The 117074-nt window shown below is 38.9% G+C and overlaps 3 protein-coding genes and 1 pseudogene across 9 annotated transcripts; all 4 read right to left on the minus strand.

Moving 5' to 3' along the window:
• Positions 1-42985: 42985 nt before the first annotated feature.
• Positions 42986-56181, minus strand: LOC103350677 (caspase-12). The gene is given in 9 exon segments (XM_089323480.1): positions 42986-43182; positions 44981-45090; positions 46265-46441; positions 46444-46642; positions 48465-48480; positions 48482-48636; positions 48992-49086; positions 52518-52742; positions 55813-56181. Coding segments are annotated over 9 exon segments (1224 nt in total). The 5' UTR covers positions 55943-56181; the 3' UTR covers positions 42986-43065.
• A 1988-nt stretch (positions 56182-58169) lies between these two features.
• LOC100359184 (caspase-13) lies at positions 58170-73604 on the minus strand. 4 transcript variants are annotated; one of them, XM_008262062.5, is made up of 9 exons: positions 73548-73604; positions 70553-70798; positions 66670-66770; positions 65400-65573; positions 64323-64557; positions 63035-63178; positions 61364-61473; positions 59857-59960; positions 58191-58300 (listed from the first exon to the last, which is right to left on the minus strand). In XM_008262062.5, the coding sequence occupies exons 1-8, from the start codon at positions 73552-73554 to the stop codon at positions 59862-59864; spliced, it is 1116 nt and encodes a 371-aa protein (XP_008260284.3). In that variant the 5' UTR covers positions 73555-73604; the 3' UTR covers positions 58191-58300; positions 59857-59861. The 4 variants fall into 4 exon arrangements, with proteins under 4 accessions (XP_089168425.1, XP_089168432.1, XP_008260284.3 ...); XM_089312305.1 differs by lacking the exon at positions 58191-58300 and adding an exon at positions 58724-58749; XM_089312299.1 differs by lacking the exon at positions 59857-59960 and having other exon boundaries at positions 58170-58300.
• CASP1 (caspase 1) lies at positions 70657-89126 on the minus strand. 4 transcript variants are annotated; one of them, XM_089312293.1, is made up of 11 exons: positions 89058-89126; positions 88711-88785; positions 87785-88051; positions 83281-83343; positions 80804-80913; positions 79979-80155; positions 79324-79558; positions 78686-78829; positions 77653-77762; positions 76410-76513; positions 70657-70798 (listed from the first exon to the last, which is right to left on the minus strand). In XM_089312293.1, the coding sequence occupies exons 2-10, from the start codon at positions 88715-88717 to the stop codon at positions 76415-76417; spliced, it is 1212 nt and encodes a 403-aa protein (XP_089168419.1). In that variant the 5' UTR covers positions 88718-88785; positions 89058-89126; the 3' UTR covers positions 70657-70798; positions 76410-76414. The 4 variants fall into 4 exon arrangements, with proteins under 4 accessions (XP_089168419.1, XP_089168422.1, XP_008260265.3 ...); XM_089312296.1 differs by lacking the exon at positions 70657-70798 and adding an exon at positions 75884-76297; XM_008262043.5 differs by lacking the exon at positions 70657-70798 and adding an exon at positions 75884-75983 and having other exon boundaries at positions 89058-89124.
• Positions 89127-105923: 16797 nt separating this feature from the next.
• Positions 105924-110243, minus strand: LOC108178203 (caspase recruitment domain-containing protein 18-like; annotated as a pseudogene).
• Positions 110244-117074: the final 6831 nt, after the last annotated feature.

Here is a 117074-nt window from a genome sequence, read left to right on the forward strand (position 1 = left end):
TTGGGATACAGTGAGAACCATTCTTATAAATAGAGCTTACAGATACTTAAATGGCTGTTATCTGTTATGGTCATGTGTCATAAAATGTATATTTTAATGTTATAGCACCCTAGGAACTTAGCAATTTTTACCAAATGTAAATTAAAGAATGAGGAATAAAGGATTTTTTTGAGATTTTCAATTTTTAGGTGAAAAGAACATATTGAAGAAAACATTGGGAAAGATTCTTTATTAGAAAAGGAAAAAGAATGAGAAAGAGGTCATCATATTGGCAGCCAATTAAACAGAGATTCTGTCTAATATAATTATGAGAACCCATGTTTTTTTCTATCAAAATTATATAAAACTATTAAACAGATTGAAAACCAATAACACTTATTACAGAATCTCACACTGTCAAGTAATTCTTATAGGACTCTTATCCTGTGTGTATATTTGGTATTGTGGTACATACTACATACATGTTAGAAGTTAAGTCCTTGGGCTGGTGTTGTAGCACAGCAGATTAAATAGATTCCTGTGGTGTCAGCATCCCATGTAAGCATTTATTTTTAAGATTTATTTTGTTAATTTGAAAAGCAGAATTAAAAACAGAGAGAAGGGAGAGACAGAAAGAGAGAGAGAGAGAGAGAGAGAGATCTTCCATCAACTGATTCACTCCCCAAATAGCTGCAATGGCCAGGGCTGGGCCAGACCAAATCTAGGAGTCAGTCTCCTACATGGGTGGAGGGGTCCAAGCACGTGGGTCATTTTCTGCTGCTTTCCCAGGAACACTCACAGGGAACTGGTTAGAAAGCAGGGCAACAGGGACTCTAACTGATACCTATATGGGATGCCAACTTTGTAGGAAGCAGTTTTCCCCTCTATGCCAAAACACCAGCCCAGTGAGTGTTTGAGCCCCAAGGTCTCTGCTTCTGATCCAGCTCCTTGCCAATGCACCTGGGAAAGCAGCAAAGGATGACCCAGGTATGTGGGCTCCTGTAACCCACAAGGAAGAACCTGATGCAGTTCTTGGTTCCTAGCTTTGGCCTGGGCCAGTCTTGGTCACTGTGGTCATCTAAAGGATCAGAAGCACCTTGAAGATCATTCTGTCTCACCCTCTCTTTCTATAGCTCTGCTTTTCACATAAATAAATAAATTTTTTTAAAAAATTAAGTTTTGTCATAATTTTATAAGATATTTGTGAAAGCTCAACTAAAACTTGCTGAAAACATTGTACAATACAAGCCTTTTATTTTTTAAATGGCTAAGGATATGTGTTTCAAAGGGATATATGATTTATAGTTGAAAATCAGTTTAGGTTAAGGTAATAAATGCAGATTTCAAAAATATGAACTTAAGCCATTTACTCAAGTAGTCTACACTTACATCAGAGGATTGAAGCTAAAAGGATTGATTGATTATATCTTTAAAGTAAGAAAATTCATGTTATGCTTAAAGTACTACAGTAATTTACTTAAATTTTGCCTGAGCATCATTACAAAATATAGTTTAATATTTATAATTTACTATTTCAATAAATGGAATTATCAGTAGCTTTTTAAAGTCTCTACAATTTATACCATTACTCGTGGGTTTTTTTTGCAATCTTCACCACGTAAAATATGATAACATCAAATAAAAATTAATGAACAAAACTCATAATTTCACTGCCTTACAGTTTCACACACACATACACACATAATATATGTAGAAATGTGGATTTCCTTAATGACATTTTTCAGGAAATTTGTATTTTTTTCTCAATCTAAGATTTTAAGACAAAAATTTATTGAAAATTTCATAAAATATGTTACTCCATAAGAACTGAACCTTAAAAATCAACACAGAGGCATTACAGGTTTGAAGGAGGCAAGGCTGTCATGCAGAGTCTAAGGTTAAGGTCATCATTTCCAGGAGCAGGGAGAAGAGAAATGATCACGACCTCATCTGTCAGTCTTACAAGTGGCTGCTGTCATGTTGTAACCCTGTCTTGATGGTCCTACTCCTCAGCTAACAATGAATCATTCTTGCACATAAGATGCCCAATAAATTACAAGTTTAGGAAACAAACAAGGTAAAATTATAATTTCAACATGAGACATCATGTATTTATGCTAACCTTGCTAGATGATCCTAATGTTACATTATTCAAATAATACACCACATAGATCACTTCCAGTATTTGAATATTCATTCTATAAATACTTCTAAACTGAAAATTTTGTACTTATTAAACATATCTGTAATAATTTGGAAAGATACAAAGAATGTTGGACATGCTTTTAAAATAACATGCTCTCAGAAATTCCCAGCAGTTATTAAGACTTCTAATTTGTTCCTCCCAAGTTCTGAAGATTTCTATTTGGAGGCATAGAAGACATTTGGAAACATTAGACCTTTGAATCTTAGTTTCCAGGAAATAATATAAATAACAAAATTTGTAAAGTTCATTCCTAACAGTTCCTGATCACATTTTCCTGTGCAACATGATGTTATTTTTGGAACATAATATTTGTCTCTGACTGAATTTAGGTTTCTTTTTGTGGTTTAGGAAATTCCCAGTGCAGTGCATATATATTGACATGCATATGCTAAAGTGAATTAATGCTTGGTGCCTCTGTTTTTTTATGTACAGTTCCAAAACCTATGTATCATTTTTTTTTTTTTTTTGGACAGGCAGAGTTAGACAGTGAGAGAGAGAGAGAGAGAGACATAGAGAAAGGTTTCCTTCCATTGGTTCACACCCCAAATGGCCGCTATGGCTGGCGCGCTGTGCTGGTCCAAAGCCAGGAGCCAGGTGCTTCCTCCTGGTGTCCCATGCGGGTGCAGGGCCCAAAGATTTGGGCCATCCTCCACTGCCCTGCCGGGCCACAGCAGAGAGCTGGACTGGAAGAGGAGCAACTGGGACAGATTCTGGCGCCCCAACCGGGACTAGAACCCGGGGTACCAGCGCCGCAGGAAGAAGATTAGCCTAGTGAGCCGTGGCGCCAGCCAACCTGTGTATCATTTTAATCAACTTCTTTTACAGGATCTTCTTTTGCTCACAGCAACATGAAGAATTAAGGAACAATTTGCCATGGAAGATTTAAATTTTACTCTAAACACTTCATAGGTATTTATTTTAAGTGTGTGCTTTTCACTTCTCTCTTTAGGGGTTTCAAAATTCTCAATTCACATATTGTAAACAGTAAATTTAAGAAGTGACCAAATGCAACCCCTAAGAATTTTAATAAGCAAGCTGCATTTTCATAAGACAACAAGAATGACTTATCATTCAAATCAGGCTACATTTAATATCCTTGCTTATTTCATAGAAATTGACACACCATTTTTTTCCCACATTTTCTTTCTCAAAACCCCTGAAGCAAACTGTTTTCAGAAGAAGGTCAAGGAGGAAGAATGCTGTCTTCAGCATCATTCTGATTTCAAACCTACAATTACATCTGCCCTGGATCCTAGAAGCCATTTTTAACTAATAAAATGCTTTATCTTGTAAACTTATTTTGAGTCCATGGTCACATTTTCAACAGATACTGGGAAATTTGAGAAATTGTGAATCAGAGCTGAAATAAAATGGTAATTAAATGCGTACAGTTTTTTTTTTCTTTCAAAAAATAAAGGCTCCTTGAGAGATAGAAAGCTTTTGAATGTTTTTTAAAAGTGAAAGCACAGGAACCACTTGTACTAGAATTTGATACAGTGTTCCAAAACATGATTCAGTAAGTCAACATGATTCATTGATTTACTAATAAATCAAATGACTGTTTCCACATGATTGACCTGCTGCTTTCCATCTACTCAAAACAAACACTTTAAATGAAAATTGAACAAAGAACTATTTTCCAAGCTTATACAAAACAGAACCTGTTGACAGCAGAAAATTATGTTTTAGAGTTTGCTAGATACCCAGAGGGTAAGGAACTGAGTGCAGACATGAGTTAGGCAGTTGTTTAGTCTGTCACTATGGAGATCCAAAGCTATCTCAAATATCCACAAATGGTTCTGATATAACTGATAAAAATGCAAACTTGCCTGGTCCTTTCTTAGGAAGATAAACACACTGAAAGAGTAACATTGTTCAGCAAACCTCAAGTGTTAGCATTGGCTGCCTGGTATAACCATGGAGCAAATCATCAAACTTAAAACTAGTCAGATAAAAGCATCCTACAGTGCATATGAAGAGTCAAACGAAAACTTGAAATCAGTGACAATTACATAAGGCAGTTTAGTACAAATTATGATTTATTTTATTAACTGAATTTTAAAAGTAATCTCAAAAAGCAGCACAGAACAATCATAAATATAAGGCATCCAAATAAGTTAAAATGTTAGGTGTTTGCTGTCGCTCCCCCTCTTCGTGGAGGAACGACACAGGACCCTGCGCTGTTCTTTCGTCTGCTCGGCCTTCCCCGGGTTTGCTGCTGGTTCTTCCCGGGTTGGCTACTATCCCTTCCACCTCCGTGGAAGGGCAGTTCCCCCTGGCCACATTCCCCACTTCCGCAGGGGAGCGGCACACCGCCGGCCGGCTCTTCTCGGGGGCTGCACGGGTGTTCCTTCAGCTAGATGTTCCCCATAGATGTTCCTGGTGCATGCCGTCTCTCTCCTCCTTTATAGTCCTCCTCCGCCAATCCCAACTCGGCTGCCCACACGCCGAGTACGCTGCTCTCCAATCAGGAGCAAGTCCTACAGTTAATTGGTTGAACTGGAGGCAGCTGTGCGGAAGCTGTTTACTTCTCTCCCAGCGCCATATTGTGGGAGAGCAGATGCATAGAATAAGTCTTAATTCCAGTAACTCAGTCTAGTCCGGGTTGCTCCCCACAGATCCCCCTTTCTTTTTATTTTTGGCGTTGATACGCGCCTGTCTTCGGTGTCCCGCGGCACACACTCTGCTCTACTTGCTAGAGTTGCCACAGGTTCTTACAAGTCCTATCAGGCAAACCGAATCCGGGTCCTCTCTTCGCCATGTTATGAGGAGGTTTTTAGGCGCTGATGCGTGCCTGTGTTCGGTGCCCCACAGCGCATGCTCTGCTCTGCCTGCAGGGGCTTACAAGCTCTATCAGGCAAACCGAATCCAAGCCTTCTCATTGCCTTTTTGTGGGGAGGCCTTACTGATGTTAATTCGTGCCTGTCTTCGGTGACCTGCGGCGCATAAGCTGCTAGCCGCCCAGGTGCTCATCGTGCTCATCGCCTCACTTAATCAGGCAGACCGAATCCAAGTTCTCACATTGCAGTGTTGTAGGGAGGCCTTTCTATTTCTCTATTTCTCTATCTCCGGGCATTCCTATTTCTCCCATTTTACTTCTATCTTCCAGCATTCCTATTTCTCTCACTTTGCTTCTAAACTTCTATTTCTCTTATCCCTGCAGCTTCCCGCTCTCATTCCATTTCTAAACTTCTGTTTCTCTTATCCCCGCGGCTTCCCGGCTGCGCCCGCCCCGAGGCAGCTTTCCGGCTCTGAGCCGCTTCAGCCCGCATCTCTCTCATCTGCGCGGCTCGGCTTTGCGCGGCTTGGCTTCGCGCGCTCCGCGGTCTCCACGCCCTTCGCGTCTGCACCACGGCCTCGCGCCAGCCCCGTTCCCTATCTATTCACGCCCCGTGCTCTCTCTGCACGCGGCGGCTTCCGCGAGTAACACAGCGTAGCTTACGTGTCCGCCACTAGCATTCAATCTAAGTTCCCCGGGCTAGCCTGGCGAATTCAACCCAGCATACGTCTCCGCCCCACGGTTTGGCTTCCCGTCCTTTGCTCCCCGGGCTAATCAGACGGATCCCAATCTGGCTTACGTTTCAGCTTCTGGTTTCAACTTTTCGCCCCCTATTCCCGGGCTAACTTGAGAACCCCAAAGTGGCTTTCATGTCCGCCTTGGCCTGCCCCCCACGGCTTCAATTTCCCTAACATTTTTCTCTACCCGGTATGTTTCCCCAAACTTTCCTCCAACGATATTCCTCCCTCATTTCTCCTGGCCTCTCCCCACAGTCCGCGTCCGAGTCTGTTTGTTCTAGCATTCACTTTCGCTTTCGACATTAGAGATTTCTCCCAGCTTCCCCCCGTAGTCCGTATCTGAGTCTATGCCTAGGCTTTCAATAGCTTCTTCCGGCACCCTTTTCGTCCGGCCTTTCCCTAGGCTGTTTGCTAGTCTCTCTCTCCGGTATTTTCCCAGTTCTTCCCGTTTCTTCCCTCTTAAGTTTGCTATCCGACCTAGGTTTCCTAATCCGAGTCATTTCTTCCCTCCTAAGTTTCCTATCCGCCCTGGGTTTCCTATCCGAGTCACGGCACCATTATGTCGCTCCCCCTCTTCGTGGAGGAACGACACAGGACCCTGCGCTGTTCTTTCGTCTGCTCGGCCTTCCCCGGGTTTGCTGCTGGTTCTTCCCGGGTTGGCTACTATCCCTTCCACCTCCGTGGAAGGGCAGTTCCCCCTGGCCGCATTCCCCACTTCCGCAGGGGAGCGGCACACTGCCGGCCGGCTTTCTCGAGGGCTGCACGGGTTCCCTTAGATGTTCCCCATAGATGTTCCTGGTGCATGCCGTCTCTCTCCTCCTTTATAGTCCTCCTCCGCCAATCCCAACTCGGCTGCCCACACGCCGAGTACACTGCTCTCCAATCAGGAGCAAGTCCTACAGTTAATTGGTTGAACTGGAGGCAGCTGTGTGGAAGCTGTTTACTTCTCTCCCAGCGCCATATTGTGGGAGAGCAGATGCATAGAATAAGTCTTAATTCCAGTAACTCAGTCTAGTCCGGGTTGCTCCCCACAGTTTGCAGAGAAGAGATCCCAAGATGACCCCAACTGTCCAAAAAATGAACTGGGGTGCTCACTCCACTTGCCAATGCAGTTAATTTCAGTGCAGTGTGCTGCACAATCAATTTTTTTTTGACAGGCACAGTTAGATAGTGAGAGAAAGAGACGGAGAGAAAGGTCTTCCTTTTCCATTGGTTCACCCCCAAAATGGCTGCTGTGGCTGGCGCGCTGCGCCGATCCAAAGCCAGAAGCCAGGTGCTTCCTCCTGGTCTCCCATGGGGTGCAAGGCCCAAGCACTTGGGCCATCCTCCACTGCCTTCCTGGGCCAAGCAGAGAGCTGGACTGGAAGAGGAGCAACCGGGACAGAATCTGGTGCCCCAACAGGGACTAGAACCTGGGGTGCTGGTGCCGCAGGTGGAGGATTAGCCAAGTGAGCTGCAGTGCAAGCCTTATAATTAATTTCCATCATAATTCTTAAAGCTCAAGTAACACAGCAAAAACATGATTATTTTTGAATATCTCCCTCTCCATACGAATCCCTTACATATTCCAAAGTGAGAATTAACTTATTTAAGAAGTTAATCTTGATTTCTAGGTAATTATAAGATGAAAGCAGGGTGCCCTGCTCACACTATCCATGCCTTCCTTAATATTTTCAGTAGTTAGTGATTTGGGCTAGGTGATTAGCCCTTCTCTCTGTTGCTGATTTTGCACATTTAAAAAATCAGAGCAATATTGTGTTTTTATTAGGCCATTCTAAAAAATCCATTAAACTGACAAGTTTTTAATGACCATATCTAGCCCCAAGTAAACACTCAATACGTAGTTAGTGGTTACTGTTGTGTTGTTGCTATTCTAATTGTCTTCAAATAAGGTATGTATGGTCATAGTGGTGGGCTGGAGCTTAGATCTTTTGCTATAAATTCACCAAGGCCCTATTTTTAGTTTTTTCTCTCTGTATTCCTAGCAGTTATTCAATGTTTGACACAAGTCAGAAGTTCTCAATAAGTATTATTTAACAAAATAAAACTGCTGTTGAGCCTAAATATATAATTCAGATAGCAGACACTTAAGGTAGCTCAGAAGAGGAAGAGTTGATAGATTCAAGATTGGAATAAGTGAAGTGGTACTCAAGAAGTATGTTTGGGAGGGAGTCATTAACTACTCAGCAGCTCTGGCAAGCTGATGGGCAAGTCTGAGTTTTAATATTCCACCTGCTGTTAAGGCTTGATTTTTCCCTTGTGGGCATAGATATTTGAGCTCGCACTGAGAGTGAGAGAAGTGGAGCTGGAAGGATGAGGACAATGCACAAACAGCTTAAGGAGTTCCACATTAAATACAGTGAAATGTCCGTAACTGAAGATACTTATGGTTGTTTTTCCTTATATTTTAGCCATTGGACTATCTTTCACTGTCAACAGTAGAGGTTAAATGTGCACATTTTTTCATCTCCATGGCCAGGGATAAACAAGTAGCTCCTTGTAGATGAGAAATTGCTCCTGTTTCTGGAAGAAAGCCTCCAGGTAAGTTCATCTTATGCTTCATGCTAGAAGCAAGAACTAGGCCAAAAACTGCATTCACTGCCTTGATCCTCACTGTCTTCCAGATGCTGGGCCTTCAAAATGATACCAAATTATCTGTCAGAAGTTGGGGGTAGGGGCTGGCTCCGTGATGTAGTGGGTGGTGCTGCCACCTGCGGTGCCGGCATCCCTTATGGGTGCTAGTTTAAGTCCCAGCTGCTTCACTTCCAATCCAGCTCTTGCTATGGCCTGAGAAAGCAGTGGAAGATGGCCCAAGTCTTTGGGCTCCTGCACCCATATGGGAGTCATGAAAGAAACTCCTGGCTTCTGGCTTCAGATCAGCGCAGCTCCAGTCATTGCAGCAATCTTTGGGGGTGAACCAGTAGATAGAAAACCTCTCTCTCTTCTCTCTCTCTCTCTCTCTCTCTCTCTCTCTTTCTACCTCTGCCTCTCTGTAAATCTGTGTTTCAAATAAATAAATATTTTTTTAAAAAGAAGTTGGGGGTTAAAGCTCAAGAAACGCATCATACGTTACACCTGACTCCCTCACTTCTACCTATGTAATCTTAAAAAAATTTTATCTTCGTAGGCCACATTTTTTTGCTCAAGTGTAAAACAGTAATAATAATGGCATCCATGTCACCAGTGACTATGAGAATAGGATGAGTGGCTGGCCTGTATCAGTACTATTAAAAAACATAAAATAGAACTAGCTTTTAATTTACTCAGGAAAAAATGATTTCCTGGTAAGTTGGTTATCATTAAGAAGAGCAATTAAGTAGCTCTCTTCCTTTATTCAAACTTCAAGGACACTAGTCAGACTATATTGTAAAAAAGGCATAAATTAGCTTCAAGAAAATTCTGACCATCTATCTTGATTTGCAAATAATTTTGAGAAACTCTTCCTGGAGAAAGAATAAAGTAGTTTTTGGTTTCTTCCACATCTACCTTCTTTCCTGAAACAAATACCTTGGGCAGTTTTCCCAGTCCAATTGAAGAGGACGATTGAGTGTTACAAACAGCCAGACAGACATTGATTAATTGTAACCCAGCACAATTTAATTTAATTTAATAAAATGAGATAATAATAGAAACATAGACTCAAAAACTGAACAGAGCTTTGTGTCCATCTATTCAAAATGCACTCTTAACACTTAAAGAAATGTATCCTTATTTGGACTCCTTACTTACACCACTCCTTTCACTTCTCCTTTGAGAAGAAAAGTGTGACATGGCGGACTTGGTCCTTAGCCAATGCCACCCACCCAAATTCCCACTGCATGTGCTCCCATTTCCTTGCCTTGAGAAAAATTGCTAAGGGCAATTAAGGACAAAAGGATTGTTTCATATGCTTTGCAAAGTACACGGTTATTTATCTAACTCAACTCAGCCATTGTATCATCATTAAGTCCATAGGTTTAATTATTATTATTTTTTTTTTTGGGACAGGCAGAGTTAGACAGTGAGAGAGAGAGACAGAGAGAAAGGTCTTCCTTTTCCGTTGGTTCACCCCCCCAAGTGGCCGCTACGGCTGGTGCGTTGCAGCTGCTGCACTGCGCCAATCCAAAGCCAGGAGGGAGGTGCTTCCTCCTGGTCTCCCATGCGGGTGCAGGGCCCAAGGACTTGGGCCATCCTCCACTGCACTCCTGGGCCACAGCAGAGAGCTGGACTGGAAGAGGAGCAACCGGGACAGAATCCGGCGCCCCAACCAGGACTAGAACCCCAGGTGCCAGCGCCGCATGGCAGAGGATTAGCCTAGTGAGTTGTGGCACCAGCCCATAGGTTTAATTTTAACAGCATAAGTCCATGTGAAACATTTTCTTTCCAAAGAACAATATAATTAATGTAGATATAAACCTCTTATTGACCTTGAATTTATTTCTGACCTGGCCATAAAATCTCCAGGTGTCACAATATTCCTATCAATATCTATATATGATCATAATTGCATCTTTGGTTCAGAATAATTGGGCCTCATGTGTGTCAATGCTGAAGTTTTCCAATTCAGATTCGGTATGACAGGATCACAAAGGGAAAAGTTACTGGGCATATAGTGCACTTAATCCCTAAATAAATCCAATTCAGTGTAGAGAAACTGCACATACTCATCATCAACAGAAACCCCTAGAACACGATAGACAGTCCTCTAGCCAGGGGAAATGTGGTGGCCCAGATAGTGCAAATGACATCTTTGGCCTGAGGTAAGCAGGCGGTATGCTGTTAAAATTCACAACACAGACAGGAGGCCACTGAGGGCTGTTGCATTTCTCTAAACTGTATTCATGCAATTTCAGGATGCCACGACTTCTTAGGATATCATATTTTGATACTGGTATCTTAGAAAACAGAGAAATTAAGCCTTTCTATGCCTAGAAAATGGGAAATTGGAAGGTTATTGTTTTTTAAATTTATTATTACATTGTGTAAACATTAAAGTGATTAACTATTTGTATATGTGGTATTCTTACTAATAGAAACTGGATATATGTTATGTCCCTTATTTGTGTATATTCAGGTATTATTTGAAAGATTCTCCTAATCTACAATGAAATGTGATAGATGAATATGCTACACATCTGCAATAATGAAGCAGATCACACATATCCCCTCTTTGGTGGTTCTCAGAGAAACAGGAGCCAAAATGAAAATTACTTTTATTTTTTTACTATATGCATAAAGTTTTATTTTCTGGCATTAAGTGCTGTTTTATTAATGTTTAAATAAATTGATATGTAGAGCTAATGGTTACCTGTGAAGACCATTATATTACCGGAAGTTAAGTATACAGGTGAATCAAAGGAGTTAAGAAGGATCACTTTGATATGTGTGTAGCTTTGTGCTGCCTTGTAAAATATAGAAAGCACTTATATTGTGTCAGTAAAAATCACAGATGCACATTAATACTTTCTTTTCTTAACTGCAAATACAATACCCTTTTTGCAAGTGTTTTTATATATTTATATGAATATATAATTATTTTAATTTGAAAATAAAATAAATATTTATTATTGTGCTGTTTTGAACTATACATTGTGGAATAGCAAAATTGAGCTAATTAAAATATGTATTATCTCACATACTATTTTTTTTTCTGTGATGAGAACAAGGAAAATCTACTGTATTTTCTAATTCCAAAAATACAACATGGGGCAACTATGTGGCCTAATGGTTAAGATATTAGTTGGAACATTCATATCCTAGATAAGAGTGCCTTGGTTCAAGTTTGGACCCTGATACTGATCCAGCTTCCAGCTAATATGAAACCTAGGAGGTTCAAGTATTTGGGTCCCTTCTACCCACACACAAGACTGGATTTAGTTCTCAGCTCATGACTTCTGCCTGGTCCCACCTCCAATCATTTTAAGAATTTGGGGACTGAACCAACAGATGAGAACTTTGTCTATCTCTGTGATTTTCTCTCTCACTCTCAAATTGAAAAAAAAAATTGTACTATTACCTAATTTCATTGTATTATATATTATATCTCTTGAATGCATCCCTCCCAAGTGAAGTCTTTTATGTTCCTCACAAACATCTACTCAACTCTCAACCTGCCCCATCAACACCAAATACTCTGGTAACCACCATTCTATTCTCTACTTCCATGAGAATTAACATTTTTAGACTCCATATATAATAAGATTATGTGTCATTTGACTTTCTGAGCCTTGCTTATTTCACTTACTCCCTTCCCAATGAAATGACTGCAATGTTGTTCTTGAATTACACCGCATCTTTCTTGGTGACTGTGAAAAGCTACCAATGCCTCTTACAAATACATGGAAATAGTTAATTTGGGCAGAGCATTTGGCAAAGCTCTTAGGATGCCAGGTGGGATACTTACATCTCATTTAGAATGCTTGGGTACAAATTTCCTGCCAATTACAGCAAATGTGCAGTCTGAGAGGCAGCAGGTGATACAGGAAAATGCTAACCTCTCAGTTCTCAAGTTTTGATGAGTGGTAGCTCCAAACCATAGCTGCCAACCGTATTGAAAAATTCTGTAAAGATTTTTTTTAAACCTACAATTAAAAAGCACTGTAGGCTCCAATGTGGGAAGTAGTCCATAGAGCAAACTCAGAATGAAAATAACTTTACGTAGCACTCTGGCCTCAGAATCAGCCCTTAAGACATTCTGATCTGGCTGAAAAGCCCACAAGAACGTTTCAGGCATGAAAATGTTCCATATGAAGTAACTCTGTGAGTGAGACCCCAGTGGAGAGAAGCGGCTACCAAAGAAGGATGTACTTTTCTATGAAGAGAGGAGAGAACTCCCACTTTATTTATGGCCTTGTTGAACTAGTGGATCCAGCAGGCTTCAATAGCTGAGGCAGTTCATGTCAAAAGCCTTAGGTGATCACTGATGTCATACATAAGACTGTTAATTGTTAAATAAACAACAAGATTCACTGTGCACTAACTTCCCATGTGGGACCTCTGTCCCCAAAGAGTTGGATCATGAGACTCAATAATAAGACTTGTTCTCAAGAACCACTTCCTTTTAGTGTATTAAGTGGATGATATTATTAAGTCTCGTAAGTTGTAGTTATGTCTAAGAGCTTGCAAAAGATGTATCATTCTTGGGTTCTTCTTTAAAGATGATTAAGTTTCTAAAAAGAAAGAAGGGGGAGGAAGGAAGGGAAAGGAAGAAGAAAAAAAATCCAAAATCACCTTTGAGAAGCAATGATTTTGAACAGCCCTTGTCTAGACTGTTGAGAGACAGTTTTCTTAGTTTTTTAATTTTATTTTATTCTCTCTCTCTCTCTCTCTCTCTCTCTCTCTTTTTTCTTTGCTTTTCTTTTTCTTTCTTGGGCTAAAGAGGGAAGAAGAAGAGGCATGGGAGAGTGGGTGGGAGGCCAGGTACTATGGGAAGAATTACTATGTTCAAAATGTTGTGGGCCAGCGCCAGCATCCCATATGGGCACCAGGTTCTAGTCCCAGTTGCTCCTCTTCCAGTCCAGCTCTCTGCTGTGGCCCGGGAGGGCAGTGGAGGACGGCCCAAGTCCTTGGGCCCCTGCACCCACATGGGAGACCAGGAAGAAACTCCTGGCTCCTGGCTTTGGATCAGTGTAGCTCCAGCCATTGCAGCCATTTGGAGAGTGAGCCAACGGAAGAAAGACTTTTCTCTCTGTCTCTCTCACTGTCTGTAAACTCTACCTGTCAAATAAAAAAAAGTTGTATTTACAAAATACTTACAAATAAATTTTTAAAAAACGTTTAAAAACCCACAATCTATCTTAATTCATTCTTATTTCCTGAAATATTGGAACAGAAAACATACAAGAAGTAAGATGATCTGCCTGCCTAACTTCAATACTCCAATAACTAATACATAGGTGAGTCATTTAATATTTAAGCAAACAAACTCATCTGATAAATGGGTTCCCTCATTGTCAAAATGTTAACTTGTTAGCAAATAGCTTCATTTGAACATTAAATGAGGTAGGAGATGTGACAGGGTTTAAAAATGCAAATTCCCATGAAACTGCCAAGCATTATTATTACAATTAAATATTCAGAGAAGTTGAATGTTCACATAACAAGAGTGCTTCTTAAAAAAATCTGAGAAATTTGCCAACATAACTAAAGTAATATGGACAAGTAGAGAAGGTGAGTATAGAACTCACACAATAATTATATTTAAGGGACAAAGAAAAATACTTTCTTACAAAAAACTGTACATTGTCTACATGCAGCACAACTTTTACTGGAGCCTAGTTTTTCTCACAACACTTTGCAAATTGTAAGTAACTAATAGTGATGTGAATTCTATCTTGTCTCGTAGATTCAAGTGTCTTCCCTCCTACCTTGTGATGATATCAGTTTTTTTCATTCTGATATTCTCAATCTATAAATGTACCTGTTGTAAAAATTTTTTGAACCAGTTATAAAATATATCTTGTAACTACATTAAATGAATAGATAATTAAAATCTGCTCTGTTAATCCCTATAATTATAATTTTATCCTTTTCTGAAAGGACATATATTTTAACAAGATCAAAGGATGAACATCAGCTAAAGAGAAGGTGATTAGATGATCATTTGTACTAGCAAAAGACTTAAGGAAAAAGATACGTTTCTGAGACCAAGGGAGGAAGAGAGATGTCAAATGACTGATGAGTGTTTGGTAAATTCAGAGTGATCAAAGAGGTCTATTATATTTGGCAACCAACTAATCACTGGTGGCTTCACAAGAATATTTCATAAAGTGGTGATGTCACCAAGTGCAATGCAATGTTTTGATGAATGAATGAGAGGTGAGAAAAGAAAGCATCAATAGGAGATTGTGGGGGATTATTTTGTGTGCTGTTTTTTTCTTTACCTTTCTCTTTTGAAATTTACTCTTCTGTATCTATAAAAATGATAAATGCTTACTGTCATGAAGTGAATAATATAAAAGTATAAGAAGAAAAAAGAATGCAAACCTGACAATGTTGAACATCTCTTCATATTTTCCTCAAAATACAGAAAATTTAAAGAATAGAGCCTTGATATATCTGCCTACTATTAGGTACTAATTTTGTTTTATCACTTATTAGTATATATCAGTTAAATTTGTTATTTTAATTTTGTTTTGGTGCCTTAGTTGAAACAAAAAAACAGTTCTCTCTTGAAAAACAGATAAATAACAAGACAGGTAATTTGAATCTCTTTGCATGTTTCTTTAATTTATATACTACTCACATTGTATAATGTTTTAAAATTCACAAAATTTCTCCACCTGTTTAATTTATTTTACCTTATACTCTATGTGGTGGGTTGAGAAAGCATTTTTATCCTTAACTTATAATTAAGAAACTGAATGATAATATGGTTAAGTATCTTGTTATTCAAGTCACTAATTCAACATCAATATGCCAGATACCATGAATATGAACATGAGTAAATCTCTTTTTTTGAAATTTACTATTTGGTGAGGAAAAACATGTAAACAAGTGGAAGCAAATGAGTGAGAGGTCTTATAGGAGAGCCCTCAACAAGATAGGAGCCAATACAATGCAGACCAACATAAAATAGTGGTATCATTAGCTGGACATAAAAAACATGATTCCAGCTTAAAGGAGATCTGGTGAAAAATGGGGTAATAACTTCCTTGCAGACTGCTTCTTGAGATAAATACTTGTATATAAAGAAATAAATATGATTACAAGATTTAACTGAGTTTTAGTGAACATGCAAGTGAGTGAATGTATAAGTTTGTGGATATTTTTTCAAGGTAACCCTGTCATATCGATACAATGAAGATGATTTAGAGAGTTTTACCAAAACCCTATACGGTATGAATATCATGTTCTTCAATCCAGAGATTCATGCTGTCTGTCCTTACTCAGAAAAACTGGCTATTATTAAAGGACAGCTTTTGGGAGATGAAATATTCAGCAAGTTCAGAGCTATTTCAGATTATTTCCTAAAATGGCAGAGAGGGCATCAAAATTTTACCTGACTCAAAGATTGGAAAAATTAAAATTTAAGCAGGCCCTACAGTCTGCTGTCTATGTTTACGAAATGAAGAAGCAATGGCTGGTGACAGATTTTAGCAAAGCCAAGAAATTTTTATCTATGCAAGCTATAAAACATGTAGGAGAACATAAGAGAAATGAAAGTTATAGCCCAAACTGAGAGTAGTCAACAACGTGCTATAGAACTGAATTTGTAATTGATTCAGAGAAGTTCTACTATACTTAGTCTTATTTGAATATCAGCTTGCTTTTTCTTATAAAAACAAATAAACAAACAGTATTGGCCTCTAGTTTCCAGTCTAGCATGTAAGGAATTTGGAAGTCTTTATTCTGTTCTAACACTAAGTAAAAAGCTAAGTAAATTAAAAAACAACAACTCCTCTCAGATTTGTTATAGAAGTAAAGTCACTGGGCCAACCACTGCCCATAAAACTATAGACACAAAGAACTGGTTGTAGAGAATCACAGAGCAGAAATCTACAAATGGAAACTTCCTTGGCAATCAGTGACACGAACAAACATACAAAAATATAATATAATATAATTAAATAATATAACACTACCATCACAGAAGCTATTTTATCAGAGCCTGACTCAGGAAAGTAAACTATCCAAAGTCAGCCTTCTCAAGCTCTCACATGGAAAAAAAAAGGAAATAACCAACTCTACAGTACTTTACCCTTCTACATGGCAGAAAGGAAATATACAATTCTAGACATATGACATTCAGGAAAATATAAAACTACAGAGACAGAATGTAAAATGTAAAACTACAGAGATCAGTTCTTAGCATGGTTTAGCAGGGGTGGGTAACGATGCGGACACAGAGAACAGAGGATTTTTCATGATGCTAAAACTATTCTCTGTGGCACTAATACTCTTCATATGTTTTTTTTCTAGCTTTCAGAAAATAAAGCCAGGAAACTTCATCACACACCTCTTTAGCTCCTAAAAAAATAAAAGTGTCTGTCTACCTTCTTAATGGGAGAAACAATAGGGGAAAAAAATTAGGACACTCAAAAATACAGTTCAAAATTATTTTGCAACACTTCAATTTTATTTTGAGAATGTCTGTTTTAATTGATCTTTTATAAGAAACTAGACCCTGACTCTCCCAAATTCAAGTTGGTCAACTCATCTGACTTTTCAGACCTGAGTATACTTTGCCCAGTAAAAGCTGAAATTAATGTAAAAACAGGCTTTATATTATACCATGCTATGATAGTATATTTTATCTATGTGTGAGCATGCATATTCATAAGCCACCTACTGTATGATTAATTGCCCATGTACCCAATCATTTTTTTTTAATTTTCTATGAGCAAACCATCAACTAATAGTTTAAAAAGTATGTTTCTTACTTTTTTTCCTTTTTAAAGATTCATTTATTTATTTGAAAGTCAGAGTTATAGAGAAGAAGCAGCAAAGGCAGAGAGATCTTTCATCAGCTGGTTCATTCCTCAATACCCCACAACAGTCAGAGCTGGGCCAGGCCAGAGGCAGGAGCAAGGAGTTCCACCTGGGTCACCCACACAGGTGCAGGGGCCCAAATACTTGGGCCATCGCCCACTGCTTTCTCAGGTGCATTAGTAGGGAGCTGGATTGGAAATGGAGCAGCCAGAGTTGAACTGGAACCCAAATAGGATACTATTGTGCAGGTGGCAGCTTTATTGGCTACACCACAGCACCAACCCCCATTTCTGTCTTTCAAACTACCTAAATACTGCATTGGTGCTTCTTGTTTCCTTATGACATTCTATTTTTCTTGATTAATTATAATGCTAAATGACTATTTACCTTATTTACTTTAGATTAGTTTGTAAGCAGTGTTTCAACCTCAGTGCAAGTGTTTTTAGCTAAATAACATTGAAATATTCCATACATGATCTAGAATTTTGTTTTCCCATTAGAAACTGAGGTTAAAAGAATTACTTTCCAATGTGTCATAGCGCATTTTAGAAAACAGAATATAGGCCGGCGCCGAGGCTCACTAGGCTAATCCACTGCCTTGCGGCAACGCCGGCACACCGGGTTCTAGTCCCGGTCGGGGCGCCGGATTCTGTCCTGGTTGCCCCTCTTCCAGGCCAGCTCTCTGCTGTGGCCCGGGAGTGCAGTGGAGGATGGCCCAAGTCCTTGGGCCCTGCACCCCATGGGAGACCAGGAGAAGTACTTGGCTCCTGCCATCGGATCAGCGCGGTGCGCTGGCCTCAGCGTGCTGGCCGCGGCGGCCATTGGAGGGTGAACCAACGGCAAAAGGAAGACCTTTCTCTCTGTCTCTCTCACTCTCACTGTCCACTCTGCCTGTCAAAAAAAAAAAAAAAAAAAAAGAAAATAGAATATATATACACTCTGTTAGCATTTTGCCTGAATATGTACTAAGTATTATGTAGAAACTACATCCATTCAAATATTAGGGAAGCATTTTTTAATGAATTAAACATTGTACTATATGTATATGCATAACTAGAAATATATATAAATATACATGCATCTATTTACAGATCATGTCTGTCTTTAAAAATATGGATTTTTAAATTACACAGTAAGTACTAAAATAGTAACCATGTATGTTTTCATTTGAAACACCATCTCGAATCTTCAATCTATGGGGGAATCATATTAAATAGAATATGAACTTTTATAACTGAAAGAGATAATTCTTGGGTATGTCCCATAGGATGATTTGTGACATAGCTGGATTTTTTATATTGAAGTTGCTGACTTCAATACACTTACATCAATCAGCCTTCTTTTACTGATATAGTTATTACAATACCATTTGTCTCAAAAGTATTAATTTTTAATCTAGTGTGCTATCCTAAAATTATGCTTATTGATATTGAAACTATGGTTATTGTTTTATTCATCCACCATTCTCATGACCCTCATTCTATGTGGTACAACCTTCCATATTAACAGTTTCAAATCCATGGATTCAATCACAAATTTAAAATATCTGAAGAAAAGTTGTTTCTTTACTGAATTTTCATGGACTTTTTCATGTGTAACTGTTCCCTTAAGAGTATAGTATAATCACTACTTACCAAGTAGTTACATTGCATTGAATAGGTTAAGAAATCTTGAGATAAAGTATATAGGACAATGTATGGAAGTTGTATGTAAATATTGTAATATTTTATATAGCAGACTTGAGCATCTATGGGACTGGGCATCCATGAGATTGTAGAAGTGCTTAGAACCAAATCCCTAATTACACAAATTTTATGTAGCTGTCCTACTTATATTCCAGTAATTTTTCATGTTACTATAGAGGTATTTCATGGCTCATTTTTTCATTATTCATATGTTGCCATATAGTTATACTCTAGCATAGTATGGGTAACCTGGAAAATTCACTCTGATATGGAAATGGAATTGTAAGAAGCTTATGGGAAAGCATTGTTTGGAAACAAGACATGGAAAAGAAGGAAAACGGATCTGAACTAAGGAGAAAGGTGAAATATTTTGCATTAACTGAAAAGGTATTTACTTAGGTCCTGGAGGGATGAAAATCAAACTTACCCAAGAATATCTGCTGATTCCCATCCTGATGACTCATTGTCACTTCCTGGATAAAAGGATACAAAGTAAACAACATTTCAAAGATGTTTTGTTATTCTCTAGGGGTAGTGTTATATTCAGAGCTCAATAATGGTATCTGTTCCTGACAAGAAATTTTGAATGTTGCAGTGGTAGGAAATATATCAACGTTTGAGAGACTTGATCTTCTTAACACTTTAATAGGCACACTCAGAAAATCCAGGGGTCTAGGACTTGAATGAGCCAAAATAGAGGCAAAGTGTTCTGATAGGAAACAGTATGGAGAATGATAAGTACCCAAAGAAAGAGAAGGTGAAAGCTAGATAAGAGAATAATCAAGAAACAGCCACTGGTAATTTTGGCAATGAAATGTGCTGTGATGAGTAAAATAAATCCATCTTCTGCATCTCCTAAAAGAAAAAATCTTTCATTAATATATACGCTAAAATATACTCTAATCTATATGGTGTTTGTTTTCTTGGGAGAATACCAGGAAAGGCTAATCTCAATTCACAGCCAGCTTTAAGAAAAAACAAATTATCCATACAGACAATATACATAAAAGAATGAATAGTGCTGTTATATAAACACATTCTTGCTGAGCATTTACTAATTGGTCAGTATATTGTGAGAAGTGAGTGGTTTATTCTCTCTCCTGTGTTGTTTTATCTGCAACATAAGGCAGAACACTTTAGAAATGTAAAGCCTTAAATTTTGTTTTCAATGAATAAGTCAACTTTATATGTTCTTTTTACACTAATTGCACATACATATATGCAAGCTTTTTTCATTCTGTGTGTGAACTAGAGAAAATAAAAATATTTTATTCATCCATTTGTTACGAATCTATCCATATTTTTCAAAAATATTTCTTAAAACTATACTCTGTTCTGCACATTATAATGGTAATTAATCCAGCAATAGACATAGTCTTTCTCATGCTTTTAGTCTAAAACAAGATGTACCACTAAGCCACAACGCTTATGCTTGTGCTATGAAAGCAGGCATGAAGATGCTGGTAATCACGTATATAGTGAGAACACTGGAGTCAAGAAAAGGTTTCCACTAAAAAAAATTAGTTGTTATTAAAGGCCAGTAAGTAAGATATTAACCAAACTGTCAGGATACAAAACAGCACATCAAGAGGCCATCACATGGAATGCAGTAGTGCATATAAATAGAAAGATCAATAAAGGAATCAAGGAAATGGGATGTGACTGCATCATAAGAGTGCAAGGCAGAAACTAGAAACTAGATAATTCAAGAGTTGACTGTGACAGACCTCACAATAAAATCTGCAACTTAGATTTCTTTCCTAAGGACACTGGGAAAGATTGGAGTATTTAAAGCAGAACAAAAATATGGAGGCAGGGAGTCCAGGAAGAACATGTGGGAAATTATACTTGGGAGAGATAATATTGGTTCTAATGAAAACTTGGGCAGTGAAAATGAAAACTGGAAAATTCATGAATTTTTAAAAATTAAACAACACATTCTTGAATCAATAAGAAAAAATAAGAATAGAGATCAAAAAATACCTTACAAAAAATGAAAATGAAAACACAACATACCAAAGCATACAGGACATGGAAAAACAATTCTAAGAAGGAACAGCTTCTTACATTAAAAGAGAAGGAAAATCTCAGAAAAACAACCTAACTTCACACCTCAAGAAACTAAAAGGAAAGGAATAAACTATGTCCCAAATTAGCAGAAGGAAGGCAATAAAACAGAAAACATGGAGATAAGTGAGAGAGAAAAACAATACAAAATGTCAATAAAACTAAGAGCTGCTTTCTGAAAATATGTACTCAACAAAAGTTTAAGGAAAAAAGAAGACAAATAAAATCAGAAATGAAAGAAGAAACACTGCAATTGATAGCACAGAAGTACAAAGGATCACAATACTACTATAAACAATTATGTACCAACAACTGGACAAATTCCTAAAACATGTAAATTATTGAGTGAAATCTGAAAAATCTGAAAAGAGTAAAAATTAGTAAGGAGGTTTAATGTGTAATCAAATACCTCCCCAAAACCTGATGGCTTCAGTGATTAACGCTACAAAATATTTAAAAGCAAATTAATACCAATCTTTAGCAAAACCTTCCAAACTCATTTAATGACTCATTATTACCCTGACACCACTGAGAGAAAAATATAATCTAGCATCCTTAATGAATACAAATACAGAAATTCTAAACAAAATACTAGCAAACTGAGTTCAAAGTTATCTTAAAAGAATAATACAATATGATCAAGTGAGATTTATCTTTGAGATGCAATGGTGGGTTAATACAATCAATAAATGCGATACACCACACTAACAAAATTAAGGGCAAAAATTCTGAAAAAATCTCAATAGATAGAAAGAATAAATAAATGGCAGAATCCAACATCTTTTCATGAGAGAAAAGCTCAGAAGTCACATATAATAATATTTTCCAACACAATCAAGAACATGTGTGATGGGCCCACAGCTGACATCACTCTCAGTGGTGAAAAGCAGAAAATTTTCCCCTCAAGATAAGGAACAATACACAAATGCTTATTCTTGCCACTCTACTCAACATAGTACTTGAAGTCCTCTTTCACTCTCCCTTTCAAATAAATAAAATTAAATCTTTAAAGGGCTGTTGGGAGCAGTGTTTTGGTACAGCAGGTTAAGCCACAATATACAACACCAACATCATTTTTGGGTATCAGTTTGAGGCCTGGCTTCTGCACTTCAATACAGCTCCCTGCTAATGGGCCTGGGAAAGCAGTGGAAGATGGTTCAACTGCCTGTGGGAGACCTGGAAGAAGCTCCTGGCACCTGACTTCAGCTTGGCCCAGCCGCACCACCTGCAGTCATTGGGGCCTTTGGGGAATAAACCAGTGGCTCTCTCTCTCTTTCTGTGTGCATGTGTGTGTCTATCTGTATCCTCCTCCTTGTATTTCTGTCTTTCAAATAAATAAAATAAATTTAAAAAAAGAAGGACCTAGAAAAAAAGAAGAAAGCAAAATCAAAGTTAGTATGAGGAAAAAAATAATAAAAATTAGAGAAGTTTTAAAAATTGAAATAATAAAGTACAAAAGATCAGTGAAATGAAGAGCTGATTTTTGAAAAAATAAAGGAAATTTATATACTTTTGGTCCAACTTTCAAAAAAAAAAAAAAAGGAAGGGGTGGGTGGAGAAGATCCAAATTAATAAAATCAGAAATGAAAAAGGAGATGTTAGAATAGATACTACAGAAATTTAAGAAATCATCAGAAATTGCTGCAAACATCTATATCCCAATTGAAAAATTGAAAAATATAGAATATGACGAGACCAAGGCAACTTCGGCTGGTGGACAAGGTGACAACAGAAGGTCTGTCTCAGCAAGGTGTGAGAAGGACAGCTGTGGTCCTCTTGGTGGTTTTAGGTTTGTTGGGAACTACACTCTGCTTAAGAAAGCCGGAGCTTCCTGGTGGTCCTGCTAATGATTGCTGTATTCCTAATTTTAGGGAAGATTACTTAGTCTCATATTCCCCAAAATGTCCATTGCTTTGTAGAATTTTAATCAAGCAGCATGTTAGTGTAGGAGAAGGGGTTAATGCTTTATGCAAGGTTGAGCTGTTTGTGGAAAAGAATTAAAAGGCAAGAGACTCCCTGGAATATACGTCCCACTAGAATAAAGATAAATGTCATTGAAGCTTTAATTCAATATGTACTACAATGGTTAGGATGTCAAAACTATGGAATAGATCTAAGTGAATCTTTCGGTAAGTACAATAAAGAAATTAGAGTTAAAGAAAGAACTGCAAAAAAGGGCCTGCTCTGAACACTGGGTTTTCTAGTAAAGATTAGATTAGGAAGGTAATAGTCTAGCTTCTGTAACCAATTTCTGCATAGCTCAACAGCACTCTAGGCCTTGGCTTGTGTGGGCAGCCTGTTATCTAATGCCTATCTATGATTGTAACCCATGCACTGAATATGCCCTTGAAAGCGAAGAAACTGTAACTAGATGTAGACATAGAATCTAGAGGCAATATAAAATACAAGGTCAATGGTTCTAAGAAAATGGACAACAGACTTGTTATTTTAAGAAGCAAGAATCATTATGTGACATGATATAAAAATAAAGACTGGTGCTCAAGAGCTAGAGCCATGCCATCAGCCCTGCTGTCCCTCTCATTTCTTCCTCCGCTGATACCTCTCACATCTTGGGACCCTTGGACTGGTTGGAGCTGGACTCCGACAAGTATACATGGATTTTGGAACATGAAGACATGAAGACATAGAAAACCTAAATATATCAATAACCAAGACAAAGGTTGAATCACTAATAAAGAGCATCCCAACAAAAAAAGCCCAGGACTGGGTGACTTCACTGCTAAATTCTAAGCATTTTTAAAGAAGAACAAAGAAAAAGAACTATAGATCAATATCCCTGATGAGCATAGGTGCAAAAATCCTCACTCAACAAAATGTTAGCAAATTGAATGCAAAAACACATTTTAAAAAAATCACCCACCCTGACCAAGTAGGATTTACAATAGGGATTCAGGGATGGTGCTGCCACAAAAATAGCCACGTGAACTAATGAAATAGATTAAAGAGCCCAGAAGTTAATCCATGTAAACCAACTAATCTTTGACAAATGAGCTAAAATCAATCTCTGGATTAAGGCCATCTCTTCAACTGGGAAAATTGGATCTCTGCATTCAGATGTATGAAGTAAGATCCCTACCTTACACTTTACACAAAAATCAACACAAAACAGATCAAGCATCAAGACCTGAAACTATCAAATTACTAGAGGAAAATGTAGCGGAAGCTCTGTAAGAGACCGCCAAATATAAAGACTTCTTGCACAAGACCCTAAAAGCACAGGCAATAAAAGCAAAAAATAGACATACAGGATTACATCAAACTAAGAAATTCTACACAGCAAAGGAAACACAATGAAGTGAAGAGGCAACTGACAAAGTTGGAGAAAATATTTTCAAACTATATATCTGATAAAAGATTAATACCCAGAATCTATAAAGAGCTCAAGACACTCAACAACAAAACCAACAATTCAGTTAAGAAATAGACAAGGCACATGAGCAGGAATTTTTCAAAGGAGGAAATACAAATGGCCAACAGACACATGAAAAGATGCTCAGGATTACTAGCCATCAGGGTAATGCAAATAAAAACCACAAAGTATTTCACCTAGTCCCAGTTAGAATGGCTGTCATACAAAAGGTAAAAAATAACAAATGATGCCAAGAATGCAGAGAAAAAGATGATGGCTATGTAATGGAATACAAGCCTTACGGAGATTCTTCATGAATTTGAAAACAGATGCATCATATGACCCAGCCATGCCACTTCTGGAAATTTACCAAAAGGATGCAAAATCAGCATATTAAAGAACTATCTGTACCTCCATGTTTACTGCAGCTCAGTTCACCAGGGTTAAGATATGGAATCCTTCCAGATGGCCATCAATTGATGACCGGATAAAGCCAATGTGGTACGTATACACAATGGCACACTACTCAGACATAAAAGAGAAGGAAACCCAGTGCTTCACAACAAATGGTTGCAGCTGGGACTCATTATGCTTAGTGAAATATGCCATACCCCCCAAAAAGCAAATACCATATATTTACTTTGATTTATAGCTAATTTTAAATACAGTATCAAAAAAGTAATGCATATAAGTGAAACTGACAGCTCAAGATTTGATTAATTTTATAGTCCTTAACTATATTGCTGTGAACAGTAGTCTTTATATTTTATATTTGTTGGATTTTTTAAAAGATTTATTTATTTATTTGAAAGGCAGAGCTACAGAGAGAGAGGGCATAGAGAGGGGGGGGGAGAGAAATATTCCATGTGCTGTTTCACTACCCAAATGGCCACAATGGCTGGGGCTGGGTCAAGTTGATGGCAGCAGCTAGGAGTTTCATCTGGGTCTCCAAAATGGGTGCAGGAGCCCAAGTATTTGGACCAGTCTTCACTACTTTCCCAGGCGCATTAGCAGGGAGCTGGATTGGAAATGGAGTAGCCAAGACTTGATTGGAGCCCATATGAGATGCCAGTGCTGCATGCAGTGTTTGAATCCTCTGTGACACAGAACTGATCCCATTGTTGAATTCTTTATGGTTTAGTATTAAGTCTGTGACTATGAAGTAAATTAAGGATGTTATCACAAAAATTAAAAGGAAAAGAAAGAAGAACAGAAATAGGAAGGAGGGTGTGTGGCTGGAAGGTAAATATCAATTTGGGCTTAAACTTTTTTATATGAAATTCAGGAAAGCTATTCTCTATGAAAAAAATAAAAAGAGAAATATATACTGCAAAGCTATAGTAATCAAAATGGTATAATACTGCATTAGAAAGACAAACATAGACTAAGGGAACAGAATAGAAAACTCAAACTAAATCTATACATTTATTGTCAATTGAGTTTTGACAAAGTTTCCAAGGACACAAAAGAGAAAGGAGAGTCTATTTAATAAATGGTGTTGGAAAAAAACTAGATATCTGTGGTGGAATGAAGTGAAAAGTTCATATCAAGATGGCCACTGAGGTGAAAAATTCATGCCAAGATGGCCACTGAGGTGAAAAGGTCATGCCAAGATGGCCGCTGACAACAGAAACTGTCTGGCAACAGGCCATGATTCGATGGCTTCAGAAACCACATGACAACAGAGGAAACCATATGACAACAGAGCCTGACTGATGGCAAGCCGTGATTGGATGGTTTCAGAAACTGCCTGGCAACAACAGCCTGACTGGCAACAGGCTGTGATTGGATGGCTTTGGAAACTGCCCGGCAACAAGCTGTGATTGGTTGGGGCATAGACCACCCCTTGACCAGATTGGCTGGTCTTGGCTATATAAGCTGTTGCACTAACTGAAATAAACGAGTCTGGGGGCTGCTTGCCTCAAGTACACTTTCACCCGACTCCCAGGGTCTGTCTGGTGACTCTGCGCCTCTTGCCCCCACCACTCTCCTCCTCTCAGAAAGGAATCCACTGCACATTGTTGAGAAATCAACTGCAACAGATATCCACATGAAAAATGGATTTAGACCTTTACTGACATAATTTTCAAATAGCAACTCAAAGTGGATTAAAAACCTAAATACAAGATCTGAAATTATAAAACTACTAGTAAAAAAGGGTAGGGGAAAAACTCACTACCTTGGTCTCAGAACATGAGACAAACATGAAAATAGACAAACTGGGCTTCATCAAACTAAAAACTGCACAGAAAAGGAAGAAAAAATCAAAGTGAAGAGACAATCTAAAGAACTGAGGGACATATTTATAAATCATAATCTAATAAAGAGTTAATATTCAAAATATATAAAGATATCACACAACTCAACAGATGAAAACCTACCAATTAAAAATGAGCATAGGACCAAAATAGACATTTTTCAACAGCAAATACATACAAATTACCAGTGGGTATTTGAAAGCATACTTGGCATCATCAATCATATGGAAAATTCACATCAAAGCCACAGGAAATATCACTAACACCTATTAGAACACTTACTATCAAAAATGACAAAAGATAACAAAGGCAAGGATGTGAAGAGAAGCGATGCCTTGTGTATAGCTATTGGGAAGGTGAAACTATAAAACATTAAGGAAGGCTGTGTGGAGATTTATCAAAAATTTAGAAGGACTCATGTATGATCTAAGAATCATGCTTCTGGGTACATAACAAAAGTAAATGAGAACCGGCACACCGGCTCACTAGGCTAATCCTCCGCCTGCGGTGCCGCACAGCAGGTTCTAGACCCTGTCGGGGCGCCGGATTCTGTCCCGGTTGCCCCTCTTCCAGGCCAGCTCTCTGCTGTGGCCAGGGAGTGCAGTGGAGGATGGCCCAAGTGCTTGGGCCCTGCACCCCATGGGAGACCAGGAGAAGTACCTGGCTCCTGCCATCGGATCAGCGTGGTGCGCCGGCCGCAGCGCAGTGGCCATTGGAGGGTGAACCAACGGCAAAAGGAAGACCTTTCTCTCTGTCTCTCTCTCTCTCACACTGTCCACTCTGCCTGTTTAAAAAAAAAAAAAAAAAGTAAAGGAATAATTACATCAGAGACCTTTGCAGTCACATGTTCATTACAGCATCATTCACAATAATCACGCTATGGAATCCAACATAATGTGGTATATATACACAAAGGAATATTATATTACCTTAAAATGAAGGAAACCCTGGCATTTGTAAAAACATGAAAGCGGAAGATGTTATGGCATGTGAAATTAGCTAGCCACAGTAAGACAAACACTGCATGTTTTTAACTCATATACGGAATCTAAGCAAAGTTAAACAGAAAATAACAGCAGGCTACAGTAGCTTTAGGAATGAGTGAAATATTTGCGGGCCAGGTACTCCAGCTCTGGGCTCCCTCACGGAGACCCACCGTGGCTGGAGCGGCTCTGGAGAGTGAGAGCGCGGTGGGGCGAGGCGGAGAAGAGGCCTTCCGGAGGACATTGGCGCTTACTCGTGGCGGAGCTGAAGAGTTCGGCTTTTCCCGCGCGCCGCCTTCGAAAACTGCCCGCCGTTGACGGAGGGGTCAACTGGGAAACTCTCCCCCTCTGTCTGCGGCCTCCAGCCGAGCTCGCCGCCCGAGGCAGCGTGGATAGGTGGGAAGCGCACTGGACCCTGGCCCGGAGCCGCCCCACTGGTGCCCAAGGTGATGCGGGTGGACCAGGAGCGTCTCCTGGGGACCTGCGCCTCAGCTGCTGGCCCTGCAGGGCGAGCCGGTATTCGTGCAGCTTACTTAAGCTGGTGCTGGGCGCCGCAAACCAGGCCCGAGAGGAGCTGAAGCACCCGCACCACCACCCACAGGCGCAACCGCAGCCTGTTGTGGTAGAAACCGACCCATCAGCACCAAGCTCACAGCCTGGAAGTCCCGATAGACAAGCAGAGATGGTGCAAAGTATAACCCCACCGCCATCCTCTGCTGCTACAATTGCTTTCAAACCGGCCATTCAGAATCCAAATTTACCTACCTCCCTGCCAGTCAATTTGCAAAACGTCCAACCTGTCAGATACAATAGAGCAACCGCGACTTGGAGAAAGGCCACAAACACTCCTGCCATTATCCTGGCTGCACAAAAGTTTATACAAAGTCTTATTTAAAAGCTCACCTGAGGACTCATACTGATGAGGAGCCGTACAAGTGCACCTGGGTAGGCTGCGACTGGAGTTTTGCGTGCTTTACCGAGCTGACCCACCACTTTGGGAAGCAGGCAGGCGCCAAGCCCTCCCAGTGCAGAGCGTGCGACCCCAGCTGCTTGCACTCTGACCCTAGCCCTGCACGGGGAGCAGCGTCAGACCCGAGCTGTTTGGACATTGGCAGAATCTGGAAGGCTCTCTGGAATGTCCATGACTTTCCTCAAGCCAGCATCATCTCCTGACGGGCAGCCGCCTCACCCCGCGTGCCAACGGTGAGTTTCCCTGGGCACTGTGGTTTAACGGGACGGTGTCTAGTAAACAAGTCATCTGGCAGGTACCTGAAGAGGGACGGGTTGATTGTCATGATGTTACTTGACTTCATTAGGTTTTTCAAGAATAGGTAATTCTTGAGAGGTAATAGCCGTTGAACAAATGCGGTTTTGTTCTTGCTTCGTGTGAGTTGCCTATATTTGCTAATCAAGATTTTGTAAATATGCAAATCAGCTTTATAAGTTTATTACATTTTTTTAGGGTTCTTTTGGGAAAAGAATCATAATTCTTTTGGAAAATAACCACCAGTGCATTTACAGTTATAATTTGTGGTAAGAAACCTCTCATCATCACCAAATTCATTTCTTTAAGAGGGAGGAATAATAATCATTGATGTGAAGTTTATAAGCAAATTTAATTCATTGCTTTAAATACAAGAAGACTTTTATATGACCAAAGAGCTTGAAGATAGTTATAATATATAAAAGTTAAACTTATTAGAATAAACTAAGCACAGTATCATTTTTAATGAAGGGCTGTAGTTTTCACGTATGACTGTTGAATTTTTGGTGAAGTTTTCATGTACTGAGATGTTTGCCTGCTTGTTGAGTAAATGACAATTTATGTGGATTTTGCATGTAATATACAGTGAGACAGCAATGTAATCTAAATTACAAGTGTAGTTTAGCTAATCTGTTGTTCCTACTGACTTAGTGTCTTACTTAAATAGGAATGCCGTGTTGAAATTTAAGGCAGCAAGTGTTACATATATGCAATACAAAATAGTTATACAATGCTGATACTTTTAACCAAAGGGCAGAATATACAGACTATATAAGCAAAATGCGAAAAGGGGTCGTAATTGAAATGAAAACTTCATTTTTTAAAATATTGTTTATTTATTTTATGATAATGTATTACTTTTGGAACAATTTTCATAACTTGATAATTATAGTTTTGTTGGAAAAGTTGCTCATAAGATGTGTAAATAGATGGAAAATGGTGTAAATTTTATAAGAGACTTCAACATCTTTATACGTGGAAACATACCTATATAAAATTATAAATTGGTTGTTGGCCGGCGCCATGGCTCACTAGGCTAATCCTCCGCCTACGGCGCCAGCACCCTGGGTTCTAGTACCGGTTGGGGCGCTGGTTCTGTCCTGGTTGCTCCTCTTCCAGGCCAGCTGTCTGCTGTGGCCCGGGAAGGCAGTGGAGGATGGCCCAGGTCCTTGGGCCCTGCACCCGCACGGGAGACCAGGAGAAAGCACCTGGCTCCTGGCTTCGGATCGGCGCAGCACCGGCTGTGGTGCCATTTTGGGGGTGAACCAATGGCAAAAGGAAGACCTGTCTCTCTGTCTCTCTGTCTTTCTGACTGTCTAACTCTGCCTGTCAAAAAAAAAGTGGTTGCTGCTTAGCTTCTTTTTCACTCGTATTTTTGTACTGTGGGCATTTCCTATGCATATGATGGAGCAAACAACTGTATAGTTGTCACATATTTTTTTGAGAGACTGAGATGTTTATATATTAAAGACAGTTTTTTTTTTTTTGGAAAAATAAAAAGTGTCCAAAAAAAAGAAAAAAGAAAGAAAAGAACACGATAGGGCTAATATTGTGGCATAGTGGCTTACGCTGCTGCTTGTGATGCTGGTATCTCATATGAACTCTGGTTGAAGTCCCGGTTGCTTCACTTCCGACCCAACTCCCTGCTAATGTCCTGGGAAAAGAGCAGATGATGGCCCAAGTTCTTGGGCCTCTGTATCCGTGTAGGAGACCGGAAAAAGCTCCTGTGTCCTGGCTTTGGCCTGCCCCAGACTTGGCTGTTGAGGCCCTCTGGGGAGTGCACCAGCTGATGGAAGATCTCTCACTCTGCCTTTCCTTCTCTCTCTGAAACTCTTTCAATAAATAAATACATAAATAGTAAAAAAGAAAAAGTGAGTAAAATATTAGGAATTGGTATATATAGCAACACACTATTAAGTGCTACTGTTGTACAGGAGTTTGAGATTTTAATGTGGAAGAAATGTGAACAAAGTCAGAAGATGTCAACAGAAGTGAGAAATGACACTTACAGGATAACCACAGAAGAGTTATTCCAGTGTTACCTGATTCCAATTCAGTATAAAAAGATATAAAAAGATGGCAGGCAATATTTGAAAAATCCCGGTTACTTTTACTGCCTCCATGAATAAATCTCATTTTTTCATCTTTTTTTTTTTTTTTTTTTTTGACAGGCAGAGTGGACAGTGAGAGAGAGAGACAGAGAGAAAGGTCTTCCTTTGCCGTTGGTTCACCCTCCAATGGCCGCCGTGGCCAGCGCGCTGCGGCCGGCGCACCGCGCCGATCTGGTGGCAGGAGCCAGGAGCCAGGTGCTTTTCCTGGTCTCCCATGGGGTGCAGGGCCCAAGCACCTGGGCCATCCTCCACTGCACTCCCTGGCCACAGCAGAGGGCTGGCCTGGAAGGGGGGCAACCGGGACAGAATCCGGCGCCCCGACCGGGACTAGAACCCGGTGTGCCGGCGCCGCTAGGCAGAGGATTAGCCTAGTGAGCCGCGGCGCCGGCCTCATTTTTTCATCTTTAATGCCCAGCATCTTTATTTATGATTGAAGAGTGACTCATTTTCTTGTATTATTGATGATTTTTCATATTTTATTTGGGAGTAAAATCTCGTTTTATGAAACACTGGAAAATAAAATCTTTACCTAATAGTCTTCAAGAAATCAAATATGTACAATTACCATTCCATCATGGTACCTCATTCATTAAACAAACATGTCTTGAGCATATTATACAGAAGGGAATGATGCATATTAAAAAAGAAGAAAAAAAAAGGCACTGCCTCATTGACCAACATACAGCACTCAAGAATTTAATTATTTGCCTTAAATTTCATATATTTCCATATATAAATCTTCCATTATAGCCCAACTTAGGTAATGAAATACATAACTTCTTGTTCTATTCCAGTTCCCTCAATATGTAATACAGATCTCTGAGTAAGCAGAATTTTCAGAAATATATACTTAGTTATTGTCACATTCTTTTTTTTTTTTTTTTTTTGATAGGCAGTTAGTGAGAGAGAGAGACAGAGAGAAAGGTCTTCTTTCCGTTGGTTCACCCCCCAAATGGCTGCCACGGCCGGCACGCTGCACTGATCCGAAGCCAGGAGCCAGGTGCTTCCTCTTGGTCTCCCATGCAGGTGCAGGGCCCAAGGACTTGGGCCATCCTCCACTGCCTTTCCGGGCCACAGCAGAGAGCTGGACTGGAAGAGGAGCAACTGGGGCACCAGTGCTGCAGGCAGAGGATTAGTCTAGTGAGCCGCAGCACCAGCCATCACATTCATTTTTACAAAGAAATTGGGACTAAATGACCAAAGATATTTACTAATAGGAGATACTACACTGCTTTTGTTTGTGCTCTACTAGAAATTTTAGGGGGAGCACTTTATCATGAAACTTATAGATAAGTTGACTCGTCATTTTCTAATATTTATAGATTTATTTATTTGAAAGGCAGAATGACACAAAGGGAAACACACACACATACATATGGATCTTTCATCCACTGGTGTATACCCCATGCCACCCCCCACCAATGCCACCCAAATGGTTGCAACAGCTAGATCTTAACCAGGTGGTAGCCAGAAGCCAAGAACTCTATTCCGATCTCCTCCTGGGTCAAGGGCTGCAAATACTTGGATCTTCTTCTTTTGCCTTCTTAGTCTCATTAGCAGGAAGTTGGATTGAAAGCAGAGCAGCCAAGGCTCAGAACCGCCACACCACTACATGCTGTTGTCACAAATGGTGGCTTAACCTGCTGTGCCATAATGCACGTCTGCATATAATTTCATTTTATTCTCCAGGAAGTTAGGAAATGGATAATGATAATAATAATTGTTATGATTTTTTTTCATGGTTACTTTAACATAAAAAAAAGGAAAAATCCTGCATGCTCATGGATTGGAAGAATCAAAATCATTGAAATGTCCATTCTCCCAAAAGCAATTTATAGATTCAATGCAATACCAATCAAGATACCGAAGACCTTCTTCTCAGATCTGGAAAAAATGATGCTGAAATTTATATGGAGACACAGGAGACCTCGAATAGATAAAGCAATCTTGTACAACAAAAACAAAGCTGGAGGCATCACAATACCAGATTTCAGGACATACTACAGAGCAGTTGTAATCAAAACAGCATGGTACTGGTACAGAAACAGATGGATAGACCAGTGGAACAGAATAGAAACACCAGAAATCAACCCAAACATCTACAGCCAACTCATATTTGATCAAGGATCCAAAACCAATCCCTGGAGTAAGGACAGTCTATTCAATAAATGGTGCTGGGAAAATTGGATTTCCATGTTCAGAATCATGAAGCAAGACCCCTACCTTTCACCTTACACAAAAATTCACTCAACATGGATTAAAGACTTAAATCTATGACCTGACACCATCAAATTATTAGAGAGCATTGGAAAAAACCTGCAAGATATAGGTACCGACAATGACTTCTTAGAAAACACCCCAGAAGCACAGGCAGTCAAAGCTAAAATTAACATTTAGGATTGCACCAAACTGAGAAGTTTCTATACTGCAAAAGAAACAGTCAGGAGAGTGAAGAGACAACCGACAGAATGGGAAAAAATATTTGCAAACTATGCAACTGATAAAGGGTTGATAACCAGAATCTACAAAGAAATCAAGAAACTCCACAACATCAAAACAAACAACCCACTTAAGAGATGGGCCAAGGACCTCAATAGACATTTTTCAAAAGAGGAAATCCAAATGGCCAACAGGCACATGAAAAAATGTTCAAGGTCATTAGCAATCAGGGAAATGCAAATCGAAACCACAATGAGGTTTCACCTCACCCTGGTTAGAATGGCTCACATACAGAAATCTACCAACAACAGATGCTGGCGAGGATGTGGGGAAAAAGGGACACTAACCCACTGTTGGTGGGAATGCAAACTGGTCAAGCCACTATGGAAGTCAGTCTGGAGATTCCTCAGAAACCTGAAGATAACCCTACCGTTCAACCCAGCCATCCCACTCCTTGGAATTTACCGAAAGGAGTTTAAATTGGCAAACCAAAAAGCGGTCTGCACCCTAATGTTTATTGCAGCACAATTCACAATAGCCAAGACCTGGAACCAACCTAAATGCCCATCAACGGTAGACTGGATAAAGAAATTATGGGATATGTATTCTTTAGAATACTATACCGCAGTAAGAAACAACGAAATCCAGTCATTTGCAACAAAATGGAGGAATCCGGAACACATCATGCTGAGTGAAGTTAGCCTGTCCCAAAGGGACAAATACCATATGTTCTCCCTGATCGGTGACAACTGACTGAGCACCAAAGGGGAAACTTGCTGAAATGAAATGGACACTGTGAGAAATAGTGACTTGATCAGCTCTTGTCCTGATGGTTGATGTACAATGTAATACTTTATCCATTTTAGTATTTTTTTTGTTCTAGTACCGTTGGTTGCACTCTGTAATTAACACACAATTATTCTTAGGTGTTTAAATTTTAACTGAAAAGTGATCCCTGTTAGGAATTTGGAAAACATTATGCTGAGTGAAATAAGGCAATCCCAAAGGGACAAATGCCACTTGTTCTCCTTGATAGATGACAACTAACTGAGCACCAAAAAGGATACCTTTTAAAGTGAAATGAACACTAGGAGAAACGGTGACTTGATCAGCCCTCACCCTGACTGTTGATGAGCAACTTGATATGTTATCCCTCTTAGTATTTTTTGTTTGTTTGTTCTACTTAATACTTTTGGTTGAATACTGTAATCAATACACAATTCTTCTTAAGTTCTGAAACTTAACTGAAAAGTGATCACTGTTAAATATAAGAGTGGGAATAAGAGAGGGAAGAGATGTGCAATTCGGGACATGCTCAAGCTGACTTACCTCAAACGGTAGAGTTAGGAACATACCAGGGGATTCCAATTCAATCCCATCAAGGTGGCATGTACCAATGCTATCTCACTAGTCCCAGTGATCAATTTCTGTTCACAATTGATCATAATGATAGGACTAAGAAGCAAAGGGATCACAGAAACAAGAATAGTGTCTGCAAATACTAGCTGATAGAATCAAAAAGGGAGAGAATGATCCAACATGGGAAGTGAGATACACAGCAGACCCATAGAATGTCAGATGTCCTAAACAGCACTCTGGCCTCAGAATCAGCCCTTAAGGCATGCGGATCCGGCTGAAAAGCCCATGAGAGTATTTCAGGCATGGAAAGCCAAGACACTCTGGGAAAAAACAAAAACAAACAAAAAAAAACAAACGAAAAAAAATTATGATCAATTGTGAACAGAAATTGATCACTGGGACTAGTGAGATAGCATTGGTACATGCCACCTTGATGGGATTGAATTGGAATCCCCTAGTATGTTTCTAACTCTATCGTTTGAGGTAAGTCAGCTTGAGCATGTCTCAAATTGCACATCTCTTCCCTCTCTTATTCCCACTCTTATATTTAACAGTGATCACTTTTCAGTTAAGTTTCAGCACTTAAGAAGAATTGTGGGCCGGCGCCGCGGCTCACTAGGCTAATCCTCCGCCTAGCGGCGCCGGCACACCGGGTTCTAGTCCTGGTTGGGGCGCCGGATTCTGTCCCGGTTGCCCCTCTTCCAGGCCAGCTCTCTGCTATGGTCAGGGAGTGCAATGGAGGATGGCCCAGGTGCTTGGGCCCTGCACCCCATGGGAGACCAGAAAAAGCACTTGGCTCCTGGCTCCTGCCACCGGATCAGCGCGGTGTGCCGGCCACAGCGCGCCGGCCGCGGCGGCCATTGGAGGGTGAACCAACGGCAAAAAGGAAGACCTTTCTCTCTGTCTCTCTCTCTCACTGTCCACTCTGCCTGTCAAAAAAAAAAAAAAAAAAAAAAAAGAAGAATTGTGTATTGATTACAGTATTCAACCAAAAGTATTAAGTAGAACAAACAAACAAAAAAAAAAATACTAAGAGGGATAACATATCAAGTTGCTCATCAACAGTCAGGGTGAGGGCTGATCAAGTCACCGTTTCTCCTAGTGTTCATTTCACTTTAAAAGGTATCCTTTTTGGTGCTCAGTTAGTTGTCACCTATCAAGGAGAACAAGTGGCATTTGTCCCTTTGGGATTGCCTTATTTCACTCAGCATAATGTTTTCCAAATTCCTAACAGCGTATCTTCTTTCGAATAAAACATATACTGTGATTTAATTTTACATATATATTTTTTAAATTTATTTAAAGTGAAAGCTAGTTTTTTTTTTTTTATTTTTAGACAGAAAAACTCAGTTGCAGAAGTAATTCTGTGAGATTCCAACTAACATCAAGGAGTCACTGATATGCAGTATCTCTATCTAAAGTTTGCATTAGCTATACTGTAAAACACAGAATGTTTAGTGATCTTTCTTACGTATTGAAAGTTCAGATTAATATACGTTTTCATTCTGGACAAAGTCATGAGACTCAATATTCCAGGTAAGTTAAGAAATCTCCAATTAGCAGTAATTACAGAATCAGCACTTGGTACACACTTGAAATAAATGCCTCTTTAAAGAAACTACATTTTAAATGTTTCTCATAAAAATATAGAAAACAACAATATCTCAAAGGGAAATAAAATGAAAACATACTGATAGGGAGCAAAGATAATTGCAGTGTTCAAATTTTCTTGTCTGTTTTTACCTGTAAGAAATGTATGCCCTACTTTTTACTACCATCTGCAGAGATAAGACAGCTATATTTTTTACACTCTGGATCAAAGTTATGCTCACCTACTTTGAAGATAGTAACTGATACTTATGTCTCATGAGGAAAGTATCAAATAAATTTACATTAAACTAATAACAATTATTGATAAAATTAATGTTGTTTTACTGTCATGCCATACAAAAATTTTTAAGAAAATACTTCTAGTTTATCATTTTATGTTGGCAGGATGCAACGCAGGTAATTTTAAACAGTATTTCCTCTTATTAGTATATTATTTTTATTACTCTCATTTCATACAATAATTCATCAAAATACATTATGATCTGTTTTTTCTCTTTCTTATACTCAATGTTAAATCATTATAGATCCATGGGAAGTTAATAATAAATGTGTAGAAAGTTGATGTTAACAAAAATGGTAGAATAGGGAACTCCAGCTGTCTATCCTCCACAAAAAAATAACACAATGTGTAAACTGGGAAAATTTTTCAGAAATAAATTCCTTGGTAAATATTCTGGAAACTAATTAAAAGCTTACAGCTAAATCTTGGTAAGAGAGTTTTGTAGAATTTTTAATTTCCTCAGTCCAGTCTCTTGCTACATGTACTGCATTCCTATCAAGCATCTAGTATAGAGAATGCAAAATGGACACTGTTCAAAGAACTGTGGTTCTGTCAGGTGGCAACCTAAAGGCATGGCTCAATAAACTTGTCTTTACATTAACTATCTCAGAATTATTCCATTGCTGACTAGGATACCAAGTGGCATTTATCAAAAAGATTTAAAGGCAAATTTAATAGTCATGCCTACCAGACAGTGGTACAGTTGTAGTAAGTTATATAAATATGAAAACCTAGAATTACTATACAACTCAGCATTTCTACTTGTAGATATATCTAAGATAGTTGAATAATGTATGAAGATGCTTCAAGAAGCTTATGGAAAATGGAATTGAAAGATGTTTATTTTAATAAAATAAGATTTTGAAATTACTGCCTATCTTTTTCATAATATGCATTCTTCATGTGATTTTGACCCCCCTCATAGATACAATTTCAATTTTTTTCTCTAAGATAAACTTTTCTTGGAATTCCATTTTCCATGAATTTCTTAAAGTATCCTGGTATGTTCAATATGAAGACACATGTTCAAAGAAAACAAGTATTTGTATGTGAATGTTTATACCTTCATTACTTATAATAGCCAAAATGTGGAAACAACTTAACTGGGAATCAAATGACCCACAGCTGAATAATACATGGTAAAAAAAGGTTGAACTTTCAGAATCGTATGTCAGATGAAAGAAATCATACACAGAAGTCCACATATTATATGACTCCATTCATATGAAATGTCCAAATTAGGCAAATCATGGGGACTGAAAAAGATTACAGAGTCAGGAGACAGAGGAAAATAAGTGATGACTGCTCAATATTAAGGAGTTTTCTTTTTGAGTGATGAAAATATTCTGAATTTCAACAGTGGTGATGGTTGTCTAGCATTGTGAATAAACTAGAAGTCAGTTTTACACTTGACAATAAAAAGTGAATTTTATGGTAAGTGAATTTTAACACACGTGTATACACAAATAGAAACAAAGTGGGCCATGGGTGGAAGCTCAAACTGTTTAGGCCATGTCTTCCCCAATGTACTCTAGGTTTAGTAGGGACACTGGACACCCTGGTTCTTTTTTTTTTTTTTTAACTTTTATTTAATGAATATAAATTTCCAAAGTACGATTTATAGATTACAATGGCTTCCCCCCCATACCGTCCCTCCCACCCACAACCCTCCCCTTTCCCACTCCCTCTCCCCTTCCATTCACATCAAGATTCATTTTCGATTATCTTAATATACAGAAGATCAGCTTAGTATACATTAAGTAAGGATTTCAACAGTTTGCTCCCACACAGAAACATAAAGTGAAAAATAATAGATGATTTTTTTAAAATGATGATGAAATCAGAGCAGACCTATTGTCATGTTTAATCCCAGTGAGAGTCAAGTTGGGAGTTGATAATTTCTTTTTTTTTTTTTTTTTACAGAGGATCAGTTTAGTATGCATTAAGTAAAGATTTCAACAGTTTGCACCCCCATAGAAACACAAAGTGAAATATATTGTTTGAGTACTCGTTATAGCATTAAATCTCAATGCACAGCACATTAAGGACAGAGATCCTACATGAGGAGTAAGTGCACAGTGACTCCTGTTGTTGACTTTACACATTGACACTCCTGTCTATGGCATCAGTAATCTCCCTATGCTCCAGTCATGAGTTTCCAAGGCTATGGAAGCCCTCTGAGTTCTCCGATTCTTATCTTGTTTAGACAAGGTCATAGTCAAAGTGGAGGTTCTCTCCTCCCTTCAGAGAAAGGTACCTCCTTCTTTGAAGACCTGTTCTTTCCACTGAGATCTCACTCACAGAGATCTTTTGCCAGAGTGTCTTGGCTTTCCATGCCTGAAATACTCTCATGGGCTTTTCAGCCAGATCCGAATGCCTTTAGGGCTGATTCTGAGGCCAGAGTGCTATTTAGGACATCTGCCATTCTATTAGTCTGCTGAGTATCTCACTTCCCATGTTGGATCACTCTCCCCTTTATTTATTCTATCGGTTAGTGTTAGCAGGTACTAGACTTGTTTATGTGCTCCCTTTGACTCTTAGTCCTTTCATTATGATCAATTGTGAACTGAAATTGATCACTTGGAACAGTGAGATGGCATTGGTACATGCCACCTTGATACACCCTGGTTCTTTCCTTAGTCTATATCAATTTGCAAGGCTCTTTGCCCAAAATTTGCCTTGTGGCTCTTTTTGCAGTATGTAATCCAACATTCAGTATCTGAATCTATAAATGAGAAATAATTTTCTTTGGTTGCATTAGAACAAAGTTTGACTAATAGAAGGCAAACAATTGACATCTTTTGGGGTATTCCAGGGCAAAAAATTAGCACCTTCAGAAGTTGAGAAGTTGTGGCTTTCAGGTTCTAGACTCCAACTCACTTCCACCTACTCTCTCATCCAACAAGGTGCTATATAAGCTTTTCATAAGTACATAATTGAGTCTCCCAGTGTTAATTTTAACTTGTTATCCAATCATTACATTTTTGTTTTTCCTATGACATCTTGGTCTTTCAACTGGATACCTGCCTACCTAACAAGATTCAAGTACAAATACAAATGAAAGAAAGTTGGCAGTGGTCAAGGCCCAAACATAGCTACTTTCAAACCCAAAATAAATGGGCTGAAAAACAAGAACCATTATATTGATGGACCATATTGTTTAAAAATGATGACTCAGTTGCTTTTCTTAATATGTTCTATAATCAGGAAATCATGTTGTATTTCCTTTTTACATGTGTTTAACAAAAAGTGCTTGGATCACTTTTTGCTTTATATTTTCCTGTAACACTACAAAAATTTTTGAATTTATTTAAAATTGATTATTTAATTAACTTAACTCTGTGTATAGGATACAACTATCTTCTTATTCATACAATTCACAATCCATTAGATTCCAAAAGTTAACTTTTCCATGCTACTTTATTTCTAGTAGTAGCAGGTAAAAACCAATGGATTTGGGTGAAGTGACATTCACTTAACTGTGTGCTCAGTGAAGCTTGTAATAGTGTTAACAGAGGAGCAAAAGATAGCTAGAAAAGAGAATGGCACCATGGTTTATTAGTACTGAATTTCTGTCTTGGCCTACAAAGGAAGCGTTCATTGCACTGACCAGAAGGAAACAAAACTAGGGAGGTACCTACACCTCTCTTTCTAGCCTTTTGTTCAGCCCTCACAATGGGGAGCAAAGTAATTTATCTAATTTGTGAGATTAGTACATATTGCACATAATTAGATTGGCTTCTTCCTCACCTCTTTTTCACAGTGGCATGCTCTTTGAAAGAATTCCCTGCCCTTCCAGGAAACGATTTTACCACATTGTCAGTGGTATACAGCAGTGAATACAGTAGAGAAGAGGTAAGGTAGAGTACCTCACTTTCAGGCAAAAGGTATTCAGATCCTCTGAGGACACCTATTAATCTGTAATGAAGCAGCTATTTTTATGTGATCTGTCTGAATAGTGTATAGACTTCTTACTTGGTTTAGAACTCAATGGAAAGGAGACTGACATAATTATCAGCACCAATCTCAGTAATAGTCAGTGTGCCTGACCTAAATTTAAACCCTAGTAGTTCTCCTAACAGGTACTTCTTTCTAGAAAATCCCCTGACTTTGGATGACCTGTTATTATTATTATTATTATTATTACACAGGATAGTTTTACATTGAGTGTAATGAGTTATGGTCAGTGGTCATGGATTGATTTATTCTGCTTCAGAAACCATATATGCTATATCAAATTTGAGATAATTATGACAGATTCTTTTGTATAGTATGAAAAATATGAATCTGAAAATGTTACAGAGTCCTTCATGAGCTTTTATAGTTAACAAGTCTACAATGTCAGGCTTTAAATACCCTCAAAGACAGGAATAGCTTATATCACATAATAGTTGAAGTCAGGAATCAGAGAGTTTTGTACATGTCATTAGTACCTCTCCCTGCCTGTGCATGATTGATCTATGGGATAATATAATGATTTGAATGTACATTAATGTTTCTTTTTAAAATTCATTTAATTTATACAGGTTTCATGTATTTCATATATACAGATTTAGAAACATAGTGAAATTTTCCACCCTTCTCTTCCTCCCCTCGCCCCAATGCTCCAACCTTTCTTTCTCCTTCCTTGTCCAAATCCACTGTTAATTTTAACAAAGATCTACTGTAAGTTTACTTAGTGATTGTAAAGTTAAACCTACACTAAGTAAAAGAATTCAACAAATAGTATGAAGGAAAAAAATGTTCTTCAAAAGAAGAGACAAGGGCTGTAACAATCATCAAATCTCAAAATGTCCATTTCATTCCAATACATTACATTTTAGATACTCTATTAGTTATCTGAGATCAGGGAAATAATACGTATGTGTCTTTTTGGGACTGGCTTATTTCACTAAGTATACTGATCCTGAGCTTTTTTTAATGTGTTTGGTAGCCATTTGAATTTCATCTCTTGAAAGATGCTGTTCAAGTCCTTTGCCCATTTCTTAGCTGGATCATTTATTTTGTTGTTGTTGAGTTTCTTGAGCTCTTTATAGATTCTGAATATTAACTCCTAAGCACATTCACAAGAAGCTGGATTTGAAGCTGAATTGATCCTAAGCACTCCAATATGGGATGCATCATTCCAAGTGGTGGCTTATCCTGCTATGTTACAATGCCCTCTCAAACATCCTCATTTTCTGGTTTTTAAAGTAAAATCAAATGAAATCATTCTTTCCCTGAGATTTTTCTTGATTGAAGACACAATGAGTTCCAGTAGAGAACTGAACAGTTCTGAGAGTGACGACTATGAAAATATACTAAAAGCAAGATCAAGAAGAATAAAGAGAAGTACGTTCCTCTGATATCTCATGTATGTGTGTATTTGCATGCATTAGTTTAAGAGTTCTATATGCATTTATGTAAGTTTCATTTACTTACATAATTTCTATCTTTAAAATCCAAATCTTCCTGTAAAGACACATCTTTAACAACATTATTTCTTGCACTTGCCTTCCTCCAGGGGCGGGTTCCCACAAGATTCCCCAGATCCCCTTTCCTATTTGAATGTTCTAGATGCTGGTGTCTTACACTTTGCCCTGGTACCACCAAAAGCTTTTTTCTGTCCAAGCTGTGCTAACTTGGGTAAAAGCCAGAGGCTCCATTCCTGTGAATTGCATAATCTTCATTTGCTCAACCAATAAAGACTGAAGATGTATTTCATTCCAAATTACTTCATGGAAAATACACCAGTTCCAAGTGTATTACATTTTCTCCAAAGAACACATGGTTTAGTCTCATTAGAGAATGTAAATTTATCCTGTTAACTTTGACCTGAGTTGAAAAATACTAGCCTTGGTATTGTTGTGCTGAGAAGCCTTTGCGTCTTCCCAAGTATTATTTGAAGATAAAAATGCCCTGCATTTGCTGAGAGCATGTTATGTAGGAAACTACCTCCACATAGTGGAAGCACTGACTAGGGTCATCTCAGAGGTGAAGGAATAGAAAAGCTTTCAGACTAAATTACAATGGTCAAATCACATGACATATTAAATCAGAATACTGAGCAAGAGACAAGGAGAACGAATGGGACTAGGTAGCACATTTAGATAGATTCAAGCAGCATGAAAGGACTGCACTCCCAGAGTACTGGAGTTCACAGTGTTCATAAACTCTGCTTCTTTCTTGCTGCATCAAGCTTCACAGGTGACAGTTCAGTGATCAGGACCAGTGTTGATGTCTAAGGATGGGCGGGCCACTGAGGAAGATACCCTGATCTAAAGATACACTTTTGCTCTTTCAGATAGATTCAAGGAATTGCACTTGCTTAGAGAGTAGCTGTCAATTTGCTGTTGAACAGTCTTGGGTCTCATTTACATTTCTTTGGTAGAGCATTTGTGGGACCAGAATGAGTGTCAACCAGTGTGACAGTTTAAGTGTGATAAAGTTCACAATCTTTTTTTAAAGATTTTATTTATTTGAGAGGTAGAATACATATGGTAAGAGGGAGAGACAGAGAGAAAGGTCTTTCATCCTCTGGTTCACTCCCTAAATGGCTGCAGTGGCCAGAAGTGGGCTGAACCGAAGACAGGAGCCAGGAGCTTCTTCCACGTCTCCCATGTAGGTGCAGGGGCCCAAATGCTTGGGCCATCTTCTACTGCTTTCCTAGGCCATAGCAGAGAGAAGAGAGCTGGGATTAGAACTAGTGCCCATATTGGATGCTGGCACCACAGGCAGAGAATTACCCTGTGCCCCAGCACCAGCCCCAAGTTCCCACTCTGGAGGCAGCATCATCATGATGTGGCTTTTTTCATCTCTTGCATCTCTAAGCAGCATATTTTTGCATCAGCATGGCTTTCCACTTATCTTTTCATTGGCTTTCTAACATGTTACTAATTTATAATCCACATTTATCAAGTTATATGAATTGTGCTTATGTGTTAAGTCCCTTCTTATTCTTCTGATATACAAAACTTATCCTATGAGTTTTCACTATATCACAAATGCTAAACTCTCTACCACATTATTATGCATGTTTAATACTTCTTATGCATTCCATCATGCTCACTTTCTTATCTTCAGTAGCAGAATTGGATATTCTCAACAGTAGTGCAAGAACCCATTACAGAATGTCATTTGTGGATCCATCCAATATGATTAGTTTTATTATCACAGAACGTATTTTTTATTCCTGACATTTTTCATGACAAAAAAAGAGAATGCACATTTTAAAAGTAAGTAAAATACATTTTTCATGGTCCAGGTGAGAATTACTATTACCTTGGCCTGGACTGATAGTACAGGATTTGGAGAAATGAATGAAACAGATAGAAAACTAGGCATCTAACAATAAAGGGGGTGTTACCAGGCTAAAGAGATCAAGGATAACTTCAGGTTTCTGGTTCTTCACAAATATGACTCACTATTAAATTGTGAGAAGAATTTAAAAGAACTAGAGTGATATGATAGATGTGGGTTCAATGTAATTATTCTCCTAGGGAGATATCTAGTTTAGCCTTTAGTTAAATATTGGTGTGACACTTAGGAAACAAATTTAATGAGTATATACAGAGTCAAGAATGTATCATCATGTGTGCAGGATCATAAAAATGTTCATGGAAAATGCATATTATGAAAACGGATATGATTGGATTTTAGAAAATTCACATCAAAATAAACTTATCTATTTTACATTTTTAAAGAAATATATTTATTAATTGGGGAGAGGAGAGAGAGAGATCCTATCCACTGACTCACCCCCTAAGTGCCAAAAATGGTTTAGTCTAGGGTAGGCTAATGCTGGAAACTTGAGCCAGAATCTCAATCCAAGTGTCCCACATGAATAGCACGGAGCCAACTAACTAATTCATCTTTTGCATCATCCTAGGCTGCACCTAAGTAAGTAACTATAATCAGGATCAGAGCCAGGGCTTGAACCCAGGTACTCGGGTATAGGATGTAGGTGTATTAAACAATGTGTCAATGACTAGACTAAATTCCCACCCCAATAGTCATCTTTGAATCTAATTTTTCCACATACATTTTGATGCACTCTAACAGATAGCTATTAATTACCATGAAAATTGAACAATTTGATCTAGGAAGAGACTTGTTGAAGGGCTGAAATAAATTAATAAATCTATCTATCTGTGAATATAAATACATACATTACTACTGTGTACTATATGCAGGTAATTTTTCAGCCTTTTATTATATTAACTTAATTAAGTTGTAAGACAGTAATCCAAAATTTGTTGAACAAAGCTATGAGAATATGACTTTATTGAGAAAATCCACAGTATTTCTATGTGATATTTCAGAATTTCTTCTTTACATGAACTTGAGGGATTGGGATAGGAAATAGCATTAAGTTGATTTAAGAGTTGTAGAATTCTTTAAGAAAATTCACAATGATTTTAACAAAGTTTTCTGAGGCATAGCATTGTAAAGAAAACACCTTTACCTTTTGAAACATTTCTTCCAAATGGTAACACCAAGAATACTCTTTGAAGCAGAATGTAAGTTGGGAAATGAAGAGACACCCATGTGTGCCAGTTCTCCAAGAAATATTATCTGCAAATGAAATATATAAAAATATTGAAGAATGTGGCCTTTTTGTAAATGTGAGAAACTCCTCAAGCCACAGCTTTGAAACAATGTCTGACTTTGTGTCTCTTTGGAGGGGAGAGAGACACCAAAGCTGGGTCAAAATGAAACCTCAGGTTTCTTTAAAAGGCTCAGAGAAAGCCTTCATGGATACTCATCGTAAAACCTGGTGATTTTCTTAGGAAGCAATCCATGGTAATGACCTGTAGTATTGAAAATAGTGGAAAAAACAAAACACAAATCCTTCCAGTACTAGTTACCTAAAAGAGAAAAAGAACTGAGCTCTTGACATTCCTTGACTCTGGGCAATATCTTCATCCACTATACCTGTTTCATACTATAATTTTTGTATTTATTGTTATCCTGTACACATATTTTGAATGAATATCACTTTCTTGTTTCAATGTGATCCAATCTGTTCTATCACTGAAAACAAAAATATTAATCCTTTTATTACAATTTCAACCTTGCAGCTACCTTTCTAGATTTTCTTTCTTCTTACACTCATGTTTAAAAATTTATCTAGGTTTACTATCTCCATTTCCTCCTAATCTGCTCAATTATGTCTGACCTCTCCCTCCTATTTATGACTGTTCCCAGATTTTCCAAAATACTCTCACCAAGTAACCCATGTCCGCCAAGTAATAAAATGTAATGGTCATTTATCAGGCCTCACTTCACCTGGCATCTCATTCACATCAGACATTGTGTTCAGCTCGAGCATGTTTTTTGCTAGTAATTCTGTAAAACATACTCCCATTTTTCTTTCTAATACTTTGACCCTACTTAGTGAGTCAAATATGCCACCAGATTTATCTTTGCATCTCAGGTTTTGAACTCCAAAGTTCCTCCAGCGTCTGTTTTAGAACCTATTCTCATGCTGTTCCCTGTTCTTGGATGACTGTATCTACATCTAGGATATTAAATATCATGCTTAAGAGGAGTAGCTCTCCAAATTCTCTTAATAGTTATTTCCTTTGAAACACTGAATGGTGAAACCCTCTACATTTCATTTTGAAACATGTCAAAGGCATCCATAGCATTCTTTCAGGATTCCTGTTTAACTGGACAGTCCAGTTCTAAATTGGGTCATTTCTCATTGTTTTGGCCAACTTATTGTTTCATTAATAATGGTATAAACTGCATACAGTTTTTCTCTGGACCAGGTTTAAGAATAGTACTACCACGTTGCTTCCTTCTTCCATACCTGGAAATGTGAGCGCCGGACGCCTGCTGAATGGAAAACCATTCAGGACCTCTCCCTGGGGTCCAGCTGAAGCCTCACCGCCTTGGCAGGCTCTCATGATGAGGACCCTTAGTTGTTTCTGAGACTGTTGGAGTTACAGTTATTGAAAATATTGAAGTTGTTGTCATCACAAAGAATGTCTGGCTCTAGATCTCTGTGCTCCGTCCCACAGATTCCGTTCTCATTGCCATGGGACATGAACACCAGGAATGTGCTGTCTGAGGAATGGTGTTCTCCCCAGGCAGCAAACTCCATTAGTTCTGTTTTCTTCTCCTAAAGAGACTCCAGAGTCATGTTCAGAGAACTTTGCATATATAGATTGTACTCACATAATAGATTGAGTTCACAATTATGCACTAAGGAATTGGGAGATTTAGACTGAATAGAATTATGAGAGAAACACTGTTCTGACATAAAACCAGACAATTTAGGTGCACCAAGTACTAAAATTAGTATGGCTTATATAGAATCTAAGCCAGTGGTTTTTAATGCATTTCGGAAGATGCTGGGAGATGGATTATAATAAGATCCAGGTGAGATACTGAGGTCATTTCACCAATAAGATCATTTTCTTTAATCTGTGTTACAATGAAATTCCTTTAACTGCTCAGTTAAAAAGATCAGGAGACTTTTCTATGGACAAAATTTCACAGCACCCGGGTCAGCATTTGCAGCTTAGTGGGTTAAACCATCACTTGTGATGCCAGCATCCCATATAAGAAGCTAGTTCAGTGGGAGCTGGTGCTGTGGTTCAGTGGGCTAAAGCCCTGGCCTGCAGGGCTGGCATCCCATATGGGTATCGGTTTGAGTCCTGGGTGCTCCACTTCTGATCTAGCTTTCTGCTGTGTCCTGGGAAAGCAGTAGAAGATGGCCCAAGGACCCTGTACCAGCATGGGGGACCCGGAAGAAGCTCCTGGCTTTGGATCAGCTCAGCTGCTGTTGTGGTCATTTGGGGAGTGAACCAGAGGATGGAAGACCTTCCTCTCTCTCTGACTCTACTTCTCTCTGTAACTCTTTCAAATAAATAAAATAAATCTTTAAATAAAATAAATCTCTCTCTCTCTCTATATATATATATATCTCCCCCTCTCTCCTTTTCTCCCTCCCTCCCCTCCCTGCCTCCCTCTCCCTCTTTTTCCCTCCTCCTCCCTCCCTCCTGCCTCTTTTTCTTCTACTTCTGTGTGTGTGTGGGTTTGTGTGTGTTTGTATGTGTGCGTGTATTTTTCCCTCTGTCTCTGTCTTACAAATAATTTAGTTAACCAAAGAATTAATTACAACAAGTTTCTTTACCATGGAGCGGCAGAAATTTAGGTTTAAACTGGTCTTTTTTATTTTTTAAAGATTTTTAAAATTTTATTTGAAAATCATAGTTACACAGAGAGAGAAGGAGAGGCAGAGAGATAGAGAGGTTGTCCATCCTCTGGTTCACTCCCCAGTTGGCAACAACAGCCAGAGCTGCACAATCTGAAGCCAGGAGCTTCTTCCGGGTTTTCCCATGTGGGTGCAGGGGCCCAAGGACTTGGGTCCTCTTCCACTGCTTTCCCAGGCCATAGCAGAGAGTTGGATCAGAAGTGGAGCAGCCAGGACTAGAACCGATGCCCATATGGGATGCTGGTACTACCGGCAGCGGCTTTACCCACTATGCCATAGCACCAGACCCTAAACTGGTCACCCTGGGTATTTTGGGCAGAATCACTTTTACTTGTGACTGTGTGTATTTTATTTTGCTATACAACTATCTTTACATTTAGAAACTAGATTTGGACATTACAAAGCCTTTGCAAATTCATTCTGTACTATCTTCCAATTTCAGAAACACAAGCTTTTGTCTCACTCAGACCATCAAATAAAAGGTGTCTCCCCAGTTCATAATTTCAGAAAGACCCAACAGTTTTAGTGAAATTCTGCTGTAGAGAACCTCTCTAAATCTTTGCTATGAGATCATGCATTAGAAAAAAAATGAAATCCAGGACATCCTATTCTGCAGCAAGAGAATTCCTGTGAAATAATACATCTAGTTCTTACTGCAGTCAAGGAAGAGATTGAACACAGTTTAAAAGGGAAGAAAGCTTGCCCCCTCTATTGAGGGCAGTACCTGAGAAGTGAGATTCTTTCATAATCACAGAATATCCAAGGTCTTCAAGTAGATCTTTCATGTTCAAAAGGTCAGTCTCGGAACCATCTCGATTAGGAAGATATCTAAATTCTTTGTTGCAGATGATGAAGGCCAGGTGTGTTCGACCTTCCTTCTCCGTCGCTAGATAGATCTTCAATCAACAGGCACAGCATTATTTATCCAAGGCCTCCTCCCTTACATCACCAAAGTTACAAACAAAAGATGTCAATGTACTTACAAAAGGGAGCCCAAAATGATAACACATGTGCACTGGGTTTAAGTATCCACACTGCAAACTCAGCTTGGGTTAGACAAGGAGAGGAGCTAAGAGTATGTTCCAGGATAGCATAGAAGAAACTGAAAATCTAAGTCAAGGACCCCTCAGACAGGCAACATCATATGCCCCTGATCTAAATATGCTTTTGACAAGAAATAAATGTACAGTATATCCCCAGTGTCTCGTTTGAATAGACAATATTGTGTCTGCTTATTCCCAAGCATGTCACCTCATCTAACCTTTCTTTCTTCAGTTTATGGAAATGATTTCGAGGGCAAAGCTTCAGTGGAACATTGGGTTGGGCACCCATGGTTTTCTGCGTAGCTAAAAGAGAGAGAGAAAAGAAGAAATCATCAAGCAGTAATATCCACTGTACTGCAGTAATGCAGACCAGTTAACTGTGCTCTCATTCTTTAAGCATTTATACTGCAATTCCACTGAACAGTATAACAAAACAACACATTCAGTTCATTTTTAAAGTGACTAAACCAAAGATTTTGAACACCTCTCCCTTTTTAAAATTCTGCTTATTACAGATCCCACCACAAATTTCTGTGCTTTTGTTAGTGGCTGTGACATTAACTAATCTTCTACACTTTGGAGTCACATTAAAAAAACCCAAAATTTGGAAGGAAGCCCAGTATGCATCCAGGCTAGTCAAGTCTCTATTTGGAGACTTTAAATCCATTTACAATATCTCAACTTTATTATCAGTATTCTGACAATTCCACTGACAGGGATAATACAGTTCTCTAAGGCTGTGTATCCTAAGACATGTGCTTTGTAAGCTTTAGCATGTATTTCTGACATTGGGACCATGCAGAAACATCTAACTGCTTTCCTGATGTAACTCCTTAAATTCTTCCATTACTTCTATGTTTCTTTCCCTGTGCTTCCATTCTTATATGAAAATGTTCTCAAACAATTATTGTACTGTATCTTGATTACCTTATTTTCCAAAATCTTACATGATCCATGGAGATATTTCTCATCTTTATATTCCCAATATCAAGAATAATATCTGGTAAGCTTGTAAGTTTATACTTGTTAATTAATGGACATTTTAAAGTCCGTGAGAATAGCTATGAGGTAACTCTGGTTCTGTGTTTTCCATTAGAGCAATACATTTTCAGTTCCTTGTATTTTTGCATAAGAATTGTTCCATCATTTTGAGCACTGAATACATCAATTCTACTTTCCCTCTGACTATGAAAAGAATGTGTCCTAGCTGAGGGCAGTACCTCTACTTACGTTATGAAGTTCGTCCTCTCTCACCGTAAGGATTTTACTCAGATGTTTATTCGGTCCCATGTTCAACATCATCAGATTTTCTCTTTCTCCTTAGTATGTTATTCCAATTGGCATGCCTTAATATTAATCATTTAAAGCAAGACTTGTCCTGGCTTTGTTTCCTCTCAGCTGTTGTCCTTATTCACCTCTGAATAAAATTTAATGAACTCATAGTTTATTTTCACTATTTCCTTTTTTTATGCCACTTAGTTTTTCCTTATATGCAATCTGACTTGCTATTCTCATCTCCTAAATGGAATACTTATCATCATGCTACCATTGACCATTTGTTGGTTTCTGAGATTACACATGGTTGAACACATTGTTTTTCTTGACAACTGTTCTCTATGATTCTATGGTGCTAACTTTCCCAGCCATTTTCCCCTAAGACAGCTATCTTCATTATTGTCTCTTCCTTTTCTGCCATCATTCTAAGAGTTGGCTTATTCTATATGGGCACCTATGCAATTCTCTTTCAAAACACTTTCTATTGGTGGCATCTTCCAGTTTATTCTTTTAAAATACCATATTCTGGTTGATGAACCCCAAAATTTATTCTCAACCCTGATTTCTCTGTGAACTGCTCAGTTGAACATTTGCTTTCCTATTCAACACCTGCTCTTGGAAATACCATCTAATTACATGCAAAAAATGACACTTAATATGTGTCTACTTCTGCAAATCTCTCTCTTCTTCATATAAGTTTCCACTGACGCAGTAAATGGCACATACACCCAGTTACCAATCCAAAAACTTACACTCCTAATTTATTCTTTCCTCTTTCTTAATCTATATTCAGTTCATTAATAAAATTCTGTTGATCCTACCTCAAAACTAGATCACAAATTTAACCACATGCCATCATCTTTATGACTATACCCACCATCTGTAAGTTACTATCTCACTTGAAATATGGAAACAACTCTTAATTAACCTTTGTAAATCCTATGCTTACCCTATCACTATTCTTCTTTTTAAATTTCTAAGATAGTAGTAAATAAAAGGAGAATTCATTATTTATAAAATTTCCTTTGTAAAATCATGTTATATCGTTGGAGTTGCAATTCTCTTGGATCTATTAATCTGTTATATTTTCAATAGTGGAAGTTAAATAAAGGGGAGAATTCAGAGTATCTTGAGAAGAAAGTAAACCCGAGGAAAAGAAAAAAAGAAGAGGAGAAAATATAAGTGGTTAAAATAAAGATAGAAGAGGAATAGATTATCAATGGGAAGGAATAGAATAGACTGTAAGAAAGAGGTATGGGGCCAGTGCTGTGGCATAGCAGGTAAAGCCACCACCTGCTCCACTTCTGATCCAGCTCTCTGCTATGACCTGGGAAAGCAGTGGAAGATTGCCCAAGTACTTGGGCCCCTGCGTTGGCATGGGAGACTAGTTAAGAAGCTCCTGGCTCCTGGTTTCAGATTGCCACAGCTTCAACCATTGCAGTCATCGGGAATGAACCAGTGGATGAAGACTACTCTCGCTCGCTCTCTGCCTCTGCTTATCTGTAATATGCCTTTCAAATAAATAAATAAATCTTTAAGAAAAAAAGAAAGAGGTATAAAGGGGAATTGAGAATGAAGTGGAAAAGGGAAAGTGAGAGACTAAAAGTTCTCTTCAGGCTTTAGCACTTCATTTATAACTTTTTTTTTTTTTTTTGACAGAACAGACAGTGAGAGAGACAGAGAGAAAGGTCTTCCTTTTGCTATTGGTTCACCCTCCAATGGCTACCGTGTCCAGTGCACTGCAGCCGGCGCACCATGCTGATCCGAAGGCAGGAGCCAGGTGCTTATCCTGGTCTCCCATGTGGGTGCAGGGCCCAAGCACTTGAGCCATCCTCCACTGCACTCCCCGGCCACAGCAGAGAGCTGGCCTGGAAGAGGGGCAACCGGGACTCCACCTTTCTGCTAATGCAAACACCAGGAGGCAGCAGATGGTGGTTCAAGTGCTTAAATCCCTACCACCCATGTAGATGACCTAGATTGAGTTCCAGGTGCATGGTTTTGGTCCTGGCTTTTGCAGGTATTTGCAGAATGAACTAACCAATGAAAGACAATTTCTCTCTCTCTCTTTCTCTCTCAGATGTAAGATAGCTCCCTCCCCCCGTGTGTGTGTGTCTGTATCACTTTGCCTTTCATAAAAAAATACATAAAAATTTTTAAAGAATACTTATACTTGCTTTAGACATATGTTTTAGCAATGGATGTTAACAATAATAGATGACTCTGCCAAGCAGAGGCTGTACAATCATAATATTACAAATAAGCAACTTTTATGGAGTAAGATTATTATTAAAGAAAAAAAGATGCAGAGGTATAAATGTGATTGGGATATATCAGGGCATTTGTATTATTAAGTAATACAGATAACCATGTGGAGAGGGTTCTAGAGATAGGATAGTTTATTCTCCACTTGAAATGGAAGAAATAAAGAAACTGCACAAGGTCAGTAGAGGATTACTCACTTAAACTCAGCTGGGTCATAGCCTCGAAGATGTTTTTGCCTACCACTTGTGTTGCATTAGTGGTATCAACCTGGTTTTCAGTGTTGTTCACAGGGGAATTCGCTTCTTTCTCTGTTCTGTATAATCCATTTCCACTTACACATTCCTCATCCAAAATGGCACTAACTGGGTTCCAGGCAATCATTTTCCACATGTTAACTGCATCTTCTTCAGGTGGTCTCTTAGCTGTCAAAAACTATGGGATCTTAGATATAGACAAAAATTTAGGTATCAAATTCAAGGCCCTAATTTTACTTTGCAGAAGAATCACCTGGAAAACTTCTACATATCCATTCCCAGAAATTCTGATTTCATAGGTCAGTGTGGGACCCATAAGCTTTGATTTCTAACAGTCCTCAGGTGGTGCCAGAGCTGCAATTTCAGGAATTACACTTGAGTGACATCTATGGTGTTCAATTCTCTCCGCATTTTACAAAGGAAATGGAGATTCAGAAAAGTAAAGCAACTGTATTAAGGTACTTAATGTGATAGCTGACACAGTTTAGTCTTTGTATCATCTGTGAGCCCTTCACATCTTGTACATTTTATCAAGAATTGATTTAAAGAGACATTATATTCACTATCTGTAGCACTAAAACACAACCATATCATAATGCATTTTTAAAAATTATTGTTTATTTTTATTATTTATTTGAGAGGCAGACACGTAGAGGAGAGGAAGAGAAACTGATCCTATCATCTGGTCCATGTCCCAAACCCCTCCCCAAATGCCCTCAATGGTCAGAGTTGAGCCAAACTGAAGCCAGGAGTCAGAAACTCAATTCAGGTCTTCTATGTGGGTGGCAGGGACCCCCAAACATGAGCTGTCACCGTCTGCCTCCCAGGACTGCTTTAGTGGAAGCTGGAGCCTGGTCTCAAACCCAGGTACTCAGATATAAAATGTAGATGCTTCTGCTAATGTCCTTCTTTATTTTTTAAAGATTTTATTTATTTACTTGAAAGTCAGAGTTACACAGAGAGAGAAGCAAAGGCAGAGAGAGAGGTCTTCCATCCGCTGGTTCACTCCCCAACTGGCCGCAATGGCCGGAGCTGTGCCAATTTGAAACCAGGAGCCAGGAGCTTCCTCTGGGTCTCTCTTGCAGGTGCAGGGGCCCAAGGACTTGGTCCATCCTTCACTGACTTCCCAGGCCACAGCAGAGAGTGGGTCGGAGAGGAGGAGCCGGGACTCGAACCTGCCCATATGGAATGACGGCCCCACCCGCCACACCACAGCGCTGGCCCCTCTGCTAATGTCTTAAAAGCAAGGCCAACAGGTGCCTCCAGTAATAGGCTTTTGTTTCTGTTTTCAAGGCCTGTAAGATGGCTTTCTATGCAGAGTTTGAAAGCACAAACTGGATCTTATTGATTTGCTTTTATAGACAAAAGATCATACAGACAGAAGAAGGAAGGAGGAAATATAAGTTACTCTGTTCAAAAGTTACTCTGTATAAAATCTCAGCCTGACAAGAGAACACTTAGAAAATACATATGTATTTTCTATATGAGCCAAAAGAAAAGTCTAAAATTTCAGGAAAAGTTTAAGGAATTAGGTTCAAATTTTGAAATATTTTCTTTTGTTTCAAGAAGCCGAAACATATTAAGAGACTTATTCTGTTAGCATATTCATTGCTATGCTCCAATCTCCCAGATCCTCTTTTATCCTTAGAACTGCACAACAATATCTACTGCTTTTTGGTAAACAGAATTGACAAATCAGAAGATCAGGAGAGAAAAGAAGAGATTATTTATATGTGGTTTAGATAAATGGAGGAGTGAAGTATACTATTATGTGCTGGTCCACTCCTCAAATGCCTGGGCAAAAGCTAGGAGATATGAACTCAATCCTTGTCTCCTGTATGGGTTTAGAACCCAGACTGTACAAAACCTGTGCACTTCTGCCTTTTTGATACCTCAGCCTCTATTATATTACTGGAAATGAGAACTATCACATGAAGGAGACTCAATTGTCTCATCCAAGGTCACCCCTGTTTTTTGTTTAAACTTCACAATGTATGGCAAGTATTTTATTTTGAAAGGTCATCACATAAGGACTATTTGATGTTTTGGATGGCTGCAGGGTATTTCAGGTGTTGATAGATAATAACTTTAAATGTTTTCTCAAACTCATGCATCCACAAAACAACTAAACCAGTCATACACAAAAGCATATGATAAAAACCATATTTTTGGGAGCAGTGCTGTGACATAGTAGGTAAAGCCGCTGCCTTCAATGCTGGCATCCCATATAGACATTGGTAACTGTCTTAGCTATTCCACTTCTGATCCAGCTCCCTGCTAATGGCTTGGGAAAGCAATGGAAGATGTCTCAAGTGGAAGACCATGAAGAAGTTCTTGGCTACTGGCTTCAGCCTGGCCTAGCTCTGGCTGTTGAGGCCATTTGGAGAGTGATGGAAGATCTCCTCCACCCTTGCTTCCTCCCTCCCTCCCCCTCTCCCTGGCTCACCCTCTTTCCCTGTAACCCTGACTTTCAAAACAAATAAATGAATATTTTATAGAAGTATTTTCTAGTACCACACACCCTACTCTCAGTTCAACATCCTAGATGCAATTTCCCTAGATAATTTCTGTTTCTGCTTTTTCATTGTAATCTTTGAAACTCTCAACAGTGCTTTTTTTTTTTTCTATTACCTGGTATATGAGTAGAAAACATATAATGTCATTGACTATCTCATAAGAAAATGAAATGTAGGTCACTTATACTGCCTCATTTCTATCCTGTTCCACCCAGTATTTGATGAAAACATAATTTTTAATTATTTTGTTCATTAACTTTTAAACGTTAAATAATATAAGTTTCATCAAAATTTTTTGGTAAAAAGTAAAGATTTATTTTGATACTGAATAACTTTGGAACCATGAAGTACACGTGTAGTTTTTTCATAATACTCATTTGCCATGAAGTTTCTGAAAACGCATGATATGCATTGATTTCAAAATAGTTTGCACCAAAATAAATTCATCTTTTAGTTCTGTTTTCCACAAAGTATTCTTGTATATTTAACTCTCATTTTTTCACCCATGGTTGTGGCTCTGTAGCTTAATTCTCCTTGTATAAGTTGATAATAGTTGTCCTCATACAATTTTTCCATCATTTCTCACCTCAAATCATCCCAGGATTTTTAAAGTATTGTTGATATATATACATACACATACATATACAAATATATATGTAATGAAAAATTTACCAACATAAATGTTTCAGTTGTCCCATTCAGTGATACTTAAATATACTCACGACCCGGACGCGCGGTCTGGCAGGGTGGTCTGGGCTGGGGCAGGTTCCCCCTGACGCCAGTGTGCTGAGGACCTTGCGGGCTGGTACACCCAAGTCCTGCGGACCCGGGGGCCACTCCCTTGCTAGGCATCTGAGAGGGAACTTGGCTCCCGTTCAGGAAGCCCAGGGGAGGGACCTCGGCGGAGGGAGGGGCCTTAGGAGGGGCTCCGCGGGGGACCCCTCGGCGCCTCCGGGGAAAGCCCAGATCCGGCCTTCCTGCCCCGCAGTGATGAAGGCGCCTGCGCTGGGCGCCAGCACGGACAGGCCCTGCACCCCCTCCTTTGTTCTTTGTTGGGCTGTGGGCCCAGGCCTGGCCGCCTGCCCTTACCCTGCCGGTCCAGTTTTATCCCGGGAACCACCGCCCCACCCCGCACCCGCCCATTCCATTCTCCGCATAGAGGGCGTGTTGGGTGACCCCTCCCTGCCTAGACCCTGCCAGACACATCTCCCTTGGCTGCTCTAGACACACACCTGTCGCCACTGACACCAACCACAGGTGCAGCTCAGTCCAGGAGCACCTCTCCAGAGCTCGAGCTGCGTGGGCGGCTCCCCAGACCCCTTCCTCGCCACCCCTACCTGCTCTTGCTGAAGCAGAGGCACCTTTCACAGAGGTAATCTGACCAGTTCCTAGGCCATCCCTGGGCGGGTATTGCCAGGACCCAGGGCCCACAGTGGTAGTGACCAAACCAGAGGCTGGCCTAGCACTGGCTCCTGACCCTGGAAGACACCTGGGCCAGGAGCCAAGCTGGGCACAGGTGAAGATCCCTGCAGACCACTCCCGCGGCCCCTCCTCAGGAACCTCAGTTTGCCGTGGGTCCGAGAGGTAGGGCAAAAATTAAAAAACAAAAACAAAAAAAACTCATGACAATTTGCAGTGATAACCACCACTCATTTCCAGATATTTTTCCAATCTTTTAAAACTGAAACCATATACCCATTAAACATATAACTCCATGCCATACTTTGGACATGGTTTCAGTGAGTTCTATGAAGATTCATGTGTTGGAAACTTGGTCCCCATTGTGGAAATGAAGTAATGGAATCTTTAATGAGGTGGCCCTAGCGTATCGTGATTATGTCATGGTAGTGCTGCCTTTGGTCTCCTATGGTGAGTTAGTTCTCACAAGAGCAGGTGGTTAGAAACAGGCTACAATACCACATGTGCTTGGCCATAACTACATGCGGATAGTTCCCTTTCTGTTTCTCTGCCGTTTTGTTATGCAGCCAGAGAAAACAAACTAGGATGCCATTGAACCATTCAGCCACCAGAATCATGAGCCATATAAACTATGCACTTTATACAGTACCCAGCCTCAGTTACTTTAACAATGATAAACAACCCCTCCTCCTTCCAGCCTGTGAAAACCACAGTCTATTCTCTGTCTATGAATCTGACTACTCTAGATATCTAAAATAAGTAGAATCCTATAGTTAGCATATTGCCCTGAAGAATCAGTCATATTGTGGCATATTCCAGAATTTCTTTCATTTTCAAGACTGAATAATATTTTGTTTTATGTATTTTATGCATTTTGCTTATTTATTTGTCATTCAGTAAACACTTGAGTGCTTCCATATTTTAGCTATTATGAATAATACTGCAATGAACATGAGTATAAAAATATCTCCTTTAGAGTCAGCTTTAAATTTCGTTGTGTATATGCCAAAAACTAAAAATTGCTGGATCATATGATAATTATATCTGTTTATCTGTCTATCTTTTTAATCTACATTAAATGCTTTATACCATTTTCCACAGTGATTGGACCATTTTACAATTCCTATCAATGCTACATAAAGGTGTCTTTCTTTTTTTTTTTTTTTTTTTAGGATTTATTTATTTATTTGAAAGTCAGAGTTACACAGAGAGACGAGAGGCAGAGAGAGAGAAATAGGTCTTCCATCAGATGGTTCACTCCCCAACTGGCCACAATGGCCAGAGCTGCGCCAATCCAAAGCCAGGAGCCAGGAGCCTTTTCCAGGTCTCCCAGCCGGGTGCAAGGGCCCAAGAACTTGGGCCATCCTCCATTGCTTTCCCAGGCCATAGCAGAGAGCTGGATTGGAAGTGGAGCAGCTGGGTCTCGAACCAGCACCCATATGGGATGCTGGCGCCTCAGGCCAGGACATTAACCTGCTGTGCTACAGCATGAACCAAAGTTTCAATTAAACCATTTCCTTACCAACACTAATGATGTTGTTTTTGGTGTTTTTGTATTTTTTTATAGTTATCCTAATGGATATGAAGTAGTATCTCACTGTATTTGTAGGTATCATTTCCATTCACTCCCACCATGTTAACTGAAATTCTTTTCCTTATTAGAATAAAAAAAGACAGTTAATTTGTTTTTATTTTTATTGAAATGCAAAAGGTTAAATACATGTGTATGTGCTGTACTGATAACGGTGCACTTTGAAGTTGATAAAAGAGGACTTGTCTGCCTATGGCTTCCTGTAGAAGAGAGAGGATAAAGTCAAGGTGTTGATCCCAAATTGTCTTCATCTCATGCTCCATCAGGATTCTCATCCAGCCTCTCTATGATCTATTGTCACTCCCCTTGACTTCCATCTGTGTTCTTTTGCAATCTGTTTACCAAATAGTGGTCTCTGAATGCCCTAATATAGATTATGTCATTTTTCTGTTCAAAAGAATATCAAGGATTTCTTCATTCTGGATAAAAATTTTATAAAATTTACCATAGCCCATGTGACCATTTGTCTTTAATTTGTCTTTAATTTTCCCCACCTGCAATTTCAACCAGTGTCATTGTATCCTTGCACGTTCCATTCCACAATTAGTAATTGTTGTTCCCTCTGCATAAGAACCACAAAGTTCATTCCTCCACTCTGTCCATTCTTTGTTCTGATTTTATCATCTCAAAGACGCCTTTCTTGAATGATCTGTTTATACCAGTGAAACATCCATCATTTTTTCTGCCCTTCTCTATTTTTTCTCAATTCTCATCATTCTCTGACCTATGATGTATTTACCCTTTGACATAATCAGATTATGCCTCTATTCACTAGAATATAAACTTTCTGAGGGTAAGGATTCCATTTACTTAGTTCACAAAACCTGGCTAAATGTTGATAAGCATTATTGAAGTAAATGATACAACACCCAAATGTGGTCATATTGGCTGACTTAGACACTGAAAGCTGCCCTGCTGATGTATCTCTGAAATTTTACTGCTGGAATGTCAGATACCAGGGACAAAAGACAAAATGAGCAAATATTTGTAGTGTTGAGATATGTTTTATGTAAAATATAATTTTACATATGTTTTTGAGAGGGAGATTAATGGCACTTTTACAACAGGGTATGATATAAAGTGTCATGAATGGGTAAAATAATTCCTGGATCTAAATTTGATGCACTCATTCTAAATCATCTATAACAAAAAGATAAAGGATTTAGATAGGAGTTTGAAGGAGTTTCTGAGTAGTGTGTGTTGAAGATCTGAAAGCAGATTCTGAGTGGCCTGTGTTCTACACTATGAGAATAGTATGAGAATTAGAGGCTTGTAACAGAATTTACGGGCCAGTCTGTTTTACAATGTCTGGCAGTAGTAGTTCAGTGTCAGAGACATGATATATGCAGCCAGAGGGCCAAAGCCTAGGACTTCTTGTTTTTTTGTTTCAAAGTCTGATATAATGTTTCATAGCACTGTGTGTGTGTGTGAGAGAGAGAGAGACAGACAGAGACAGAAAGTAAAAATGTACATGAGTATATTTCTATCATACTGTTTGCTACACTAGATCTTTCATTGTTTATCACTCCTTGTTTTGGTTTTGCTCACCTCCTTGATTGACTAGTAGGTTGGTTCTGAGATAGAGGAATTCAAATACATGAATGTAGAACAAAAAATAGAAGTTAAAACCAATTTGCATCAACAAAGATTACTATCTTAATCATCTAAGCTCTCAGCTGCCACTGATCATGGGTCCTCCTCATCAAAATTATTTCTCCATTTATTTAACCCACAACCACCAACTCCTGATACTTACTATATTCAGTTACCAGGAAAGAGAAAGAAGTATCTTGTCATAGACAGTCGCTCGATGGTGGGCATCTGGGCTTTCACACTTGGTTTTTCAAATGATTGTTGGACCTTAAAGCCATAAAGAAACTCTAGATGGGATACACCTTATGAGTGCTCAGAAACACTACCAAAGCAGAGTATTCCAGGAATATGCATGCCAAACAGAATATTCCAGGAATGAAGGGTGCTTCTGGAGTTGATGAGAACAAGCCCATGGATATTCCAACCTCTTGCCACTTTTACCATGTATATTAGAAATGGTGACCCGAAAAAAACTATGCTATTTACTTCAAAGCACACATTATATGCACAATCCGAGACACTTCAACCACAATTTCCTCTGTTTTCCTTGGGATCTCTTCTGAAGAACTGGGTCTAGAAGGTTCCCTACTTTCAATCCCCACCAAGGCTGATTCTTGTATTCAAGGAAAGTCAGCAGGATTTTGTTTTTAAGAACTTGAGCACTGAACAACTTTCAGCACAAAGATGGCCTCTTTTACCATGTGTTGATCAATAATATCCTACTTACCCTGTTTGCTATGATTTCTCATCTTTTCCTAGGAATCTGTTTGAAAGCATAATGTCTTATTTCTGTTCACCCAATTAGGTGTCCCTGTTCTCAGAAAGCCTGACCCTGAATTGCAGTGTAATCTGCCCAGCCTGCCTAAGTTATGTCTCTATCCCTCTTTTCCCACAGCAGCATTAATTTTCTATATAGTTTGAATTTTATATAACCATAATTTTCTGTTATTAATTTCAATAGTCTTATCTCTTAAAAAGGAGGAACATGTATTTCTTTATTCATTCATCTTGTTCAATGAATATTGATTATCTGTTATATGCCAGGCATATTTGAGGTGTGGAGCAAATCCCTTCCTGCATGAAGCTTGCATTTTAGTAAGTAAAGCCAGGTAAAAAGCAAACACACACATAAAACATAAACTAGATGGGTGGTGATAAGAGATTTAGGGAGAACTGAATTAGGAAGACAAGGCAGTAAGGAATGCCTTTAATTTGGAAAGGTGCTCAGGTATTCCATCCTGGACTACCCATTTAAAGAATTTTTTCTCCATTATTTTCTTTCTCATGTCTACGTTTTTTTATTTGTGGTTCCGATCACCATCAGTAGTCACACATTTGTTGGTCTACCAGATAGACCACTTTAAAAATTTACTGATTAAATTAATTAGTGCAAAAATTAATTTAATATATTTTATAGTCTCTGAAACTTTGGACCTTATAGCCCATAGCATGCAGGCTTATAATTTATATCATTTTGTTCTATGCTCATCTCCCACTGTGGGATATTGACAACTTTTTCTAAACTAGATTTGAGTCACCTGAATGACAGAAATCAGGTAACATCTTACTTTTGCTTACCTGACAGAATTTGTCATTATCACATGAAATGTGAGTAATAATAAAATGTTGAGCAAGGAAGTGAGTGATTACAAAGGTATAGAGAATCTTACCTTCCGAAATACTTCCTCTAGATGACAGCACCAGGAATACTTTTGGAAGCAGGAGATGAGTTGTGTGATGAACAGAGAGCCCTTTGTGATGTCTCTCCAGGACAGATTATCTGTGAAGACAGAGAATGGTCTGCCTTGGGTCTGTGTCCTTCTCAATTATTTTATGTTTATGTTTTTGTTGGTCTGTGTTTGTGTTTGGGATGGGGGTTGCTTTTCTAAAATGTGTCACTTAGGAATTACCTTAACAGGATTAGAGAAAGTACTCATAAACCTATGTAAAACTCTGTTTCCACAGAGAAAAAATAAAAATTCTAGCTGAGGTTGAACTAAAGGGTCAGTTTGTCAGAACTGCAAAAGTTTGTACAGTGGTGGCAATGTTATTCTTGGGGCTGATGCTCTGCAGTGTGCCTTAAATTCATTCACTTGATTTCCAAAGAGGCTTGAGACGTAACTGGAAACATGTCATTTAACAGAGCATGAAAGAACATCCTCAAACTTCACAGTGAGTGAACGGGAAAAAAATGGCCATCTGGTTTCAAGTTTGATTATAGATTACATCCTAATGTCTTTCACAATACAATAAATAAAAAGCAAAGAAATTCAGAGTTTCAGTTACAAAAGATAAATCATAAAGATTTGCTATACAGTACAATGTCTGTAGTTAACAGTATTGTACTATATATTTTAAAATGTGCTGAAGGATGGTTCCTTCTTCAATAAAATTTTATTTTATTTTATTTGAAAGATAGGTAAAAGAGACAGAAGGGATTTTCTGTCTGGAAGTTTACTCTCCAAAGGACCACAACAGCCAGATTTAGGCCAGGACAAAGTCAGGGGTCTGGAACTCTACCAAGTTCTCCCACATAGGTGGCACTGAGCTAAGAACTTAGACTATCACCTGCTGCTTCCCAGGGTGTGCATTAGCAGGAAGCTGCAACCAAAAATGGAGGTGAGATCTGGACCCACACTCAGATATAGGATGTGGGCAACCCAGGTGGTGTCGTAACTACTATATTCCATATACACCATGCAATGTGTCCTTATCACACACACAAATTAATAATTACAGTGATGATGATGAAGAGTAGGGAGGGAGGGATGTAGAGATGGAAGGAGTGAGGAAGAAAGGAAGGAAGGAAGGACAGAAGTTCAGAAGGAAGGAAGGAAAGAAGGAGAGAGAGAGGGAGAGAAGGAAAAACAGAGAGAAATCCTTTGAGGAATAGATATATGTTTACAGCACAGGTGGTGGTGTTGGTTTCATATTTATCTCTGAATTCATTAAATTGTATGCTTCATGTTTGTACAAATTTTTAAATGCCAATTTACACATCAATAAAGTGGTTCAAAAAATGACAAAATTTGCAAATTAGAAGCAGTCAAATGTAAGGCTCCTTAAAAATACCAAAATATTGAACAATAAAATACAACCCTTGTAATTGAAGTATTATTTTTAAAGAGTGTGTTTGTGTTTGTGTGTGTGCATGTGTATGTGTATATATAGAGAGAGACTCTGTCCTCACAGTATAGATACGATAATGCAAATATTTGTAAGTTGACAACACTCAAAATTATCTCAGTCCATGATTGCATTTGGCCTATCTTGATTTTCTAGAATCATTCAAAGGTGACATGAGGGCAACATATCCCTGTCTTTAACTAAAAGATACATACGTGGTGTTGAAGAGCAGAAAGCAATGAAATCCTTCTCCACATGGGTCTTGTAAATGCCATCATCCTGCAGATTCTCAGGCAACTGTGAAGAGCTGTTTGCCAAGGCCATTGGAGAGTCACTAAACCACACTTCTCCATGATTTGCTGTAGAGAGATTCACCTTTTAAACATCAAGGAGCCTCTCTCAATATGACTATCAATTGCTCACCTCCTTCTTTTTGAATGTTTATTCTACTTTCATACCTATGTTGTTTTGTCTTCTCTCTAGTGTCATTGACCAATGTTAAAATTAATAGTGAGAACATCATGTAAAGAAATAGTAATTTTGCCATAATACTGGCAGAACCCATATGCTAAAAAAGCAAAAGAGTTAAAACCATATTTGTATAATTTCACAGCAGAGTTACCATTTCTTAGCTAAATTATTTCTGTTTTTTTTTTTTTTTCTAAACCGAAGCTCCCAATTGCCACACAGCAATTGGAAATCAGGAAAAAAAATAGACAAACAAAAAACACATTTTTACTGCATTATCCCAAATCCCTTCATGTCCCTGTTTGTTTTTCCTTCAATGATGTAGGCGACAAAAAGAATATTATTACAGTGTTCAAATAAAATTCCTCTCAAGAAAGTTAATATGAAGATGACTGTAAAACTTTTAAAAGTTAAAGTCTCATTAAAATAATTTCAATGTTTGAATATTTCTCTTTAACCTTGATTTAGAATTCTGGTAATCATCTCCACTGTTGCCATGGGTCAAGTTGTATAGAAATTTCTCAGTTCACCAGATTCCCAATCTGCAAGCCTCTTAGATTCTGTTTCCTTTGGAATTCTGTTTTGTTTATTTTTTATTTTATTTTACTTTTTTTTATTTGACAGAGTTAGATAGTGAGAGAGAGAGAGAGAAAGAGAGAGAGAGAAAGGTCTTCTTTCTGTTGGTTCCCCTCCCAAATGGCTGCTACAGCTGGAGCTACTCGGTTCCGAAGCCAGGAGCCAGGTGTTTCCTCCTGGTCTCCCATGCGGGCGCAGGGGCCCAAACACTTGGGCCATCCTCTACTGCCTTCCGGGGCCACAGCAGAGAGCTGAACTGGAAGAGGAGCAACGGGGACTAGAACCGGCGCCCATATGGGATGCTGGTGCCGCAAGGCAGAGGATTAACCAAGTGAGCCACGGCGCCGGCTCCCTGTTTTGTTTATTTTCTGTGGATGGGGTTAAGAGTTCTTCCTGTAGATACAAATCATACATCTCAATCCTCTGCATAATCTACGCTTATTCGCCTTAAGGACTCACCACCCCTGCAGGCCTGTACAATGATGACCTTGGGTTTGTCCCTCAGACTGATGCAGTTGCGGTTGTTGAGTGTCCGGAATACAGTGTCATAAGGTAGCACATCTTGTGTTTTGTCACTATGCATAATGCCACAGATTCCATCCAGGATGCCATGAGACATGAGCACCACAAATGTGCTATCTGAAGAATTGTGCTCTGGCCGAGCAGCGAACTCCTGCAGCACTGACTCCATAGCCTGAAAAAGATCAATGCTGCCTTACTTCAGTAGGACAAGCATTAAAATTAATCCAACCTCCTCTGTTTATGATGAGCAATGCAGGCAACACATGTTACGCTCTGATCATGCACGTTCTGCTCTTCTGCCTGTGCCTCCCATGTGTCAGTTCCATTTTCAGTGTAGTGTAGTCTTTTCACTTGCAATTCCCTCTATTTGGAGGGCGCTTCACAGTCATCTTCCCAGAGCCATCTTGTTTGTAGTAGTAATGTCTCCGCTCCTGTCATCTCACAGAAGCTTTTCTGGACCACACCTTCAAATGTTGCTCTCCACCCACCAATTCTCTGTCCCCCCCCCCTTTTTTTTTTCCTTTTACTCTGATGTAGGTAGATGCACACAAATCTGAAATTAGCTGTTTATAGTTTGACTCTTCCTTTTCAGTCTAGCCAGTTCAGTGCAAGCTGGGTACTTCTTGCCTCCCTTATAGAACTATTCCTCAGTGCTAAGAGGAACCCCAGACATGAATTCAGGACCCACTATTTTTTATGGGTGAATACCTGTTTAACATTCATTAGTCTTGAATTTTCTGGGTGACTTTAGGGCTGAATTCCAATCACTCCATTTTAGAACTAAGAGTGGTGTGGATACACATGCCAATCACATTTTGTCCAGTTTCACAGAATTAGGATGTTTACAGTATAAAGAAACATTAGTTTTATCTATATAATAACTTTATTTTGCAAATACACAGCACATATAATCTGAGATTGTTAAAACTTTTGTCTAACATTATAAACCTAACTTGTTAGTAGAAGGATGTATGTTGAATATGCATGATTTTTGTGTGTTTGAGGGGATCATACCTTGGCTGTGAGTTTCACTTTCACAACCACACTGTAACCCAGGTCCTCAAGCAGCCTCTTCATCCCTGAGATGTCAAACTGAGCCCCATTCCTCAGAGGAAGATGCTGAAACTCTATGTTGCATATGATGAGAGCCAGGCGAGTGCGATCCTTTTTGTCCTTTATTGGGTAGATCTGTAGGAAATGCATATATTGTTGGTAAAATGGCACAGTCTCATCTACAGTGTGATCTGCACCCCAGGCACCATCCTAGTCTCTAGCCCCCCCCACCACCTTGGTTGGAAGCCAAATGACCCCATGGTCCAACCACCAGTGTCAGCTCCACCCCCATGCTAATGAGATTCGTTATTCCTACTTCCCTACCCACCCTCAGTAAAATTTTAAGAGGACCAGTTCCTGAATACAGGACTCTCTCTCTGTCTCTCGATCTCTCTGTCTCTCTCTTGATCTCTTTCTTATGCTCTCCTTCTTCCTCTTTTTCTTCTTCGCCCCTTCCTTCCTGTCTGTTGGGTTTCCCCCAATAAACCCTTTCCCTTACTCCAGTGTTCAGTGTGTTTGGTGGCAGCCTTACATATGTAGTGAAGTTGGTTTATGTGAGTCAGTTTAAAATCCCATGCATTCATCAGCATCACTGTGTTAACAACCATGTATAGCAGTCCTCTCCCTTAACTTCTCCTAGAAGACAATATCTTGCTCTCTTTTGAAACCCAGAACAAGAATTGGACATATCTGAAATGTTTACTCAAGAACCTTGTAAAAACAAGAATAATTCCTAACCTCTTCTTCCCTTTCTTCTCCACCTTGTGAAATGTACCATAGCAGCCAAATTCAGATCAGATTTGTCACTGGATGCAGTAAAAATGAAAGCAACCCTTGCTTTATATAGCTTTGTATTTGAGCACTATTTTAATGCATCAACTTACAGTGCTTTATAAGATTTAATTATATTTTTAAAATGTGCTTAATGTTGAGAACTTTCAACTGGAATCAATTACTATGCATATGTATAATCATAAATAATTTGAATCTTTGCCTACAGCCAAGCTTGTCATAAATCTCAAATAGACAGGAAAATGAATTAATAAATTAATAGAAGATCTGCATTTGACCATAGGATTGGAGTTAGAATCTCCATTAAGCCATATGATTTCCTTCTATGACAATGATTACCACCATCCGCCTGACCATTACTTAGTGCTTTAAGACATTGTATACTTAGCAAAAGCAATTATTTCTCTCCTTTCTCTATTTCATGCATAGAGCACAGCACCTCTCCAGCTCTTTCTTTACAGAGTCTCAGGAATTTTTCAGATGGACAAAGCTTGAGAACATCTGTAGATTCTGCTGAATCCTCTGGTCCAGCCTTGATTTCTGGAAGAGTTACAAGATATAACACAAAATATAAATTGTATTTATCACCTAGGACTATTAAGAGGGAGAAAATTAATGGAAAAAGAGTTTTATTTTAACATAAAGTGCTCATATTTGTATCTAACTTCTACTATAAGCAGACATATTGTGACTGGGAGAAAAAAAAAGTCTTTGTTAGAGAAAGCAGATCCACCCAAAAGTACAAGGATCGATTTTGACAATTATGAAGAAAATATCTTGATGGTTTGGGTCAAATTTGCCTTTTTCATATTCAGCAAAAATAGTTTAATTCTTTCCATTGATATTACACTAGGATTTTCATTGCTCTATAATGACTTTGGCTTTCTGTTATCTCTGAGCAAGAGTATTTCATGGAGATATTTATCAGAAGCTTATTCATTTGAAGTACCATAAGATTTGCATATGCAATTTAATATTCACATTAAAATTAAAATAAACAAGGAAAGTTAATTTTAATAATATATTTTATTTAAAAATAATTTATTTTACAATGTAGATCAAAATAAGCTACAGTTCAAGTACTTAAGCTGTTAGAAATCTGATATATTCTGGATGTCTTGTCCTCCAAAGAGCTGAACAAAAAATAGGAAGGTTTTCAATCCAAGTTTTAAAATGTAAATGCATAATTAACCTCTTTTGTAGAAGTTTATTTCTGAGTAATCTGGTCTGTTCTCTAAAGAAATACTCATAAAATATTTTCCAACATTGCTTGTCCTCATTTGATTGAGATTATGCAAGAGATTGGTGTTAGGAAACTGGCGCAGTTGTAGCCAGGTGGCCGAATGGCCCAGCTACCTGAGCCAGGCTCCACCCCCATCCTAATGGGATTGGCTGCTCCTGCTTCCCTGCCCACCCTCAGGCAAAGTTTTAAAAGGGCCTGTTCCTGAACACATGCTCTCTCTGTCCTTCTCTCCTGCTCTTTCTCGGTTCCTCTCTCCAGCCTCCCCCTCTGGTCTCTTGGCTCTTGGCCCTTCTCTCCTGCTCTCTGCTCTATCTTCTCTCCTTGCTAGCTACTCTCCTCTCTGTTTCTCTCTCACAGTCTCCTCTCTTTTTCCTTCGCCGCCCCCTCACTCTGGTCTGTAGGGTGTTCCCCAATAAACCCTTTCCCTTACTCCGGTGTCCGGTGTGCTTTGCGACGGCTAACATTAAGATATAACAAGCATCCCATATGAGCACAGGTTCAAGTCTTCACTAATCTACTTGGCATCCAGCTCCCTGTTAATGCACCTAGGAAAGCGGCAGAGGATGGCATCCAAGTGCTTGGACCATGCCACCCATGTGGGAGATTGGATCTATTTCCCTTTCTCTCTGTCAATATATAAGTCAATAAATTATAAAATTTTCCTTGTATAAATTCCGTCTTGCCATTCAGTGAAATTACAAATAATATTTTTGGTAGAGGATCAGTGCAATTTTTTTTTGTAATTTTTTTAAATTTATTTGAGAGTCAGAATTACAGAGAGAGAAGGAGAGACAGAAAGAGACATCTTCCAGCTGGTTCACTCCTCAGGTAACAGCAACAGCTAGGGCTGGGCCAGGCCAGAGGCAGAAGCCAGGAGCTTCTAACAGGTCTCCCACATGGGTAACAGGGGTCCAAGCACTTGGACCATCTTCTGCTGCTTTTCACAGATCCTTAGCAGGGAGTTAGATCAGAAGTAGAGCAGCTGGGACACGAACTGGTGCCCATGGGATGTTGGCATAGCAGGTGGCAGATTACCTACTATACAACAACACTGGCCTCATATACAGTTCTTATAAAATTAAAAAAATTTCCAATGTAATAGTAATCTCTGATTGTCCATTATATGTCTCTATATAAATACAGTGTTCAAGTAAAATTAGAAAATAATATTTCTATCATATCTAGCAGTAGAACCAGCATGAAGACAGATCCTTTTGTCACAACCTAGTAAATACTGTATTGGAGACTGTAGCCCAAAGATAATTCCTATAACTTGGCAATGCAACAGAAAAAAATGAGGAATCAAGGAATTTAGATAAAAATGTTAATTTCTGAGTCTTATAGGCTACTTAACTAAAAGCTCTGGAATTCCTTCAAACTGATAGGAAAAGGAGAAGAGTGGTATAGGACAACAAAGTCATCTCCCACAGCAGATGGAAATTCAAGTGATTATTTCTGACTAACAGTTTTGGCACATAGGGTGTATATGAATATGTTAAGTGAAATGAACTAATAGTGTTCATTCATACTATTCCCTCAGTACCTTGCTGAGGACCCTTGGAGTTATATCCTGTCCAAACGGTTGGCTAGCCCAGCTCACCCATCTGGGTCAGAGTATCCAAAGTGTACCTAGAATTTCCTTGTATCATTCTGGAAACTCTAAATTCAAGTAGAATTCAGGCAGCCAAAGGATCCTTAATGAGAAGTTACACACCTGAAACCCTGTTGTCACAATGTCTGCTGACGACATAGGTTATTTTAGCTTAGTAACCATTGCTACTAAAACCAGTATTACTTCAATCCTGATTCTCATAGGCTACATTATCTTTGATTTTTTTAAAACTAAGATTATTTTGATTTTATTCCATGTTTGGAATAAAACTTGTAAACCTGTAAAAGGATGAGTGTAAATATTAATGAGAATGCAGCTTAAGCTATACTCTGGACATCTATAATATTATATTATTCTTCCTGTTGTTGGGAGCAATTCTGCTCTATTGAGAAGGGCTTATTGAAAAAGCTCATCAGACATAATGAAGTCTCAATCATACATGTCACACTTTGTTCAATATTGTTCATCATTAATGGTGAACTCTAGTATTTCAGGGCAAAAGATTATAGCTTCAAATATGGAAAACTGAGTCAATCACTGGTAAACTTAGGTCTGAGAACGTTTAGGATCTAATAATACACATAATTTAATCTGAGTCCCAAATTTTGCAATATTATGAAATTTTTGATATTTAAAAGTATTCTGATCATAGTTTGTAGCTTGCAGAAATTGATATACACTGGAAAATTCTAAATCTTAACACTCCTAAATAATTATTAAAACTAATATCTAACCTATGCACAGCCTTCATTTGCTTGTTTCCCCTATATTGATTGGGAAATCTGCCATATGTACTCTACTAATTGCTGTTATTTATTGGAAACCAGTTGTAATCTGGTAGGAGAAACTTGACAGATATTATTAATATTTCTTGAGATGGAAAAGGAATAGAAGTAGTAAAGATTTGATTATAGAACAAGTATTTAATTTTATGTATATTGGTTTTATGAATCCAGTGGAATGAACATGCAAGCAATAACGTTCAACTATGCACAAGAGCTAAATGAGTGTGGAGATCAAGTAACAGAGTTTTGATAACAGCTAGTAACTCATGGTTTATTGACGTGTTTTATGTTCCTAGCATTATTATATTTCCTAGCCTTAGAAAGGCTCATGAAGAGGTACTACAGTTTTCTCTATTTAACAGATGCTGAGACTGATGACAGAGGAGGTTAGAAATTTACAGAGTCATGTAGTTTACAAAGTGACAGGATATAGGGTTAAATATTTCTTACTATAAAGCCTGTATAATTTACTATTTCTGTGAACAACCTAAACCCAAGGAATGGGATTTTTTGCTTATTGGAAATTTAATCTCACCCTACAAATGACAAGGTAGCCTCTAAAAGTTCAGTGATAGGATTAGTAAAATGATACTTTAGACATGGAAGGATGGGGTTTCATAAAGGACATTGAATATTCATATAAGATAGTTGAAATATTCAATATAAATGAGTCCAGTCTTACCTTGCATACCAGTAGAATTTTGGTCAATGTTAAGAAAGGTTTCAGTAAGCTTTTGATCTTCTTCATGGCACTTCTCTCGAAGAGAGTCCACCAAGATTTGGGCCTTTTTGTGAGTTTTGGCATCATAAAACTTTTCCCTCTTCGCTTTCTCCAATTTTATCACTTTTTTTTTCACCAAATTATCCATAAAGCTACCTGCAATAGCTTTGCCCGCGGATTCCATCTCCTTAAGTACATCCTTGTATTCTGTTGGAAATAGAAGACACTTTCAACTATGGCACACTTCAAAGAGCTTTTCCCCTCACTGTAGACCCAGCTTTCTGTAATGAGAAATATCTATGAGAATGCTTTCTCTTTTACCATCTCCTCAAAAGCTAAGTATCTCTTTCATTACAGAGTTTTCTTGTCTTACCAAATTTATACCAGACTTTGTTGAATCATTCATTGCCACTTAAGGTTTCTGGTAACTTCTCATTTCCCTTCTGTGTCATTGGTTCTCATGCTGACTTGCTGATGATTAGTGTTTTCATATTTCTCTTTCTCATGCTCCCAGCATTTGATGACAATGACCCATCTAGAATGTATTCTCTGATGAAAGTCCATGATCTTGACTAGACTATAAATTCCTCTCACTAGATTTGAGCATTTTTCCATTTTTCTTTCCCTCTGGAATTTTTTTCTTCCCTGCTATACTTAAGTTTCTTTGGTGAAAGCCCTATGTGTTTGAATACACATCTTTTTACCTAAATGCTGTAGTCATGCTTCTGTGCTTAAAATGTTCAAAAGTGCTCAACTTCTTGCAAAATGCATGAATTAATGGTTAATTGAATTAACACATGTAGATTCCTGATTCTGTGAGATCTTATTCTCAATCAAAATTAAAAATTAAAAAAATCTCATAACTAATCTCCCATTTAGGTAGATTACTTTGATACAAACTTAATATGTCATAGGATGATTTAATTTTATAGGTATATATATATATATTAAATAAAGGTTTTATTTTAAGACTACAGATATTATTTGGACAGATATTATATGGGAAGCCAGGATATCTCATCAATTTTCACTTAAATTTATAAAAATCATTATTTAATTCCTCTTGATATAAGGATAAGTTTACACAAAATAACATATATAAATAAAATAACCAGGACATTGAACAAAAACATTGGTCCAGAACCAATTGTCTCACTGTTCATTTTACTTTGAATTATACTTTAAATAAATATTTATAGAGTAATTATGATGAGAAAAATACATGGAGGTTACAGAACATCAATAAAAGTTACCTAATAATAATTCATTTACCTAATGACTAAGAGAGAAATATACAAAGCAATGTAAATCATTATTACTGTTATTATTACTACTACTATTATGGTCAAGTTTCTGTACCAAATACTTTACAAATAAAAAAATATACTATACTGGATCCTCAAAATTAGCCAGTGGTATATTTATTATTTTCCATATCTTATAGATGAGTTAAATAACAAATTGCCCCAAATCTCACAAATTGGGATTAAAATCCTGTTCTTACATGACAAAGACACAGTTTCAGTAATAATAAATTCACTGAACCTCCATCATGCCAAATGTATCACATTAAACTTTTCACTGAAACATCAGAAAAACTCCATATGAAATGAATATTATTGTACCTCATACACAAAATACACACAGAGAAGTTAGTTTAGTAATTGACCGAAATAATGTGAAAAGAATACAAGATACATGGTATCAACCATGAGTTGAAACTCTGCTTCGAAATCCAGAAGTGTTAATAGATTCTGTGACACTCACTGAAAAGATGCTTAAGAGAATATGAACAAGATGCCACAGGGGCTAATAAAAGATGGGTAGATTCCAACAGATGAGATCAGAATGATTTCCTAGAAGTGACAGAATCACTTGTCTTGAAAGACAGTACACATATGTTAGAAAAGAGAATTTCGGCCCAGTGCTGTGGCCCAGCGGGTTAATGCCCTGGCCTGAGGTGATGGCATCCCATATGGGCACCAGTTCAAGACCCGGCTGCTTCACTTCCCATTCAGCTCTCAATTTAGGTCTCCCATATGGATGGCAGGGATCCAAGTCATACGAGCCATCACCACTGCCTCTCTGGGTCAGCATTAGCAAGAAGATGGAGTGAAGAATCAAAACCAGACAAACACAGACCAGGTCATCTACCTAAGAATTGTATATTTAAGATAAAGCTATTCAGGATCTGGAAGAAGGAAGTGACTACAAATTATTTATAAATTTTATGAGGTTCACAGATCTGATCCAGTCTCATCCTTCTAAAAGAAGGGGATGAGGTCCGAGCAGTCATATATGTTTGGTAGGAACTGCCTAAATAACAGATGATGGTAATGACTGTACGTTTTCAGGGTCTGTGCATGGCAGGTGATCTTTAAGTACTGTGCAGGATATAGTAGATGATGAATTCCCAGAGACAGGGAGGCTTAACTAGCAACACAACAACAACAAAATATAGCAGTCCAGGCAATATTGTACTAGAGTAGTTAGTAAAAGCACTAAAGAGAGAGGGAAATAAATGGAACTACTTGAAAGAGACCAAGGGTGTGATTCAGTATAAGGGTTAACAAAAGGTTGAGGATTCAAACCTTGGGTCTTACTCTGTGAGGAATTATGACCTGAATGACTAACTTGGAATCAAGAGGAAACAAAGAACATTTGAAAGTGTGTGTAGAAACTTCCAGGTTTGTCTGTTAAACAAGTTATTCTGTCTTTACCTTCCCTTTGATTATCAGAAACTGAAAGAAAGTATTTCACCTGTTTCTGGCTCAAAGATATCTGCATATTCTATCAAGGTCTCTGATGCTGAACACTGCAATTTGAGTTACAAACAACTATTAAGAGAAAGAATCTGGCTTGAACAGTGTCATTCCTGCTTGTTATATAGAGCAATGAATGAGAATTTTCTAAGACCCAGTCCTTAGCTCCTAGTGGGAAAAGGACCCCAACTTACCAGCCATCGGTAACAGCCTCAGTCCCTTCCTGCTGTCTTGAACAAAGCTACAGACTCAAAAATGAAAGTCACTGAATATTTCCTGAATATAGTGGGTGGGACATTTAAACAGACATTGTGAAATTGCTGCTTGGAACTTCCACACTCATGTTCGGGAAGTTCCCTGTATTTGTAAAATTGGTTACCTCATTTTGAACTCCAGTTTCTTCCTTTATGAAGAAAAACAAAATTACAGAATATTGTCTTGTACTTTGGAACCTTTGATTCTCCTTCTTAGCTTTTCTCTCTCCAAGTCCCCACACCACTTCCTCTCTATTCTTCTCGTGATTTCTTGTTTCTACTTATCTAAAAGTTCAAATCCTTAGGAAGTTATATCTTCGGGCCAGTGTTGTGGCATAATGGGTTAAGCCATTGCTTGGAATCCTGGCATCCCATATGGGTGCTGATTTGAGTCCCGGTTGTGCCACTTCCAATCCAGCTCCTTGATGATATGCCTGGGAAAGAGGCAGAGGATGGCCCAACTGCCCCTGCAATCATGTTGGAGACCCAGATAAAACTCCTGGATCCTGGCTACAGCCCGGCCCAGCTCTGGCCATCACAGCCATTTGGGCAGTGAAATTATCTCTCCTGCCCCTTCTCTGTAACTCTGCCTTTCAAATAAATGAAATAAATCTTAAATAAAGAAGTTGTATCTCATAGGCCTCCTTTAATTTGCAGAAAAAAAAAAATACCTTAAGTGTCCTTTTCCAGCTGTCCATCACTATGCATCTTCTCTCTGTCTCATCATTATCATTTTGTAAAAATAAATAAATTTATTTATTTATGTATTTATATAACAAGAACAGATTTCATGTATTTCACATACACAACTTTAAGAACATAATGGGCAGGTGCCGCAGCTCACTTGGGCTAATCCTCCTCCTGTGGCGCTGGTACTCTGGTTTCTAGTCCCGGTTGGGGTGCTGGATTCTGTCCCGGTTGCTCCTCTTCGAGTCCAGCTCTCTGCTGTGGCCCGGGAGTGCAGTGGAGGATGGCCCAAGTGCTTGGGCCCTGCACTGGGAAGGGAGACCAGGAGAAAGCACCTGGCTCCTGACTTTGAATCAGCGCAGCGCCGGCCATAGCGACCATTGCGGGGTGAACCAATGGAAAAGGAAGACCTTTATCTCTGTCTCTCTCTCTCACTGTCTAACTCTGCCTGTCAAAAAAAAAAAAAAAAAAAAAAAAGAACATAGTGATACTTCCTACCCTCCTTGCCTCCAGTCTACCCTTCCTCCTTCCTTTCTTATTTTTCTTTTAGTTGTTTTGATAACATATTTTGAATTTACTCTATTATCATAAGCTTATATGCTAAATAAAGAATTAAACAGTAGAAAGTGTATAAAGACCACTGTTCCTCAGGAGTATGGATAAGGTCTATATGAGATTTGATTATTGTTTATAGTCCCTGTTATCTTGATTTTTGCTGGAGATAGTTCTAAATATATATTCCTCCAGTTTTCCATCTGCTTTTCTTTTACTTCCTAAGAGTATCTGAACATTTAATTCTCACTCTGGGTGAATATTCACTTTTGCTTTTTGATATCTTCTGTACAAAGACTGATCAGAGAAGTATTTGAAGGCTGTAGTAGAATTAATGCATGATTGCACAGAACTGATAGGTCTAGAATAACAGCAGTAAAGGGGAAAACAGAATGCAGTGACCTATTTAGCACTGAACATTTTCACAAGGTCATAAATTCACTTTCACTTTTAATGAGTTTAGGGTTAACTTATTTGCACAGGAAAGTCATTTTTCCAGTCTTTCCTAAACCTAACATTGCTGAATAAATGATTTCACCCCAAATTTATTTTCACTGAACCACACAGGAACATCACATCCTAGTATTTATTATAGTTTTGCACTGTCTGCTAATTGTTTATTGTTTGTTCATTATCTTATCTTCTCAACAAGTCTGTAAAGTACTAGATTAGAGATGAATCAAAAGTGAATTTTACTACTGAAATACCTTCACCAAGGGGAGAAATACAGTTTTCATTATGAGTTTGGCAGCAATAAATTCTGGGGTTTGTAATAAGTCACCATACTATTCTGTCATTGTCATGACTCTCCCTTTTCTCTGCATCTCTCCTGCTTAGCTCTGTTTTTTGAAGTCACTTACCTACTACTATTTGCATCTGTCCTTAAAGCAGAAAGTCTAACAAATGTTTTCTAGAAAGAAAGAGTGGTGCTATTAGCCAGCTCTGCTTGTATGAATCAAGTTTTAGGACTCCAAATCTACTGCATGCCCCAAGTTTCACTTCTTGTTTTGCAGTGTAGAAATAATCCCAGGACAACATTTCATTTTTAATTTGTTTTATTAGATTGTTGAAAGAACTATCTATTTCCAACAGACATGATTCCAAAAACAGGTACAGGATGATAGCACTCTTGGCTTCCTATAGGAAAAGGAATCAAAAGAAACATAAAGAAAGGTATTCTAAAAGATATGCAAGTTATAGGATCAGTCACTCCACCAGTGGAGACATGCACATTCAGAAAAGGTGGCAGTCCATGGCATGTTTAAGTATTGTCCTACTGAGATGGAGAGGAGAAACATCCAAATTGAACATTCATGCCTTATGGCTACTTATTGACCTATAACAACTCCATAAAAAAGGGCATCTAAGGACTTTAAGGGAAGAACAGTATGTTCTGTGCTGAAGAGAAGATATCCATTCTATGTCCGTCCTTGATTATTAGATCTAGAAAACTTAACAAGGATGGAGTTTTAATACTCTTTTCCCAAACTCCTGCTAGCTTTCCACACACACACACACACACACACACACACACCCCTGCACATAGATGTCAATAAAACTTACGTATTTTAATGTCCTGGGAAGAGATAGAAACGTCTTGTCAATGTCACCCTTTCAGTGGTAGGCATCTGTGTCCTACCTTCTGGCAGTTCAAATGAAAATCGAACCTAAAAGAGAATGGAAAGCCTGTATACCTTTCGTTGGAGTGAATGATCTTTACTGAAACTGAAAAAGCCGCAAAGAATATGGCAAAATAAATGATAAAAGCAAAAAGCACATACACCTCTGAGAATCAGTAATATTGAAACATGGAATGACCTCCCAGACATATCTAGTCTGTTGCTAGATCTGGCAACTGTTATGGATGCAAGCAAACCAGAGCCTACTCATTTGTCTAATCAGGACTGGAAGGGGTGAAACAAATGACGGTTTTCCAGGTGTTACGGATAATAGATTAATCTGGCTTTCCAGTTTGTCAACTCACAAAAGATCATCAAACTTCCCTAGAAATAGTGGCATTATTATAAAATAAACAAAACGGACTGGCACTGTGGTGTAGTAGGTAAAGCAGCTGCCTGCAGTGCCAGCATCCCATATGGGTGCCAGTCAGAGTCCTGACTGCCCACTTCTGATCCAGCTCTCCGCTGTGGCCTGGGAAAGCAGAAGATGGCTCAAGTCCTTGGGCCCCTGCACGCACGTGGGAGACCTGGAAGAAGCTCCTGGCTCCTGGCTTTGGATAGGCTCATCTCTGGCCATTGCAGCCATTTTGGGAGTGGATAACCAGTGGATAGAAGACCTCTTTCTCTCTCTCTCTGCTTCTTCCTCTCTGTGACTCTGTCTTTCAAATAAATAAATAAATCTTTTTTTTTTTTTTTGACAGGCAGAGTGGACAGTGAGAGAGAGAGACAGATAGAAAGGTCCTCCTTTTCCGTTGATTCACCCCCCAATGGCCACTGTGGCCGGCGCATCACGCTGATCTGAAGCCAGGAGCCAGGTGCCTCTCCTGGTCTCCCGTGTGGGTGCAGGGCCCAAGGACTTGGGCCATCCTCCACTGCACTCAAGGGCCACAGCAGAGAGCTGGACTGGAAGAGGAGCAACTGGGACAGAATCCGGTGCCCCAACCGGGACTAGAATCCGGTGTGCTGGCGCTGCAGGCGGAGGATTATCCTAGTGAGCTGCGGTGCTGGACTATAAATAAATCTTGAAAAAAAGATAAGCAAAACATGTCCAGAAATGCACCCATAACAGTCCATCTGGAGAGCCAATATCCAGGGGATTAGAGTGCAAGGAGCATCTGGGGCCCTACCTTTCGGAAGATTTCCTCCACATCACAAGACCAGGCATATTCCTGCATAGTTTTGATGAGTCTCATAATGAAAAGTGAACCCTGTTTGGGATGTCGCCAAGAAACATTATCTGTAAGTAGAACACATTACAAATCTCATATCAGGCTCTAAACTGAATGCAGAGAGATAGCGTGAGTCTTTCCACAACACCTGGGGCATATTACTGAGTTCATCCTGTGTTTTATACTCTGCCTGCCATGTGTCACTGAATATTTTCAAAGTGAGTACATTTTTACTGATATTCAAAAATAGTATTGATTATGTTGTACATATTAGGGTGGCATTATTCCTAAACTGAAAGAACTACACTTCTACTAGACAGGCAGGAAAAGGCAGAATGGGGTAAAAAGAAATGATTGGACCCTTGATAAAAAATATCTCTGTGTGTATAAAGGGGTGCTACTTACTGCCTCTGAGCTATGTTAATGATAGTCTCTAAAGTAAAATTGTCAAGAGGTGGCACTAAATTTCTGCTATGAAGAGATATTTGAAGATTAGATATGATGTATCACAAATGTCTGGGAAAATATGGGATATAATAATCAGCCAATTCAATTTATTACATTAACTTCTGAACTTGCAAAATTCATAAGTAACTTAATTACAGTACTATTGACCATATATTTGTGAAGAAAATGTTAACTAAATACAAAAATGGTGCATACTGGACTGCTGAGTGATCCATACCCTGTGGGCCTTTTCTATGTAGAATCACACTCCAATTTACTTCGGTATAGATTCTCTTCCATTTACTTTTGTCTCATCTCTCAGAGTTCCAGGAAAAAAAATTGCAACATTGAGGACTTTACTAATTACTAATTCAGTAAACACATACATTTGGTCTCTGTGAATAATGGAAAAATTATGAGGAAAGCATGACCTGAGCTTCAATAATCTCATATAAAGTTAAACTCAGGTGGCCACATTAATGGGTGGGTACGAATGTCTGTATCAGTGACCATGACAAAGGTGTCCTGCACAGAACCCCATTACCTGGAGTTGAAGAGCAGAAAGCAATAAAATCCTTCTCTATGTGGGCTATCCTACTAGCATCATACTCAAAATCATCTGGATTCAGTAAAGATGTGTTTCCAGAATCTCCTATTGAATCCTTTAGCCACACTATTCCTTGGTTTTCTGGAAAGAGAAAACATTTGGTTTCTTTCTACTACCAAATGTCAAAAGAACAACTTTGCCTTTAAAGTTCTATTGAACTGTATTTGTTGACTTATTTATTTATGTCTTTCATTTATATATACACACAAAAATACCTTAGTATTTCATGGAAAAAGGGATGAAAGGATAATATGTATTTCCATAAAATTTTTATGCACATGTGCATTTCAAGAACCATCTTTTTAACAATTCTTATCTCTCTTAACCCTTAAGTGAATTCCAATGAGCTCAATAAATATCAGTTTCTCAAGAGTAAAAGTCATACTTTTTTGTTGAAAATGGAACAAATATCTATCAATCAGCCATACAATCCACAAACCACAATCTTAACTGGTTAATATTGGTGTTCTTTTAATATTAAGGACCAGATGCAACTAAAATTTTAAAAAATGGATATATCTAGATGATAAAGTCAATATCAGCATATCTTCTGTTCTATTGTAGTCATCACTCACCACCACGACAGGCTTGGATGATGATCACCTTGGGTTTGTCTTTCAAACTCTGACAGTTCTTGGTGTTTAACATCTCAAAGATGGTGTTGACATTCAGTATATCTGAGTATTGCTCAGAGTAATTCTTCCCACAAATACCATCTCTAGTACCATGAGACATGAACACTAGGAAAGTACTGTCAGAAGTCCAGTGCTCTGGGCGATCAGCAAAGGCCTTCAGCTCTGTAGCCATGTCCTGAAAGAAGTCAGACCACTAATTTGGACCATAGGATTCACTATCATGGCACCTTGGGAATCCAGTCAAGAGACATTTAAGGAATTCCATAAGGAATTTCATAAAAATCAGTTGAATGGAAGAGAAAACTTATGTCTCAATTGGGAGAATGGTGGAGAAATAAACCATTATATGAAATCATTCAAGAATTACTCATACAGGAAAGGGATGTTAGTAAATTAATAAAATACTTTAAAATACTAGGCTCTTAATAAAAGACTCTTGTTTTCAAAGTGGATACGTGGCATCAAGCATGAACCCCACAACAAATTTAGATGATAGAGTATCAAAATATTAAATTTCCTGATGCTATAACCATCATTCAACATTATTTTGAGAACGAATGGCATGACTATTGTCTTTTCAGTATTATAACCTTACCAAAGCATTGAGGTTTTCTTTCACATCTACACTGTATCCCAGACCTATCAGCAGCATCTTCATATCTCTGATATCAACATCAGCTCCAGTCCTTCTGGGGAGACTGTCAAACTCTGTGTTGCAGATAATGAGGGCAAGACGGGTGCGGCCTGAACTTTGCATTTTTATTGGATAAATCTATAGGAAACATAGATTGGATTTATAGTCAGGCTGTCTCTAATTAAATATTAATGTATGGGTTAAATACAGCTTCCCCTTCCTTAGTCTATCAAGAAACCACATCCTCTGAATCATATATTAAGACACAACTGACTATTACTACAGTAGTGGGAATGGAGTTTGAAATGCCCAGATGGTAGCTGAGCATCTGACTTTATAATCATTGACAGCTAGAATGTTAAAAGATGTATATACATTGAAATCAGAATGAATGAATTTTAAAACTGAATTGTTCACTTGCTGGTTGTTTAATTTTTGTAACATATTTAACAATCCCATGCCTCAGTTTTATGATCTCTAAAGTGGGATTTTTTTCTGATGGTTAAAGTTGTTATTGTACTTGTATGTAAAATGGTTAGAACAATGTCTGACTCACAGTAAACATGAAATAACTGTCATTGTTGCTATTATTATTTACTCTAGGAACTGGGACAAACTTAGAACTCTAAGCCTAGGATTTTAGGAGACAGGAATCCTGGATGTATTCAAAGCAGTGGGATGATTTTGCAAAACCACTCAACAGAATTGACTGTAAGAGCCACTGCACTCCGGAATGCACATTAGTGTATCTTCCCCCCCTCTATCCTGTGGTCTGAGCAGCAGCACCTCTTCTGACTTTTCTTTCCATATCCTTTGGGCTGTCTCTAGCGGGCAAAGCTTGAGACTTGGACCTGAGAACGTGAACACAACTTGGTTGTCCTGCGTAGTCTGTGGAGCTGAAAGAGATAAGAAACATTATGAATAATTACATCTTTTTTGTTTCCAGGACATGTTTCTCGCAGCATCTAGTATGCATGAAGTCACAGAGAAGGACTTACACCTTAGGAGGACAACCCTGGGTTAGTCCTTAACACTGTTGAGTGAATTCATGCTAACAGAACACATTGCAAACCAGAAGGGATTTCCAATCATGCGATACAGTGATCTGCTTTTATCTCTCAGGACTGCTATTTTTACTAACATTTAGGTTACACAGAAAGGAAGGTTTTAAGACCACTCATGATAAAAAACAATTTTAAAGAGTGTTAGAAAAATAGTTAAGGTATAAATTTATTTCAAAATGTTTAAAGCTTGGGATCAAATTGAATGGAGGGACATTCTAAGTAACTCTGCTAAAACATCCTTCTAATACATTAAAGCTATATGGCAGGTATGAGGATTATTTATTTTTAATGAATGAGCCTTTGTTCTGTCTTCCAGTATGACATTCTAATGGACATACATATTGGAAGAAAGAGAATTCAATAAAGGAATTAGAATGACTATGTAATAAATGATAAAATAAATATTCACAACATATGGTTTCATGAGGCCAGATATTGAGTTTTCAAAGTGTTTTATTTGAAGAAAAAATCCGAGTCTTTTATTTGACCACAAGTTCCACACCATCTGACGATGCAACATACTTGCTAGAGAAATTATGCAAACTTTTTCTGTTTCCAAATAGAAACTGATTTATATAGTCATTCAGGGAATCTTTTAGAATGAAACTATTACACTGAGAAAATTATACTCAGTTTTAAGAGGAATTTAGAGAAACTCCTGTGTATTCAGGAAGGTCAACCAACATCACATACTGTATGTTGAATATGGAGAAGATATGTGCTATTTAGAATAGATATAGAAATAGTCACTAGGTAGAAGAAATATTCTTATTCCTTAAAGGAGTCTGGGAAACAATAAAAATTAAATAGAAAGATTTGAGTTAGTTTAGAACTGAGTTTCCTTGGTGGAGGAAGGGAGCATTTGATTACATAGTGAATGTCTCAATTCATGAAATGTCTAAGAAAGCATGTATGTGATAATCACTTTTAACAGATTAAGTAGTATAATTTTAGAACTTGGTGAAATATTTGCTTCTATATTCTATAGATTTCTGTTAAATATATGATTCTATCATTTTAAGACAAAAATCACTTTTAGATTAAATTGTGCCTGAATTATGGATGAAAAACTGTTCCAGGACAAATAATGCACTGATTAGTTCATAAGAAAGAGGTTGGGCTCATTCAAAAAAAAATTTGCTAACAAGGAACCAAATGTATATTAACTGTGTCAGGACTCAATAAGGTTGAGCTCACTTTTTCAGGATAGAGTCCTGAAACTATTTTATAATATTTCTGTCAGCTAAAACCTAGGCTGTAACTGTGATACATTTGTTTCCAGTGAAAATTTTCCTGCTTAATTATTGTGGCAGAAATGGATAGCAACTGTTTATACCCAGTGTTTTCAAAACGCTCTCCTCTTCCTACTGAGTGGTTATTATAGAACAAGACTTAGAACTTAGTTGGCATGTGATAGTTTTGTTTTAATAGTGACTTAGTAAATAATGGTTATTTAGATCAAATCATTCAACAAAATGATCTTCCAATACACTATGATTGAATGCACCTTGTAAACCAATGATTCCTAGATAGAACCATACTTATGAGTCATACATGTTTACTTCAGTGAGAAAGTTTTAAACCCAATGAGAAAGAAGTAGTTTATAAAATGATAAGGGAAAAACATTATGAGTGACGGCTGGAGAAATACAGGGCATTGTAGGAACAGGATCTGTAAAATATAGTTATAGAAGTAGAAATGAAGCATGGAGGGAGGAATAAATAAACTTAGTCACTGTCTGGATGTTGGAAGTCAGGGTAAAGAAAGAGCTGAAGATGCATTGAGGGTTTCAGATGTGAATGACTGGTGATGGTGTCACCATAGACCAAGACAGGGGAAACTGCAAGGGAAGCAGTGTGGAGAGAGAAAGACAAGTTCAGCCCTGGGACTGATTTTATAAAACATATCTATGGAAGATATGAGCGATTGTGTTCAACAGGCACTTGAAAGTGAAATCTGGCACTCCAGAGGGATATTGGTTTGACTCCCAGATTGGGAATTTGTTACCTTAGATGAGGCTAGGGAAACTGGGAGCAATTTCTGCTCAAGCCAAATGGATTAAAAGGAGAAAAAGGCACAGGCCCAATCCATGAGAATCACCTGATTACCACAGCCCTCTCACCCTGGGTGCACACCATTAAATTAATGACTAGGAATAGGGAGTTCAAAGAATATTTTTCATCTGTACACACAGTTACCTGAAAAGGAAGAAAATGCTTCCAGAGAATCTTGTGCATTAAAATGGTTTTCAGATTGTGGACCTGTGGACAAGTGAAGGACATTAAAAGTCACTAACCATCTATGAAGAACTCTGCCCCAGTGCTGCTGTATACTCCTGGTGGAAATTTCTTTCCCTGAGACTCACTGCTTGATAATTAATCCTACTCAAGATGTTCCTCACTTGGATACACACTCCTCACTGAGAAACAACACTTGTGCACTGCCTAACTGGACAGTAACAACATTTGGAGTAGAACAAAAGAGGGTCTTCAAGTGGTGCACTTTACACTTGCCTTATATGATGAAAGTAGAATTCAGATATCCTCAGCCACAGAATCAGTAATTCTCTTGATCCACACATGTCGAAATGGCTGCTGGAGTAAACACTACTGCATAGCAGATGTGTACAAAAGAAAGCTGTCTAAATCAAAGGGGACTTTGGCATCAGAGTAAATTAATTGAAAAAGGCATCTATGCTTGGACTCCTGGCCTTTCTAAGAATTATCACAGTAGAAAATGGTGAGGTGACCAGTTGCTGAAATCAGGGGCTTAAAGATCCTTGTCTAGTTTCAATCTTAAAATAAACAGGTAACAGAATCTGCACATCAGAGAGATGTGAGGTATCCCAACGTGTTTTAGTCCACTTGTAGGAAGGAAAGGTTAATAGAAATGTCTTCTTCATCTCAGAAACACAGATATGTGTGCAAAGCCAATAAAATCTCCTCATGAAGTTCTGAAAAACCTTTCAAATTTATTCCCCATTAATATTAATAATCTTCTCTCTGATGAACCAGCAAAATCTCCAATGTCCAGAGACATTCCTGACAAATGGGTTAGATGATTTAATAAATTTAGTGCTAGGATATAGAAGACAGTTAAAAAGAAAATATTCTGTAGAATTTACTATAGAGATTCAATTCCATAATCATTCTCTATTCACTGTATTATGTTCTCTATTCTCTTTGCTATATCTACATGCTTTCTGTAATGTCACTGTAAATATCAATAGGAATACAATTACTAATACTATAAGTATCTGGATGGGCCCTTTATAGATGTTAACTCATTAGCACACTATTTCAGAAGGGTAAAGAATGTTTCATAAGTGTCATTGGGCAAAACAGTATTGGAGCCAGAATATGAACAGAGATCTTTAGATATATTTATTGGACAGGAACACCAACCACAATCTTACTCTCCCTGCTAATTGAAGCCATATACCTGTTAGTACTTTAATACATAACCTGGAGGCTGGCACTGTGGTGTAGCTGATTAAGCCACTGCTTGCACCATGTGGGCACAGGTTTGAGTCCTAGCTGCTCCACTTCCATTCCAGCTCCCTGCAGTGGAGGATGGCCCAAGTGCTTAAGCCCCTGCACCTGTGTTGGAGACCAGAAGCTCCTGGCTCTTGGCTTTGGCCTTGCCCATCCCTTGCTGTTGCAGCCGTTTAGAGAGTGAACCAGTAAATGGAAGACCTCTTTCTGTGTCTCTACGTCTGTGTGTGTAACTCAGCCTTTCAAATAAATAAAAATAATAAATCTTTTTTTTTAAAAAAATTGATAATCTGGGGGAAAAAAGTACAAATCCTGAGATAAACTATTTAGTTTCATAAAATAGCTCAAATCTAATGTTTTTTTTTTTTTTTTTTTTTTTTTTTGACAGGCAGAGTGGACAGTGAGAGAGACAGACAGAGAGAAAGGTCTTCCTTTGCCATTGGTTCACCCTCCAATGGCCGCCGCGGCCGGCGCGCTGCGGTCGGCGCACCGTGCTGATCCAATGGCAGGAGCCAGGAGCCAGGGGCTTTTCCTGGTCTCCCATGGGGTGCAGGGCCCAAGCACCTGGGCCATCCTCCACTGCACTCCCGGGCCACAGCAGAGAGCTGGCCTGGAAGAGGGGCAACCAGGACAGAATCCGGCGCCCTGACCGGGACTAGAACCTGGTGTGCCGGCGCCGCTAGGCGGAGGATTAGCCTAGTGAGCCGCGGCGCCGGCCTGTTTTTTTTTTTTTTTTTTTTTTTTTTTTTTTAGAAAAAATATTATTTCTTTCTTTGAAAGGAAAAATTACAGAGAGGGATATGAGTAGAGACAGAGAGAGAGATCTATCTGCTAGTTCAATCCCCAAATGGCTATGACAGCAGGGGCTTTGTCAGGCAGAAGTCAGGAGCCAGAAGCTTTTTCTGGGTCTACCATATGGGTGCAAGGACCCAAGGGCTTGGGCCATCCTCCACTGCTTTCCCAGGTACATTAGCAGAGAGCTGGATTGGATGTGGAGCAGCCAGAGCTGGAACCAGCACTCATACAGGATTTCAACAGGGCAGATAGCAGTTTAACCTGCTACACTACAGTGCCAGCCCCCTATTGTTTGTATTTCTGTCAGGTTCTGGATTGCAAGATCAGGATTATATTTAATTTTATTTATAATTTAATAAAGATATCAAAATAACAATTCCTGAGAAATGTATACCAGAAACATTAAGAATTGACATGAGGGGCCGGTGCTGTGGCGCAGCAGGCTAAAGCCCTGGCCCGAAGCACCAGCATTCCATATGGGCGCTGGTTCTAGTCTCAGCTGCTCCTCTTCCCATCCAACTCTCTGCTATGGGCTGGGAGGGTAGTGAAGGATGGCCCAAGTGCTTGGGCCCCTGCACCAGCATGGGAGACCTGGAGGAGGCCCCTGGCCCCTGGCTTCGGATCAGCTCAGCTCCAGCCATTGCAGCCATCTGGGGAATGAACCAATGGATGGAGGACCTCTCTCTCTGTCTCTGCCTCTCTGTAGCTCTTTCTTTCAAATAAATAAAATAAATCTTTATTTTAAAAAAAAAGTATTGACATGAGTTTAAAAATGAGGAATAGTCCAAGTCTACATTTCCTAGCAGTTATTGAAGATTAGATTTCTGCAGACAAAATAAAATTGATTTCCCTCTTCGGAGTGGAGGAAGAGTCACAGGTTGTTCCACAAAACTTCATAGCCAGAGAAACAGGCTACAGTTTGCCACACCTTTCCTAATGACTGCTGGACTTTCTTTGCCATCGATAAATCCAAGATCATTTCTTGGAGGAGGCCTTGTTGTAGTAGAAGTGGACTGACCAAAGCTTCCTTTTAGGAAGTTCTAACCCATTATAATGCATTCATATAATATGTGTAATTGCTATCTGCAATGACCCTGAAAATAATCTCTGAACAAAAAGATGCCATCTGATAAATAGATAGGCAGACTGCAGGTGCTAGATCTCACAGTGGATTGTGCAGGTACCTCTAAGATTCAAAGACTTTGTGTTGAAAGGAATGGGATAGAGAAGAAAACACCTTGTCTATAATTTTTAACAGTTATTTGCCTGAAAAGCAGAGTGAGTGAGAGGGAGATAGAGAGAGAGAGACTGAGAGAGAAGAGAGATATCTTCCATCTACTAGTTCCCTCCCCAAATGGCAGCAATTGTCTGTGCAGAAATCAGGAGCCAACAGCCAGCAACTTAGGTCTTTCATGTGGGTGGCAAGTGCTTGGGCCATTTCTGCTGCTTTCTCAGGAGCATTAGCAGGGGCCTAGATTGGATGTGGAGCAGTAGGGACTTGAACCGGTGTTCATATGAGATGCACACATCACAGGCAGTGGCTTAATCTGCTGTGCCACAACTAGCCCCATTACAATCATTTTTTATCTTTGTTTTATTTATTGGTATTGCATTTGTGGGATTGTGTAGGACATACAATGAAAAATGGATATTAAAAGAAAAACAAGAAATCGATTACAAGAAAATGAGCACATAAAGCATCACAATGTCAGGTTAGACAGGTATAAGCTTTCACTAGGCCCTAGAAGGAAAAATTATTTTTTGAAAGAAAATAAATCTTGCATTGGGTCCTCACGGGGACTGAGGGTGAAGATGGTAGGTCTCACAGAATTTTCTACAGCTGGTACTCTATTAGTTCACAACTTTCCTCAAAGCAGGGGGGGAGAGGGGGACACACGACAACTGGAAGACAGAGTTCACTTAATATCCTTAATTTGAAAAAAATTCAGCTTATTTTCTTACTGTTCTACCATCACTGAAATAAAGTCTTCAAAGAGAGCAAAAATTTTGAAAAATATTATAAAATGTCTTGGATGACAGAATTTAAATCTGATTAATTACATAAGCATGTAGTACTCTGTACTTAACAAAACTATTTAGTTAATAATACTAATAATGTACTTGGCCTAGAGGACTAGAGTAGATAATATAAAGATTTTCAGGCTGATCAAATGAACTTCAACAAATGAGCCACCACATAATCAGGACAGGAATTGAACTTCAACCCAAAGAAGGCCATCAGCATGGACACAACATAAACAAATAGCATACAATGGAGTCACAGGCATTGAAAATGTTGCCCTGAAGTCAAACAAGGAAGCTGTGTGCAAACTAACATGACTAAGAATGTGCTCAGATGTTGGGCACAAAGACACAGGCCTATGTGAATTTTGTCTGAGACATTGACCCTTACCTGAGGAGAGCCCCAGCAGTCCTGCAAGGTGACAGTCATCTTCACAAATGTGGTTGATGCAAATCTGGCATGCCTGGGGCCCTTTCCGAATGACACAGTCCAGCAAAGCCCGGGCCTTATCCATAACTGTAGCATTTTCAACTCTTACTTTCTCCATCTCTTCCTGGTTCAGCACTCTTTTCTCCAACAATTCATCCAGTAAGCCATTTATTGTACCTGTGCCCACCGAGTTGATAAACCGCTTCCTCCTGTCCTTTAGAATCCTGTCTGGAGCACAGGGATTTTTCAAGTCATGAAAACAGCCTCGTGTTCCTCTCATGTCTCCAACAGGAAATGGCCTCCTCTGAGTTTTATCAGCAGTGCAGCCCTGTCCACACAGTCCCTTCTCTTGTTCTATTGTTGCCCCCAAGCCCCATTTTAAAAACTCTATATTGCCCTATATGCTAATGGAGTAGCCTGGAGACTGAGCTTTACAATCTTTATGTTAGCACCTGGAAAGGAGAGATAATTTTTTCTTGATCTATTTTTATTCAGCTCTGAATAATAAAATAATGAAATGGTGGTAGCCTATTTTTTTCTTGAAGGACAACGGATACTGTCTCATTCTGTGCCAGCTCTGCATGCTCCCTGTCAGACTTCTGATACTAAGAATTCAGTTAAGATTGCAAAACATCACTTGTCAGCCTTTTAGCTAAGATCAAGTGTAAGATTGCAAAATAACAGCAGAATGCCAGTGAAGCCCCAGCTCCTTTTTAGCCCTTGCCTTTCGTTCCTAAAAGCTGTCTCTTCCCTACCTGTTCCTCATCCTGTCCCTAAGTCTGCTCTGCTAAATGTCTTTAGAATCTAATTATGGCTTCAAGAAGAGCCAGCCCTTTCCAAAAGCATTTCTTCTCTAAGACCCATCTTTTTAACAGGAAGACACTCACCAGCCATGGCTTTTCTCTTCTACTCTCGGGTGTGGTAAGAAACTGAAAGCACTTCCCACCTTCCTTTTTAGTGGCCTGTGTACGCAGATTGAGAAATACCCACTGAACATATATATGCATGCCTGTATTTCTTCCCCAAAGAAATAACTAGATTTCTATCATTTAAAGTACCCCAAGGGGTGTATTCTTAGAAAAATTTATACAAAGTATTTGCAAGAGATCAGGGTGGGTAGAGAGTGGGGCTTGGAGATTAAGAAAGGAATGAGAAAGCTAACTGAATTTCATGAAACTTAGTCAAAGAAGAATCTCCTGTTCATTAGGAAGTGTGATACAGAAAAGTCACTTACCCTTCAAAGAAGTTCTTACCCTTCAAGGAAGTTAAAGTTAGTCTTCCCATTAATATGCCACACCTAGGGAAAGAGTCCTAGGAACTGTACCTGTGACTACTTTTGCTCTTAGGAGTGGAAACATTTTCACCAGAATGAAATCTTTTCTCATCGATGGCTCCACCTTTTCAGATGGCTCTCTTTTGAGGGCTCAAACTCTGAGCTCAGAATCTTGGACTTAGCATTCTAACTTTGCCTCTTGGGTAAGTATCGAACTTTTCTCTGTGTTGGTTTCATTAGGTGTAAAATAATTTTTTTCTTAGTTCATACATATAGTTTTAACCATAAACAAATGAAAATTAGGAAATGCTTAGAACATTTCCTGATACATGTGAAGATTATATTAAATGGTAGCATTATATTTGAAATAAATATTACACACTAAAAAATTTACCAAAGTTAGTAATTAACAGATCATCTAGTTATCTTTTGTAAAATCCCTCATGTACCTTATCCACTCATTAATCCTGCAAATATTCAAATATTCTTCAAAGAGTTCATGGAAAATACATATTATGAAGATCATACTTGCCTTCTAATTTTTTTACAACAAAATAAATTTTCTTTGTAATTCTTTCTCCAAGAACAGTTGGAGTTACCTCCAGTATGGAAGACTAACTCCATGCCAGACACTATTTAGGTATTAAGTGGGTCTAGTCTAAACAGACCTGGTGCCCTGTGTTATATCTTAATGTTAGCCGTCGTAAAGCACACCGGACACCGGAGTAAGGGAAAGGGTTTATTGGGGAACACCCTACAGACCGGAGTGAAGGGGCGGCGAAGGAAAAAGGAGAAAGAGAGTATAAGAGAGAGAAACAGAGAGGAGAGGAGCTAGCAAGGAGAGAAGAGAGAGCAGAGAAGAGGAGAGAGGAGAGCAGAGCCAAGAGACCAGAGGAGGAGGCTAGAGAGAGGAACCGAGAGAGCAGGAGAGAAGGGGCCAAGAGAGAGCACGTGTGCAGGAACAGGCCCTTTTAAAACTTTGCCTGAGGGCAGGCAGGGAAGCAGGAGCAGTGAATCCCATTAGGATGGGGGTGGAGCCTGGCTCAGGTAGCTGGGCCATTGGGCTACCTGGCTACAACTGCGCCAGTTTCCTAACACCCTATACCTATAGCCTCATATTCTAGAGGGGAAGAAAAACATGGGCCCCAGGATGTGACTGGACTATTCAGAATGTAAGACTGAGGTAAATGTTTAGAAAAAAATTAATTAGGAAAATAAGTGATGAAATATTATGTGACATTAAAATTATAGATAGAAGAGATTGGGAAAGCCTTAAGAAGTCATTGCTTTTTGAAAGCACATGTTTAATTGATTATCCAAAATAAGCTCACTGAGGTCAATTTATTGATATATTTGATAGAAGCTAGATTAGTAACCAAATATAAATGTTCTTCAATTTTATCAACATTTTTCAAAAAAATACTCATAGGATTAATACCTTATTATCTTAGAAGAATTATGACCCAGAGCCACTGAAATGCACGCTTTTTGTGTTAATGAACTCATGTCTACATGTACATACCTGGAACATATAAAAAGTATTGACAGCTGTGTTACTATTGTTTTAGAATTATACAATTCAAAGCAAACACCTTTCAATGAAAGGCCAGCAGTTTAAATTCCTATGATCTAGGCTAAATGTTAAATGTATTTTAGGTAGAATGGGGTTCACGGTGTAGAGGGTTAACTATATAGATTTTAGTCTTCAGAGTTTCTCAGCATGTTTTCATCTTTATTGCTTAGCAAATCTATTTGCATCAGAATGTAGTGCTTCTTGTCACAGAGATGACTTACAGCATAAATGTAAGGCAAACATTTCACGCACATTGTTTCTTTCATTCCTTTGCTTATTTTCCTGAATACTGTAAAGATTTCACATGAGGATTTCTCCACTAGCCAAGCCTACACATCAATGTGCAGGCACAGAAAGAATGGCCAGGTCTTCTATCTTGGAATATAGAACCATAAACATAATTTCTACCTCCTGGGAAGGTAGATGGAGAGCCACTGTCCCCTAAAGAATTAATATGCCAAAGGCTGTTGTTGTGGCTCAGTGAAACACTGCTTATCCTATCTACATCCCATATGAGAGCACTGCTTCATGTCGCAGCTACACTGCTTCCCATCCAACTTCCTGCTAATGCTCATGAGAAGGGAGTAGAAATGACAGTATGTGGGTCCCTGCCACCATCATGTAGACCCAGATGGAGTTCCTGGCTCCTGGCTTTGGCTCCTGGCTTTGGCCTGGACCAGCCCTGGCTTTTGTGGTCATTTGGTGAGTGAAACAGCAGATAGAAGATCTCTCTCTTTCTTTCTCTCTCTCTCTCTCTCTCTCTCTCTCTCAACCCCCCTCCTTCCCCCACACAGTTTTCTCTCTGTGTCACTCTACCTTTCATATAAATAAATAAATAAAATCTTTCAAAAATTAAGATGTTAAAAACTGCAAAATTAAACAACCAGTTTAGGTTAATATGTAAACAAATTGTGAAGTATAGATATTGCATACCACCCAGACATAAAAAGGGAACAAATTACTGGAAAATACAATAGGAAAACACCATGCTATTATTATGAGTGAGTGAAGCCTTCAACAAAAGAACACATACTCTATGATTACCATTGTATGGATTGCTTGAATGGGTAGGACTGATGTGCTGTGGTGGAAATGGGATTACTAATTGTCTGAAGAGGAGGTAAAGGTAAAGTGAGGGCAAAGGACTTGAGCAAACTTTCTGGGATGCTGAAACTGTTATGCATCTTATATGACATAGAGTTGTATCAGAACATACACAGAACATTTTAAATCCCTAAAAGAGATGTGTTCTGTTGACAAATTATACTATACTATAATCACATTACATTTTAAAATAAAAGATTAATGCTTGTAAAAGTAGATTGGAATGGAGAAGATTTTCTTTCCTTTGATTTTTTTGACACTAAAATTTCCAGAAATCAGGGGAAACTGGTAAGAGGAAGAGGGTCTTGTAGTGACTGAAATGCAAATACCTACCACTTTATAGTTTGGTTGGGATTTCTAGACAGACTGGAAATAATTTGTATGGGTAATTGGTAGAAATTAGTTTATTAACTAAGATATGTGCCAGGGACATAGTGTTATATATACTATATAACAATAATTTGAAAGTTAAGAATGTGGCAGTTCTCCTGTAACTAATATTTTATCTTTTTTGAAGTTTTACTTACTTACTTGTTTTATTCAGAAGGCAGAACAACAAAGAGAAGGGAGAGAGAGAGAGAGAATGAGAGAGAGAGAAGGATATTCCACCTGCTTGTTCACTTCCCAAATGCCTGCAACAGTCCATTCTGGGCCACAGGGAAGCCTGGAGCCAGGAATTCTGTCAGCAGTGGTAAGGGCCCAAACATTTGGGCCATCTTCTGCTGCCTTCCTAGGTATATTAGCAGGGAGCTGGATCAGAAGGGGAGTAGTTGGGACTCAACCATCAGCACTTCCATGGGAAATGCCAGCATCACAACAAAGGATTAACACACTACACCACACTGCTGGTTTAAACTAGTAACATAGAGGGGCTAAAACTAAGTGCATATCATGAAAAGCTCTGATGTAGAAGTCAGAACATCCCTGTGATTGGTTTCTGGTTGTTCCATTTTCAACATTCAGTATGTCACTTGCCCTCTCAGGTTATCCATCTCATATTGTTCATATTTTTAACTGTGAAGATATTTTAATTAATACAACAACGAGGATATTAAATATCTCTAATATTTTTATGTTGTCTATCTCTAAATCCTCCCGTTCTATACAGATTATCCACATAGACTTGGGAAAATATGAGTTCTAACTTGACTTCCATTTATTAGTTGTACATCTCGGGCAAGTTATTTAATACAAGCCTTCATTTCCCTATCTGTATGAGGGGACTCATCATCATTCTTACTTTCTAGAATGGAACGCCAGGTGTAAGAGCATACTATAGCACCTACCATCTCTATTTGTCATGAGCTGTAGCCCAGAAGCAAGGAAATGTGGAAATATACGTCTTTGAAAATGTTTCTCAATATTTCTTAAGTCTAATTTCAGGGCCCATCAAAACAATTTTGTAAATTATGAAAGTTAAACAACCATTAATTGTTGTTATTATAAATAAGAGGGCCAGGTAAAAATTGATTCAAAGATTTGATAACTACAAGTTGCCAGACATAGGGTGAGAAGTCAGTTGTACCCCACCCATGATACTTGCTTTCTGTCATGTGTCAGTCTTTCATTTGGTTCTATGCTCGGAGCTATGGTTTATTCAATAAGTATTCAAAAATGGGTTTAGTTGGGCGCAAAAACTTGAAATACATGGATAGTTATTTCACAATATGCTTATACATGAACTTTTAAAGACGCTCTCAGATAAGCAGCAGTTAGGACTATGTACTTGCTTTATGGAGTTGAAGATAGTGTAGAGGAGATAAAGTAAATGCATGGAGAAGAATTACAATGGCAATAAAAGAGGGCATAGATGAAAGTACTGTGAGATATCAGAAGAAAGTCAATTGCACATGGTCTGGAGCAAGCATGGAAGACTGCTGCAAACCGGCTAGACACTCTGCAGATCCAAGATGCAAGTGTCTTGATTATAATGAGAGAAGAGAAAACGAAACACTTACTGAGACATTTCTGTGTTCTAGATACTGAGGTAGATCCTTTGACCCACTCAGCAATGTTTGCACATAAATATTACAGTTTTAAAGATCAGCAAATTGAGACTCAGAGTGTATGCTTCTTTCTCAGTTGCAGCATTCATGAGTATAAAGTGTAAGTTTCTTGTTTTATTTCAAAGTCCTTGTTTGGTGATTATTTTATCTTTGTGATCTGTAGAGGGTAGAAATGTAAGATCAGTGCAATCCAGTGAGGGAAAATAATATGAACACAATGCAGAGAGTAGAGTCAGAAGAGAGAAAAAATTAAAGAATAATCAATAATCAAATAATGATTCAAGAAGAGTTTGTTGGGATCAGTGGGAAGTAAGTTTTGAAAAGTAGGCTGATTTTAGAATATGATGATTGTTGATAGATGGCTTCAGAGAGGAATTTAAAGAGATGGGACAGGCAATGAGGGGCTAATGGGATGTCGCAGGTAAGAGATTCATATTGGGGGTAGTATTTGGCAGCTGTTAAGTTCTCACTTTGAATTTCCACATCCCATTTTGGGGTGCTCAATTCAAGTTCCTCATACCCCAGTTCCAATCCAACTTTCTTCTAACACACACTCTGGGAGGCAGAAGAATATGGTTCATGTACCTGGGTCCCTGCCACCACATGGGAGATTTGGATTGAGTTGCAGGCTACTGGCTTCAGCCTCAGCTGTTGGAGGATTTTGCAGGATGAATCAATGCATGGATAATCTTTATCGGTCTGTCTGCCTCTGTACCTCTCTGACTATCCTCTTGCTTTTCAAATAATATAAAAATAAATAAATATTTCAAAAAGAGTCCTATTAACATGCCTTTAAAGCAGCTATTTTGTATTGAATGTTTAATGAGAGTTAGGCTCTGGAATAAGTACTTTACGGATCTTGATTCTGCTTGTCAAACCTTTCTTTCTTTTTTTTTTAAAGATTTATTTATTTATTTGAAAGTCAGAGTTACACAGAGAGAGGAGAGGCAAAGAGAGAGGTCCTCCATCCACTGGTTCACTCCCCAGATGGCCACAATGGCCGGAGCTGCACTGATCTGATCCCAAGCCAGGAGCCAGGAGCTTCCTCTGGGTCTCCCACATGGGTGCAGGGGCCCAAGGACTTATGCCATCCTCTACTACTCTCCCAGGCCATAGCAGAGAGCTGGATCAGAAGAGGAGCAACTGGGACTCAAACCAGCTCTCATATAGGATGACGGCACTCCAGGCCAGGGCATTAACCCACTGAGCCACAGTGCTGGCTCCTTGTAAAACCTTTCAAAAATATTGAATATTATCTAATTAGAAAAGTCTAAGTGTGCTGGTGTTGTGATGTAGCTGGTAAACTACCACCTGTGATGCCAACATCCTTTAAGAGTGCCTGTTCATGACCTGGCTGCCCCACTTCCATTCTAGCTCCCTGCTAATGGACTGAGAAGTACAGCAGAGAGTGGTCCAAGTGTTTGGGCCCCTGAGACCCATGTGGAATACCTGTATGAAGTGCTTGGCTTCTGAGTTTGGCTGCTGGCACCTGGCTGCTAGTTTCATTCTGGCTCATCCCTGACCATAGAAGCCATATGGGAAGTAAACCATTGGTTAGAAGATCTTTCTTTCTCCGTCTCCGTCTCTGTCTCTGTCTCTCTCTCTCTCTCAATGACTTTTAAATAAACAGATCTTTTAAAAAAAAGACTCTCTAAGGGTGACACTCAGAATTACAAACACATACAAATACTTCTAAGTGTTTTTGATGTATATCCTCTACTGAGTATTGCAGTTGAATTCTATAATATATTATTAATGATAACTAAGAGCTCTCTGAGACTTCCAAGCACAGCCTTCAAAATTTAATGGGCGTGTTCATTGGGGCATTGCTGCTTTCATATAAACGAGGAACTTGCCCACATAAACCATGATATCAAGGTCAGGAGAAGTGCTGAGCATTCCTGAGCAATGGAGGAAGACTGCAAAGGGGACATGCTCAAAGCTCGCTGGGGTGGAGAAGCAAGGAGCTTGGCTGGACTGACAGTCAAAAGTACAGTGTCCTTGCATCAGATTTCTTCAACAACATAGAGAATTCTGACCGATGCAAGTGAAAGACTGATCTTGGAACCACATTGGACCAAATAATTGGAAAGAGGTAGACGTGGTCTTGAATCTTATATATCATGTGGCAATTCAAACCACAAGTATTCCACTCAAAATGTGAAAAATACTGGCAGGCGAGGTTTACAAATACACTTGAAAATAAGCAGTTATGAGTATATATCACCAGAAATAAGAAACTGGATATTTAGATGTTAGATTAATGGAATCTAAAATATAGAATGGCAGTATACAAATCATTCACTTAAAGAAAACAAATTTTGAATAACAGTTTTTGTAACCACTTTGTGAGCTATGCATTGTTATGGGTTGACTTACAATCCTGCCACTTAAAGGTACATTGAAGTCCTAATCCCCAGTGATTCAGTATGTGCTATTATTACAGAACAGTTTCGTTTAGAATGTCATTAGTTTAAGATGAAGTCATACTGGAACAGGATGAGTCCTTGATCCAATATCATTGTTGTCCTTACCAACAGAGAAAGAAACTTAGGAACAGAGACAGGCAGGAGGAACAACATATGAAGACACAGACACACAGAGGGGAGGCAGTTATATGACCACAGTATAAAAAATTAGAAAAAAAATGAAAATTAAATTTAATTAAAACTTAAACATGATTCTGAGTAACAGATAAGTCACTGAAGAAATTAAAAAGGAAATAAAACATCCCTTGAAAACAATGAAAACCATATATTAAAATCTCTGGAATGCAGAAAAATCATTATTAAGAGAAAAGTTTAGTTACCTGCGCTGTGGTGTAGAAGGTTAAGCCTCTACCTGTAGTGCCGGCATCAGATATCTGTGCCAATTCAAGTCCCTGCTGCTCCACTTTCGATCTGACTCCCTACTAAAGCACCTGGGAAAATAACAAAAGATGGCCCATGTTCTTGGTCCCTGCACCAACATGGAAGACCCAGAAGAAGCTCCTGGCTATGGCTTCAGCCTCACCTAGCCCTGGTCATTGTGGCTATCTGGAGAGTGAACCAGCAAATAGAAGATGGAGCTTGCTGTCTGTCTCTGTCTCTGTCTGTCTGTCTGTCTGTCTCTCTCTCTGCCTCCCTCCTTGTCTATCTGTATCTCTGCCTTTGAAATAAATAAAAAAGAGAAATGTTTAGAGCAATAAATTCATACATTGAAAAAATAGACATATCTCAGTCTAATAATGTATCTTAAGAACTTAGAAAAACAAAATTAAACCAAACCCTAAATTAACAGAAGGCAAGAAATAATTATCACTCCAAAGCTAAATGAAATTGAAACAAATATTTTAAAAAGACCAGCAATATAAAAAGCTGATTTTTTAAAAGGAAAACAAAATGCACAAATCTTTAGCTAGACAAAGAAAAGAGAAAATACTCAAATAAAATTAGATCTGAAATGGTGACATTACCATTGATAAGACAGAAATACAAATTTTCAGAAGAAACTACTATTAATAACTCTATACTAAAAATTAGAAAACCTCTTAGAAATGGATTAATCTCTGGATAAATATAAACTACCATGATTAAATTAAGATGATATGAAAAATTAAAGAGATCCATAATAGTGACATTGAAGCATAATTGAAAGTCTTCCATCAAATCAAAGTCCAGTATTTACAACCTGATCCCTTTACAACCAGATTTAGGAAAACATTAAAAGATAAATGGATTCCAGTACTTTTCAAACTATGCCAAAATTGCCAAAACGATGGAATTCTGCCAAACTCTTTTCATGAGGTGAGCTTACTGTGATTCCAATACCAAAAAAAGGACACAATTTACACACACGTAGAAAAAATAGACCAATATTCTTGATGAACATAGATGCAAAAATCCATAACAAAATATTGGCAAACTGAATCCAGCACCACACCAAAAAGGTGATATAACACAATCAAGTGGGATTTAGCCCATTTAGCCCTGGGATGAAAGATTCAACATTTGCGAATCAATAAGCATAATACATCACATCAACAGAATGAACAACAAAAACCATATTATCATCTCATTATATGAAGAAAAAAGCATCTGATAAAGTTCAAAATCCATTCATAATGAAATCTTTCAACAAATTAGATACCGAATGAACAAGCCTCCAAATTTTAAAAGCTGTCTATGGGAAACCCACAGGCAGTATCACGCTAAATAGGAAAAAGCTGAAAGCATTTCCCTTTAGAAGTGGAGTGAGATAAAGATGTCCACTTTCACCACCCTTATTCAATATAGCATTGGAAATATTAGCAAGAGCATTTAAGGAAGAGAAAGAAATAAAGAGCTTCACAATTCAGAGGAGGAATTCAAAATATCCATGTTTGAAGATAATACAATCCTATACATGGAAATACTAAAACCTAACAAAAAAAAGTTGTTGGAAGTCAGTAAAGTAGCAAGATATAAAGTAAATGTAAAAATGTAGTAGTATTTTTTGTTTTTTTTTTTTAAAGAATTATTTTATTTATTTGAAAGAGTTACACAAAGAAAAAAAGAGAGGGAGAGAGAGAGAGAGAGAGAGGTCTTCCCAAATGACTGCAATGGCCAGAGCTGAGCTGATCTGAAGCCGGAAGCCAGGAACTTCCTCCAGGTCTCCCACAGGAGTACAGGGGCCCAACGACTTGGGCCATCTTCTGCTGCTTTCCCAGGCCACAGCAGAGAGCTGGATCAGAAGAGGAGGAGCCAGGACTTGAACTGGCACCCGTATGGGATGTTGGAGCTGGAGGCTGCGGCTTTAATCTGCTGTGCCATAGCGCCAGCCCCTGTAGTAGTATTTTGATACACCAACAGTAATCATGCTGAAAGAGAAATCAAAGAAAAATTCCAATTTACAGTAGCCACAAAACTATAAATATTTAAGAATAAGTTTAACAGAAGCAAAAAATCTCTATAATGAAAATTATATAGTGTTCATGTCACTTTAACAGGTTTCCTTTTTGGTGCTAAGTTAGTTGTCACCTATCAAGAAGAACAAGTGGTATTTGTCCTTTTGGGATTGGCTTATTTCACTCAACATAATGTTTTCCAAATTCCTAACAGGATCACTATTCAGTTAAAATTTAAACACCTAAGAATAATTGTGTGTAAATTACAGAGTTCAACCAGCAGTACTAGAACAAAAAAAATACTAAAATGGATAAAGTATTACATTGTACATCAACCGTCAGGACAAGAGCTGATCAAGTCACTGTTTCTCATAGTGTCCATTTCATTTCAACAAGTTTCCCCTTTGGTGCTCAGTTAGTTGTCATCAATCAGGGAGAACATATGACAAATATCCCTTTGGGACTGGCTTAATTCACTCAGCATGATGTTTTCCAAATTCCTCCATCTTGTTGCAAATGACAGGGTTTCGTTGTTTTTGACTGCTGTATAGTATTCTATAGAGTACATGTCCCATAATTTCTTTATCCAGTCTACCGTTGATGGGCATTTGGGTTGGTTCCAGGTCTTAGCTATTGTGAATTGAGCTGCAATAAACATTAATGTGCAGACAGCTTGTTTGTTTGCCAATTTTATTTCCTTTGGGTAAATTGCAAGTAGTGGGATGGCTGGGTTAAATGGTAGGGTTATCTTCAGGTTTCTGAGGAATCTCCAGACTGACTTCCATAGTGGCTTAACCAATTTGCATTCCCACCAACAGTGGGTTAGTGTCCCTTTTTCCCCACATCCTCTCCAGCATCTATTGTTGGTAGATTTCTGAATGTGAGCCATTCTAACTGGGGTGAGGTGAAACCTCATTGTGGTTTTGATTTGCATTTCCCTGATTGCTAGTGATCTTGAACATTTTTTCATGTGTCTGTTGGCCATTTGGATTTCCTCTTTTGAAAAATTTCTATTGAGGTTTTTGGCCCATCTCTTAAGTGGGTTGTTTGTTTTGATGTTGTGGAGTTTCTTGATTTCTTTGTAGATTCTGGTTATCAACCCTTTATCAGTTGCATAGTTTGCAAATATATTTTCCCATTCTGTTGGTTGTCTCTTCACTTTCCTGACTGTTTCTTTTGCAGTACAGAAACTTCTCAATTTGATGCAATCCCAAATGTTAATTTTGGCTTTGACTGTCTGTGCTTCTGGGGTGTTTTCTAAGAAGTCATTTCCGGTACCTATATCTTGCAGGGTTTCTCCAATGCTCTCTAATAATTTGATGGTGTCAGGTCGTAGATTTAAGTCTTTAATCCATGCTGAGTGAATTTTTGTGTAAGGTGAAAGGTAGGGGTCTTGCTTCATGATTCTGCACGTGGAAATCCAATTTTCCCAGCACCATTTATTGAATAGACTGTCCTTACTCCAGGGATTGGTTTTGGATCCTTGATCAAATATGAGTTGGCTGTAGATGTTTGGATTGATTTCTGGTGTTTCAATTCTGTTCCATTGGTCTATCCATCTGTTTCTGTACCAGTACCATGCTGTTTTGATTACAACTGCCCTGTAGTATGTCCTAAAATCTGGTATTGTGATGCCTTGATCAGCCCTCACCCTGACTGTTGATGAGCAACTTGATATGTTATCCCTCTTAGTATTTTTTGTTTGTTTGTTCTACTTAATACTTTTGGTTGAATACTTTAATCAATACACAATTCTTCTTAAGTGCTGAAACTTAACTGAAAAGTGATCACTGTTAAATATAAGAGTAGGAATAAGAGAGGGAAGAGATGTGCAATACGGGTCATGCTCAAGCTGACTTACCTCAAACGGTAGAGTTAGGAACATACCAGGGGATTCCAATTCAATCCCATCAAGGTGGCATCTACCAATGCCATCTCACTAGTCCCAGTGATCAATTTCTGTTCACAATTGATCACAATGATAGGACTAAGAACCAAAGGGATCACATAAACAAGACTAGTGTCTGCAAATACTAGCTGATAGAATAAAAAAGGGAGATAATGATCCAACATGGGAAGTGAGATACACAGCAGACCCATAGAATGGCAGATGTCCTAAACAGCACTCTGGCCTCAGAATCAGCCCTTAAGGCATGCGGATCTGGCTGAAAGCCCATGAGACTATTTTAGGCATGGAAAACCAAGACACTCTGGCAAAAAAAAAAAAACAAAAAACAAAAAACAAAAAACAAAAAAAAAACAAAAAAAAAAACAACACCCTAAATGAAAGATCTCCGCGAGTCAGATCCCAGTGGAAAGAATGGGTCATCAAAGAAGGAAGTACCTTTCTCTGAAGGGAGGAAAGAACTTCCACTTTGACCATGGCCTTGTCTAAAAATTATCAGAGTCAGTGAACTCAGGGGGCTTCCATAGCCTTGGCAGCTCATGACAAGAGCCTAGGATGATTACTGAGGCCATAAACAAGAGTGTCAATTTGTTAAGTCAACAACAGGAGTCACTGTGCACTTACTCCTCATGTGGGCTCTCTGTCCTTAGGGTGTTGTACATTGTGATTTAATGCTATAACTAGTACTCAAACAGTATTTTTCACTTTATGTTTCTGTGTGGGAGCAAACCGTTGACATCTTTACTTAATGGATGCTAGACTGATCTTCTGTATATAAAGAGAATTGAACATGAATTTTGATATGAATGGAAGGGGAGAGGGAGTGGGAAAGGGGAGGGTTGCGGGTGGGAGGGACATTATGGGGGGGAAGCCATTGTAATCCATATTCTGTACTTTGGAAATTTATATTCATTAAATAAAAGTCTTAAAAAAAAGAAAATTATATAACACTGATTTTAAAATCTCCAGACATAAAAAATGGAAAGATAGTTCTTAATTATGAAGTGAAAGAATTAGTATCATTAAAATGCCCCTATTACTTAAAGCCATCTACAGATTCAATACAATTCTTATCAAAATATCAGTGATATTCTTTACAAAATAAGATAAAAATAATCCTAAAATTCTTATGGAACCAAAAATGACCCAGAATAGCCAAAATGAATCTGAGCAACAAAAATAAAAGCTGGAACCATCGCTTTACCTGGTTTCAAGGCATACTACAAAATTATAGCAATCAAATCTGTATAGTAATGGCATAAATATTGATAGATCAATGAGACAAAACAGAAAGCCCTGAAATTACTGCTTTTTGACAAAGGTGCCTAGAACATACATTGGATTAAGGAGAGTGTTTTCAATAAATTATGTTGGCAAAAGTATATATATATATATATATGTTATATATACTTTACATAATATATATTATTATATTTACTTTATATAATAGATATAAATGATATAAATGAATGAAATTATATTCCTATCTCTCACCATATAAAGAAATCAACTCAAAATGGATCAAAGACCTAAATATAAGAACAGAGAATATGGAATTGCTAGAAGAAAACCTAGGGAAAACACTTCAAGACATCGGAGTAGGCAATGATTTTTTGGTAAGACCCCGAAAGTAAAGGCAGCGAACTCAAAACTAGATAAATAGGATTGTATCTAAAGCAGAAACTTCTGTACAGCAAAGGATATAAAACAGAGTGAAGAGACATCTGACACAGTTGGGAAGAACTATTTGCAGGCTACTTTTCTGAGAAAGGTTAATATCTATACTGTGTCAGGGACTCACAAAACTCAACTACAACAAAACAACCAATCCACCAGTCCACTTAAGAAATTGGCAAAGGATCTGAATCAACAGTTCTCAAAATAAGAGGTACAGATAGACAAAAATAAAAAGAAGACAAAAAAATGCTCAGTATCACTAGCCATTAGAGAATTGCAAATCCATACCACAATAAGATATCACCTCACCCCTGTTAGAATACCTATTACCACCGGCACCACGGCTCACTAGGCTAATCCTCCGCCTGCGGAGACGGCACCGCGGGTTCTAGTCCCGGTCAGGGCACCGGATTCTGTCCCAGTTGCCCCTCTTCCAGTCCAGCTCTCTGCTGTGGCCCGGGAGTGCAGTGGAGGATGGCCCAAGTGCTTGGGCCCTGCACCCCATGGGAGACCAGGAGAAGCACCTGGCTCCTGGCTTTGGATCAGCGTGGTGCGCCGGCCACAGTGCACCGGCCGCAGCGGCCATTGGAGGGTGAACCAACGGTAAAGGAAAACCTTTCTCTCTGTCTCTCTCTCTCACTGTCCACTCTGCCTGTCAAAAAAAAAAAAAAAAAAAAAAAAAGAATGCCTATTACCAAAATATAGAAAAAAATTTTGGTGAGGATTAGGAGATAGAGATGTAGTGGTTACTATTGGTATTCATGAACATAAATAACTTGTTGACTGTAATCAAAGTACACATTTGAAAAAGTTCTGACTAATTAGGTCCGAATGTCCTAAGAAACTAAAGAAGTGTCTGAAAAATAATTTAGGATATTGAGAAAAGTTTCAAGTGCCTCTAGTCTACTTTGTGAAGATATGTTCTAACAGAGCACTACTGTAGACTTTAGAGCCAAGGAAATGTCATAATAATTTCAAATCAGAGTCACTTGAAATGCATTTGCACACACCTGGTTTCTCTGTAGTTAATCACCTCTAGTGAAGCAGGGTCTATTATTATTCTTTTCAGGGAGCTTCACAGAAATTACAACTGATTGGCTGTTGCAGCCCCACAGAAATTGACCAAACCTGAAGCCCACCTTGATTCTAAAGCCTTCCCTGAAGTTAAACCACTCCCATTCTCAGGTAAATTACATGCGTTTTTACAATCTTGATTTGATTATTTATGCTTCCCATTTTTTATAGAATTAAAAAATGATTTGTCATCTTTGCAATGTGGGTTATGATTCTTAGTTCCTGGATTTCATACTTGTTACTCAGCATCATGATTCTATGTCTCTACTGAAGAAATAACAATAAAGTATTTATACTTGCAGCAAATTTACTGCTTGTTTACTTTTTGCAAATGTTAAAATCAGCCTTTTACAACCTGATTTAGTTCTTTCAAGGACTCCACGGGATAGTGTTGTTAATTTCATTTTACCTAGGAGCAAATAGTGCTTCAGAAGGGAAAAGACATTTTTCAAATGATCATAGAGCTTATAACTGACCTGTTGTGAATCCAATCTGTGTTCTTGATCACTGAACACACTGCCAAATTCTACTCAAAGTGTGATTCCCTCAAAGAAACTAATTTCATATGATGAGTCCAATGAGATATGTCTCCTTTGTGAAGGAAAATATTAAAATGTCTCACTAGATTTGGTATCAACACCCAATAATTTTTCCCTACAATCTATGAATGAAAATTTCAAAAAAAAAATAGAACATACTTATCAAAAGCACAGAAACCTTAAAAATCCAGTAAATGTTAGTTTTACTTCCTGGCACTCAATCCCTGGTTGGAAATTAGCTTGAACTAACAAATTAGAAATGCTCTTGAGACTTCTAACAGATAATACTTCTGTATTTGTTACCATACGCAGAAGTAACACACAACCTAACCAGAATTTTTTTAAGGTTTATTTATTTATTGATTTGAAAGGTAGAGTTACAGAGAGGCAGAGGCAGAGAGACAGAGAGGTCTTCCATCTGCTGGTTCACTCCCCAAATGACCACAGCAGCTGGAGCTGTGCCAATCCGAAGCCAGGAGGCTGGAGGTTTTTCTGGGTCTCCCACATGGGTGTAGGAGCCCAAGAACTTGGGCCATTCCCCACTGCTTTTGCAGGCCGTAGCAGAGAGCTGGATTGTAAGAGGAGCAGTTGGGACCAAAACAGGCGCCCATACGGGATGCCAGCACTATAGGCAGCAGCTTTACCCACTATGCCACAGTGCCGGCCCCAAGCCTAGCCATAATTAATGATCGTTTCCCTGTTCTGAAGGTTGCAGAGCCATGATAAATCATCATGCTATACTGAATCCACAGACAGCAAACGACATCTTGTTGTATCTTGTCCATTTGGAGTTGAAAGGCTAATTTTTACTCTCAGTGCTTTCATGAAATCTTTTTTTTTTTTTTTTGGAAGTTGAATTTCTGGCAATAGAACATCTGTTTATGTGTTTTTGGTATTGCTTTCTCAACAAGGAAGTGTTTTCCATTTTATTGGGTAATTGTCTTAGCCCTGACTCTGAATAACCAGATGAGAGTAGTTTTACAATTTATGATTTTTTATATGTTGCAAATCTTTGGATTATTTTCTTCCAGTTATACTGAAACATATAATAAATTGTTTTAAACTATGTTCCTCCATAAGGCTATGGAAATCTAGAACTGATTCAGACATTTAACTGCAAAGTGGACAGTATGTGTGTTTATATGATTGTAGAAGGCTAAATAAAAATAAAGAGCATGAGGATGGCTTATCTCAGGTACAATAAATCATGATTGGCCTTCATTGTCAGTGATGGAATACCTTTGGGTTAGGAGGGGATAGGAAAACAAATAAACAATATAAGACAATGAGAGATTTATTAAAAATAAATGACCACTGGTTACATTAGTAAGCTTTGGAAAAAGCAGATTTTTTTTTCTTCTGAAGAACATTTCCTGTCCCTGAGTCAGCTCTGGAAAGTGTTGGTAGGCCAGCAGGGATCCCATCTTCACCCTATACCCATTATAGGTATAGGCAAAATCAGTTACCAGAACCCCATTAAGGTCTCTTCTAAGAATCCTAGAGAGAGAGGTACTGAGACCACAGATTGGCTTGCATTCAGACTAGAACCATCAAGGATGCCATTCTATACAACACAACACAACAGCAGTTGTCTAGCAAACAACATCAGTGCTACTTTATTCAATCCTTTATTATTTGATGCATACTTATTTTTGGCATATACACAATTTTCTCTCTGACAATACCATCATTAGAAAATATTCTGAAAAGCACTTAATAGGGTCATAGGTATAAGGAGGGGAGTAGGCAGAAAAAGAGATTATTATCTTCCCTTCCTATAAATTTGTGGGTTTCTTAGTATATATAAAAATAGTGACAGTATACATTGTTTCCCAAATAGATAAAGGATTCAGATTGAGAACACTAAGCACGTTGAATGAGCTACGATAATGAATTTACACATAACTTAATGTGAGCTGTCATCAGCAGAGGTGCAAAAAGAGTAGACAAGAGACTTACACTGGAGCCACACATACAGGAATGGAGTCTGAGGCTAAGATGAGAGTAAGCCTCTTCTAGACTAAAAAAATAACGATAACAGTAACTGGGCTTAAGATACTGAGACCATTGGATGTTAAGTAGAATTACTCAACCTTACCTGAGTGCAAATTCAACTTCTACGCAAGGTGAGGTTCTTCTTCACAGAAATGCCTGATAAATTTGCAGCAAGCCTTCTGTCATTTCCCAATAATAAACTCATTCAAAATTTGAGCCTTATCCATGATGGTGGCATTTTCATTTCTCACCATGACCATCTTTTCCTGGCCAATCACTCTGTCTTCCAGTAGGTCTAGTAAAGCATTTATTTTGCTTTCACCCAGTGAATGGATAAAATATTTTTCTCTCCTTTCTTAGAGTTGTATTTGTTAAAAGCACAAATTTCCTCATATAATAATTACAACACAATTTCGCTCTTGATTTGCCAACAGAGAGGCAATCATTTTAGTCCATCCCAGACAGATTTTCCGTTCCATGGAGCACAGTAGGAATGATTTTCTTTCTTTATTTTTTTTGACAGGCACAGTTAGACAGTGAGAGAGAGAGAGAGAAAAGTCTTCCTTCTGTTGGTTCACCCCCAAAATGGCTGCTATGGCCGGCGCACTGCACAGATCCGAAGCCAGGAGCCAGGTGCTTCCTCCTAGTCTCCCATGTGGGTGCAGGGCCCAAGCACTTGGGCCATCCTCCACTGCCTTCCCAGGCCACAGCAGAGAGCTGGACAGGAAGAGGAGCAACCGGGACAGAATCTGGTGCCCCAACAGGGACTAGAACCCGGGGTGCCGGTGCCACAGGCGGAGGATTAGCCTAGTGAGCTGCAGCACTGGCAGGAATGATTTTCAAGGAGTGACTATTGACTCTTGAGACATTTATTTCACATAATTCTTTCTGATCCTAGATTTACCCAAATATGCTCATGGAGTGATGTGGCATGCTTGATTTCTTGATTTTACAGTTAATCACCTGACAATGGAAGTCATTTTGCTCAGACCCACGCAAATTTATTGAACACTGAATGGGGTGAATAGGCTGTTTCTTTTGGGAACAATAGCTGCTAAGATGCTGTACCCATTCTCATCCTTGGCTTTTTCATAACTCTTCAAATTCATGTCAGACTAGCAAAATAAGTGCACAAACCATTTTCTTCCAGTCCTTTATTTTATCCTTCACAAATGACATGAATGGCTGGATAAGCTTTTTCCTAATCTCTCTCATGCCCATTCTCCCCTCCCCCTTAAGGTTGCTCATGTAATCCTTCACCAATGAGTAACTGCAGTCTTTTTCCAAAATAATTCTTCCCCAAGACTTCATCGCTTAGACTCTTAAAGACTCACCATCCACAGCTCTTCACTCTGATGCTACATGTATAGTTGTATCAGAAAGTTAAGTGACTTATCTTTTTAGGTGGGATGCGTACACCACAGATTGAGAAATAATGATTACACTCACACACATGTGTTCATTATTTCCTATGAACACTTAAATTGCTACCACTTCCCAGACATTATTTTGCCATTGGAGTTTATAGTGCGGTAGGCAATATGACCATAAGAAATTTGTGTCACTATTCCTTGGGAAGTTAAAAAATAACAATAAGAAGGAAGTATGAAAACACATATGAGTTAAATACATGCAATAAAGAATTTCCAATTCACTGAAATTTAAATAGAAAGTCAAAGCAGAGTTAAGGACAGTTTTGCTATCCAAATCAAGTACTAAGAATCCTCCTTTGGAAGAATTATAGTAAAATACACATAATGTAAAATTACCATCTTAAACATTTTTCAGTGTCAAATTCAGTGGCATCAAGTGCTTTCACACTGTTATACAGAAAGAGTTTAGGGCTCTTATAATGGCTAAAATTGAGATTACATACCACCCTTTTTGGCTTGTTACTTGAATTCAGAATGTAATTTCAATTCAAATATTATGATCATAAAGTAAATAAATAATGGGTTGAATGATAGGTAGTGTTCTAAATGACAAGTAATGACTTGTAAATGCAGGTGTAGGCTGATGTCATTTCTGGAATTTCATTTGCAACTGACAACTCAGATTTGTCATTATGATAACTGTGTGGGTTTTGAGAACAGCCGTGTCATAAAAGACAGAGGTTCCTAGATGCTACCTGATCTGGGTCAACTATACTTCTTTTGAAGATAGCTAATCTTCCATCTATCATTCCTCTGTTTATTCTATTTTTTTTTACTTCTTAAAATTTATATATAGAAAAAAAAAAAGGCCAGCGCCGCAGCTCACTTGGCTAATCCTCCACCTGCGGCGCCGGCACCCCAGGTTCTAGTCCCGGTTGGGCGCCGGATTCTGTCCTGGTTGCTCCTCTTCCAGTCCAGCTCTCTGCTGTGGCCCGGGAAGGCAGTGAAGGATGGCCTAAGTGCTTGGGCCCTGCACCCGCATGGGAGACCAGAAGGAAACCCTGGCTCCTGGCTTTGGATGGGCGCAGTGTGCCAGCCGTAGTGGCCACTGGGGGAGTAAACCAATGGAGGAAAGACCTTTCTCTCTGTCTCTCTTTCTCTCACTGTCTAACTCTGCCTGTTAAAAAAAATTTATATAGAGAAAAATTTCATATATTTCATATATACTTTTTTTCCAGTTAGCAAGGCAAGATTTAAGTAAGAAAACCTCCTGCTACAACAGCCAGGGGGGTGGTTCCAAGAGAAGCAGATGCCCATATGTATAGTTCTAAGAGCTTAGTGATTTTCTTCCCTATTCTCCCTCCATCCATCCCTCTATCCTTCTTTACTTATTCTTCTTTTAATTTTTACAATGACATACTTTCAGTTTACTTTATAATCACAAGCTTATCCCTCCACTAAATAAAGACAGCAAATAGTTAGTAGAAAAACCACTGTTCCTCAAGAATATAGACAAGGGCTATAAACAATAATCAAATCTCAAATTGTCAGTTTTTCTCATATACATTAAATTTTTTGTACTCTGTACTAATCAGAGAAAACAGGGGCCAGTGCTGTGGTATAGTGTGCTGAGCCTCCACCAGCTGCACCAGCATCCCATATGGGCGCCAGTTCTTGTCCCAGATGCTCGTCTTCCTATTCAGCTCTCTGCTATGGCTGGGAAAGCAGAAGATAGCCCAAGTACTAGGGCCTCTCACCTACGTGGAAGACCCAGTAGAAGCTCGTGGCTCCAGGCCTCGGCCTGGCCTAACCCTGGCTGTTGTAGCCATTTGGGGAGTGAACCAGCAAATGGAATACCTTCCATTCTGTCTCTCCCTCTGTCTGTACCTCTGTACCTCTCTGTCTCTACCTCTCAAATAAATAAATAAAATCTTTTAAAAAATCAGGGAAAACATATAATATTTATCTTTTAGGCACTGACTTATTTTGCTAAGTATAATATATTCATTTTGTTGCAAAAACAATATTTTATTCTTTTTATGGCTGAGTAGTATTCCACTGTGTAAATATAACAATTTTTTTTTTTTTACCTAGCCATCAATTGATGGACTGTGTTGATTCCATATCTTTAGCTATTGTGAGTTGAGTTGCTATAAACATGAAAGTACACATAACTCTTCTATATGCTGATTTCATTTCCTTTTTTTTTTTTTTTTTTGACAGGCAGAGTGGACAGTGAGAGAGAGAGACAGAGAGAAAGATCTTCCTTTTGCCGTTGGTTTACCCTCCAATGGCCGCCGCAGCTAGCGTGCTGTGGCCGGCGCACTGCGCTGATCCGAAGGCAGGAGCCAGGTGCTTCTCCTGGTCTCCCATGGGGTGCAGGGCCCAAGCACTTGGGCCATCCTCCACTGCACTCCCGGGCCACAGCATACAGCTGGCCTGGAAGAGGGGCAACCAGGACAGAATCCAGTGCCCCGACTGGGACTAGAACCCGGGGTGCCCGCACCACAGGCGGAGGATTAGCCTATTGAGCCGTGGCACTGGCCTCATTTTTTTTCTAGACAATATGCAGGGAATATACCTTAATGATAGCACTAAGAAAAAATAATATTTGCCCCCTTTTTATAAACTCCCCCCTCTTCCCAGATTTGCTGCCAAATAACCCTTTGTTGCATGTGTACATTTTTAGCTGCATGAGGTTGAATGAGTTAGTAAACCTCTCTAAGCCTCAGTTTCATCATCTGTAGTTACCTTTTTATCCTTTGTTACTTAGACTTATTGTGATTATTTAGTATAATATGTACAAAATAATTTCCTGACCATATATGAACATGAATGTTATTATAGTAGCAATTGTTTTGAAGGAAGGTATCCTGATATCTTACATTTCTTTGTAAATTTGCTCACAGATTTCTTTGTGTTAAACAAAATATTATGAAGATGAATACTAAATATTAGTTCTTTAGAAATTTTTCTGGCCCAAGGATCCTTCTCACTCAATTCTGGGCTCTGTGTGATAGGCTGATTGCTCCCCATTCTAGCACTGTGGTGGAAAATATCTTTGAAGTATGATGGGACTTGGATTGTGCTCTTAGAGTTTAAAATATTTTGGAGCTGACAGGAAATAAGCATATGAATAAATTGAATTACCATGCAAAGGAACATAGATCAAGAATGGTATATAATATACAGGAGAATTAAATATGGTGTGAAGGATGTCACGCAGGTAACAAGAAATGTTCTCAGAACATGCAGAGTAAAATTGTTTACTTAAGTTCTGGTAAAGGTTAATGATTTGCTAATAGCATATCCTGTTCTGGTTACTGTTGGAGCCCAATAGCACTGAGAAATTGGTATTTGCACCCCACCTTTACAAATGAGGCAATGCAGGCTTCTGGAAAATAAATCTCTTTCGCAAGGTGATAGAGTCAATAAATGCTCAAGGTGTGGTATGATTACTTAAGTCCAAAGATCATATCTCTGTATCTGTTCAGAGTAGACCTGAGAGCTCAGGACGATTCAGACACTAATATGGATAAATTCAAGTGGTTGGAATCATGTGAAGGAGGAAAGGAAAATAAAGAATTTTGGCTGGAGAAGAGTGCTTTGTTTGGAAGCAGTGGGGGATAAATTTTGAGAGACTGGATCCAAATTGAGAAGGATTAGGAGAATCACAGTACATGTGTAATTCAAACTATAAGCAAATGATAATTGTGGACTAGTGTTGCTGATTGAGTGTGATGGTCACATATTATGTCCCTGTGTCTGCTATTCCAAATGCTTCATGTCTGTCCTATCCTTAAATAAGTATTTGATCCAAGCTAAACCTGATAATACTTTCTAAAATATTGAGTCACTCCAGAGAGACTGAATCAACATTTTCAAGAAAGAGACTTAGGTTGCTGCATATTTATAATGCATAGTTTTAAATATATACTTCTATTACTGGAAATTTATGGATTCTCTGGGACTCCTTCATACTCCACAAAAATCCAGATGTTGATTGTTTACCATTTTTGAAGAACTGCTGGTACTCTAAAGGGCTCTTAGTGGTTGAGGCATTGGAGCCAGGAAACAGGGAGGAAACAGCTGGTACCTAGGGTAACTAGGATGGAAGCTGCAAAGATTGGTGACAGGTGGAGCAACCATGAGCTTGCCGGAATTGGCAGACAGCCAGGAAGTGTGGGGACTTTGAGGAGGTGATTACGTGCTGTGAGATTGCTGGAAGAGGCTGAACTGTGAAACCTCAGGAAGGATCTTAAACTCATGAAAGGCAGTGAATCTGAATGATCATGAATCCGATGTGTCACTTGGCTATTTGGCAGGGCCATAAACAAGCAGACTCTGGAGGAAAGTTTTGCAAGTCAGGTCCATTGAAATATCAACACATTTAATCACAGATATTTCACCATGAAAACACACCACAAAGCAAGCGGTGAGTGGAAGTCAATATAAACAAGAAAGCAGAAGTTTAAAGGCAGAAGGATTTTGTGGGGAGCAATCCGGACTAGACTAAGTTGCTCGAATTAGGACTTATTCTATGCATCTGCTCTCCCACAATATGGCGCTGGGAGAGAAGTAAACAGCTTCCGCACAGCTGCCTCCAGTTCAACCAATTAACTGTAGGACTTGCTCCTGATTGGAGAGCAGCGTACTCAGCCGAGTTGGGATTGGCGGAGGAGGACTATAAAGGAGGAGAGAGACGGCATGCACCAGGAACATCTATGGGGAACACCTAAGGGAACCCGTGCAGCCCCCAGAGAGCCGGCCGGCGGTGTGCCGCTCCCCTGCGGAAGTGGGGAATGCGGCCAGGGGGAACTGCCCTTCCACGGAGGTGGAAGGGATAGTAGCCAACCCGGGAAGAACCAGCAGCAAACCCGGGGAGGGCCGAGCAGACGAAAGAACAGCGCAGGGTCCTGTGTTGCTCCTCCACGAAGAGGGGGAGCGACATAATGGTGCCGTGACTCGGATAGGAAACTTAGGACGGATATGAAACTTAGGAGGGAAGAAACGGGAAGAACTAGGGAAAATATCGGAGAGAGAAACTAGCAAACAGCCTAGGGAAAAGCCGGACGAAAAAGGAGCCGGAAGAAGCTATTGAAAGCCTAGGCATAGACTCGGATACGGACTACGGGGGGAAGCTGGGAGAAATCTCTAAGGTCGAAAGCGAAAGTGAAAGCTAGAACAAACAGACTCGGACGCGGACTGTGGGGAGAGGCCAGGAGAAATGAGGGAGGAATATCGTTGGAGGAAAACTTAGGGAAACATACCGGGTAGAGAAAAATGTTAGGGAAATTGAAGCCGTGGGGGGCAGGCCAAGGCGGACACGAAAGCCACTTTGGGATTCTCAAGTTAGCCCGGGAATAGGGGGCGAAAAGTTGAAACCAGAAGCTGAGACGTAAGCCAGATTGGGATCCGTCTGATTAGCCCGGGGAGCAAAGGACGGGAAGCCAAATTGTGGGGCGGAGACGTACGCTGGGTTGAATTCGCCAGGCTAGCCCGGGGAACTTAGATTGAATCCTAGTGGCGGAGACGCAAGCTACGCTGTGCTACTCGCGGAAGCCGCCGCGTGCAGAGAGAGCACGGGGCGTGAATAGATAGGGAACGCTGGCGTAGGCCGTGGTTCAGACGCGAAAGGGTTAAGCGTGGAGACCGCGGACCGCGCAAAGCCGGGAAGCCGCGCAGATGAGGCGCGGGCTGAAGCGGCTCAGAGCCGGCGAGGCGCGGAGAAGCAGCCTCGGGGCGGAGCCCGCTGGCGGGGCGAGGCGCCGGGAAGCTGCGCGGAGCCGTGAAGCTGCCGGCAGGGCGAGGTGCCGGGAAGCTGCGGGGATAAGAGAAACAGAAGTTTAGAAGTAAAAGAGAAATAGGAATGTTGGCAGACAGAAGTAAAATGGGAGAAATAGAAATGCCCGGAGATAGAGAAATAGAGAAAAATAAGGCCTCCCCTCAACATGCCAATTAGAAGGCTTGGATTCGGTCTGCCCGATTAGTGAGGCGATGAGTACCTGGGCGGCTAGCCGCAGGTCACCGAAGACAGGCACGAATTAACATCAGTAAAGCTTCCCCACAATGCAACAATTAGGAGGCTTGGATTCGGTCTGCCTGATTTAAGGCGGTAAGCGCCAGCAAAGCTCGACCAGAGTATGAGCTGCAGGTCACCGAAGATAGGCACGAACCAACACTAATAAGTCTCCCCCACAATAAGGCAATGAGAAGGCTTGGATTCGGTTTGCCTGATAGGTCTTGTAAGTCCCCTGCAGGCAGAGCAGAGCATGCGCTGCAGGGCACCGAACACAGGCACGCATCAGCGCCTAAAAACCTCCTCACAATGGCGAAGAGAGGACCCGGATTCGGTTTTCCTGATTGATAGGACTTGTAAGAGCCTGTGGCAACTCTAGCAAGTACAGCAGAGTGTGTGCTGCGGGACACCGAAGACAGGCGCGTATCAACGCCAAAAAATAAAAAGAAAGGGGGATCTGTGGGGAGCAATCCGGACTAGACTAAGTTGCTCGAATTAGGACTTATTCTATGCATCTGCTCTCCCACAATATGGCGCTGGGAGAGAAGTAAACAGCTTCCGCACAGCTGCCTCCAGTTCAACCAATTAACTGTAGGACTTGCTCCTGATTGGAGAGCAGCGTACTCAGCCGAGTTGGGATTGGCGGAGGAGGACTATAAAGGAGGAGAGAGACAGCATGCACCAGGAACATCTATGGGGAACACCTAAGGGAACCCGTGCAGCCCCCAGAGAGCCGGCCGGCGGTGTGCCGCTCCCCTGCGGAAGTGGGGAATGCGGCCAGGGGGAACTGCCCTTCCACGGAGGTGGAAGGGATAGTAGCCAACCCGGGAAGAACCAGCAGCAAACCCGGGGAGGGCCGAGCAGACGAAAGAACAGCGCAGGGTCCTGTGTTGCTCCTCCACGAAGAGGGGGAGCGACAGATTTACGGATGTTAGACTATTCAGAAAAAGAATGCACAGGAACTGAGTAGAAAAGGCCCAAATAAATTCATGAAAAGAGGAACGAATAAATTATTAATGGCAATAACTTTAACATATTTTGAAAGTTGGAGCTTCTCTAAGTACAAACTACAATCATTGAAATAAAAACTCAAAGGATAGGCTGAGTATGAACATTGTTGATGAGAGAATTGATGAATTAGATGATAAATGTAAATAAGCTATTCAAAATGCAGCAAAGGAAGATAAGGAGATGAAAAATATCCAAGAGATTATAGATATGGAGGTTAGAAAAAGAAAGTCTATTGTGTTTGTAATATTAGCTTTCTTTTGTTGCCATCACAAATCACTACAAATTCACTGGCTTAAAGCAATAAAAATTTATTATGCCACAATTTTCTAGGATGCTGACAGAGATCTTAGGTTAAAATTAAAGTGTTGGGGCTGATGTTGTGTCACAGTGGGTTACGCTGCTGCCTACGATGCTAGCATCCCATACTGGAGCACTGGTTTGAGTCCCAGCTGCTCTGTTTGAAATCCAAATCACTGCTGATGTGCCAGGGAAATAGAAGAGGATGGCCCAAGTGTTTGGTCCCCTGCCATCCATGTGGGAGATCCAGATGGAATTCCTGGCTTCTAGTTCTGCCCTGGTAAGCCAAGGAGCCAAGCAGCCATCTGGGGAGTGAACCAGAGGATGGAAAATCTCCTTTTCTCTCTTTCTTTCTTTTCTGTCACTCTGTCTTTCAAATGCATAAAATAAATTTCTTAAAAATAAAAAATAAAATGTCAGCAGGGCTTCCTGCCTTACTAGAGTATATGGGAAGTAATCTACTTTCAGGCTCATCCCTTTTGTTGGCTGAACCCCATCCTTTGTGGTCATAGGACTGGGGTTACATTTCCTTCCTTGATATCTGCTGGGAGTTATTCTAGTTCCTAATGGCCTTGCCCTAGTCTTTATACAAGGTTCCATATCAGAACCAGCAGGAATTTGTCAAGTCAGTCTCACCCTTGGAATATCTCTGGCATTCCCTTCTGTTGCATCACTTGTGCTCCAGCTATGCTTTTCAAGAATCATGTGATTGCCCTTGACTCATCCAGACAACCCAAGACAGTATCTCTGTATTATGGTAAATTAATAAGTAATTTTTGTTACAGAGACTCTTTTACCATGTAATATGACATGTTAACAATTGTGAAATCAAGGTTGAAGATCATAGGGACTAAAACTCAATCAATCACATTTCAGATAGACACAATATAAAGACTAGGGAAAAAAGGAATTAAAGAGAATTTTCAGAATTTTCTCAGAATTCAGACCATCAGAGTTCTGAAATATATAGATCCAGGGCTCAGAGAAGCAAAATTTATTCAGCAGGATAATACAAAGAAGGCTTTTGCCTTAGAGAAGCCCTGTGTGATATACATTATTGTTCTCAATTTGAAAATGAGAATAAAGAACTCAGAGACCTATTTGTCAAAGATCACCAGGGTTGATCTGATTTAGATCATGAGGAGGATAATAGTCATCCTTTTGTGGTTCTTTCCTCTTGAAATTAGTTGTGAAAGAAGGCAATTATAAAACTCCAAAGCTGGTTCTTAAGATCACAGAGCCTATGGAGTATAGCTTCAGGATTCTTAGTGTTTTGGCTATGATTCACTTGTAGACTATAGGAAATACTTTAGCTAGTTAAGTTAGAAATTAAGTTGTTACTATGTGTAAGAGGCAGCTTCTAGGATGACTCATATCCTACTACTTACAACTTTATGTAATGTCCTCTTCCTTGAGTATGGGCTGAACTTAGTATGTTGATTCTGATAAGTAAAATGTGGCAAAGTCAATGAGATGTGATTTCTAAAATTACATAACTGGAAGACTTTAGTTTCCATTTGCTCACTTCTCTTGTCATTTGTTTACTCTCATGCCAGCTAGCTGACACATTGGGAGCAACCATATTAAAGGGACTCATCTATTAAGGAACTGAGCAAAGTTTCTTGGTCAACAACCAAGGAAGAACTGAAATCCGGATACAGTCAGGATTAAGCTCACCATTTGAATGAGCCTAGAAGTACATCTGGTTCTTCCATTGAGCCTTCAGCTGTAGGAATATAGCCTTAGTGTCATCTTCAGCTTCACAAATTGCATACTGGATTCTTGTCACACAGAATGATAAAATAATTTTTGTTTTTTTAAGCCATCAAATTAAGGCACAATTTGTTCTACAGAAATGGATATTTCACATATTATATATGTGTAGCAGAATTTACCATGCTAATACAAAATTTTCATTCCATAAAGTGACTTTGATAATTATAATGTTCAACTTATATTTTAATCCCCAAGCTATTCTGAGTGTTTAGTATTAAGAATATGGTATGACTGCCAAATTGGGAATGCCAAGTAGATGACTCAATATCTCTACACTTTGAGACATTATAGAATTAAAACAACAGGAAAGCAATCAACAGAAATCTAGCATGGCATGTAAGAAAGAAATTACTTCCATAGTAACATCAGGCCATGGAAGATCCTATAAGTCATTAATTTTGGGCTATATGAACCACTTCAGTGACATTAGTAGAAATGTAGCTTATTTAATTAAATTCATTCAGCTTTTTTCATATTCATTCATTTCATTTCATTCATTCATATCTTTTTTCCTGAAGCTTCTGTGACCATATTTCTCATGGAAAAACTGTTTTTCACACATGAACAAAAGAAAACCTCGGTACATATTCAGTTAATTTGGTTTTTACATTTTATTTAAATCAATAAAAATTTCAAAAACTACTAGATTAGTAAATTTTCTTCAGAAAGTAGATACACAAGGACGTCTTTACTGACTTCCTTTGGAAGAGAGAGAAATAAGAGTGATTAGGTGTGGCAGTTGTGTTTCAGGGATGATGTCTGTA

This window comes from Oryctolagus cuniculus, chromosome 1 (genome assembly GCF_051225735.1).
Source record: "Oryctolagus cuniculus isolate XC-2025 breed Fujian yellow rabbit chromosome 1, ASM5122573v1, whole genome shotgun sequence".
Taxonomy (NCBI): domain Eukaryota; kingdom Metazoa; phylum Chordata; class Mammalia; order Lagomorpha; family Leporidae; genus Oryctolagus; species Oryctolagus cuniculus.

Bases quoted from the DNA above. Each gene is read 5' to 3' on its own strand.
- LOC100359184 (XM_089312299.1), bottom strand. The intron at 66,771-70,552 runs GTAAGACTGGAC...TAACTCTTCCAG, and splicing joins AAATTCTACTGGTATGCAAG to AAATCAAGGCTGGACCAGAG. The intron at 63,179-64,322 runs GTGAGTCCTTAA...ATCTCTCTACAG, and splicing joins TGTACAGGCCTGCAGGGGTG to CAAATCATGGAGAAGTGTGG.
- CASP1 (XM_089312293.1), bottom strand. The intron at 83,344-87,784 runs GTAAGGGTCAAT...ACTTGTCCACAG, and splicing joins ACTGCTGGGGCTCTCCTCAG to GTCCACAATCTGAAAACCAT. The intron at 80,156-80,803 runs GTGCTGCTGCTC...TGTTTCCTATAG, and splicing joins GGAAAGAAAAGTCAGAAGAG to ATTTATCCAATAAAAATGCA.